Source organism: Phalacrocorax aristotelis, chromosome W (assembly GCF_949628215.1).
Source record: "Phalacrocorax aristotelis chromosome W, bGulAri2.1, whole genome shotgun sequence".
Taxonomy (NCBI): Eukaryota; Metazoa; Chordata; class Aves; order Suliformes; family Phalacrocoracidae; genus Phalacrocorax; species Phalacrocorax aristotelis.
In genome coordinates this window covers 29453714-29572460 of record NC_134310.1, presented here as the reverse complement: position 1 = coordinate 29572460, position 118747 = coordinate 29453714, and the positions used below count along the sequence as shown (strand labels likewise).

Here is a 118747-nt window from a genome sequence, read left to right as displayed (position 1 = left end):
GATGAGTGCAAATGGGGGGGGCCCACGGAGGAAGGGCTTTTCCCTAGGGGCTGTGCCAGGCGCTGTGCACCGTGCTGTGCTGCGCTCTGGGGCTGTGCTCCGGGGCTGGGCTGTGCTCCGGGGCCGTGCACCAGGTTCTGCCCCACACTGCGCCTTGCACCGGGGGTATGCACTGGAGCTGTGCTGCACGCTGTGCTGTGCTCCAGAGGCACGCACCGGGATTGTGCCACACTCCGGAGCTGCACACCAGGGCTGTGCCGTGCTGCGGGGCCTTGCACCGGGATTGTGCCGAGTGCCATGGCTATGCCTAGGTCTCTGTCCCACTCCAGGGCCGTACCCCAGGCCACTTCCCATACCATGCCCCACTCCAGGGCTGTGCCCTGGGCTCTGCCCCACGCGGTGCCTTGCACTGGGGCTGTGCACGGGGCTGTGCTGCACACTGTGCTGTGCTCTGGGGCCTTGCACCAGGGCCGTGCCATGCTCCAGGGCCGTGCACAGGGCCATGCCCCACTACAGGGCCATGCCCCAGGCTCTGCCCCATGCGGTGCCTTGCACTGGGGCTGTGCTGCACACTGTGCCGTGCTCTGGGGCCTTGTACCAGGGCCGTGCCATGCTCCAGGGATGTGCACAGGGCCGTGCCCCGCTACAGGGCCATGCCCCAGGCTCTGCCCCACGCGGTGCCTTGCACTGGGGCTGTGCTCTGGGGCTGTGCTGCACACTGTGCTGTGCTCTGGGGCCTTGCACCAGGGCCGTGCCATGCTCCAGGGACGCGCACAGGTCTGTGCCCTGCTACAGGGCCATGCCCCAGGCTCTGCCCCACGCGGTGCCTTGCACTGGGGCTGTGCTGCACACTGTGCCGCGCTCTGGGGCCTTGCACCAGGGCCATGCCATGCTCCAGGGCCGTGCCATGCTCCAGGGACGTGCACAGGGCCGTGCCCCGCTACAGGGCCATGCCCCAGGCTCTGCCCCACGCGGTGCCTTGCACTGGGGCTGTGCTGCACACTGTGCCGCGCTCTGGGGCCTTGCACCAGGGCCGTGCCATGCTCCAGGGACGCGCACAGGTCTGTGCCCTGCTACAGGGCCATGCCCCAGGCTCTGCCCCACGCGGTGCCTTGCACTGGGGCTGTGCTGCACACTGTGCCGCGCTCTGGGGCCTTGCACCAGGGTCATGCCATGCTCCAGGGCCGTGCCATGCTCCAGGGACGTGCACAGGGCCGTGCCCCGCTACAGGGCCATGCCCCAGGCTCTGCCCCACGCGGTGCCTTGCACTGGGGCTGTGCTGCACACTGTGCCGCGCTCTGGGGCCTTGCACCAGGGCCATGCCATGCTCCAGGGCCGTGCCATGCTCCAGGGACGTGCACAGGGCCGTGCCCCGCTACAGGGCCGTGCCCCGCTACAGGGCCGTGCCCCAGGCTCTGCCCCACGCGGTGCCTTGCACTGGGGCTGTGCTGCACACTGTGCCGCGCTCTGGGGCCTTGCACCAGGGCCATGCCATGCTCCAGGGCCGTGCCATGCTCCAGGGACGTGCACAGGGCCGTGCCCCGCTACAGGGCCATGCCCCAGGCTCTGCCCCACGCGGTGCCTTGCACTGGGGCTGTGCTGCACACTGTGCCGCGCTCTGGGGCCTTGCACCAGGGCCATGCCATGCTCCAGGGCCGTGCCATGCTCCAGGGCCGTGCACAGGGCCGTGCCCCGCTACAGGGCCATGCCCCAGGCTCTGCCCCACGCGGTGCCTTGCACTGGGGCTGTGCTGCACACTGTGCCGCGCTCTGGGGCCTTGCACCAGGGCCGTGCCATGCTCCAGGGCCGTGCACAGGGCCGTGCCCCGCTACAGGGCCATGCCCCAGGCTCTGCCCCACGCGGTGCCTTGCACTGGGGCTGTGCTGCACACTGCGCCGCGCTCTGGGGCCGCCCCCCACGCCGTGCCCAGGCCCCGGCGCCGCACGTGGACCGGGCGGACTGCCCTTCCCGTCGGCCCCCGCGCGCCGCCCCGCCCCGCCCCTCCCTGGGCGCGGCCCCGGAGACCCCGTAGCGAGGGCAGGTGCGCGCGCAGCGGCGGTTGGCGGCGCTGAGGGAGCGCGAGCGCGCGGCGGGGGGGGGCTGGGCCGGGCCGGGGGCGGCCGTTGCGCAGCTTCGGGGAGCGCGGGGGGGGGGGGGGAAACGGGGGACGGCCGGACGGCGCGGAGAGCCCGCCCGCAGCCCGCCACCTACCGCTGGTGCCGCCGCCGCCGGGGGGAAGAGCCGGGCGCGGCCCCGGATACCGCCGAGGAGCCGCCGCCATGAACAGCGTGGGAGGCGCCGACGAGATCGGGTGAGAGGGGAGGGCGGTGAGGGGAGGGGGGGCGGCCCCTGTTCCCCGCGCCCCGAGGCGAGGGGCCGCGAAGCGGAGCGGGTGGGGGCCGGTGCCGCCGCCGCCGCCATGCTGGGCCCCTGCGGACCGGGAGTGTTGTTTCCCCCCCCCCCCCCCACGTGACCGGCCCGCGCCGGGCTGCGGCAGGTGCGCGCGGCCAAGGTCACCCGCGGCGCTTCCCGCGCGCCCCGGCCCCGCCGTGACCGAGCGGGGGTCGGTGCGTGACACCCCCCCCCCCCATCCCCGCTCCCAGCGAGGTGTAAAACCCACTCGTGACTCACCAGCGCTCCCCGCCTGAGCCCGGCGCGGCCGCGGGGACCCTCGCGTCCCACCGGAGGAGCGGCGGGACAAAAGGCGGCGGGCGGGAGCGACCCCTCGCCGTGCTGCAGAGCGGCCCTGGCCCGCCGCGCTCTGCCCGCCCCAGCTGCCCCAGGGCGGGCCGGCGCCTCCCGCTCGCGGGCGCGCTCCCTTCCACTCAGGGCAGCGCTGCTTCGCTTTAAAGGCTTCCCAGAGAATCTGCGGCTGCTTCAGCCCGCCGGCCTGGCGTTGCTCTCGTCCTCCTGACGCGCGTTTAGTATTACTTAGCGTTATCCCGCCGCAGCGCTCCGCTCTGAAGCCTAGCGACATTTAAATGACGGGGCTGTAGCCTGGGCACGTTAGAACTGAAAATAGTAAAAAGAAAATTAAAAACAACAAACCAAAATCAACCCAGCGATTGGCTGCTTACCTTTCACTACAAGTTGTGGCACAGAATATGCACATCATAACCGGTCACCTTTGGTGTTTTTTTTTTTTTATTTGAAACTAGAGTGGACACGAAGCAGGCTTCTCTTCCCGTGCTGCCTGCAGCGTGTAGCAATCTGCCTATTTACTGGGCACGTTCTTTGTGTCCTCTTAAAAACACGAGAGGCAGGACGAGTGTTTTGAATGGAACGTGTTGCTACAGACAACCCGTATCGCATGAGGAGTGTTTAAATGTGTAGGTTTTGCTCTGAAATTATTTTTATTTGCTCCTGGGCCTCAATCGCTGCCTGGTGCCCGATGAGCTGACCCCCCACGCCGCTGTTTGGAGCTGTAGGTGAGCGCAGCTGTGAGTTACTCAGGGAAAGGTGGTCAGCTTTCATCCTGAACAGGCCCACCTGCCACAGAGCTTGTTCCCAGTTGCAGGCTGCCTAGGTTTTGATCCTTCTGAGTTGTAATCAGATTTGAAAGGATTGGATTTTAATCAGAGGTGCTAATTTTCTTCTTTTCCTCCTCCCCCGAAAGTGCTCAAACAGAAAGGTGAAAGAAGGGGTAGAATAACCTGCAGCTGTGCAAAGGAAGTTGTTCTGAAAGCTGATGTGAGATGCGAGTCTTAATGGGAAGTTATGAATTTAACTGCTTTTCTAGGCAGAGTTCCTAAGTCAAGAGAAAACACTTCAGAAGGCCGTGGGCCTTGCGGCGGTGTTGATAGGAGTAGGTAGGGCCTTATGAGCGTTCTTCATTGTAATTAATATTTGGGACTATTTTGGGTGAAAGAAAGTGCTGCTCTTGAGACCCCTCTGTCCTACAGGATGCAGCTCGTTGAGTCTGTGCTAAGAGAAACGACAGATGTTAATCAAACTGCCAGGTTACTTTACATAGGCAAAGAGTGTGATTTTGTAAGTACCTGCGCATGCTTTCTGACTGATGCTGGGATTAGCTGCTTCAGTGACAGACGTGTTTATGGTGGAAAATAAATTAGGAAGTAAGATTTTGTCAGGAAAGAGTTGAAGCAGAACACGTGGGTTCGTGAAATTTGGTTAAAACTTATTATTACATGTACTATAACTTGGGAAGAGTCGTTGTTCTGCTTCCCGCTCTGGAACGAGGAGCGCTGCCGCTTCAGGTGCGCCATATCCATCAGTGTTGTTCATGTACCGGTGTATGACGCACGCCGTCGTGGCGGAGAGGAAGATCTGCGGGAAGAAATGGGCTTGTGTTCTGTGTCTCATCAGGCTCGTGCCGGGGAGTCGCCTTTGCTTCAGCTGGGGATGGACTAGAGCAGCCTTGTAGTGCTGCAGTCTGTGGCTTTATGGAGGTGTACGGTTTTGGGGGTGGTATGTGACCCTCAAGGGTATATAACTATATAAGGTAGATAGGGATGAGGACAGTGGTGTCAGCAGGCTCAAACTGGTGGCCTAACTTTAATAACTGCCAGCCCATAAACTCTTGGAACAAAAAGTGTATAGGAGGCCAGGAGGCAGCCTGCGTATGAGTTCCTGCATGGGCTGGTGACGCGAGCGGGACGCGGGGAAGCAAGCGCTCACCTGGCGTTATGTCACGTATGATACTGCGACTAGATTTCCGCGTTAGGCGGGGATTAGTTAACTTCGCATTTGCTCAGTGTGCTCAAACCGGTCTGTGGAGGAGTCGGAGGCCAGGGTAGTCCTGGCTTTTGGCATTCTGTAGTGTGCATATAAATAGAAGCCATGTATTTACATACAGCTGCTGTAGGTGACCTTAGGCAACCCTGCTTTTTTGTTTGTTTAAATGTATGTAGGGGGACTACAAACAATTAATACTGGAATTGGAAGGTTTCAATGACCACTAACTGTGGGGAGTCCTCCTTCCCTGCAGACAGCTTCATGTTCTGTCGGAATGCAGCTGATATTTTCAGATTGATCTTATATACCAAGCTATCAAATTTAGTTTAAAAAAAAAATCCCAATATACAGTGGGTCGAGAAACCGTAGCTAACGTACAATCACGGGCCGTCAAAACTTTAATCTGAATATGGCATTAGAACAGTTATTTTTGTCTTTGCTAGGAGGAAATAAAGTTATTTCCTTATAGAACTTTCCCTAAAAAGAATGGCGCAAGAAGGAGCACGCAGATTAGCACGTGGGTCCTGTATGTGGAGAGAAGACGTAGCGAAGGGACGGTCGTGGTGACGCCTTGGGTGAAGTTCGGCTGTTACCAGAAAGCGACCTGTTGCTGAGATCTGGCTGGTGTTGAATAAGCCCTTTGAAGTGATGCCACGAGCGAGCCCTTTGCCAGCAGAGGGAGGTGGGGGAGTTTTCCTATCCTTGAGAAAAACTTCGTCATCCTGGAACATGGAAGCAGAGAACAGGCCTGCTTTCAGAGAGGGCTGATAATGGGTGGAATGTCCTGCTTGTGTCATTATCAGATGCATTATGATAATGCAGGAGCAGATGCAGCCGCTGTCTTCTGCAACACTGAAGACTGTACTTTCTTTGCGTGTTGCCAGTTCGGCTGTTTTCTGGCCTGCTTATGGAGATACTTTGATCTGGGCTTTAACAGTTGGTCACTTTTTTATACATAAGACTTACATCACCTCTCAACGAGCGACTTGGAAATAAAATTTGCCTCAGCGGAACAAGACCTGTATGTGCCATGTAATGCTGAATTCAGTCACCCCTTGTTTTCACGTGTAGGGTAAGGCGCTGGTTTGGTTACTATTGGCTGTTGCATAAGGGTCATGATGTGACGGTGTATCACAGAGAAATGAATCAAAGCAGACCTTTTTGGGTCTGCTGGTTTCTCCTGCAAACTGCCCCGCTACGCAGGGTCTTTTAGGTGTGAGGCTTTCACTCACTGATGCTCCCGGCGCACAGCAGCTCTCTGGCTGGGGGGGCCAGTTCTCGCTGCAGTTAGCTGCTCCTGAAGAGCGCAGGTGAGAGGAAGTTTAAGGGTGGTTTTTTTGTTGTTGTTGTTAGAACCTCAATTTTCTCTGTTTAAGTGAAGGTGTGCTAATTCCCAGCCTCAGCTCAGCTGCAGCTATACTCGGGTATGTCTGAGGGCGAGGAGAAGACAAAGCAGGCTATGGCTCCTCTCTTTGAGGACTGATGAGAGAAATAGAGGGCATCCTCCAAAGATAAACCATCCCAGCACTTTTCTGTGCAGACCCGTAGAACTATTAACGGAAGAACTTCTTCCTGCAAAGGACCAAGTGTTGAGATGGCTTTGAACTAACCTTTAATTAGGGAGTAGATTAACTTTGTGTGGAAGTTTTGTCACGCCCTGAAGTTGATAAAGAGCTGCAAAGCAGGCAGTCGGGCATCTCACTGCTCTTTGTGCACTCGCCCAGGTGCTTTGGCGTGCTCTGACATGAAATGGTGCAGATTTGGATGCTCTTTTCAGAAGATGGGGTTGCTTCAGATCTGACTTAAGTTTTGAGCGTGAGGTTTAGTTTGGGTTTTAGCCATGACACTCTCATCTATTTGGAGATATCCCTAAACTAGATTGTGAAATGATTTCACAAGTAATTGCTGAATTAGTGCTACTCTGTTATTCAGTACTTGCCTCACAAGTTTGCCTTCTATCTTAGCCGTGAACTTGGTAGTTCTACTTTTGCTTTCATTTAACTAGAAGACAATGGTAGGCAAAAGTGATTCTGACTGGTCTTTCTAGGTGAGCGAGGGAGTAACACATAAAAGGAGTGGATGAAGGGTTTCTGCTTGTTTTAAGCAGCAGTTTGAGGACTTTCCTTTACCAGGACAGTACTTCAAGAACACAGGTAGTCTCAGCCTCAAAAAGCCTGAGGGCTGACTTCAGCTTTTTTGATCTGAGGATGGAAAAACTCCTGTCAGCTGTTTTACGCAATCATGCAGCTAGAGAAGTAGTACAGAAATTTCAGGTGGTGCCTGAATCGAGCTGCTGCATCTAGTTCAGCATTTGGTCTGTTTCTTCTGGCTGTGGTTCCTGTTGGGCTTTGACCTTCTGGCACGGGAAAGCTGGCCACATCATCTCAGGGCAGGTGCGCTTGCATTGCGTATTATTTGTAAATTGGTATTAAACTTCAGCCGCTGGGATTATTTTCCATACGACGATACCTCTAAATGTAGGAGATGGTGACATCAAATGTGTAAACTTCAGAGTGTGGTGTTCTTTTTGCTAAACAGCTGTTACAAAGGGCTGCAGCAGCTGTGTTGCTAGTGTATTTTTGTGGAATAATCTTTTTAACCTACTGCGGTTGTCAGTTATCTTTCTGGTAACACTCAGCGGTAGGTAGCAAATGCAAGTAGGGGAGCCCAGCTCTTCTTTGAACTTGGTTTCAGAGGCCTAATGCAAGGCTGTGCACAGCTCTTCGATCCTTCACCTGGGATTAAAGCAGTTCATGGAATGGACTCAGGTACTCAAACTAGGATGTCCGGTTTGCTGTCAGTTTGCTTTATCTCAGAAGGTTGGGGTTTTGTTTTCATCCTTAAATTGGAACCGCGTGGACGCTGCAGCTGCTCTCTTCTGTTGCTCAGAGAAGTTGTGTAAGTAACTGAGGGCCAATGATCCAGGCCTGGACAGGAATCCAAACACCCCATTTAGCCAGGTAGATGGACTTTGTAATGAGTTTCTTGGGTCACTTTTCATGATCAGAGGACTGGGAAGCTGCCATACGAGGATAGGCTGGGAGAGCTGGGTTTGTTCAGCCTTGAGAAAAGGGGGCTCAGAGGGGATCTCATCACCATGTACCAGTACCTAAGGGGCAGCTACAAAGGAGACGGAGACTCCCTTTTTACACGGAGTCCCATGGAGAGGACAAGGGGGGATGGACACAAATTGCTCTTGGGGAGATTCCGATTGGACACGAGAGGGACATTTTTCACAGTGAGGACAGTCACCATTGGAATAATCTCCCCAGGGAAGGGGTTGACTCGGCCACGTTGGGCACCTTCAAGAGCCGTCTGGACAGGGCGCTGGGCCATCTTACCTAGACTGGGCTCTTCCCAGAAAGGTTGGACTGGATGATCCCTGAGGTCCCGTCCAGCCTGGGATTCTGTGATTCAAATAATTCCAGTGATGTTTTGTACATACTTTCTGAACTATGAAGTGTTCCCCTTTCTGCCCCAGAAGAGCAGGTAAATGTACTTTGTGGGATATTCTGTGTTGTGGTTTGGTGTTTTTTTTAATCTTTTGGCTATTGTAATGATTTCTCAAAACAACACTGCCTTCTCGAGTGCCTGGAAATAAGACGTTTGGATGAACTTAGGCTTTTCTGATATTTTTTCCTTTCTCCTTGTGTAAAAGGATAAAATTCATTCCTCTAATAAGCTGACAATCTCTGTTCACGCCTGTGGCTCCCAAACCAGATGCTTCAGTTTTATATGTGTCTTCATGAACAGAAGGTAGTTGTCACAAAGAATAGTGAATTCTAGTGAGAACGGGTTTCGTAGTGTATTTTGGAGGCCTCAGTACCACCAGGCCTCTTCAGAATAGCTGACTTCTGTGTTAAATAAGATGAAGCATCTGTTGTGTAGCACCCTAAAACTCCTGTATCCTTCAATTGCAGAAAACTGTTTGTGGGTGGCTTGGACTGGAGTACAACGCAAGGTAAGCTATGTATTCTACAGACGTTAAGCCAGGCCTTAGTGAACAGCAGAACAATGTACAGATACACAGCTTTTTAACAGGCAGTACTGCGGTAGGAGGATTTGGATGAGATTCTACTGCTCTCTCCTGTTAATGAAAAAGATTTCCTTTAGAGAGAGTTCAAATATACGTTAATCACTTTTTGGCTTTATATTTTCTGTCAGTGTTTGGTGTTGAAGTTTTTGTCAACGTAGATGACGATGATTTTTTACCGTTGCTTTTCTGTGAGGCTACTTTTGTGTGGGTGGAAATAAAAGCAGTGCGTACCATTTGTTTAGAGGAAGTAAAATTTAATAATTTTCTAAAGACGAGTTTGAACTTGTTTAGCTGTTTGCTTATCTTTTGTCTGATGATTGCAAACACAGCCTGGTAAAGTTAATACCTGGTTCTGTTTAATATATGCTTTTTTTTTAACAGAAACTCTTCGTAGCTACTTCTCCCAGTATGGGGAAGTTGTAGACTGTGTAATAATGAAAGACAAAACAACAAATCAGTCTCGAGGATTTGGATTTGTCAAATTTAAAGATCCCAACTGTGTGGGAACAGTACTGGCCAGTAGACCTCATACGTTAGATGGCCGAAATGTAAGTTGCTTTTCATGTTTTGGGGGTTTTCTTCTGCTTCAGAACTTTCTGTTCCAGACTTCTTTACGTATCTGTTTTAAATTCTGGCTGCTTCTTTGCAGACTAGATAGTGTAAAAGTTACCTGATGGTTGGTTTTAAATGTTTATTGTAAGACAGCTTTAACTCCAGGATTTGTGTCACATTGTAGAAGCCATGTATTGACGATAGCTTTGATCTGAGGAGCTGGATTTCAGCGGTGCTGTGTTCAGCTGCCATAACCGTAACTTTTAGAACAATATTCTGCACGCTGAGATCTGACCAAACTTCTTCCAGATTGATCCAAAGCCATGTACACCCAGAGGGATGCAACCAGAAAGGACACGACCGAAGGAAGGATGGGTAAGGAAAAATATTTGGTGTATCCTGCCTGTTTTCCAAGGTTTAGCTTACCTTCTAGCAGTTTATTGGATCCACTTGAATTATAGCCATGTTTTAAAATCGGGAGTCAGCATGCAGGCCTTGACTGTAAATTTTATTTCTGAAAAACGTCTTCTGCTTAGATTTCCATGGTAGGACTCCAAGTACAATACAGCGTTCTGTCTCATCAAACTCGGTTTGTGGGCGTGGTATTTTCTTAAGCTCTTGGCGATGCTTTTAGTTGAGTTCTTCGCGTCTTGAAACAAGTGTCCGAAAGCGCACTCGCAGGACCGATGACGTTTTCCAGGCTACGTCACACCCTGCAGGTTAATATGATTTTGTTCTGAAATGAGTAAATGGCCTCAGAACACAGTCCCTAGTTTTCTGGTCTTCTGAAGAGCAGAGGCTGGGTTACAGCTGCGAACGCTAAACGTTGAGCTGAATGTGAAGTTGCTTCGCAGTCATGACTGGGAGAGTTTGAGCTGGAGATGGCTCCCCCTCCACCTGCAAGACACCATTGCTCATGTTGAAGTGTAAGATGATAGAAGTAGCCAACTTTATTGTCCTTCTGACTGAATTTTTTCCTCCTTGATTTAGCAGAAAGGATCCAGGAGCGATAACAATAAATCAAATAAAATTTTTGTTGGTGGGATTCCTCATAACTGTGGCGAGACAGAGCTCAGGGAATACTTCAAGAAATTCGGAGTGGTGAGTCATTCAGCCTGATGGCAGTTATCAGTCGGTTGCAAGATGCTTTCCCTCCCCACTGCCTTTTCTCAGATTTCGTCAAGCTGTCAAATTTTGGGTTAATTTAGACAAACTGCTGTAGGGACATATTGAAGCATTTTGTGATAAACTGTAGTAAACGTTCATCGTCTTGAAATGTATCTTGCTGTTTGTCAAAATCTATTGCTCTGATAAGTAACTTACTTCACTGCTTCTGTCTCCTCTTGTTTAAATCTACGTCATGCATTATTCTGTTCCCTTCTTGCATAAACTCCTGAGTTGAGTTGGCTTAAGAATAATTTTTTCTCTTTTCAATTAATAACTTCCAGCTCAGCAATTAAAAAATTTTTGTGAATTTTTTGGGGGAGGGGCAGGGAACAGCGAGTACTTCAGTGAGCTTGTGCCCAAGATCCTCGTCTGGGGCTACGTGTACAGATAGGTTAAATTTTGCAGTCTCTGCCATTGTTTTGGTAACAGTAGCTGCTTTTAAATCATTGTCTGGAATCAGCTGAGCTCTGTTGTCCCTTGAACCTCTGTTCTAGAGACAAACTACTACTCAAAACACAAAGTACTATGAAAATATGCACCTCGTTTTAATTCCATTTGTAACCTTGGACTGAAATGTCTGTGTCGTCTGATTTTTGGGGTTTTTTTCTTGTTAGTTTTAATTCCCATTTATCTGTTGCCCCTTTAAGATGGTAAACTATTGAACTAAACTACTAAATTCAGCTGTGAATAAGTTTGAGAAACTTAGATTGCCCGAGTTAAATTCAAGATTGTGCCAGCAGATGTGAACTTGCCATCTTTGAGTGATACTTTTTTTTTTTTAATCACCTTTCTCGAAGATCTCTCCTTGGTGGCAGCAAAGGATCTGTTGATTCTTAAGTGGCTAAGTTTATCAACAGTACTGTATTTAAAATTTGATTAAGATAAAAAAAAATAAAAGGCAATGGCTAACAACTGTTTCTTTAGTTCGAAAGGCTGCAGTAAACTTTTAATAAAAAGGGGGGAGCATGTTCCACAGCTGTGGAGCATAATTTCTAAAGGCTCTTCCTCACAGACTTCTGGCTTTCCTGTTCTGACCTCTGGATGGCTTGGGAGATACAGGGTTATGTTCCGCCAAATATAGAGGGTAGCAGCCATTAAGTGCAAGTGCCTTTAAAAGTAAGTAGCAGCACTTCAACAATAGTGTAGAAACTGGGGGGTCTGTGTAGCGTTCTTGATGAGTTATCTTTGGAGAAGCAGAGGCTCCTACGTATGTGTTTGGCCCCAGAGTGAGGAGCCAAAAGCAGGCACTGGCGCCTGCGCATGGTAAGTGCTCGGTAAATACGGCCAGGGTGAAGTTGGGGACCCAAACAGGGCAGTGGGGCAAGAATCTGGCACGTGGCATAATCCCCGAATGGGGGTAAGCCTCAGCAGTTAGCATCCAGTAGGGTATATTCAAGCAAGTGAATATAGCGTAATAACTTGAGAAGTATGCTTCCTGGCTGTACGTAGAAGGCAAATTTGTGTCAGATTTTAAGCTAATTCACGGGATTCTAGTTTTAAAAAAAAAGTCCTAAGATGGACTTGAAGGTGAAGATGTGATTCTGTGAGACCACACACATTATGTGACCACTTTTCTGCATCTGAGAAATTTCAAGGCAGTTCCTTTCAGCTGTTTTGATACTGCCTTTGACATAATTGTTACACCTCGGGTTCTGTTTGAATTGTAGCTCACAGTGGTGCTTATTCTGAAAAAAATCCCGAAGCCCTCGAACAGCTTGCATTTTCCATTTTTTGGTGTTATTTTAAGTTAAAATCGCACCGATACTGATCATCTGTAACTTAGGGGGGTTTGTGTAATGCTATTTAAACACTGATTTATAACCGGTACTCTGTGCCGCACCGATATTCAAGTAATTCAGAGAAGCCGTGCAAATTTTTAAATGTGCTTGGAGTTAAAGCTGCTTTTCATGTTGAGAGTGAAAATGTTTATAAATGGAAAAAGTAATCTTTTAAGAAGCTACACTGATGAGCAGTTTGTTGAAAAACAGAAGCCTTTGGGTTTTTTTATAGGCTATAGTGTGGGTATAAACAGTGTAGCGACCTTAATGCTAGATTAAAACCTTAAGTGTGATGAGACCTTAAAAAGCCACAATGTAACAGCTTTTCAGAACAGATGAACTCCGGCTTTTCCTAAACTCCCATCAAGAGCAATATTCCCAATTTGTCGGCGCTGTGCTAGAGCAGCCTGGTATCAATGGCTACATCGAGCATTTAATTGTGCTTTGTGGAGGGAGTGCGGGAAACCAGCCTGTAGTAACTGTTTATAGCGTTCCCCTGGTAGCACAGTTAGTAGAATTTCCCTTCTCTCTTCCAGGTCACTGAAGTTGTAATGATCTATGACGCAGAGAAACAGAGGCCCCGAGGTAAAGGCTGATCTAGTTTGTCCTTGAAATTTCTTCATACTCTCCTATAGTCAGATGGCAAACTATTTCACACCATCAGAAAAGGTAGACTGTTTTCTTTCTGTGTTGCCTCAGGAAAAAGAATAATTCACTGGGCAAATATCACTTCAAGTTTAGACTCTTCACCTACAGCCCTAGTTGGTATCTGTGCATTTGAAGTCAGATGTTTCATGTTCATTTATGGTTTTTTTGCTAGTTTTTTTAGTTGAATGAAATTTGATTCTCAAGCCGCTCCTGTGGCTTAAGGCACTATTGGTGGGGGGGGAAATGAGCAGACTTCCCTCCTGTTCCACATGAAAGGTATGTTGCTGTCTCTAGTTGCATGGGGGGGTTACTCTTGTTCAGAGCCCTTCTGAACATGAGATTAGAACAGAATCCATCCATTATATGCTTTTTGTTTTGGTTAAATGGCTTCACTTAAAATTAAAGAAACTCCTTAAACGACAAAGTAATTCTGAAATATATATATTTTGATTGGGACGTATAATCCCTGTATGCTAGACCGCTTTTTTAAGAAAAAAACAAAACAAAACCCAAAGCGGAAGTTTCACTAGACTATTTAATCAAGTTGGTAACCTTTGGTCAAAATATGAAGCAAGTTTCATGTCATCCACCTTCCATTGCATCTATCATCTGTTTGACAATTAAGAGGCAATATTTTAAATACGTGAAGCTTAGTTGCACTGACCACCTTGTAGCATGTTCTACATGCTAGAGAATAGTTTGCCATCTGAACTTTCATTTCTCTTCTGACTCATTATTAAGAAATATATTCTTCACTTCATATTTATTAAGCTGTTAAGTCTTAGTTTTATTTTTAATTTAGACATACATCCTTAGTGACATATTTAAGTGTTTCATAGTAAAGTATGGTAATGTTAAGTAAGTTCTCTTTTTTTTTTCTTTTCTCTCTGTGAATTGTTTTACTGTGATTAACGATATCTCTTTAGATTTCTTCTCTCTAGGTGATAATTTATCACAGAGGTACAGGCCAGTTCCACAGTCAGAGGAGGGACGGGCTTTGTCTTTTATTGGAGTGTAAACGAAGTTTCAATATATTTGTTTTTTTTTTTTGTTTTCCTCCTTTAGCTATCTTAATCTTCTTTCAACGGATACCTTTTATTTAAGCAGAACATGAATTCATCTATTTAAATGCTCTAGAGCATCTGATTTTAAATAGAGGAGGCAGTGGAGACAAAGATATGGGCATCTGAATGTAATTTGTGGCTGAAGTTCTGAAATATTACAGTAATTATTGTATCATCTATATCTGTGTAACATTTAATCCCAGCCTTGCAGCCTCTGAGCAAAAGGTACTAAAGCATCGTGCCTGGTCTGGATTAATCCTGGTCTCAATTAATGGCTTCTCTGCTTAAAGCTATACTAAAAAAAAAAAAAAATAATTAAAAAATAGAGGGCTTTGGGTCCACTTCCTAGGTGGTAGCTTAAAGCAGAAGTGACAGATGCACATGGGTTTGAAAACCTATCTGTCCCCATCCAGCGTGCAGATGTTCTGCAGAATTCTTTCTCCCTTAATTCATCTGACTTCTTAGAGCATTCTTGAATCCTGTTGCTCTGGCTTTCATTTTTGTTCTGTTACATTCTTTGGTGCAGCTTGGTAACTAACAGTCATCTCCAAAAATGGCCTTGTTTAGTCCCTGGGGGTGTGCTAGGAAAAACTCCTCAGAGCTTGTGTTCGGTGCTCCTGGTCATGCATCCAGAACATTCTCTCTTGCCTTCTCTTTCCGGTCTGTGTTCGGTTGCAGAGTGCTGCTCGGTCTCTACGCTTGTCCTTTTAACATGATACTGCGCTGGTTTTGGCTGAGAAGGGGTTAATTCTCTCTAAATGGCTATTTATGAAATTTAAAAGGCCTATGCACCGCCATCTTCTACTTGTACCGTTCTGAACTTTGCCTTCTTCCATTAACTTTCTACCATCCTTGGGTTTTGAACAAGTCCCTTACTGCATGCCATCTGACTCGTTTGCTGGTAGGAGGAGGGGAAGAACTATCCCTGTTACTAATCCCGGTAGCGTTCATTTCACTTACCTTCAGCTTGTCGCAAGAACGCTGGGAACCAGGTTCTCAGGTAGTGAGAGCTGCAGCGATGCCCTTGAGGAGCCAGCTGTGTGTCTTCAAGCATCCCGGTCGTCTTTGCTTACTCGCAGTCCCTGCCTGCTTCTGTGAGCTCTCCTGCAAGCAGTGCTTTCATCAAAATTCTTTTCAGAATCCCAAGTATAAGCGCAGCCAGCCTCGTTAGATCTTAAAAGAAACAGTGGCTTTGTTGCAGTCTCTGCTTCTCATGCTTTCTATTCTTGGCTATACCAACAACTGTGAAGTAATTTACAGGTCCTTGCTGTGTTTGTTCTCCTCTTCCCCTTGGCTGCAAACCAGCGTCATTGCTCTGTTCGGTAGTCCGCTTGGATTCCTGCTAAATGCAATTAGTTTCTCTCTAGTCTTCAGTGAAGTCCTGTCCTTCAAAAAAATCAACCTACTGGATGATAGACTTCATCACTTTTACTGTATTTAAAATCTCACGTTATTGGTATTTTGCTGTGTGCTGTACTCTGATTTGTCCACTGTTCCTTATCTTGTGGTGTTTGACCCTCTTAAATCTTTTTTTTTTTTTCTTTTTTCTTTGCTGGCTTCCTCAATGACCTCTTATTCTCCTTCCTTCTCCCGCTCCAAACCCCATCCCCACTCCACAATCTGTTCCCCTCCTTCAGTCTTCTTGGAATCGAGTTAAACGAGCGGCCCTTCATACATAGATGGTACCCATCGTTTTTCTTTCCCGTGTCTTTTTAGATAAAGGCTGTAATACTAAATGTGTGATTTAAATACAAATACTTTTCTTTTGGCTCTAGTACTTAGATTTCTAGTTAACCTCAGACAAATATATTGTGATGAAATGCTGCTCTCAGTTTTGAGGCTGCTTTCATCACAGGTCAACAAAACTTCGTTTATACTGCCAGTCTCTTGTGTGTGGGAAATGCTAAGTTTTTTCCTTTTTATTTTAAGTTTATTTTAGTGATGTCTTTTGCTCTTGTTGCTGACAGCAGAATTTGACCTGCTGGAATCTATTTTGGCCTGTATCTTTGTGTATTTTTTTATATATAAACTTTCTCTACAATAGGCCTCTTTGGGCTTACCCAACCCAGTTGGATAAGCTTAGAGAGACACTAACTGTTATAGATACTGTATTTCTGTTTAACGCTTTAGAGCAATATATGGCTGCTGTCAGCACTAGCTGCAAAGCAAAATGCAAACCAAGGGGGAAATCTTGGGTTTCAGAAAAGCAGAAATGCATCCATGTTCCATATGCTTTTGATGCCGCACCTCGTTTTTCTTTCTAATTTTTATTGCTCTACCCTTAGCTAATCTAAAGAATGGCACAATTTATGTACTGCATGTGTTCTTACCTTTCCTGGGATTTGGTTGTTACACCAGCAATGAGTGGTTGATGGCATGAACCAGCCTCCGTGTTCTGTGAAATTAACCACTATTTTGCCACTCTCTCGGCAGTATCAGCAGCTACAACCTAAGTGCAGTGGTTCTCAAAGTGTGACCTCGAAAAGCGGTTTAGTCCCGGGGCTCTGCCTCGTTTCCAGCGTCTTCTGCAGGCGTCAGCCGCTCCCCCGCAACCCTTAAAAGCTGCTGGATTCAGCCGAGCTGCCGCCATCGAGGGCTGTGGTCAGATACAAGGGGCCGAGCTGCCCTTGGGGACCTGGAGCAGTTAGCGGTGTCTTGGGCAAAAAGAGGGACTGAAAAGTGTTGGGTAGATTTTCAAGAGAAAAGTAGCAGGAAATAGAAGAAATAAAATAGATGAAGGGATGTGACGGCAAGTATCGCACTCCGTGTGAGCAACGCTTCCATAGTTGACGGGTTGCCGCGTTTGGAAGGAGCGATGCCTCGTACGTGCTTTTTTTCTAAGGTGTGGAAAACTTGAGAACCTCTGATCTAGGTTGTTAGTTTCTGAAGCTTCTCATTCATCCATGGAGTGGTAAAATTTTTCATGCTTTAACAGCTACATTTCAAAGACAACTTTTTTTATTTTCCACAGAAAATATTCCCTAATTGGACGAGCGGGGCAGGGGGTGGGAGGAAGTCGCTTTGCAGCTTTGGGGAACAGGGACATGATAGGTTTTCCTTGGGAACCTAGTCTGAATCAAAAGACAGGAGCAGCAAAGTTGCTCGACTTTCATCTGCTGTCCCACAAGTATTTTGTTTTTAATCATGTGGCACAGTTATACTTATGACTATATTAGCACTATTTTCCATTTCCTGGCAGGTGGGTTAGGAATAAAATCCAAAGGTAGTTAACGAGCTCAGTTTGTAAGTTGCATGTGTGAAGCCAAGATGAGGCATTGGTTGCCTAATGACAGGAAGTATCCATCGCAATTTTCTCAGATTGACTTTTTTTGAAAATTTAACACAAGTCTCGGTTATCTGAAACCCCTGCTTGAACCCTTGGTCCGCCCCTAATACTGTTCATCATCCTGTTTTGTGTCACAACACCCTGCTACCTTGATTCACTCTTCGTCGTTGGCTAGGTTTTGGATTTATTACTTTCGAGGACGAACAATCAGTGGACCAGGCTGTCAACATGCATTTTCACGACATCATGGGCAAAAAAGTGTGTAGTTGTAGTTTTATTTTACCTTAAGAAAGAACCAAGTCTTGGGCAACTAGCAATTTCACTGGTGAATAAAAACCATCGATTCAGTTAGGCGGGAGAGCGTGCGTGTCCAAATTCGAGGCTTTATCCATGAAGGTGGGGAAAGTCTTCTGAGTTTGCTTAAAGGGGTGAGGTTAGCTTGCGGCTTAGCCCGTAGAGGAGGCAGATCTTGAAAGCCTGAGAACTTAGGCTGTGGGCTCTCTTGTTTTGGGTAAGGCCTTGTGCTGACAGACCTGGGGGGCTGCTCTGGCTGGGCGTAGCTTACCTTACACCGACCTGAGGACTGCCTTTGTGTGGAGCACTGCTTAGGTGCAAAGATAGAGGTTAGTTGTTTCCAGCTGTTTGAAAATCGGAATCCCAGTAAAATCTGAGTTGTTCAAGGCTTGGTTTAAGATACCACTCCTTCAGATGTGTATTTGATACTCAAATTTTGAGGTGGTGTGAGACAATCTACTTTATATAATCTTAAGCTTAAGAGGAAAAAGAAAAAAAAAAAAAAACATCGTGAAGGATTGGTTTTTTAAAAAATTGGGTCACTTACTGTGAAACTTTGATACAAACCCACGTACTCTATATAGTATTTAACCACAATGCAGTTAAGTGACCTCTGGTTGTTTCATCTTCATACTGTGTTGTCAGCAAATGGGTGTTTGATAGGGAGGAATTTTTTAGGCTTGCTTTGATGTTACTCGGCAAGGAACATGTTTGTACCTGTGGAAAAAAAAACCAACTAAAAGCAAAGCAGATTGTTGCAGGACACCCAGGTTTTATACAGAGAAAATAACTTCTTAAAGAAAAATTTAATCACAGGAAATTCTGGTAAATTTAAAATCCTTGCAGCATTACAGTATATCCACAATTTTTAAACTAAGCATTAAAACTGCTAACCTTAGAGTGACCAGGTTTCAAGGAAACACAAGAACACTGTCACTTGCCTTAAATTATTGCATTGTACGATTTTGCATTGTCTTTTAAAGTCTCTATGTGCTGATGTTTCATAAGCATTTATTTAGCTAGGAGGGGATATATTTTTGCATATCAGTGGGATTCTGGTTAATTATGCAGTGTATAATGCTTTTTATTCCTGTGAACTTGTTTTGGGGTTGAGGGGTGGGCTGATTTCCTAATAACGGGAGCGAAGCAAGTGAAGAAGTGTGCCTGTGTACTCAAGAACATTAGCGTGTGTTCTTGACGGCTAGTGTTTCCCTCTTGCGAGCAGCTGAGCGCTCCCGTTTGTGAGCAGATGCGCTGACAGCAGTACATGTACATCGGTATGTGTATGAATTAGCTATATCCTGTGTACATCCTCTGGTCTTCCCTCGGAATCGCCTTAAACTTGCGTGAGCCACTTAAACGAGAGGTCACGTCACAAAGCGGCGAGCTCGATACGAGTAGGAACAAAGGATAGTACATCTGCTGTAATGGTTCTGGGAGAGCATGGAGAACCCTGGGTGAGCCTTCCAAACGTCGCCTCCTCGGCTGCCGGTTTTCAGAATACCTCAGTGCTAATTCAGAGTTCTCCGTCGTTTCCCCAACAGCCTCAGTACCAAAACGAAATAATTTATTTTTGCCTTTTTTTTTTTCTCCTTTCAATGACATGGAAAGCAGAGGCATGCAGTGTGTTTTCAGCCAGGAGCAGCGGAGGTGCCTTGTTTCTTGGTGGAAACAGGGCTTTAGGCAGGTGTAGAATTTTAACCTCGGTGCTAAGAATATTGCACGGGGATTTTTTTCAGTCCTCGGTTTGGCAGTTCACCGCTTCCAAATGTGCACTGAAAAATTAATGGAATTCTTCCACACAGAGCTCCAGATACTCCGCTCTCTTCACTGACTAATAATGCCTGCTTTAAAAATGGTATCTCTTTCTTTTTGGTAATTAAAAAGGTATTGCTGAAATGAATCCATATGTTGTTGAAAGGAAAAAAAATTAAAATTGCAAGAAGGACTCTGCTTTTGTAAGCAAGAACTGAATTCCCTCAAGGCAAATGTGTTAAGACTCATTAATTTGAGTCCTTTGAAAAATTCCCTCGGCTCCTCTCTGGGAGGGCCTTCAGCTGACAGAGATTTGGTTACTGTCATGTCTAATGTCCTTGGGGCATCTGCAGTGGGGTGGGGGCGGGGGGCTTTGTCCTTGCCTTGTGCCTGTTTCCTGTTTGTTCTCTGACATGAATGGTTTTTAAGACATGGCAGGAAGAATTCTGAATACTTTTATTTTCCATACTACTCAGGCCCATTGATGATTGAGATTTATTTTCTTTGTACTCTGGCACCCATTAAAATTAATCATAAAATAATAAAAAAAAAGACTTTAATTCAGCATGCATGAGTGCTGAGAGTGTTTCATTAAATCAGAAACTGGATATTTTTTTTGAGAGAGAGAGGTTTATATTGAATGTGCAGCTTATTTTAAGTAGGTCAAATGCACTTATTCGATGGCTTGGAACACTAGGACATTTTATCTTTGAATAAAATAAGTTAAGCACTGTGGCTTACTGATTTTAAAAACAGGAGGGCTTTTGTCACTGACTTAACACAGTATGAAGATTTGCTTCTTATTGACTCAACTGTCCATTTTTATTACTTGCATGTTTGTTTACTTTTTTGTTAGATGTAATGTAAGATTCTCTTATCACATCCATTCCCTCTGACATTGTTTGAGTTAATTGAGATTCTTTAAGCGTTAGCCTGGGGAAGGTAAGTCTTTATCTTCCATTAGACATTTAAATAAAATCTAAGTTTAAAAACAAACAAACAAAAAAACAAACAAACAAATGTGTGTTTCTCAGGTATGAGCAGAGCTGAAATTGTAGTTAGATGGGGTGGGTTTAAACTGTAACTTTCAAATGAACCCCAAACATGTTTGAACGGTTAAAGCATTAGTACCCTTTTTCAGAGCGTGCTCTTTACTCCCCCAAGGTCTTTTTTTACTGGAAACGCCATCTTTGTAACTCCTGCCTTAAACGCTAAATTCGTATATCAGCGATTTAAAAGATTATGCTTTTTTTAAAGTGAAGAGCCGTCGTAAGAGGGTACTGCTGTTTTAAGATTAAAGCCAATGAATACTGTACTACGATGAAACATAAGTGATTTGTAGGATGTGTTTTACTTGAAATACCTCAATAGTAGGACTTGTAACGTCTTACCATCGTATATGTTGTACCTGAGAAACATTTTAAATTACTGGCCTTAAGTTTAATAATTAAGTATTTAGACGTAAGTCATAAGATGCTAAGTGTAGTCTTAAGTGTAATTAAGGGTGTGTGTGAAGGGAAGGGGGGTATATTGACCTGCACCATCTCTCCTAAATGGCGACTCTGTTTGTTTAGGTGGAGGTGAAACGCGCAGAGCCTCGTGATAGCAAAAGCCAAACTCCAGGGCCACCCGGTGCCAGCCAGTGGGGAAGCAGGATCATGCCGAGCGCTGCCAACGGCTGGGCAGGGCAGCCCCCTCCGACCTGGCAACAAGGATATGGCCCTCAAGGTACTGCTTTAGCCGTCTCGCAGTCGCTGTCGCCTTTGCAGTTACTGGTGATTTGGTCCAACTGGCAAACGAGGGTTCCCCAGGTTTGTCGGTGCCGTGGCCGTGCTGGATTATTGGTAGCAGAACTAAACTTCCACGCGTCAGTCCTCCCCAAGTCTGCTGAGATCGTTCCTTCACTTCTTTTCCCAAAACACTTTGCATAGAGCAGAAGTCAGTGGGTTGTGCCGAGTGTAGCATGTGTCCCGGGCAGCCTGGGACTTCTCCTTGTCTGTTCGGTTCCGCCTCCCCCCACCTGGCATTGGCACGGTTTTCGGTACTGCGGAGAAGGTGTTGAGAAGGCTCGATGGCTCAAGTTGTGACTCCAGCTGTGGGATTGTGGCCTGCGTGAGACCCTAATGAAAAATTGTGTTAAAATATGGGTTTTCAAGGATGAGGCAGTTTCAGAGGAAGTTATAAGTACAATTTGAAAGGGATGAGAGAAAAACAGATGGTCTTGTCTTTGGATTTTATTGCTTAATGTAGCCTGGAAAAATAACAAGCAGCTATGGGCCTGGCAGTGGTGCAGGGGAGCACTTACTGCATATAATTTTCTTGATTTAGCTTGAACCCTTCAGGGCTGAAAGGAGCAGCCAAGTGCTTTGGGTTTGATGGCTATAACCCCCACAAGATTTTGAAGACAGGATAAATATGCTGAGTTCATCCGAAGACAGTTTTGATAACTTACGGAGAAATATGGTGGTATAATTGAGTTGCGTTTGACAGAACAGAACTTGCTTGCTCTGATATATGAGAAATTTCCACCTGGGGGGCCAAAGGGAGTGTCACCGCTTCATCTATTGCTACAATAGATGATACCTCAGCGGAGGGATTGCTTGTTTCCCCATGGTGCTTATTAACTTGAAAGCTGCAGCTGAGGCTTTGACATTCTGCACAGATGTGCTAATCTGCAACTGCGCAAATTGAGAAACTGGATTATTTTCAGTGTGGTTATTTGTAGAGAAAATTATATCTGGTCTACTGGAAAGATTAATGTAAAACATAAATGCATTTATCTTTCAATCTTAGTGCTGCAACGAATGCAGAGGATGATGTTTTTATGGTCCAAAACCTTCAGAAATGACTAGAGTAGACCTGGTAGTACATTAACAATGCACTGGGTGTGTAGTCTGCTGTGATTCTTGGTATTTTTGTTCTTCATGCTATATAGTTTCTTGCACTTGGTATGCTGGCAGATCTTGAACACTCTGTCTGGTTTGGGTTTGGGGACTGCTGTCTCTTCTGCGTGTTATTTGCTGAACGATTCAGAGTCTCTTCAGAACTGCATATTCAGAGATAGTCCAAGACTATTTCTCGGACCACAAAAATAGATCTGTAAGGGATGCTGGGCGGATACCCAGCCTTTTCCAGAGCCCAGAGCAAGATCAACTTTCTTCTAAGTCATTCCTGTTTCATAGTATAGAGCTTCAAGTCATGTATAAGTCGCTTTTTTGTTCTGTTTTAGGGATGTGGGTGCCAGCTGGACAGGCAATTGGTAAGTACGTTATATGGGACCAATTTTAAAAAGAAAAATTCTACTGAGCGAGGGTGCAGGTTCTTTAAGAATTCACAGTGATTTGTGGATTTCTGTAGTATTTAACCTACATTTAAAAGCTTGATTGAATTTGCCCTGGAAGAGCGAAGGAGAAGACAGTGTATTCTTAACAAATCAGTAATGGGAGCTGGCATACATCCTGCTGTTGCCAACCACGCTAATTTGTTATCGAGGAATTACATTCTGAACTGCAATTATTTACAGCAGGGATACTTGAAGGACAAATATTTCCCAAAGAAAGAATTCATAGAAGGCTGAGACTGTCAGAAATCTATCAAGCAGATTTACCCCATCTAGAGGATGCAGACTTAAGCAGCAACTTTTTATTATTAAGCTGCTTTAGTTCTTGGTTTCTCTTAATTTTCTAGGTGGATATGGACCACCTCCTCCAGGAAGAGGAGCTCCGCCGCCGCCACCACCATTTACCTCATACATAGTCTCTACACCTCCTGGAGGATTCCCACCTCCCCAAGGATTTCCACAGGGCTATGGCACCCCTCCACCGTTTAGTAAGTAACCTACGGGAGTTTGAGGACAGTTCGTCACCAAATCCAGTTTTCAGCTTTTGCTCAGCTTTCTCTGGATTTGGAGCCCCCCCCACCATGTTTTACATAACCTTAAATATTTTGCCTAGATTGTATATCCTGAGCCATAATTAACTATGTACGTATTTTTGTCAGTGAGTTGGGTTACTTTTTCTTGGGTGCAGTAATGATTTGTTATGTTCTCCAGTTTAAATCTGTGTTGCTAAACAAATTTAGATTTATTGTGTACCCCTGTTACAACATCTGAGAGAAAAGTTAGGGATTACTGCATGGTGACCTGGGCTCGACACAGGCTGGGATTTTTCGGAGAAGCTTAAGGAATTAAGGTCACAACTGGCGTTGGAAATATAAATAGGATTTTAGCACCTACCCTCTCAGGCCACCTTTTGAAAAGTCTAGTCACAAACCTAAATTAAAAAAGGAGGTGAAAAATAGCACCCGGTTATCTAGAGTTGCTTGTTCTGCAAGAAACTGTTTTTTTGGGGGATATTTTTTTCCCCTCCTAAAATCTTGGATAATATGGCTTCCTCCTCATGTCTCACGTGTGCACGTGAGCGCGCAGAGTTTGGTCCCTAGTTCTACTCTTATCGCTTTTTTCTGGTTGCTGATGTGGCTGCAGCCTCCCTTTGGCGTGAGATTTTTTCATGTTAGGAGGTACCTTGTTGGGGACTTTAGCCACAGTGGTTGCCAGAGCATAGGAGTGAATGACTGTATGGGCAGCTGTAGGTTACAAACACTTTGGTTTTAATAGACTTACAAGTATTTTAAAAAAATTGTGTCTTGCTGTAAAGCCAAGCAAGAAGTCAGGGTGGCGTTTACCCGTGCCTTTTCACATGTATTGTACTTCCCTCGTGTTTCAGGTTTTGGTTATGGTGCTCCACCTCCTCCACCTGACCAGTTTGCCCCACCTGGAGTCCCCCCTCCACCTGCCACTCCGGGGGCAGCACCACTAGCTTTTCCACCACCACCACCACCATCTCAGGCAACTCAGGACATGAGCAAACCCCCAACTGCTCAGCCAGAATTCCCTTATAGTCAGTTTGGTAAGTAACTGCATATAAAATGAACTCAACTTGATGTTTCTCCCCTTCCTGCTTTTCTTTTATACTTGGGTAGAAAGTCAGTGTTCCGAAAGAGTTTGCTAACGCTGAAGGCACTTCTCTCCAGGATGGGAATACCAGCCATCAGCCCTCAAGTGATCCTTAAATCATGCAGTATTCTAGCCAGAGGGTATTTTCTTAATCAACTCTAAAGCGTTGCTTGTATGCTGTGAAATAGTCTTCAGGGACTTGTGCGCTACTAGGGTAAGTTACCGATTTGTACTCTCCCTGAATCCGTAGTTAAAACTTTTTTCTCCAAGAGCTTCACGGAGCTTGTAGTCAACTTCTTTGTGTAACTGACTTTGATCAGGATGGAGAATAGACTCAGAGAGTGAGAGTAGCATTGGGAGGCAAGCAGTACTGGTGTAAGAATCCAAGCTGCGTGCCTTCTCCCTTCTTCCCATTCCTTTCCTGTCTATCGCAAGTTGTACTTCTGTCAGAAGTGTGTAATTCTCAGTTGTGCTGTATAGATAACTGCTTCAGAGAGCCGGTAGAAGACATTGATGTAACAAGTTTTAAGCCAGGCAGCCAGTACATACCAAAAAACCCCCCAGTTGTTAGACAGGTGCTTGTGCCCCTGAGTAAAATTTCTGCTCCTCCCTGTGGAAGCCAGGAGGGAGTTCTCCTCTTGCCCTTCCGCTCAGCCGCGCTTCTGAGCAGTGTTCTCCAAGGAGCTCTTTGTGGCATACTCTTTTTTTGTTTTGTTTTGTTTTGTTTTTTGGAAGGGATTATAATTGGTCATTTTTTATTCCTGAAGTGAACTTTTTGCGTGCATTAGGCCCCCTGGATTTAGGACTGTTCCCCTCTTGAACAAGTTCTCCATGTGTTAGTGCCTGCCTGCCTCAGTTAAAGTGCCTGCAGAAACTGTTACGAAACAAAAACTTCAGGAAGATATTGAAATAGATACTATTTGAGGTTCTGAAAATGTCAATTAGACTCTGAAGGAAGACTAGCCTTGCAGATGTGTTTGTAAAGCAGGCGTATGTTCTTGTGTTGAGGAATTTGAAATGTTTTTCAATTTGTTTGTTATAAACATGGTGGCTTTCATAGATAGCTTTGCCCTTGTGACTCAAGAGGAAGTTTTTCTCATCTTGCCAGAACTCGTCTCTTTGCAGACTCGTTTTGGAGGGCGGTGGACCCTACTAAATGAAGCATATATCTGTGCACAGTCACTTATATTCAGTGAGGAGCCAATATTTGGGATGTGTTGAAGTTGAGGAAGAATCTGTTTTCCAGCATTGTGAAAAACTGGGGAGGGGGGATTCCAGTATTTGGTGTGTATGGTACCCCTTGCCTCTTGCCTGTTCTAGGAAGCCTCTTTGCCAGTGAAATATTTCAGGTGTTCTTAGTCTCTTAAGAGTGCTAGGGAGGGAGGAAGAGGTGTGTAGGGCTGCATTTTGACCGAAGAACGCTAAGGAGGTTAGTTGTTTAAACCACAACTGCAGTTAGTCTCTCACCTCAGGAGGGCTTTTCTAGCCTGAAAGCTGTTACAAGTGCTAACGGGGATGGAGGTGATTAATGTGCTTCAGTACCACAGAATCATCCACCTGTTCATAAAACTGTGTGTGAAATCTTTTAAACTTTTAAAGAGCTTCAGCACTTTATGTGATCGTACATTAGTCAGTAGCGTTGCTGTACAATAGGCAGTCTAGCTGATCTGCATGTATTTACATAAATGCATAAAGCTTGTGGGCTTTAAAGAAGCACTGAGTTATCTAATCATTGTGGCATTTTAAGATTTGTCCTGGCTTGACAGCATCTGAAATGCTGCTATGTTTACAGCTGGGATGAATGTGAACGCTAGTAAATGAAACACTAACGTGGGTGTGTCTTCCTCACCCTGAAAAATTATCTCTGTACAGGGCTCTCTTGGGGTTCGTCACCCTGGTCTCCTCATTTCTTACTAGGGCTGGGTACCTATTCTCAAGACCCTTCAGGCTACGCGCCAATACTTTGTTTACACTCTTATGGTCAGGCTGAGCAGTGAGAAGCCTAGGTAGGTGGTGCCTATTTACAACCAATGCTCTTGATATATCTGCGGTTGGGAAATTAACTTGGGTTTCTTGCAGGGTCTCTTTTAAGAGGGGGGGGGGGAACAATGCGGCTCGAATGTTTACTTTCGTGAGTACGGGTGGTACAGCTCTCTGTTCGTCGGCTGGCTGGAGTACGAATGACGCCGCCGTTTGCTTCCCAAGCTGCTGCGCTGGCGAGGCTTTATCCTGCGTAATCGAACTGAGCTCGGGTTCTTAAGCAAGGCAGTAAAACCGTAACGGTCGGCACGGCTGCCTTAGAGCAGAGGTGCTGGTGCGAGCCGAGAGCTGCAGCAGGAGTTAAGAAAGCAGGGGGAGACAATGTGTACGTAAATGTCTGGCTGTTCAGGTTTACGCTGTAGGTTTCCGTTGTGATAAACAAATTGAGAACTGTGGTTTCCACCACTCAGCGCTGTAACACTGCAGTGTACAGCGAGAATAATGTGATTCCCACCCCCCACACTCTGAGCCTCACCCCTTGGCAAACAATTAAATTGTATTTTTGGTTGCCTGCTTATCTCTGTCTGAAAAAAAATGACTGGATTAGCATTTTGAGCTAATAGAAGCCTGTGATAGTGTGTTTTAAGGCTCATTAATGGTAGCAAGTCCTGAGAGACAGGCAGAGCTTGAAATTGAAATACTGCAGACATGCTAAGAGACGTGATTTTGGATTAAGAGAGTTAAACCTGCTTTAAGCCCGCATAGAGAGAAGCAGAATTGCAGAAATGTACTTAGTAATTAGGATTCCTAATACCATCTTTCATAGCAGAGGCTTGCGCTGATGCCACTACTATGATTAAGAGTCGTATTTAATTACAGGAACTTTTATTGAATTTCTCAGTTTCTCAGTGTTCTTAATTTACATCTGGTTGGCTTTCATATCGGCAGCAAGAATTCCAGCAAGTCTTTCGTCTTCGCCCTTTCTCCCTGTCCCCAAATCCTGCTTCCTCTAAACCTGTTCTGAATCTGGCCTGTGGCAGGGGCCACGCTGCAGGGCGGCGGCCGCAGCCTCGCTGGGTGAGCAGGAGGACAGGGTGGCAGGAGAGGAGAAGCGCTTCGTTCCTCAGGTTGAGGAAGAGCAAGCTAAATGTTAACCTGCAGCATGCGCTAGCGTAAACTGTAGCTGAGACACAGCACCCCTTCAGGCTTAAAACTAACTGACCTCGGCTGCTGTCGGCGGGGTAGGGGCCGTGGGAGAAGGGCTCTGTAGTCGCTTACTGGCTGCTGCTTCTCTTTAGCCGGGTTAGACGCGTTTGCCGCCATCTGCGGTAGCAGCGGGGTGTCACGTTTTGAAACGGGGCTTTGTTTTATGAACTCGCAACAAATTTACTTCAGCCCGCCCGTGCAGTGAGCTTTCGGGGAGGGACGTTAGTTCTTCCTAAGAGCAGCTTTGGACCGGGGGTTCCATTATAAAGTATATAATGGGCGCAGTAGCCGCGACCTTCTGGAGTCTGCTTTGCCCCCCCATGTTTCAATTTACATTTTTTGAATTGAGTGTTCCTTGAAAGGGAGGCCAATTCAGTTAATTAAAATGCATATTCAGGCAGCAGCACTCTGGTTGTTCTTTTTTTTAAAGGGAATTTAAGATTGCCTTCTCCAGCGTGTCTTTTCAGCGAAGGAGGTTTTTGACTTTCCAAGGAAGGTGGCGAGGCTGACTCTAGAAAGCCAGCGTCGAATAACTCCACGCAGTCGGTCGGAGGTGCTGCAGGTTAATAGCTGTGAGATTTCAGGAAGAACTTCCTTGCTCCATCTTCATCTCTGCTGAACCTGCCAGTACGAGCTTTTAGCCAATAACCACCCAACCCAACAAACGATTTGGGATGAGCTGACAGCAAACCTGCAAGCCACTTCAAGCTTCTGAACAGCCGTAATAGGATAGTTTAACCCTCAGCCAGGGTGGGCTTACCTCAGAGGGGGAAAACTACCATTCCTGCATACCTATTCACTCCTGCTTTTTGCCTGTTTCTTTGTAGGAGAAGGGAGATAATTGCCAGAGCTGAAAGCAGCTGCTTATCTTAGCGTCTTAGAGCGAGGTGTTTGTTCCTGTGCGCGAGGGGGGAGGGAGCGGCGTCAGGTTTTGAACTGGCGCCTCTGTTGTGTGCGCGGATGCTACTGGAAGCTGACTCTGCTGCCTCTTTCCCCTTCTCCCCAGGGTATGGACAAGACTTGAGTGGTTTTGGACAAGGTTTCTCTGATCCCAGCCAGCAACCCCCTCCCTATGGAGGCCCCTCGGTGCAACCATCCAGTGGCCCACCTGCAGGAGGAAGTGGTTTTGGACGAGGACAGAACCATAACGTGCAAGGATTTCACCCCTACAGGCGCTAGCGTGGGCTGGCAATCAGGGAATTCTGTCCACACAGGGATGCCTGGTACCAGCTGAACCCAGGAATCCCAGACTTCTGAACTTGTGACAATCACATACTTGATGGAAGAAAAACCTAACAACATTTTTTTTTTGGGGGGTGGGGGAAGATGGCTTCTGAAGGCAAAGCTGTGGGTGTTTGGACTGCAGTTTTTAAATATTTTCCTTTCTCTAACCCATCAGCACAAATAAAGAAAATGTCACTGGTTCAAACTACAGGGTTTTAAAAATGTCTTCAGCTTTAATTCAAAACTTCAGGTTTCTTTTTTTTGAAATTATTTTTTTCCTGAGCCTTTGTTTTACCGTATATTGTAAACTTTTATGTTTAAAAGAAAAAAATATATACATTTACAGATTGTGAAATTTTTAAGAGAAATTTTCTACTATGTATGCTGGCTTATTTTTTAATTTAAAACAGGGTTTCCGTTAGCACTGTTGGAAGTGAGGGTAAGCGGCAACCCCCTTACTCCTGACGTTAGCGGTGGGGCGGATGGTTCAGAAACTCTGGGAGTTAAAAGAAATCTACTGAGTGTATTTTGCTTTTGTTACCTGCCGGTGTAGAGCCGGTAACAAGGCAGGTGCAGACTTGTTGATGCACAGAGTCACTTACGAAGCGCGGTGTTAGATCTGGGCTTCAGACGCTTTCAAACCCTCTGTGGATTTCATTAGGGGTTAACGGAGGCCTTGTTAAGATGTAGATTTCCCTCAGGCAAAAGGTTTAGGTGCATTTTGCACTAACCAGTGATTACCCCTGGTTTGAATAAAGAGAAGTACATTTGGATTAGAAACACAAGCCTGTCTCCATTTTTTTTTATTTTTGCTTTTGACAAAAAAAGTTTCTTGTGAATTTGTGTTTTCATGAGAAATCAATTGGCAGCCTTGAAAAAATCATGCCTCACCATCAATATACAGGCTTACGCTGTGCCTCAGTGGACTGTTAAACTCCTAGCAGTGGAATTAAGTCAGCAATCCTTCGTGCCCACTCGACCCTTGCCCTCTTCGTGAGAGGATCGGCCGCGGTGAAGGGTCTGGGGGGGCACTGCCGGCTTTGCTTTGCAGGGGCCGAAGAGCTGTCGCAGCTCTGACCCGGACTGGACTCGGCGTGGCGAAGGGCCCTTGCCGCGGCTGCCCAGCCCTGCTGGCGCGCCCTTCGCACGCTGGTGGCGGCGACGGGCTGGGGTGGAACGCCGCTCTTCGGCTGACCTTGAGGCTTCAAGGCACAGTGAGGAACGCATTCTTAGGAGCTACGAGGAGCACGTGTAGCTGTCTCGTGGGTTTGGCGCCTCCAGGAGGGTGCCCCTTCTCTCTCTCTCTCTCCGTCTCCACTTTTGAAATGCAGAGATAATCTTGCCGCTGACGTGATCTGCTAGCGCGTACTCGGGGGTTGTGGTCCTCATGTCTGGCCTGGTGCAGTAAGCGGGCTGTCACTGCCTCAGAGTGATGATCTAGTTCCTGCAAACCTCCTTTTTGGGGGGGGGGGGGGGGGGGGGGGGGAGGGTGTGGGTGTTCTCCACAACTGCCGAGAGCAGCGTAAATCATGGAGTTAGGAGCACGTTACTGCATGGATTAGTGTCCATAACTGCTTGACCTGGCTCTTCTAGAGTGCTGCGCCAGCATTCCTCATTTAAATGTGGGGTTAAGCCCAGGGGAAATGAACTGTCCTAACACGGTAGATGAGGTCCACGTAGTGAAACGAGCCGTTGCCTTGAAGGCAGCAGCGTGGTGCGTGTGGTCCCTCTACACGCGAGCCTGAGGCAAGCGGCCGTGTCCGAAGCGACTCCTACCCACGGGACCTCCTCCCGGGGGTTGTGCGCTGCTGGCTGCGCGTCTGCGCTTGTTCCTCCGCCCGGCGCCCCTTAATCCGGCTTAACCTCAGGGGTGGATGGTGCCATGCTGCGGGTTTAAAAGACGCTTTTTGCAGGCATGCTTAGCACAGCGTCAAATCAGGATGTGTTGGGGTGTACCCGTGGCACGGGGGGTCACTCTTGGAAGGAATTCGGTCAGTTTGGAGGTTTTTCATGGTTGCGTGGTTGGATCGTACCGGTTCTGCTCACTGTGAATCCTCATGGCTCTGCTCCTCGCTTGGTTACGTCCGAGAGCACAAAGTGCCACAAGCGGAGCTGCTCGGTTTGTGCAGGTGTAACTTCGTGCTCTGCCATCAACGTGCTGCGACCTCTTGGATTTCCTCGTTGAGGTTCTGTTTGTCATTTATTACTCTCTGAAACCCACCGTGGAAAGCGGCAAAACCTTGGCGCTTCAGCGGCCCGCGGAATGGAAGGAGACGTGACATCATCGCTGTGCTGCTGCCTTTCAGGCTTTTCTTGGATAAAAGGTTTTGGACATCAATATCTTCTGCGCAGAACCAGCTCTTCTGGGTTAGCACGGGCCCTTCCACCCACCTGAAACTCGCCTCTGCGCAGAGCTGAGCCCGTGCTGTCTTCGTGTGGAACCTCCATTCGCGGCCTGAGCTGGAAAAGCTGCCCGGCTCCTGTGGGAAGCAGGAAGGTGGTGGAAGATGATGGTCCCTTGCTGAGAGATGAAGGCTGCTGCCACAAGGGTGTCGCCCTGCAGGTGCCTTTGGGACCACTGCACCCTCCTGCTGTTGCGTCCCACCTTGGGGAAGGAGCAGTTTCACAGCACTGTCCACTTGAGATGAAGCGGCCCTTCAGTTCCCAAAGCCATGCGGGCTTGTCCGCCCTTCTATTTGGGCTGCGGCTCCATCGGCCAAAGGCTCCCCGGTCCGCCTCCGTGAGGAGGAGGGGGGTCGTGGGGGACGAGGCTGCTCTCCCGCACCATGTAGCACCAAACGCCCTCGTTATTCCCCTCCCTCTTGTGCCTCCTGTCCTGCAGGGCGCGGCCCCTTTAAGGGAAGTGAGGGCGGAAGCACCGCCGGAGGCGGGACTTCCCGTCTCTTCCGCCCCGCCGCCGTTCTCGCGAGATCCGCCGCTTCCGCCCTCAGCGCGGCCCTTTCCGAGGAGACCCAGCTAAGATGGTGGGTGCGGGCGGCGGTGCCGGCGGCTCCTATCGGGCTCCATCCTCCGCGGGACCGGCCGCCCGGGGCCGGCGGCGCCGCCGCTGCTGAGGGGGGCGCGGCCCCTTCGCTGGGCGGCGGGGGACTGTCCCCCTCCGGGCCCCGCCAGGGCGGCGGCAGCCCCCGCCGGGGTAGGCCTCGGCGCGGCGGCGGCCCGGCACCTCCGGGCTGGGCCTGGCGGCGCTGAGGGTGGCGGTGGGGGGTGCCTGTGGGGAGGGGGGCTGCGGAGTGCGGTGCCGGCAGCCCAACCGTGGGCGCGGGGGTGGAGGCGGGTCTCGGCGGCCCTGACACCCCCTTCCCCGGCGCTGCAGGCGGAGGTGGAGCAGAAGAAGAAACGAACCTTCCGAAAATTCACCTACAGAGGGGTGGACCTGGACCAGCTCCTCGACATGTCCCAGTAAGAGCCGTCAGCAGGGCACTCCCCTCCGAGCTGGGGCGGGGGGCTGCCCCCTCTGCCTCCAGGCTGGGGCAGAGCCCCTCACCCTTAGCTCGGGCCGTGCTAAAACACTTGCAACAACCCGCGGTTTGGGTGGTTCTGCGGTTTGGGGTGTTTGAAATCCCCGAGCGGGGTAACGGTGCGGGGTCCCTGGGGACCTCCCCACGGGCCACATTCCAGGCCAGGTCTCCATCCCTTGCAGTGAGCAGCTGATGCAGCTGTACAGCGCCCGCCAGCGCCGGCGCCTCAACCGGGGGCTGCGCCGCAAGCAGCATTCCCTGCTGAAACGCCTGCGTAAAGCCAAGAAGGAGGCACCGCCCATGGAGAAGCCAGAGGTGGTGAAGACCCATCTGCGGGACATGATCATCCTCCCCGAGATGGTGGGCAGCATGGTCGGCGTGTACAACGGCAAGACCTTCAACCAGGTGGAGATCAAGGTGAGGAGCCATGGCAGCGTCCTGGGAGCCCAGTCCTCATCCAAGCCGAGCATCCTGAATGCATCTGCCTTAATTTTGTAACACCTCATATGAGGCTGCTCCTGCCCCATGTCTGAGAGGAGGTCGAGGCTCCTCTCGGAGCAGAGCTCACCCTGAGGGGAGGTTGCTCGCAGAGCGGTCTTGAGGCTTCAGCGTGGCTTTGAAGTCACAAAGTAACTGCGCTCGGCCCTGGCTCCCTGCCCGCTGGCGCCCGTCTCCGATGGAACGGATCCTTGGCGTTCCTGGGAGCGGGATCACTGGTGGGGAGCCAGGTGGTGTGACCCAGTATCGCTGGCAGGATCCAGCGGTGTTTTCTGCTTGGACCTGCTATTAAATCCAACCGAGAAGCCCCTGAGGCTTGTGCGTCCCCTCTCACAGGAGGCGTGGTGCCTCTCGGGGTGCAGGGGCAGCCCCTCGTCCTGCCGAGCCCCTCTGGCTTCACGTGGTGCCGGTGGCCCACAGGCCCTGGCTGGGGCAGGAGGAGCCTGGCTGCGGCAGTGCCACAGGCTGCACCGGGACTCCCCCCAGCACGGGATGAGGGTTGTGACCACCCCAACCCAGTGCTGGGTGCTCTGGGGGGGCCGTGGGCTGCACCTCACCAGGTTGGTGCCTCCAACACGCATCTCCCTTTTCTGTTCCAGCCCGAAATGATCGGTCACTACCTGGGGGAATTCTCCATCACTTACAAGCCGGTGAAGCACGGCCGGCCCGGCATCGGTGCCACCCACTCCTCCAGGTTCATTCCTCTGAAGTAACAAAGCTCTGTGGGGGGAGCCTTTTCCACGTCTGTAAATAAAGAAATTTCTCCCAGCTGTGTCTCCCCTGGCCTCGCGGTTCCCGGGCTGAGGCCGGGTGGTGCGTGGGCTGGGGCACAGGCGAGCAACGCGCTTCTGTCTTCATTGCGATCTGATGATTTCCTGAAGGTTTCCCTTTCTTTTGGCACTTCTTTTTGGTAAACGCACGCAGCAAACGCATCTCTTCAAGTGGGTTTGTTACAGTAATGAAATTCCCTGGTCTGTGCCGGGAGGTGGGTAGTGGCACTTCATCTCCTTGCCTCCCTTTGTGCCGTTTTGAGCGGTGCTCGCATCGCCCTGGGAATGCTCGCTTACGAAAACTGAGGGGTGGGCGGGTTCCCCCTGCTTCAGAACCAGCCCCGCTCCTGGGGGGAAGATGCCAGGGACGCGTCGCAGGACGCCGAGATCCCAAACTATTGGTTTCTCATCTTAAATCTGGGATTCCGAGGGCTTTTGGCAGAGTCAGGGCGGCGGTGGCTGGGCGCGGCAGTTGAGCTGGTGCGTCGCAGCTTGGGCTGAGCGGGAGGGATGTTTCCCTTCGCGGCTCTAGGGCAGAAGCTGCTCTTCAGGACGAGGCGGGTGATCCAAGGATGATCCGGTCTGGCCCAGGAGCTTCCCCAGAGCCTGGGCAGAGGCCAAGTCAACCCGGCTGGCGCCAGGACAGCGCCGTCGGTGCCACGGTGGGACCAGGACCCACCCGGTCCCGGGTGTGGAATTGTGCAGTGGGTGGGGACCTGGCTGACAGGCCGCACCCAAAGGGTGGTGGTAAATAGCTGTTTTTCCAAGTGGCGACCTGTCACTGGGGGGGTCCCCCAGGGATCGATATTGGGCCCAATGTTATTCAACATCTTTATAAGTGATCTGGGTAATGGGGTCAGGTGTAGCCTGATGGTGTTTGCAGGTGACACCAAGTTGAGTGGGGAAGTAGACACTCCAGAAGGGAGAGCTGCTCTACAGGGAGATCTGGATAGGTGGGAGGGGTGGGCCAGCAAGAACCTTATGGAGTTCAGCAAGGACAAGTGTAAGGTCATGCACCTGGGAAGACATAATATGGGAGTGCAGCACAGACTGGGATCCACCTGGCTGGAGAGCAGCTCTGTGGGAAGGGACCTGGGGGTCCTGGTGGGCAGGAAGCTCAACATGAGCGAACAGTGGCTGCTGCGGCCAAGAAGGCCAACGGGATGCTGGGTTGCATCAAAAAGGGCATCGCCAGCAGAGAGAAAGGAGCCATCATCCCGCTCTACTCAGCGCTGGTCAGGCCACACCTGGAGCACTGTGTGCAGTTCTGGTCCCTTCTATACAAAAAGGATGTGGGCAGGCTGGAAGGGGTCCAGAGAAGGGCCACCAGGATGATCCAAGGGCTGGGAAGCTGCCGTACGAGGCTAGGCTGGGAGAGCTGGGTTTGTTCAGCCTTGAGAAAAGGGGGCTCAGAGGGGATCTCATCACCACGTACCAGTACCTAAGGGGCAGCTACAAAGGAGACGGAGACTCCCTTTTTACACGGAGTCCCATGGAGAGGACAAGGGGGGATGGACACAAGTTGCTCTTGGGGAGATTCCGATTGGACACGAGAGGGACATTTTTCACAGTGAGGACAGTCACCACTGGAATAATCTCCCCAGGGAAGGGGTTGGCTCGGCCACGTTGGACACCTTCAAGAGCCGTCTGGACAGGGCGCTGGGCCATCTTATCTAGACTGGGCTCTTCCCAGAAAGGTTGTACTAGATGATCCATGAGGTCCCGTCCCACCTGGGATTCTGGGATTCTGAGTAGGAGCACCAGTGTCCCCAGTGTCCCCGGCTCCTTTCTGGGCGTCACCATCCCCTGTGCGGAGCCCCATTGTTGCCGCGCTCTGCGAAGACATTGCCGGAGGTGGCGGAGGGGCCGGTTGTTACCGTCCATGCTGGTCCTGGCATGCCGGTCGTCTGGCTGGGCTCCCTGCGCCACCCCGTGCCAGCACCAACGCCGCCGCCCTGCCCCAGCACGTCTCGAGCGTCGCGGCGATGGGTGTCGGCACAAGCCGTGCTCGAAAAACCTCGCGCCTTCGGGCGGGCAGCGACATGGGACACGGCGTCCCGCTGCCACAGACAGTGCCGAGCGCACCAGTGGTCTCATCCCAGTTTCACCAGCACCGACCAGCTGCACCTTCGCCCGACGAGAGGCCTCGGCTTGGGGGAGCGCTTTTGGCTCGTCCCTGCTGCTGGCCCCAAGCGTGTTGTGGGGTCTCCCAGGGCCCATCGCCAGCCCCTGGGCTTGGCTAAACGCACCCCGGCCCTGTGCCCCCTCCCAGGGGACGCCACGGCAACCTGAGTGTCCTTCAGAAGGTCCCCCATCACCGGGTGTGGGGTTCAAGCGACATGACCTTGACAGTCCTTGTGCAGCTCTGCTGGCAGTGGGGGGACAGGGCTGGGGTCACCCGGCCGGCTCGGGGCCCTGCCCACACCCCCGGCCCAGCCCCGCACCCCTGGGAGCTCCGAGGGGAGCCAGGACAGCCCGGCCAGGAGGTGGGCGATGGTGGGTTGAGCGAGCGGTGGGTGATGGGGGGCTCGGCGTGTGGTGGCTGAAGGGTTCGGTGAGCGGTGGGTGTTGGGGGGCTCAGCGTGCGCGGTGCCGTGGTGCACAGCACAGGTCCTGGCTGCAGCTTGTGTCCCTGCTCCTGGCTGAGGGGGCTCCGCTGGGGGGGGGCTGGTGGGCCGGGGGTCCTGCTCGTCCCGGGGTGATGCCAGCCTCAGCCCCGCACCGGGCAGCTGCGGCCGCCCCCAGGGCTGAACCCCCCCGAAATGCTGCCAGCACCAGCCGGCTCGGGGGGGGGGGGCAGATTTGGCCCTTGGACGGGGGGAAGGGGCAAATCCTGTGAACCCCGGCACTTGGGGGGCACTGGAAAAGAGGCGGGGGGCTGGATGGAGCCGAGGGGGTGCGGGGAGCCCCCGGCTGCCGCCCTCTGACGGCGGCGGCGGCGCTGGAAGATCCCGGCCGGGAGCGCGGGGGGGGAGCGGGGGCGGGATGCGGCTGCTCGGGGCCGCGCCGGCTCCTCGCCCAGCTCCGCACCGCCGCCGCCGCCGCCGGGGATGAGGTACGGCCGCACCTGCCCCCCCGGCGCCCCCCGGCTACCCCCGGCATCCCCCGGCACCCCCCGAGCACCCCCCGCCGCCCCCCGGGGGTCCCGCCGGCTCCGGCCGCTGCAGCCGCCGGGGATGGGGGGCGGCGGGGGCGGATCGGGGTGCGGTGCCGGGTGGCGGGGGGGGCTGGATGCGTCCGGGGGGGCCCCGCTTTGCTCCCCCCACCCCATCCCCGCGGCGGAGGGTCCCCCCCGGCCCTGGCTGCGCGGAATCTGCCGTCATGCGGCGGGCGCGGCTCCATCCCGGGGGATCTGGGGGGAGAATCGGGGGATCTGGGGGTGATCGGGGGGTCCGGGGAGGGGGGGGGGGTCGGGCAGCATTTAGCCCCCGCGTCCCGCATCCCCGGCTGCGGGGACAAAGGCCGGACAATGCCGGGGCTCCACAGGGACCCCCCCGGGCGGGGGGGGCAACACTGACCGTCCCCATCCCCATCCCACCCCCATCCCATCCTGCGGGCAGGGCGATGGGGGGCAGCGGGACCCGCGGCTGGGGGGTCCCCACTGGGGTGGCAGCAGCATCCCCCCTCCCCCCCCGCAATGCGGGCCCGGGTCTCTGCGGAGCCCCTCCCGATGCTCCTCGCCCAAACCGCTCCCCCCCGCCGAGACTGAGGCTGAGCCCCGGAGCTGAAGCCCCAAACCTGCACCCCAAGTCCGCATCCCAAGCCCACTCCCCACCCCTCCCCCCACCTGCCCTTCAAAAATCTCAGCCTCTAAACCAGCACCTCCACCCCACCCAGGGGTGGGGATCCCCCGGGCCCCAGTGCCGTGTCCCGGGCAGGGGTGTCCCCAGCCACCACCGGGTGTGGGGTGGGAGGTGGGTGCTGCCCCGGGCACGGGCTGGCCACGTTCCTGCCCTCCGGCCCCAGTGCCCATTCCCATGGCCGCCTTCCCCACGGGCTGGGGTGTGGGGCTGGCCCTGGGGGTCCCTGCATGAGGGTGTCTCTGCTGGGGGCTCAGGAGACCCCAGCCCTTGCCCCACCGGCTCCGCATTTGTCCAAAGGCCGTCATATGTGTGTGCACGCAACATACGTGTGTGGGTGCAGCCGCTGTGGAGGGGCGTGGGAGGGACGTGGGTGCTGCAGGGGCTCGGATGCTGCCCTTGGGTGTGGAGCAGGTCCCATGTGCTGGTGTCCCTGCGTGTGCCCCCACATATGTCCCTGTGTGTGCCAACACATATGCCCGTGCATGGGGGGGCTGTGTGTGCAGGGCTGGCCTGGTGCTCCCTGGGGTGGGTTTGCTGTGGTTGGGGGTCCCCAGGGCTGCCGTGTGCGGCCGGGTCGATCATCGGGGGCTGGCGACAACATGCTGTTTGTTTAATGTCCCCGGGGACTCGGGGAGCCGCAGCTGGTCGGGGGGCTCAGATGTGGCTTTTGTCAGAGGCGGCTGCGCTCGGCTGATGCTGCAGTGCTGGGCCTGACCGTGGTCCTCGTCCCCATCCCCAGTGCTGCCACGGAGGGAGCTGGGGGCTGTGGGGTGCATGGGGTGCAGGGGTCCCCCTGCCCTGTCCTGCGCTGCCCAGGCCAAGGCAGCCCCGGCCGAGGTGACACGGTGCGTTGTGGCAGGGTGCGGTGTGGTGCGGTGCGGTGCGCAAGGCTGATGCGGTGGGTCGGCGGGCGCGGGGCAGGGCAGCAGGCAGCGCAGTGAGGGCTGGGTGCTGGGGGCAGCATGCTGCGAGGGGCAGCACAGATGCTGCTTCTCCACCCGCTGAGCTGCTGCAGCATTTGCCCCACCAGGACGTTGCCAGATGGATTCAGGCCACCAGTGGCCGCAGCCAGCTTCAGGGTGCCCTGAGTGTGTGTGTGTGGGCAGCTGTTGGGTGTCGGAGGAGCCGGGTGCCCACAGCCCTGAGCCATCGCATCCCCCCAGGGTGGGCCCACGGCAGCCCACGGGCCCTGCCTGGGACCCAGCCCCGCACCCCAGAGCCACCGGCAGCCCGCGGAGGCACACCGGGTTCCGTGGGACAGTGACCGTCACGGTGCTGGAGCATGGGCTGCAGGAGCATGGCTGCAGCCCTGGCCCCCCCTTGTTCCTGCAGCCCCGACCCCCCCTTTCCCTGTTGTGTCTAGACGCTTCGCAAATGCAGGTGCCGCCACGCCAGCCCCTCCCCGAAGGCTGCAGATCCCCAGCGCTGCTGCGGCTGCTGTGCTTGCCTGTCCCTGCCCGGCACCGGGGGTCCAGAGCTCAGACTGCCCCCCATAAACCCCCGGCCCCCCCCAGGCTCCCCCTGCCAGGGCAGGAGCTGGGGCAAGGCTGGTAGGGAGCTGGTGGTTTGGGGTGCCCCAACCCTGTGGCTGCACTGAGAGTCCCCCCTGGAGCTGGAGGGGGTCCCACAGGCCGTCCATCACCCCACTGAGGGGCTGCAGCAGCCCCCAGGCTCTTCCAGCCACTGCCTGCCCCAGCAGCATGCCCCCCGCCCCCGAACCAAAGCTGTCGGCGCAGAGCTGTGGGGATGGGGTTCCCAGGGCGGAGGCGGGGGGAACAGCTTTGTGTCTCAGTTTCCCCACTGTGCAATGGGGCTGGTGCCATGTCCCGCCTGGGGCGTCCAGCAGCCACATGTCCCAGCCTGTCCCGACCTGCTGCAGCATGACACAGCACTGTGGGGAGGGCGGCCGGAGCACCCCGGCATGGCGCAGGGCGGGGGCACCCTGTGGGCAAGCAGCACCCACCCCCAGCTGAGCCAGGGAGGGCGAGAGTCCTGACTCCGAGCAGTTTGGTCGGCACGGAGAGGTTTGGGGTACCAGGGAAGGGGTGGGGTGGGGATGTATTTCCCTGGGGGGGGGCCAGAAGCCTCCAGCTTTCACCCTCACCCCACTGTGTCCCGCAGTGCTGACCCCCACCCCACCCCCGTCTGGTGGGTGCTCGGGAAGGGCCGGGGACCCGCCTGCGCTGCCCCATCCGCTGTCGCCGTAGCAACGGGAGGCCGTGCTGAGCCCGCATCCTTCATCCCTCATCCTGCATCCCTCACCCTGCAGCCCTCAGCCATCCCCCCTCCCGCATCCCTCATTGTCCACCCTGCTCTGCAGCCTGTGTCCTGATCCTGCATCCCTCATCCCCACCCCCCCGTCCTTCCGCTGCCCCCCACTCCTTGCTCCCCCACCCTCACCCCCCGCACAGCCCTCCCGGGGGTTATTTCTCTCCTGGGGGTCTATTTGCCGCCTGGGCAGTGGTCACGGGGGGGGGGGGCGGTTTGCCCCGTGGGTGTCTTTGTCTTCTCCGTGCATGGCTGGCCCTGGCGGGGGAAGAGCTGGGTGGTGGGGAGGGGGAGACACACCCCCGGGTGGGGGCCCCCCAGCCAGTGTGGGGTGCAAGGACAAGGGAGCAGTTTGGGCTGGGGGCCGGGATGGCTCCAGGGCTGGGAAGGATGTTGGTGGGGCCTTGGGGAGGGTGCTGGGTCCAACCGCTGCCTGGTGGGGCCTCTGTGCTGGGGGTGGGTGCTGAAGCTCCCCCAAAGGTCTCACGGAGGCAGAGGGATCCCTGGGTGTTCGGGAGCCGCCACGGGGCAGGTTTGGGTGGGCAGGGACACTGGCAGCGCCGGGGGATCGATCTCTGCCACCGCCACGGGCAGCCGCTGTCCCTGACCCCGCTGCAGCAGGGGACGGGCCCCATCCTGCCTAGCGCTGCGGGGGACGCAGGGAGGGATGAGCAGGGGGGTGCAGTGGGGTGGGGGGAGAAGGAGACTCCCCCCCCCACCGTGCACACCCATTGCACGCACACGCACACTCGTGCACACACGTGGCGCTGACGAAGGCAGCGTGGGGTCATTGCGCTCTTGGCTGCCAGCCTGACCCACTGGGGTGGTGACGAGGGGGTCCCCGTCCCTGTCCGCCCCCCCCCATGACCGTGTGTGCTGGTGCCGTGTGTGCCCCCCCCGGCAGGTGCGAGGGGCGGCTGCTGCAGCAAGGAGGAGGTTTGGGGGGGCTGGGGCTGGCTGGGGGGGGACAGGGGGTTTGGGGGTGTTGGAGGGGGCAAAGCGGGGCTGGGGGGCGCTGCCGGGTGGGGGCCGGCTGGCCCTGCTGCGGGAGGGAGCGAAGCGGCAGCTAGTTCAGAGAAGGAGAAGACAAAAGCTAGACAAAGGGGGAAGGGAGCGGAGGGCTGAGCTGCTGCGGAGGATGGAAATCAGGCAGGGGCTGGTGGGGGGCTGGCAGGGAGCTGGAGGGGCCGGGGCTACCTGCCTGTGGGGGGCCAGGGCCAAACACCCACCCTGTGCTGGGGACCCCCCTTCTGAGAGGCTTTCGGGGGGCCACCAGCTCTTGCTGGGGCACTCTGCCCCCTCCATGGTGGGGGGTGCGGGTGGTGGGGGTCCCCCGGGCTGTGCTGTGTTCCTGGGCAGGTGATGGGGTGCTGAGGGGCAGTGAGGGTGCTGTGGGGCAGGTTGCAGGGAGCACCCTGGGGTGCTGCCCACTCCCCACCCTCCGCAGGTGCTGGAGGAGGTGAAGATGTCCGGCTCCATCGCCTCGTACGACCAGCTGGTGCGGCAGGTGGAGGCGCTGAAGAAGGAGAACAGCCACCTCCGGCGGGAGCTGGAGGACAACTCCAACCACCTCTCCAAGCTGGAGAATGAGACCTCGGACATGAAAGTGAGGACAAGCCCAGGGAGGGGGGCACACGGACCCGGTGCTGGGGCTGCAGGGAAGGGCACACAGAGGCTCCCCACTGCGTCCCCCGGCAACGCTGACCGCTCCATCCCTGTTTTAGGAGGTCCTGAAGCACCTCCAGGGCAAGCTGGAGCAGGAGGCGCGGGTCATGGTGTCCTCAGGGCAGACGGAGGTCCTGGACCAGCTGAAAGGTGGGTGCCCAGGCAGGGTGGGGAGGAGAGTCCCTCTAAGCCCACCCTTATGCTGCTGCCCCCGTCCCCCAGCCCTGCAGATGGACATCACCAGCCTCTACAACCTCAAGTTCCCGCCGGAGGTGGCTGGAGGCGGCCGCAGCGCCGAGGACAGCCCACCGCCACCCGCGCCCCACCGGGATGGCGCCGGGGACCTGGGCAGAGCCACCCTCCGGCTGCTGGAAGAGCTCGACCGGGAGAGGTGATGGCTGGGGGGGATGAGCGGGACTAAGGGGGGAGGAATGGGGCAAGGGGGGGGCTGGGGGGCCCTCGCTGACGCTCCCCCCCCTCCCCAGGTGCTTCTTGCTGGGCGAGATCGAGAAGGAGGAGAAGGAGAAGGTGTGGTACTACACCCAGCTGCAGAGCCTGGCCACGCGCCTGGACGAGCTGCCCCACGTGGAGACAGTGAGTGGGGGCTTCCCAGCACCCCCCCAAGCCCTGGGGCACAGGCAGGACCCCATCCCCCTCATGCTGTCCCCCTCCTCTGCCCACACCCCCCCCCAGTTCTCCATGCAGATGGATCTCATCCGGCAGCAGCTGGAGTTCGAGGCCCAGCACATCCGCTCGCTGATGGAGGAGCGCTTCGGGACGGCGGACGAGATGGTGCAGCGGGCGCAGGTCAGGGCGGGCGGGAGCCGTCCCTTCCCCTCCTCGCTGCCCCCACCCTGTGCCTGGGGGGGCTCCAGCTGCCTTCCCACTCCATCCTGCCATCCTGCACCCTCGCACCCAGCCCGGTGCACCCTCGCACCAGTTCTTTGCACCCAACTCTCTGCACTCTCGCATCACCTCTGCGCACCCTCACCCCTGGCTCTGGGGGTGCTGGGGGGGTCTCAGAAGCAGGGGGGGGGTCCCAGCCCTTGCTGACACCCGCTCTGCCCCCACAGATCCGTGCATCCCGGCTGGAGCAGATCGACAAAGAGCTCATGGAGGCACAGGACAAGGTGCAGCAGCCAGAGCCGCAGGTAGTGGGGATGGGGCTGAGCCCAGCGGGGGCAAGGGGCCATCGCTGGGGTCTGTCCCTTGTCCCCATGGGGCAGAAGAGCCTGGGGAGGGTGGAGGAGGGGGCCAGGCACAGCCCCCCCGCCACTGTCCCCGTCCTGTCCCCATCGCCTGCCAGCGCAGCACAGCCAGGGCTTTGTGTGGCTCGGGCACCGTGAAAATGGGCAGTTGCCATGGAGACGAGAAGTAGGCCATGGCGCGCAGCGGGTGGGCACGGTGGCTCCGGCAGCATCTGCCGGCTGCCGGAGCCGCCAGGGTGGGCATCTGCCATCGCCATGGCCCCGCCATTGTCTCTGGCCCCTCCATCACGCCCAGCTGCTCAATCGCCCCCAGCCCCTCCATCACCCACGGCCCCTCCATCGCCCCCAGCCCCTCCATCGCCCCCAGCCCCTCCATCACCCCCAGCCCATCCATCGCCCCCAGCCCCTCCATCACCCCAGTCCCTCCATCACCCCCAGCCCCTCCATCACCCCCAGCCTCTCCATCGCCCCCAGCCCCTCCATCGCCCCCAGCCCCTCCATCACCCCCAGCCCGTCCATCGCCCCCAGCCCCTCCATCACCCCAGCCCCTCCATCACCCCCAGCCCCTCCATCACCCCCAGCCCCTCCATCGCCCCCAGCCCCTCCATCACCCCAGCCCCTCCATCACCCCCAGCCCTTTCATCACCCATGGCCCCCATGGCCCCTCCATCAACCCCAGCCCCTCCATCACCCCCAGCCCCTCCATCGCCCCCAGTCCCTCCATCGCCCCCAGCTCCTCCATCACCCCCAGCCCCACCATCGCCCCCAGCCCGTCCATCACCCCCAGCCCCTCCATCGCCCCCAGCCCCTCCATCACCCCCAGCCCCTCCATCGCCCCCAGTCCCTCCATCGCCCCCAGCCCCTCCATCACCCCCAGCCCCTCCATCGCTCCCAGCCCGTCCATCACCCCCAGCCCATCCATCACCCCCAGTCCCTCCATCGCCCCCAGCCCCTCCATCACCCCCAGCCCGTCCATCACCCCCAGTCCCTCCATCGCCCCCAGTCCCCCATCACCCCCAGTCCCTCCATCACCCCCAGTCCCTCCATCGCCCCCAGCCCGTCCATCACCCCCAGCCCCTCCATCGCCCCCAGCCCCTCCATCACCCCCAGTCCCTCCATCACCCCCAGTCCCTCCATCACCCCCAGCCCCTCCATCACCCCCAGTCCCTCCATCGCCCCCAGTCCCTCCATCACCCCCAGTCCCTCCATCACCCCCAGCCCTTCCATCACCCCCAGCCCCTCCATCGCCCCCAGCCCCTCCATCACCCCCAGTCCCTCCATCGCCCCCAGCCCCTCCATCACCCCCAGCCCGTCCATCACCCCCAGTCCCTCCATCACCCACGGCCCCTCCATCACCCCCAGCCCGTCCATCACCCCCAGTCCCTCCATCACCCACGGCCCCTCCATCGCACCCAGTCCCTCCATCACCCACGGCCCCTCCATCGCACCCAGCCCCTCCATCACCCCCAGCCCCTCCGTTGCCCCAGCCAGCCCAGTGTCCCACACAGCCCCTCCTTCGCCAGCCCACACAAGCAGCGTCGCAGGCTCAGCCCCGGCACACTCCACGCCGCCCACCCCACTCGCCTCACCCACGCTCTTCCTTCCCTGAGCCTGCTGCCGTGGCAGCCTCCCCCCACCCCAATCATCCCCAGCTCCAGCTTAAAATATAACCCTGGCACTGACGAAAGCAACAATTGCAATGACTGGGAAACGCTGCCGAATTTAATGGCACCAGTGGGTTCCTGAAAAGCGGGGAGGGGATGGGCGGGGGGGTGAGGGTGTCACGTTGCAACCTGTCCCCATCTGCCCCCCCCTCCTCTGCAGCTCTGCGGGAAGGTGCCAGGCATGGAGGGGGATGGCAGCCTGGATCCCCCGACCCACCCCGAGGAGGGGGGCAGCAGTCTGGGCAGCAGCAAGGTGAGGGGCAGCCGCGCCAGAGTCGGCCGGGGTGGGGAGCACGGCGAGGGCGGGGGGGTGGCCGTGTTTAACCCCAAGTCCCCCTCCCGCAGGTGGAGGTGGTCTTCTGGCTCCTGTCCATGCTGGCCACGCGGGACAAGGATGACATGTCCCGCACGCTGCTGGCCATGTCCAGCTCGCAGGAGAGCTGCCTGGCCATGCGCAAGTCGGGCTGCCTGCCCCTGCTCATCCAGATCCTGCACGACTCGGACGGCGAGCCGGGGCCCCCCGAGAGCCCCGCCGGCGCCAAGGACGCCCGCATGCGTGCCAACGCCGCCCTCCACAACATCGTGTTCTCCCAGCCCGATGAGGGCCAGGCCAAGAAGGAGATGCGGGTGCTGCACGTGCTGGAGCAGATCCGCTCCTACTCGGAGACTTGCTGGGACTGGCTGCAGATGCAGAGCAGGGACGGGGGCCGAGGCCCCGAGGACAGCGCGGGTACGGGGGCAAGTGGGGTGCGGGATGCACGTGGCTGTGAGCACCCGTGTGTGCCAGCGGCAGCAGGTGATGGGGGGGAGCCGTCAGTGCCAGACCCCGGGGCTGACCCCCCCCGTCTCTCTGCAGCGCCGGTGCCCATCGAGCCCCAGATCTGCCAGGCCACCTGCGCCATCATGAAGCTCTCCTTCGACGAGGAGTACCGGCGGGCCATGAACGAGCTGGGTGAGCACGGGGTGGGCGTGGGGAGGGGACTCCATCACTTTTGCATCACAGCCATCCCTGCCCACCCTCCTCCCTGGTACCACAGCAGTGCTGGGGGGGTGTGTGGGGGGAAAACCTCTTGCCCAAGTCACCCCCTGCCCCGTCCCACAGGTGGGCTGCAGGCGGTGGCCGAGCTGCTGCAGGTGGACTACGAGATGCACAAGATGACAAGTGACCCCCTGAACCTGGCGCTGCGGCGCTACGCGGGGATGGCCCTCACCAACCTCACCTTTGGCGACGTGGTCAACAAGGTCGGGGGGAGTCTTGCGGGGGGAGCTGCAGGGTGGGGAGTGGGGCCGGGGGGCTGCAGCATTGCCCTCACCACCCTCATCCTCCTCGCAGGCAACGCTGTGCTCCCGCCGGGGCTGCATGGAGGCCATCGTGGCTCAGCTGGGCTCCGACAGCGAGGAGCTTCACCAGGTGGGTGCTGGTGGCGAGGGGGGCTCCCCCGGGGAGGGGGACGGGCAGGAGGATGGTCCCCGCACCCAGCCGCCCCGCTCTGCTCTCCCAGGTGGTCTCCAGCATCCTGAGGAACCTCTCCTGGCGAGCTGACATCAACAGCAAGAAGGTGCTGCGGGAGGTGGGCAGCGTCACCGGGCTGACGCGGTGTGCGCTGCACGCCGGCAAGGTGAGCACCGGCGCGGGCGGGAGCGGGCACCGGGGCGGTCGGACGGCGGCTGACGGAGGGGGGGGTGTGTCCCCCGGGACAGGAGTCCACACTGAAGAGCGTCCTGAGCGCGCTGTGGAACCTGTCGGCGCACAGCACGGAGAACAAAGCCGCCATCTGCGGGGTGGAGGGAGCCCTGGGCTTCCTGGTGAGCACCCTCACCTACAAGTGCCAGAGCAACTCGCTGGCCATCATCGAGAGCGGTGGCGGCATCCTCCGGAACGTCTCCAGCCTCATCGCCACGCGGGAGGACTACAGGTGAGGGTCTCCGCAGAGTGGGGGCAGTGCTGGGGAGGGGGCTCAGGGACTGTGCTGACAGCCGGGGGTCTCCCCTGTCCCACAGGCAGGTGCTCCGGGACCACAACTGCCTGCAGACGCTGCTGCAGCACCTGCGCTCGCACAGCCTCACCATTGTCAGCAACGCCTGCGGCACCCTCTGGAACCTGTCCGCCCGCAGCCCCCGCGACCAGGAGCTGCTCTGGGACCTGGGGGCGGTCAGCATGCTGCGCAACCTCATCCACTCCAAGCACAAGATGATCGCCATGGGCAGCGCGGCCGCTCTCCGCAACCTCCTCACCAACCGGCCCCCCAAGTACAAGGACGCCGCCGTCGTCTCGCCGGGCTCCTGCATGCCCTCGCTCTACATGCGCAAGCAGAAGGCGCTGGAGGCTGAGCTGGATGCCAAGCACTTGGCTGAGACCTTCGACACCATGGAGAAGCAGAGCCTGAAGAGCCAGAGCGCCAAGAAGCCGACACGGCACATGGAGAGCCTGGTGAAGGACTATGCCTCCGACTCCGGCTGCTTTGATGATGACGAGGTGCCCAATGTCTCCACCGGCGTGGAAACGGCCAGCGCCTCCGTCCTCTCCATGTTCCTCAACTCCTCCTTCCTCCAGGGGCAGGCGCTGCCCCGGGCGCTGGCACAGAGGCGATGCCCAGAGCCGGAGAAGGATGGCAGTGGCAAACCAGCTGAGCCCAAGAAGCCACCGCTGCTGGAGGACGACGTCTCGCTGGCTGCCGAGAAGTTGGCCAACAAGATCTCCAGCACGGTGGCCAAGATTGACAAGCTGGTGGAGGACATCTCCACCATGCACACGTCCTCGGATGACAGCTTCAGCCTCAGCTCGGAGGACCACTGCCTGGACTGGCAGTACGGCCCCGAGGAGGTGCACGAGGCACGTGCCCAGTCCTGCTCGCCGTGCCGCCTCTCGGACGCCGGCGGCTTCGCCAAGCGGGAGAGCCTGAGCCGGGCGCACACGCTGCTGCGGCTCAAGACCGCCTACACCAGCCTGTCCAACGACAGCCTCAACAGCGGCAGCACCAGCGACGGCTACTGCACCAAGGAGCACATGAAGCCCTGCACCAGGGCCACCTTCCTTGACTACCGGGATGAGCTGCAGCGGTACCAGAAGCGGCCGAGCCGGCTTGACCTCAAGAGCATCCTGGGCAGCAAGCCGGAGCGGGCTGAACCCCCCACGCTCAAGGGTAGAGACACGTCTGAGCCGGAGAAGCCGGAGCAGCGAGACCTGCCGGAACGGGCCAAGAAGACGGTGACTTTCCCCAGCCCCAAGGCACTGGACAAGGAGCCCGAGTGGAAGAAGGAGGCAGGCAGCAAGCTCTCCCCCGACCCCCAGGTCCGCACCATCAAACTCTCTCCATCCTACCAGCACGTCCCTCTGCTTGAGAGCCTGGCCAAGAGCGGCGTGGCCACCGGTGCTGGCCACCACCCCTCCCTCCTGGGCAGAAAGCAAGCCTGGCTCCCCCCTGCGCTGCTGCAGACGGCCGAGTCCTTGAGCAAGATCCCAGAGAAGCTGCCTGCCCAGCCACCAGCCACGACAGAGCAAGAATCAGTGCAGAAATACTCAGTGGAGGACACCCCAATCTGCTTCTCCCGGTGCAGCTCCCTCTCCTCCCTCTCCTCAGCTGACAACGTGCTGGATGGGCAGAGCCACAGCGAGAACGACCTGGACAGTGATTCCTCCCTGGAGATCCTGGAAATGGAGGAAGGGGATGGGGAAGGTGAGGAGGGGAGGCACGAGAAGGAGAAGGTGGCGGATCTGGGTCCAGCCACGCCGGTGAGGATTTCCCAGCCCATCACCATCCCCCTCCCAAAGCGCGACAAGGTCTTCCTGCGGGAGTCATCACCATCACGTCAGGATGACCTCACGCCCTCAAGCTCCTCGGAGAACTACATCCAGGAGACGCCGCTGGTGATGAGCCGCTGCAGCTCTGTCAGCTCCCTGGGCAGCTTCGAGAGCCCCTCCATCGCCAGCTCCATCCAGAGCGACCCTTGCAGCGAGATGATCAGTGGCACCATCAGCCCCAGCGAGCTGCCGGACAGCCCTGGGCAGACCATGCCGCCCAGCCGCAGCAAGACGCCCCTCTTCGAGCTGGGCTGCCAACCTGAGAAGGAGACCAGCCAGTTCAACATCCAGTGGGAGAACAACGTCAAGAAGTTCATGGAGATCACTGACTTCAAGGAACGCTTCCAGCTGCCCCAGGACCTGGACTCCATGGTCTACTTCACGGTGGAGAAACCCAACGAGAACTTCTCCTGCGCCTCCAGCCTGAGCGCCCTGCCCCTCCATGAGCACTATGTGCAGAAGGACGTGGAGCTCAAGCTGATGCCCACATTCCCGGAGAAGAACAGCCTGAATTTTGCGGCTCACGAGAAACGGGAGGAGCGGCGGGAGGAGCGGTACCTGGAGGGCCGCCGGCGGGCCGACCGCCCCGAGCCCCCCGACGACGATGACATCGAGATCCTGAAGGAGTGCATCAGCTCTGCCATGCCCTCCCGCTTCCGCAAGGTGAAGACGTCCCTGCTCTCCGGCCAGGTCCTGCACCCCCAGACGAAGAAGCCTGTGCACGTCCCTGTCTACATGCTGGTGCCAGCCCACGCACACACCGGCGTCCCCAAGCACCTGCGTGCCACCGCCCGCGACCTCTTCAAGGATGACGACTCCTTCACCGACTCGGCCGATGGGACCCCTGTCAACTTCTCCAGCGCCGCCTCACTGAGCGATGAGACCCTGCGCTATCCGGCTGCTGAGGAGGCTCCGCATCCCCGCGGCCCGGGGACGGGGCGCCCGGCAGCGGTCCTGCCCGAGGGACAGCACGAGGCGGGCAGCGCCGGCACCCTCCAGGCCAGGAGAGCCGCCTCCAGCAGCTCGGCGCCTGCCCGGCTGAGCTCAGCCTGCAAAGGGAAAGTGGGGTCGAGCCGCGGCCAAGGCGGGGAGGGGAAGCGGGTCCAGCCCCCCCCGAAGAGCGGACGCAGCCTGGAGCTGGAGGTGGGGAGGGCCAGTGGTTCCCCCGGGAAGAAGGATGCTCCCCAGGAGGATGGGGTAGCCTTCCAGTCGCTGTGCCACACCACGCCGACGGAGGAAGCCGTCTACTGCTTCTACGAGCAGGACTCGGACGAGCTGCCCGAGGTGGGCAGGGAGGTGTCTGGCAGCAGAGCTCAGCCCAGCCGGGCACCCAAGAAGGAGCGCTTGGGTGGCTCCGTTCCCCGGAGGGAGCCTGAGCCCAGTCCCCGGCCGGCGAAGGCGAAACCACGGAACAACCTCATTGCTGATGAGACGCCGCCGTGCTACTCCCTCAGCTCCTCCATGAGCTCCCTGAGCGATGCCAACCTCTCTGACGGTGAGGAGCGGGGCCAGCCCTGCGGCAAAGCCCCCCGGCCGCAGACAGCCACAGCGATGGGGCAGGCACAGGAGGGCTCCCCCAGCTCCCCCAGCCTCAACTCGGAGGATGACCTGCTGCAGAAGTGCATTGGCTCAGCCATGCCCAAGCGCCGGCGGCCCTCGGCTCGCCGGAGGATGGTGGAGCGCAAGCAGAAGCCGCTGGGTGCTGGCGGGAGGGATCGGAAGGCGGAGGCGAGGCATCATCCCGCCGAGGATGGCGGCTCTGACCGGGGATCAGACCTGGACAGCGTGGAGTGGCAAGCCATCCAGGAAGGTGCCAACTCCATTGTCACCTGGCTGCACCAGGCTGCTGCCTCCCTCTCGCGGGAGCCTTCCTCCGAGTCTGACTCCATCCTCTCCTTCATGTCGGGGCTCTCGGTTGGGTCCACCCTGCAGCTCTCCCTGGGCAGGCAGGAGAAGAAGCGGACGGGCAGCGTGGCTGGCCGGGATGTGGCGAGGAGGGAGCACAGCAAGAGCCGCCCAGAGAGGAAGGACGCACCGGGCACCCGTCCCACCAGCCGCCGAAGCGCCAGGACAGAGCAGAGCCCAGCGCCCACCAAGCCGGTGCCCAACCTGCCCGTGGTCTTCCGTGGCAGGACCGTCATCTACATGCCCAGCCTGGCCAAGGACGCCCCCAGCCCGCGGGCCACCCCGAAGAAAAGCTCCGTGGCGAAGCCCGAGGTGCCGCCGGCCAAGAACCTCTCCCTGAGCCAGCAGCGCTCACGGAGCCTGCACCGGCTGGGCAAGCCCCCCGAAACTGGGGACCTGGCGCTGCCCAAGAGGAGCACGACACCACCTGCCCGCATTGGCAAGGGACCCCCCTCCTCAGGCTCCTCCCGCACCTCCACCCCCTCCCAGCACGCACCCAAGAAGCTACCGTCGCCCTCCCAGCTCGCCAAGCAGGGTCCCCCGGCTGCGGGCAAGGCAGGCGGCTCACCCTCCCCGCCGGGACCCCCAGCCAGAGCGCCAGCCCCCAAGTCCCCGGCCCCCAAGCAGTCCAAGACGCAGAAGTCGCCCGTCCGCATCCCTTTCATGCAGAAGCCCAGCAGGAAGGTGCTGCCGGGGCGGGGGACGATGCCGGTGCTGGAGGAGCAGGCGGATGCTGGCAAGGCGCAGGGCGGCAGGCCGGGGGGCAGCCGGCTCAACCTGGTGCGGATGTCATCGGCCCGTTCCAGCGGGAGCGACTCGGACCGTTCCGGCTTCCTTCGCCAGCTCACCTTCATCAAGGAATCCTCCAGCCTGCTGCTGCGGCACCGCGCCGAGCTCTCCCCGGCGCAGCCGACGGCCTCACTGCCTCGCCGTGCCTCCCCGCAGCGCAGCCGCACCGCCCTCCCGGCCGTCTTCCTCTGCTCCTCCCGCTGTGAGGAGCTCAAGGCGGCCAAGCCAGCCGCCCCCAGCCCACGGCCCCTCATCCCCAGGGCCCAGCCTGGCAGCAAAGCCCCCGCCGGTGCCAAGCCGCCACGGAGGACCAGCTCTGAGAGCCCGTCCCGGCTGCCGGTGAAGACCAGCATCCCCACGCCCGAGCCCTTCAAGAGGTATTCATCCTCGCCCAACATCAGCGTGGCACGGAGGACGGGCAGCCCTTCCTCCGTCCTCTCCGCCCGCTCCGAGGCTTCGGCACGGCGGCGGCAGACCGAGGCAGCACCCGGTGGGCAGCAGGCGAAGCCACCGGTGGTGATGATGAAGGGCACATGGCGGAGGATTCGGGACGAAGACATCCCCCACATCCTCAAGAGCACGCTGCCCTCCTCCGCCCTGCCACTGGCGGACGCTGGTGAGGAGGAGCGCCCCGGCACGCCCGGCCCCAGGAAGACCAGCGACGCCGTGGTGCAGACCGAGGACTTCTCCACCACCAAGACCAACTCCAGCACCTCTCCCACGCTGGAGACCCGCGAGGGGCCCCCGCACACCCGCGCCGCCTGCGATGGCGAAGCCCTGGCCCCCGCCAAGGCCACCCTGCCCATCTCCTTCGGCCACGAGGCGCCGGCCGGGACCTTCCCTGCCAGCCGGCACGGCTCCCCGAGCAGAGCCGCCCGCGTCACCCCCTTCAACTACGTCCCCAGCCCCATGGTGGTGACGGCGGTGGCCGACAAGGCGGTGGAGAAAATCCAGGCTTGAGCATCTGCCGCGGGTGAAGCCCCGGCGAGGGTCCCGTGACACCCCCTGCCCCATAGGAGCTGGCCAGGACTGTGCTGGGGGGGCATGGCGACGCAGGACAGCTGGGGACCAGCGAGTCACCCCAACCCGCTGCCTGTCCTGGCTGGGGTCTTGCTGTACCGGAGCACCGCAGTTCCCAGTGCCAAGGACTGGGCAGAGCTGGGGGGGACCCACTGGGCGCTGGGGCTGATGCCCCAAACCGAGATGCATCTCGGTGGCCACCTCCTGCTGAGGGACACCCCAGGACAAGGTGAGCAGAGGCCGTGTCCTCACGTCCCCCGTGCCGCTCCCCCGCCTCGGGCAGAGGCTGAACCAGGGCCTGATCCTGCACGCAGGGCAGATGGCACACCACACCCCCACGCCAGGTCTCCGCTGCATGCTACAGCTCGTCTCAGCACCGAGAGCCGGCCCTGCCAGCAATCACAGCTCATTTATTAACGAGGGGAGAGAACGCACGGGTGGATCAAGGCAGGGAGAAGCTTTGTGGGAGGAGAGTGCGTGGCCATGGGGAGAGGGGGCTGGGACCCCCACTTCGTGCTGCTGGAGGCTCCTAACGAAGCTGCCCGGCTGATTGCTAACGGGTACCCTGCAGCCGTGGCACCTCCGCTGGTTCAAGGCGGCGTCGGGTGGAAAAGGCACGGGAGGAGCTGGGCAGGGGCTCGCTGGTGGGTGGCTGTGGTCCTGACGGGCTCGTCACAGGGGGCTGCTCGCAGGGTCATGTCACGGGGCTGGGGAGCTGCTCTGGGAGGGGATGGGGTGCTGAGCTGGCACCAGGGTGCCCAACCCCTGGGGAAGGGTCTGGGGCCCCTCACCCTGCTCTGCAGCCCCCCAGCCCCCCGCCCTGGCGTGGCAGAGCCCTGCGCCGGCTCACAGCCAGGATCCCAGCACATCCCCGCATGCTGTGGACACGAATCCATCCAGGACTGGATTACGCCCATGAGCATGGGGGCTTCCAGCCCCAAAACACGGGGGACGCCCCCACTTCTGCTGCCAGTCAGCCCCATGTGCTGAGGTGGGGGTGTGCAGGAAGATCCTCGGCCCTGGGGAGCAGGATGGGCTGCAGAGGGACCCCCCGATCCGGGTGCTCCCCAACCCCCTGGGTGCCTCCTGATCCTCCCACCCTACCACTCACTGCCCGCTTTGGATGGGGTGGCCTATGAGCCCCCCACATGCCAGCGTCATTGGGGTGCTGCAGGGACAGACACGGGGCTATGGGGACATGTGCAGGGGATGCAGGGACACCCACGGGGCCGTGGGGACGTAGTGAGGGGCTCTGGGGAGTTGCACCGGGGCCGTGGGGCCACAGGGGTATGCACTGAGGCCAGGGGACATGCATGGGGTCCCCAGGGACGTGCACCGGGGTCACGGGGATGCGCATGCCCCGGTGCCCGCTGGACACCTCTGCTCCGGCGGCGGCTGGGAGGCTGCAGCGAGCACAGCGGGACCCGGGGCTGGAGCTGAAGAAAAGGGGGCAAAGTCCCCAAGGGCAGCAGGCATCCCCACTGCCGAGTGCCATAACCGAGAGGAGGATGTGCCGGGAGGGCCAGCATCGCCCCACACGCTCGGCTGCGGCCCCGGGTTCAAGCCCCACCGCCCAGCCCCACTCTCGCCCACCTCTGCTCCATGCGCGCCCATCGGCTTCAGCCCTCCTCTACGGACAATCCCGCCGGGTTTCGCGGTGCCCTGCTTCCCCCATCGCTGTATGTATGTACTAAGGATGTTATTTTACCGGGACTCTGGACAGTATTAAGAATTAAAAGCCAACCTGTGTAAATAGGAAGGGGTGGTCTGTCTGTCCCACGTGCCTGGGCTGGGGGGAGCTGCAGCCCAACAACATCGTTTTCCAGATCCATTTCTTGTGCTTCACGGCCGAGGTGGCGACTGGTGGCTTCAAAGGGTCCGTGAAGGTCGGGCTGGAGAAGGACAGCACGCCAGCCACCTCTGCCCGCTTCCCGCACACCAAGGGGCCCCCGGAGTCACCCTGAGTGGAGGTAACAGTGGGGAGCGGACCCCGACTGGGGGCCAAGGACCCCATCATGGCCAGGGGGGCATCTTGCCTCTCTGCTTGGGGTGAGCATCTTCCCAGAGTGCCCCCACCACGGGAACGGCGGCTCAGTGTGGGGACAGAGCTTTGCAGCCGCTTGGTCCCCTTGCAAAGCCCTTTGCCCCCGCCCCAGCTCCTCACCTTAGCGGGTCCCGAGTCCCTGTGGCGTCCCCGGAAGCAGATCATGGTGGGGCTGATCTCGCCGTTCCAGAAGCGGCTGTTGTTGCACATCCATCTGTTCAGCACCGTGACCTCCAGCTCCTGCAGCGTGGTTGAGACGCTCCCGTTGCGCTTGCTGATGCCCCAGCCCGCCAGGCTGCACGCCGCCCCGTCCGCCGGCTCCCGCCGCAGCAGCCCGATGAGCTTCCGTGTCTTGCTCAGCTTCACCGTCCCCTTCAGCTGTGGGGAGGGTGGTGTGGGCAGTGTCAGACCCCCACCACAGCCGAGGGCTGGCAGGAAGCACCCCGCCGCTGCAGGCAGGCAGCCGACGGGGAGCCCCGAGCAGGTGCAGCGCCCGTGGGAGCAGGGAGATGTCACCGAGCTGTGAAAACGCTCCGAGGTGAGAAGAGGAAGTGTCACCCAGCCCCTCAGCCCAGCTGCACCGGTGCAGCGTGAACCCACTTGGCCCCCTCCCTGGCAGCGCTTCCTGGCATCACCAACGGTCACACTCCTCCAGCCCGCGGCAAACCCTTCCCCACGGCCGGCGCAAGCCCCACCTGGAGCAGGAGAAGGTCATTTTCCATGGTCTTCTTGTTATAGCCGGGGTGGGGACAGACTGACCGGATCGGGAAGGTCTGCGTGTCTGCCCTGCGATCCTTCAGGCTGTGCAGCCCCACCACCACTGTCCTGCCGGCAGTCGTCCTGCCCCGCAGCAGGAACCGGTGTCGGCAGCAGCCTGATGCCAGCCACGTGGAGCCCCGCCAAGACCAGCGTCCCTGCGCCGGGCAGGACGCGGCCACTCCGGACTCACCTCTCACAGAGGCAGTGGGCGGCCGTCAGCACCCACTGCTTGCGCAGCAGCGCTCCCCCGCACACGTGAGCCCCCCAGCGCTGGATGGACACCATGTAGGGTCTGGAGTGGGGTTTGGCCTCGCGTCCCCCGATGACCAATGACTGGCGCGAGCCCTGGGCTGCTGGGGAGAGCCTGGCCCAGTCCCGCTGCCGCCGGTTGGCTGCCCCTCCAAGGGGGAAAGGCTGGGGCTCCCCAGCACCCCCTGTCCCCTGCATTGCATCCAGCAAACCCATCCCTGCAAGCTGGCCCCCCACCAGCAATGCCAAGACCCCGCTGGCCGCCCCCAACCCACCGCCCTGGCGCTCACCCAGCCCGGCCGAAGGGAGGGTCAGCAGCAGCAGCAGCAGACGCCCCAGGGCGCCCCTCGCCACCATCCTTCACCTGCTGTGGGGTGGCAGCGCCCGCCTGCTCCTCGTCCCTCCACGGAGGCAATGCGATGCTGCCGCGGCTCCACGTCGAGCCAGCGCAGGGGCAGAGGAGGTCCCGGGTCACGTGTGGAAGCGGTGCGGGGCGGCAGCGGGGCAGGGACGCCCCGCTAAGGGGGGCAGGAAGGGGAAGAGGCAACCACGGGACAGAGAAAAACGCCTGTGAGGGGTGGAAAGTCACCCACGGACACGTCGGCGCTTTGATCGCACTCCCCGCTCAGCACACGACGCGGAGGTGTGCAGACAGAAAGTCGCATCTTCAGTTCTCCGAGAAGGTTTTTTAATGTGATTTGTGACAAACCTCAGCGCCGAGCAGCCCCGTTCCCACCACCTTTATTAGAAGTACAGGGTAACTCCGCTCCCACCACCCTCGCTGTGGGGCCACGAGCCCCGGCCCCGAAACAGGCTGCAAAACCAAACCCCAGCCACCCACGGTCCCTCAGCTCTTCGCTTTGGAGGACGGGGCACGGCTGGCTTTGGTCGCAGCCGAGCGGGCCGTTCGCAGGCTGCCCACGAGCCTGTCGAAGAAGAACTCGGTCTCGTAGTCTAGCTCGACGAGGTGCTGCAGGAAGGCAGGCACCTCGGCTTTCTTCACGCCCACGTACACGGGGATCAGCTTGGTCCCATGGCAGCGGAAGGTGTGGAGTAGGTTCCACTGGGAAACGCGCTGGCACCACGGGTCACCCAGGGACTTGGTGGAGAGGAGGAGGATGGCCACCCGGCTGGCCTCGATGGCTTCGATGACGGTCGGGACCACAGAAGACCCGGCCACTTGGTCCTGGTGCTCTGCGTAGCCCTGAAAACCCTCTTTCTTCAAGCGCTCGGCGATGCGGGAGGCGATGTGGTCATCCTTAGGGCAGTACCAGATGGAAAAGTCATAGGTGAAGCGGTGGCGTGAGGGCGCGGATGACATGCCACCCACCGGGGCCGAGGGTATCGCGTTCACGGACACCAAGGACCAAACGCAGGGTTCGAGCCTTTCCTCCCGCGCTGGAAACCTGCTGCCGTGCCCCAACGGCCCCTCCCCGGTGCGGGCAGCAGGTCCTGCCGCTCCCTGGGGAAAGGTCGGGCTGCCGAGGCGGCACGGCCCCTGCCTGCTCGCACACCGGCGCGGTGCCGGCAAACCGCAGTAACGCCAGATCCTCCCATAAATCAAACCGGTTCTAAGCCCCGATTTGGGCAGGTGAAACCGCACCCGCGGTGCGTCCCGAGGCGCCAGCCGCTGCCCGGGGGGTGCCCGCGGAGAGGAGTCCCGAGCGCCGACACCGCCCGGGCCGAGGCTGCCGGCCTCAGAACGCTTTCTGCTTCATTTCCGAGACGTCGCGCTCCAGTGCCGCTCCCGCTCGCCGCAGCTCCTCACGCCGCTCCCGCAGCCGCTCCAGGGATTCCTGCAGCCGCTGGTTCATCTCCACGTAGGAGCGGCTCTGCCGGTACAGCCGATCCCGCTCCTCAGCGGCCTCCTGCCTGGCGGGGCCGGGGGAGCCTGGCGGGGGGCAGAGCCGGGGGGCTCAGCGGGGGCTGGCAGAGCCCCCCCCCACCTCGCTCTCCCCAACCCGGGACTCACCTGGGGAGGGGCCGCGGTCCCGACGGGGCTCTGCGGGGGGGAGGAAGACGGGGTCAGCGGGGTGGGTGCCCCGCATGTCGGCCAGGACCTGCTCCGCGGTGGGGGGCTCCGGGCGGGTGGGCAGCACCCGCTTGGCCTTGGAGCTCATCGTAGGGGGGGCCTCGTGCGTGGGGGGCTGGGGCGGGGCAGGGTGAGGGGCTGTGCTGCCCCTGACCCGGCTGACAGACAGACAGACCCCCGCCCCGCACTGCCCTTCGGACAGACACACAGACCTACCTCCCTCACTGCCCACCCTGGACAGACAGACAGACCCCTTCTGCTGACGGCCCCCCCGCCCCGCCCCGCCCCGGACAGACCGACTTCCCCCCTCCTGCCCTTCTAGACAGACAGAGCGACCTCCTCACTGCCCCAGGACAGACAGCAGCCCTCTCGTTGCCTGTTAGACCAACAGACCGACCGACCTCCCCCCTTGCTGCCTACCCCAGACAGACAGACCCCACCACCACCCCGCCCCTGGGACAGACACAGAGAGCCCTCCCCGCCCCAGGACAGACAGACAGAGCCCCCCTTCTCCCGCCGAGACAGACAGAGACACGCACCCACAGGACAGACAGATCGGCCCCCCGGACGGACAGACGGACCGACGGACCCACTCCGCCGCCCGTTGCGACGGACGGACGGACGGACGGACGGACGGACGGACGGACGGACGGACGGACGGACGGACGGACGGACGGACACCCCGGCCCGACACCCCGGCCCAGCCACACTCCTCACCCGCCGCCCTCCTCCCGGCCACCGTAGCGCCAACACCCCTTCCCGCCACCTCACTTCCGCCACGCCCCCGAACATACGTCATCCCGGCGCGCTCCGCCCCTCCCCGGGCCCCGCCCACTCTCTTAAAGGTACCGCCCACCCCCGCTCTTAAAGGAGCCGCGTGGTGTCACGCCCCCCTTAGCGAACACACGGGAGAGGCGGTTTGAGGAGCACCGGGGGTCCCCCCGGGGGTTTATTGGGGTAACAGCAGTGGGGCCTGGGTCTGGTCGCTGCTTGGCTGGGCCCAGGCAAGTAGCACTCAGGCCTAGACCCAGGCCCAGGCTCAGCCTAAGTGGGACCCGACCCAGGCCCAGGGTCAGGGTCCCAGTACTGGGGACCCCTCTCACTTGCTCTTCGCCGCATCCTGCGCCAGGTTCAGGGATGCTTTGGAGGCTGTGGGAGACACGGTGACGGTGTTAGGGCCCATCCCTGCACCAGCGGCCACCCAGCCGGTGGCCTGCAGGATAAGCCCATCCTGGCCACAGGCCACCATCCTGTTCCCTCCCTCGCCCGCTGCAGCACAGGGCTGGCAGCCAGCTCCTGCCCTCCCCAGGCAGTGGGGGGGCTTTGCGCGGGAGCCCCAGCTTGGCACAGGCAGAGACGGCGCGGCCGAGGGAGGACGCGGGGGTCTGGCTACGGAGAAGCAAGAGGGAAAGCGCCTTTTCTACGCACGCCAAGGGAGAAAGGGATGGTTGCGCGCGAGCCACGCCGGCGCCCGCAAGAGCGGGAGCTGGGTTTGGCCAACGCGGCCGCAGCCGTCCGAAGGAGCCGGTGGTTGCGGCGGGGCGATTCACACGGAACGGCCCCTTCTCCCTTCAGCGGCAGCGGGAACCGCGGCTCTTACATACGGACAAGCTGAGCTGCGGTGCCACCTCGGCCGTCAGCCGGGCTCTGCTGCTGACCAGAGTCTGCAGGACTGGACCACGGGGCGCAATGAGAAGAGAGAGAGTTACAGAGTGGGGGAAGAGCGAACGCCCCCCGCTCAGCTCCTGCCACCGCGGGATGGGGCTGTGGCTGTCGCGGACCCCGCTGTCACGGAGAGGCGGCCGCTTGCTGGTACTTAAAATGAGAGTTGCCTGTGTCCCGGCGGAGCCAGGCCACGCTCAGGGAAAACCACCTGCCCCGGACAAGGGAGCAGGACAGCGGGGACCAGGGGACCCACGTTACCTTCTTGGGTAATGTTGGAGGCCATATCCAGGGCTTTGGTGCTGAGGTTGCCCAGCACGTTGTCCACGGTCGCGTGGTGCCTGAGGAAGCAGGGTCGGATGACGTTCTGGTAGAGCACCTGCGACCCGTTCCAGGACACGGGGGCCATGCACCACACCAGGAACAGGCACTGCGGGGAGGAGAGAGCTGTTCCACAGCTGGAAGATTACAGGGCAGGCAGGGGCTGAGCGACGCGGCCCCCAAGGAGGGCAGTGATGGGGCAGCAGCTGAGCGGCTCCAGTCCCCCCAGCCTGGCAGCTTCCCAAGGCTGGAGCTCGCTGGAGGTACCAGGACCTCAGCTGACTGCGGGGAGCTCCATGGCAGACCCACCACGGCCACTGCCCTGCTATCGGGGCAGAGCCCACCACGCCTGGTTCCTCCAAGTTCAGCCATCGGGCGAGAGGACTCTGGCACCGGCAGCCCCCAGCAAAGCCATTACCTTCCCAGCGTAGTAGAACGGGAACCAGTAGAGGAAGGTGTCGGAGAAGAACTCAGCTACGCTGAAGACGCCGTACACCACCCAGTACGTCAGCCACACGGTGTCGTCCTCCTTGCTGGAGCTCTCAATGGCTTTGATGCTGTGGCAGGAGAGGGGAAGGGCACTGCTGCCACAGCCCTGCTGCTGGGGAGGGGAGGCACCTCCCTCCCAAGTCCTCCAAACCCTGGAGCAAACCTGCCTACCAGGTGCTGCTGCCCCAAGCTGGGACCGTGCCAGGCCCCAGTGTTTTCAGGAAGGTCTCAAGAGCCTCCCGACCATAACCACCTGTTCATTTACCAGGGAGGCCCTCAGCTAAGGGCAGGGCACGCTCTCCAGATGCTGCAGGGAGGCTAGGTGGGGACTCCGGTACTTACGAGACGTATGCGGGGTAGGCGAAGCCGATGAGGTTGCAGAGCAGCGAGGCGCCATAGCCGAACACGAGGTACAGCCCCAGGAACGCCACAGAACCTGCCGGGGGGACAGAGAGCACGGTCACATACCTGCCGTCCCCGAGATGGCAAGGAGAGACCCTGGCTCAGTCCGCTGAGCATGTTTATCCTCCCAGTAGTGAGAAGAGGCACATGCTGGGACCCTCCAGTTGGGAGTAACGACCGCCCCCAATTAATTCCAGTACAACCCTTCACACACCAGACCGCTGAGGTGCTCAACAGGCTGCTCGCAGCACCGTGCTGAGCCACGGCACGTGGCAGAGTCCACCGTGGAGCTTGCTCGTCCCCGGGAGGGTGTGCATGCTGCAATCTGGTGCCGTCACCATTTGTCCCCTCCCCGGCCTGGAAGGGACTTTACCACAACAAACACACCGTGCTTTTGACCCGTTGCCAGCCTGGACCCTGGCCAAGGCCTCAGAGACGTCGGAAGCGGAGGCTTTAACTCACACCTACAGTCCAAAGTTAAGGGACTGAGCTTCCACTCCGCACACAGGGCTTGGAGCCGCTTGGTGTTTTGATAACGACTGCTCAAAGACAAGCCTTGCACGCGGAGCCTGCGTCTCCTTTCTGCTCCCTGTACACATTCCCTGCCCGTGCTTGTGCTGAGCAGCCACTGTTTGCTAAGGACTCAGCCCCCTGAGAACCGGCAATCCAATCCCCCTTCTCTGTTATTAAATTACATCGTTAAAATTAAATGTAAGCCACGGCTTTGGTCGTTTGGAGCCTGCCCAGCCCTCGGACACTTGCAGGAGGCTGGAGCAGCGGAGCTGGGAGAGCCGGTGGACGCAGGAAGCTGCTGAAACCACAGCCACAGCGAAAAGCCCTTGCTCACACGCAGGCTCAGAGGTCGGGGAGGTGCTGGCACCCAGCAGCTCCCTCCCAGCCTGCCCGAGGCAGCCAGAACACAGACCCCGAAGGGGCAGAGGGCAGGAAAGCAGCCCCAGGACATGCAGAGCTGGACTCAAGGGCATTTACTGTCACATTCCAGCAGCGTCTCCCCTGCCCTGCGTACAAGCTCCTCCATCAACGTAAGCTCCTTGCTCCGCAGCGGGCAGGAAAGCCAGGACTTAACCTGCCTGTGCTGGTGAATTAGAGGAAAGTCCTTGCTGGGGCTCGGAGGATGGATTATCCCTGCTCTGCTCACTGCAGCATTTCTGCGCCTCGCTCTGGCCCCCGGCATGGGGCAACCGCAGCTCCGGGCACGAACGGGGCTTCGGTCGTTCCCGGGAGGCGGTAGGAGCAGCGTGGCTTTGGAGCAATCACAAACTTCCCTTCAAGGAAAACTAACAGGCAGGCCCAGGCAGTGCTGGGTTTCATTTTCCCCCAAGAGGCTCAGAAGAGATTTCACAGGTTAAGTTTAGCCCAGAGAAATTTATGTAACGGCAAAAAAACACGGGCGAGCCTTCATTTCCAAAGAAGAGGGGCTGAGGGGGGCAGCCGGAGCCATCCCACGGTGCCTGTCCTGGCAAGGAGGGCGAGCAGCCGGCATGATGGCCAGCCCGGCCGGCCCCATGCCTTGGGAGGGGGGACACCGGCCTCCTCCAGGAGGATTTTTACCCAGCCAAAGCCATCGCATGGCTGACCCGGCTGTGCTGCCCAGAGGCCAGGCAAGATGGGCTCCAAACTGCAGCCTGTGAGTCGCTACCAGCTCCAGATATCCAGAACCGACCCTGCTGGGTTCAAACACAAATTAGGAATTGCTCCAGAGCCGGGGGAGGGAGAAATCAGGCATTTTTAGTTTAGCAGCAGCTTCTCTGTTCCAGGACAGGGAGCAAGAACACGGGACCATCGCTCTTCGGTGCCTCCGCTCTTCCCCTACCCCCAAAAGTCCATCACACCCGAGCATGACCCCAGGACCGTCCTGCTTGGCAGACGCCCGCCCGCCACGCACCGCATCCACACACAGCCCGCTCACGGACACCTCTTTCTCCTCCGAGCAGGAAAACGAGACCCGCAGCGGGTGAAGGACCAGGAAATGGCACCAGGAGGCGAAAGGCAGGGCCAGCGCCCAGCAGGACGCGGGTAACTGGGAAACCCTGAGCCCCTCCTGGGAGGTTTTTAGATAAAATATGGAATCGGAGAATGCAGATGGGCAGCAAGAGGCATGGGGCCGAGGGTCAGAGCCGCAGCGGGGGCTCACGTCACGCCAGGAAGACGCTCCCCGGGGAGACGCCGGCTGGTTTCTCATTAATGAGCAAACAGGATCTGGGTAACGGCCAGACCTCTGCCCTCCCGCCGGTGGGGAGGAGAGTCCCGCGGGACGAAGGGGATGGCTGACACGGGCACTCCTGTCCCTAACACCCGGCCTGACCCGGTGCCATTTGGGGGCTCGCCCCTCAGGGAGTGGGGACCCTCCTCCATCAGGGCCAGGCTTCTCAGGGGGGTCTTGAGGGTCTGGCAAGGCCTTCGACATGCAGCCCCCGGAGGTTTCGGGGTGCGCCTCCCCTCAGGTCGGGGTGGGATTTCAAGCCTGCCGAAGGCAAGGATGGCCGGCGCGGCCGCCCCCCGCCCCAGGCAGCCCCCGGCCCCCATCACGGCATGGCCCTTGCTCTGTGAGCGCACCCAGCGGCCCCAAACTGGGGGGGCCCGGGGGGGCCCTGCCCGTGTGCCCCCCCCCCCCCGCAGAGCCCAGAGGCGCAGTGAGGGGCTGCCAGGAAAGGGGGACCGGGGGGACCGGGAGGAGGGGTCCGGGGGGCCCGGTCGCACCTGTGGCCAGGTAGAGCCGCCGGACGCCGGTGCGAGCTTCCAGGCGACCCAGCACGTCACCGAGCGGCCCGGGGCGATCGAGGAGGCTCTGCATGCGCTGCGGCACCGTGCCCATGGCTGCGGCCGCGGCACCGCCACCGGCACCGGTACCGGCCCCCCACCTCCCGCCCCCCGCCGCCCCGGGCCAATGAGGCGGCGGGGCGGGGCCAATGCGGGACGCGCCGGACCGGGCGGGGCGGGGCCATGGCCGGGCGGGGCGGGGCCAATGCAGGGGCGGACCAACGCGGGGAGGGGTGGGGCGGGGCCGGGAGAGGCGGGGCCAATGCCAGGTTAGGGCAGTGCGGGTCGGGGCCATGGCCGGGAGGGGCGGGGCCAATGCAGGGGCGGACCAACGCGGGGAGGGGTGGGGCGGGGCCGGGAGAGGCGGGGCCAATGCCAGGTTAGGGCAGTGCGGGTCGGGGCCAATACGGAGGAGGGGCGAGGCCGGGAGGGGCGTGGCGACGCTGTCGCCATGGCAACGCCCGCTCAACCCGCGGCCTCGATGGCGGCGCGGCCGTTGCCGGGGCCGTTCCCGGGGCTGTTGCTGGTCGCCGCCGCCATCGCCGCCGCCCCACCGGGCCCCGCCGAGCCCCGCGTGTACCTGAGCAGCTGGGCCGTGCGGGTGGCGGCGGAGCCGCGGGAGGCCGGGGCTGTGGCCCGCCGGCACGGCCTGCTCTGCCTGGGCCAGGTGCGGCCCGGGGAGGGGCGAGGGGCAGGCGGGGGCCGGGGCGAGCCCAGCACCCACCCGTGTCCCCTCCGCTCGTCCCCACCGCGGGACACCGGCTTAGCTTTAAACTCGAGCCTGCAATCATTCCCTCTAGTGCTTTTAAATCACCAGGGCGGGTGAAAGCATGAGGGCTGGAGGCTGCCAACGGCCTCCGCACACGCACGGGCGAGCGAGGAAACCCGACGGGCACACGCCAACCTCCCCCCGAGCCCGCTCGCTCTCCTGACGCCGCCCTCCGCTTCTCCTGCCACCCACAACTTGCATTAACTGCACCTTTCTGACCCCCGCGGCCCACCTAGAGCCGCCACGCTCATCCCTGCTTGTCTAGAAACCACCTCTTACAGCAGCTCTTTGCCCTGGCAGGTGATGGAGGGTGAGCCATATTACCATTTCAAACATCGTGGCACCAGGCAGAAAGCCTTGAGCAGACACTGGGGCTGGAATATGCGCCTGACTAAAGAGCCAAAGGTAGGGAGGAGGCGGCCGCAGGGGCGGTTGCAGGGCATGACTTGCCAGGCAGGCTCTGCTTGGCACCAGCGACACTGTGTCCCGCCCAGGTCCTCTGGTTTGAGCAGCAAACCGTAAAGAGGCGCACGAAGAGGAGTGTCAGCGTGGTGCCAACAGACCCCTGGTTCCATAAACAGTGGTATATGGTGAGATTTTGCCTCTCTATCCCCTAATCCTTGAGCAAATCACCTCCCCGATGCGTAAACAGGACTAATGCCGGCAGTGATGAGGCAGCAGAAGAGCCCACGAAGGTCACCGGCAGCCTGCTCTGCCCAGGGGCCTGATCAAATTTAATCCGTTTTCCAGAACAATGACATCAATCCCGATCTAAACATCCTCAGCGCTTGGAGCAAAGGGTACACGGGGCTGGGGGTCGTGCTGACCATCCTGGATGATGGGATCGAGAAGGACCATCCGGACCTGTCTGCCAACTATGTAACTACGATGGGGCTGAGCAGCGTGGGCTGCATGAACCTGCTCCTTCAGGGCGTGTTGTCTCCAGGGGAGGGTGGGAACTGGTGCCTTCATCCCGCCCGTGGGAGTTTGTAGTGGGAGCTCAAGCCTCCCCGTGGCTGGATCAAAAGGTTTGGTGTCTCCCACAGTGAATTTTCACATCAAGGAAACGTTAGAACTTGTACACGCTCAGGCCCCCGTAATAGATGTAATTATAACAAGCTGCAAAGCCAGTAAAGCTGGTAAACCCTCACGTGCTCCGAGAGCTGAGGAAAGAATGGGTAGATCTTAGTTGTTGTTTATAACAACATCATTTCAGAGGGGTGTAGGTCCCCCCTCCTAACTGCACAGCCGGCGAGGCTCACCCTTGGGTGACTCGCTGTGCTGTGCTCTCTCCTGAACCTAAGCCTGGGTACGATGAAGCACTACAGCAATGTGCAAAGTTCAGTGAAACACGGTTTCCAACACCTCCAGGTTAACCCAAGGCAGTCGCTGGGTGCAAAGGGGGCCCCCCTGCCCTCTCCAGGCTGGGCAGGCAGTGAGCTCGCGGGCAGGCAGGGCGATCGTGCTGCCAGACACGGGGCAAAGCGCCAGGCGCCTGTGTCGAGCTGGCACAACCCCCACTGAAAGGCAGTTTGCTCATGCCGGTGCCTCTTTTTGCAATAGGACCCCCTGGCAAGTTACGACTTCAACAGCAACGACCCTGATCCCCAGCCCAGGCACACCGCCGGGGATGAGAACCGGTGAGTTTTGCCAGCTGGTTGTCCAGGCAAATCTCTTCCCTGTGCTGGGTGCTTTATCTCTCCGGGGGCCAAGGCTGTCCTAGGCCCCTTCAGCCCTTGCAGAGGTCAGCTCAGGCCAGCTCTCCCCCTCAGGCACGGGACACGCTGTGCAGGAGAAGTGGCGGCTGCAGCCAACAACCGAATCTGCGGTGCTGGCGTTGCATACAACGCCAAAGTCGGAGGTGAGCCATTGCTCCGACGTGCTGGTGAGACAGGAGTCACAAACAAGCTCCAGCACCCTGGGGGGATGCGTGGCCCCAGGCAGAGCTGCTCTGGGGGCAGCCAGAGCCTTGCAGGGGGGTAGAGGGTGCCACGGTGTTACCACACACCCGGCCACAGCACAGGGCTTGGTGCTCCTGGGGGTTTAACGTCCACCATGACGCAGGTCTCCGGCAGGCAGCACCAGCACCATGCAGGCTCAGGTTCCCCGCGGAAGCGAGTGTGGCAAATGGGGTTAAAAGCTGGGAGAACTCAATGCGCTTAATTGCAAAGGGCTTAACGAGGAGCTTTGGGGACAAGCTCATGGCAGCAGCTGCACAGACTTGCAGGAGCCTGATGTCCTTAGGGCAGCATCGTGTGGAAGGTGCTCAAGGCAACCAGGGGGTGCAGCAGGGCCGGCGAGGTGCCACTCGGCCCTTATGTTTGCACGGCGCACGCGAGGCTCACGTGCACCCCGAGCTGGCACGGCCTCCCCAGCGCTGCCACCTCTCAGACACCGCCGCTCCTCACCCCGGCCCTGCAGGTGTGCGGATGCTGGACGGTCCCATCACGGACGTGGTGGAGGCTCAGTCCCTCAGCCTGCGCCCCCAGCACATCCACATCTACAGCGCCAGCTGGGGCCCCGAGGATGACGGGAAGACCGTGGATGGGCCAGGCGTGCTGGCCGCGGAGGCTTTCTACCGAGGGGTCACCAAAGTAAGCTCAGCACTGGCCTCGGGGACCTCGTTGGCACAAGGACTCTCTGCTCACCCCCTTCTGCCTCACTGCTGGCAGGGACGGGGTGGCCTCGGCTCCATCTTCATCTGGGCCTCCGGCAACGGCGGGATCAACTACGACAACTGCAACTGCGACGGGTACGCCAACAGCATCTACACCCTGTCGGTGGGCAGCGTCCTGGCAGGCGGCTGGAGGCCCTGGTATGGCGAGGGCTGCTCCGCCATCCTCACCACCACCTACAGCAGCAGGACCACGAGCGAGGTGCAGATCGTGAGTGCCGTGCCGGCTCTGCCAGAGCAGCAACCCTCAGGCAGCGGGCCTTGGCTGCTTCCCAGCACAGAGCAGGCTCATCCAAGCCCTCCTCATCTGGGGTGGGAGAGGGAGGCTTTATTAAAGTGTCTGCATTAGACCCAAAGAGCATGAAGGGACCTGGAGGGAGCATTTACTGAAGTTACCCAACTCCAGAGACCCCTGTCCTTTGCTCCAGCAGCCGACAATGGTGCTGAGACCCCCCATCTCCCCACAGGTGACCACCGACCTGCACCACCGCTGCACCGACAAGCACACGGGCACCTCCGCCTCGGCCCCGCTGGCCGCGGGAATGATCGCCCTCGCGCTGGAGGCCAAGTAGGTGCCATGTGGCAGCAGGACAGTCCCGAGGGAGCGCCTGGTGGCCCGCCAGAGCCCTGCAGGGACAAGGAAGAGGGACTTTGCTAGCAGGGAGGTTTGGGGGTGCGGAGCTGAGGTCTCTCCAGGCTCCGGTGGGGCAGCCTTTTCTACCAGGACACTGTGGGATTGCAGCTGGAGGCAGGAGGAGCGCTGTCCTCTGGAGGTCTCTGTTGCACCCTTTTTGGCAGTGAAGGAGGTTGTGGGGGACCAGCTTGGCCCAGACAGCTAACTTCTCGATGTTAGAAGAGCCAAATCTCACCCTCAAACGCTAACCCAAAGCATTTGACTGATCAAAAGTCCTCCTTGATTCCAGCCCAGCACTGACGTGGCGCGACCTGCAGCATCTTGTCATCAGGGCCTCCAAGCCTGCTCACCTGCAGGCAGAAGACTGGGCCAAGAACGGGGTCGGACGCAAGGGTGAGTTTAGGGCTCAGCCGCTGCCTGCCCTGCCCTCTCCTGCTTCCCTCCCCGGGCTCCGGGGGGACGTGCTGCCCCTCCAGTTCCTGCCAGCAGGCCAGGAGCAGCAGCCCCCAGTGCGCTCTCAGTGCAGAGGGGCTCACGTGTCCTCTCTTGGGTGGCATCTGCTTTTCAGTGAGCCACCACTATGGCTACGGGCTGCTGGATGCTGGTCTGCTGGTAGAGATGGCCAAGGCATGGACAGGAACTCGGCCTCAGCGGAGGTGTTCGGTCAAGGCTATTCACGCCCCCCGGTAAGGGGCGATATCCCCCAGGTCTGACCTCACAGAGAGACTTTCTTGTGGCAAAGTTGTGCTGTGCCCATTGCAGGAACAAGCAATGCTTCCCAGAAAGCAGTCTGCGCTGCACTGCTCCTGCTGTAGCCACAGGGCTGTGATTAGAGGTCGTGGTGGAGGGCAGGATGCCCTTGGAGGGGGAAGAGAGGCCCTCACCTCTGTCTTGTACCTGGTAGGAACATCGGCTCCAAGCTCACTGTCTCTACAGACATCTCCTGCTCGGGGAGGACCAAGCGCATCCGCTCGCTGGAGCACGTCCAGGTCCAGCTCTCGCTGAGCTACAGCCGCAGGGGGGACCTGGTGATCGCTCTGACCAGCCCGATGGGAACCACGTCCACCCTGGTGACCGTGCGGTAAGGGCGCTCTGCGAGCTCGCAGGGAGCACGTCGCAATGAGACTCACCGGCTGCTGGGGGGCAGAGGGGACTCCTCCTCTCACAGCCTCTCCTGGGGCCGGGAGACTCTCCCTGACACTGAAGTGGCTGCTTCTGGCCCCCACAGGGAACGGGCTCACCATGCCCAAGGCTCCCCTGCCACGTCTTAGCAACACCCCATTGCACGAAGCACAGGGTGGCTCTAGGGCCTCCTTGGGCTCCAGCCCTCCCCCTCCAGCCCCTGGGCCATCACTCCCAGCTCTCCTCTCCTCCAGCCCATACGACACCAGCCAGAAGGGCTACAAGGACTGGACCTTCATGTCCACACACTTCTGGGATGAGAACCCTAACGGGACCTGGACACTCCAGCTAGAGAACAAAGGCGATGCCTATAACACAGGTGGGTGTCTGGGGCCCATTCACCGAGGTCACCCAGAGCCCTGTCATTCTTGCCTCTTCTTTCCTCCTCCTTGATTAGCAACTTGTTGGCTTGTCCTCTTCCCAGGCACAGGGTCTGGCCAGACTCTTTCTGCAGGACCATATTTGCTTGTTTCAAGGCTCTCCCTGGCCAGCACGCAGCCAGGAAGGGGCCATGGCTTGCTCTCCTCCACATGGCCCCACAACTTCCAGCCCCACATCCACCAGTCTCCTTTGCAGCTCCCAAACCCCGGAGGGTGGGAGCGCTGCTCCCATCCTGTCCCTCCTGCCCACAGGTCTGCTGACCAGCTTCATCCTGCACCTCCACGGCACAGATGAGGACATGACGGCCAGGCACCTTCCAGCCTCTGCCGCGGACGAGTGCGTCAGGCGGGACGTGCGGGGAGCGTGCGAGGGTGAGTCTTTGGGCAGGAGGGGCCGGTGCTCGCGGCCCCACAGCCTGGCTCACGCCGCCATCCCTCCGCAGAGTGCGGCAGCCCTTTGTACGCCCACCAGCGCTCCTGCCTGTCCTACTGCCCCCCGCGCTACTACGGCCGTACCCGGAGAGCCGCCGGCGGCACAAACACGGCCCACGTCTGCGCCAGCTGCCACCCCTCCTGCTACACGTGCCAGGGCGCTTCGGCCAACAACTGCACGGCCTGTCCCCACGCCTACACCTTCGATGAGCTCGCTCGCTCCTGTTCCCCTCCGCAGGGCCTCCCCACTGAGGAGGGGCTGCAGGGGGCCCTGCTCCCTGTCCTCATCTGCGGGGGCCTGATCCTCTCAGCTGTCCTCTATGTCATGTACCGTATGGCCTTTTGTGTCGTGAGAGGTAGATCCTGCTGTCCCTGGGCTGGAAGGACAGCGTGACACCAGCCTGGGCTGTACGGACATGGGTGGCTGGATCCCAGCCTGGGACAGGGCTGCCCTCACCCGGCTTCCAAAATAAACTGGTTGTTGCCTTTCTGGACCGCCCTCTCCGAAGGGTGACTTCCCTTCCCAGCAGCGCCTGGGCTGATCCCACCCCATGTCCCGTGTCCCGCTCTGTGCATCGTCAGAGCCACGGGTGGTGGTTCCCTCCCTGCCTGGCTCGTCCCCCCACACCCCCTGGGGACCCGAGCCATGCCGGGGGGCCCAGCCTGGCACGCTGCTGCAAAGGAGCTATTTCCAGAAGGGCCGGGCTGCGTGGCTGGGAGCCCCGTGCCCTTTCCCAGGCGCAGAGGGCCGTGGGGAGGAGATGTGACTTCTCTCCAAACAGCTGCACCCGAGTGACCACAGCCAGCTCCTCCAGCACGAGCTTAGCCGCAACCCCACGCGGCTTTTGGCAGAGCAGAGGCAGCTGGACTCCGACCCACCACTGTACGGTGCGGTCCCCAGCTCTTGCTCACCAGTAGCCTTTCATACTTAAAACAAGGGGTCCTGGGGGTTGCTGCACCCCACAGCAGTGGGGACGAACGCCCCGGGCCCCCGCTGCCCCATGGGGGCTGGCAGCAGCAGCTGCGCCCCGGCACGCAGCGTGGCACCAGGCAGGGCTGGGGATGGACAGGGGGGGCTCTGCCAGCTGGGACCCTCCCGGGGGCACCGGCACGGCGCGGGGGGCTCAGCCTCCCGAGGACCCCGCTGTGCCATGACATGGCTGCGGCATGGTACGGCGGGGGTGGTTTGTCCCCCCCCGCCAGCTGTGCCATCCCCGAGCGCAGCGTGTTTGCAGCTGAGGAGTTAGAGAAGAGAGCAAGACCTTTGTCCAAGCGTATAATCACCCATGACAAACCAGCCCTCGGCCGGACCTTACAGAGCTTACAGGGAGCCGGGATGGAGCTTTTCCTCAAGTGGCAGCTGAGAGCAAGGGGTTCTCCCCAGGGGGACCCCCAGCCCCGGGGACGGGCTGGGATCCATGCCTCGCACTCCGCCGGTGGAGGCGAGCAAAGCACAGTCCCAGACACTGAGAGAGGGGCCTGGGGGCGACGGCTTTGCCCAAACACCCTCCAGCCCAGCACAGTGGATGAGTTAGAGCCTGGACGCGCTGGAGCACGGCTTGCCCTGCAGCGGTGCGAGACCCACCAGCCCCTCCGAGGTGTTTTCTCCATCCCGGTCCTCTCCGCCTGGGCTGGCCTAGTCCTCGGCAGGCAGCCTACCGTGCGGGAACCGCCGCTGGATCTCGGTGCGCACATCATCCTGCACGGGGAGAGATGGGGGTAGGGGAGGGCTGTGCCCGGAGTGGGGTTGGGGGGAGCTCACACCACCCTGCCCCAGGAGCCCAGGGCACCCGTCCCCTCCCCATCCCCAGCTCCTTGGGTCCTCACCAACTGGGCGAGCTGTCCCAGCAGTGGGGTGAGGTGCAGCAGTTCCTCATCCCGCGGGTCGCCCCACCACCTCGGCACTGGGATCCAGTTGGCGGCCTGGGGAGAGAGGGCGAGCGCTGGCCGTGGAGGAGCCGTCGGAGCCGTGGTGCTCCCGGTGCGCACAAGCCGCCCCCGCCACGAGAGCCAGCGCTGCCAGTACCTGAGCGGGGACGCCCTGGATGGTGTGGTCCAGGGCCACCGTCTTGGCCAGGTCCCTGCCCAGGCAGGTCAGGTCCTTCCAGTAGGAGCCCCGGGCACAGAGACAATCCCGCTGGGTGAGGCAGTGCCTGGAGGGGAGGCAGTGCCCGTGGGGACCAGTCCCTGCCGCAGGGGAGGTCCCCAGCGGGGTTTCACCCAGGCCATCACCTGATCAGCTTCTTCCTGGGGTCCAGCACATCCAGGACCTTCTCAGCATAGTCCTGCTTCGCAGTTGTGAAGATGAAGATCTGGGGGAGCAGGCAAAGGTCCCTGCACAGGCTGCCCGAGTCTCCCCCCACCCCGATGCAGCAGTACCCCACTGGCTCTCCGCAGACAAGGGGGGGGAACACAGGGGGTCCGGGTACCTCGTAGGTCTTGGAAAGGCTCTCCAGGAACTGCTGCACGTGGGGACGCAGCTTCACGTGGACCTGGAAGGGAACAGCATCTCCAGGAAACCACCAGCACCCATGTCTGACACCAAGCTGACCCCCAAGATTGGGGGGAGCCAGCACCCCAGGCAGGATCCAGGGGTCCCTCAGCCACCCTGTCCCCTGGGATTTCAGCCCCTGGGACCCACTTCCCCTCTGGCTTTTAGGGAAGGACAGAGGCACAGAAAACACGTGGACACCGTGGCTCCTCACAGCCCTGAGTCACAGTCCTCTGTGCCCCCCACTGGGGACCCAGCACCCCACTGTCCCACCCCCAGCACATGGGCACCCACCTCGTAGGAGTCCCCCTGGAAAACCGTGGTGAAGGTGGCCGCAGCACCCTGCCACCAGCTGCTGAGCACGGAGGAGCAGACCAGGGTCCCCTCCTGCAGGGCAGGGAGCAGAGTCAGACCCCAGCCCCGGGGCCACAGCCCCCCCAGACCCCTCCCCAGCTCACCAGCTCCAGGACGAGGGTGCGCTCCGGTGTGCTGCGGGTCTTCCGGGGACCATCCCTGCCAGGCACCGGGGCTGCGGGGACCAGCCTGGCCAGAGGAAGGCAGAGGGTCAGCAGTGGGTGCAGCGGGGCTGGGGGGCTGTGGGGACCCCCTCCTGCATACTCACAGGGTGGGCACAGCAGGGTCCTGGCACTCATCTGCAGGGAGCCCCGAGAAATAGGCACCCTTATAGCAGGGCTGCAACAGGGGGTTCACCGGCTCTGTGGGACAGAGAGGTTCTGTCAGCACAGCCTGGGGTGACCCCCCCCCCCATTCCCCAGGCAGGGGGCCCCTATAGGGGACACACTCACTCCTTTCCCTGGGCGAGGCTGACGCCGGCCTGCGACGCTCCCCTTCGAGACGCAGCTTCGCCAGCCGTCCCTTCCCAGGGGTCACAGATGCCATGGGGGGACACGGGACACACTCCAAGGGGTCCCAGCCCCACAGTGGGCGATGCTCCCCCTGGTCCCCTTCACTCTGCCCGCTCCTGGCCCTCCGGCGAGCCCCAGCCTTGGTGGCCGAGAGCCCCTGGTCCCTGCTGCTCTCCTTGCGGCGTCTCTTCGCACGTGGGGTGACCATCCCCAAATCCGCCATGGCTGGGACAGACAGACAGCGACACCCCAAGCGCAGAGCCCCAGCCCTGGGGCTGCTGGGCATCGCTCGCTCCAAAAGAGCTGCTGGAGCTGGGGGTGCTGCCCCACCCTGGGGACCCCCAAGGCCACAGCAGCCAGCACACCCACCCTGCCCAGGGAAAAAGCCCACCCCCAGCAGCCCCAAAACAGCCATGGTGGGTGGGAGGAGGCACTTTTATAGGGTGGAGGCACCTTTCCATCCCTAATCACCCCAAGGTGCCTCTGCCTGTGCTACAGAGCACTCAGGTGTTACTGGGAGCAGCTGGGGAGCCCAGTACAGAGCCCCAGCTGCCCCCAGGGCCCATCTCTGCCTCCTGATGATTAATTACGTTTATGCTAAGGACCCTCCTGGGCTGGCAGTTGCCACTTGGGGCACCCCAGGGCACCCACCCCAGTCACCCCGCAGCTGCCACCCCAGCCCCATGCCCAGCTTGGGAGCAGCCACCACCAACACAAGCTGGGAAAGCTCAGCCCTTCCCCAGCACTGGCTCCAAACCCAGCCCTGGATGGGTGCGGGACCACCCCAGGAGCCCAGAGCGGGCGGTGCACCCCGGGGTGCCCAGCACAGTGCTCCGGGGGTGGCCATCCCCGCAGCACCCCCAGGCACATCCTGTCCCTGCGTGGGCCCCGCGGTTGCACCCGCCGGCCCACGGGTTGGGTTACGGGGCGTGGGGGCTCCGGCACAGGGAGGGACCCGCTCGCCTCCGCCGGAAGAGAGATAAGCGGCAGGTCCCCGACCTCGAAAGGCAGAACCTGGCGTGTGTCCATCTCGGGGACAGGGACACGCTGCTAGGCGGGCGCTCTGCTCCGGGGGCTCAGCGTGGGGACGCTGGAGGGGACCCCCTGCCCAGGCACCCTGGGCTGGGGAGGGTATGGGACCCCCCCGGGCTGGCTCCAGCCAGGAAGGGGCATGCGGCAAGTGAGGTGATATACAAGTTTATTTTTTGCAAAACAATAAATTACCACCCTCCTCCACCCCCGCCCAGCCAAGTTGACCCCGAGGACGGCGAGATGCCCGGCACGGGGCGGAAGGCAGGATGGGGGTCCCTGGGGCCCTGGCCCCTCCATGGCCATGGAAAGGGCTGGGCGCATGGCAGAAGCATTTCCAGCCCCCGGGTTTGCCCTCGGGGTCCTGCCAGCCGCCCCCTCCCCGGGCGATGGAGCCAGGGGGGCTCAGGGTGGCCGGGGCTGGGGGCAGTGCCGGGCTGCCTCCCGCACCAGCCGGTCCTCGCGGGGCGTCCATGGCCGGGCGTAACCGTCATCCTGCAGCAGGATGCGGTTGAGCGTGCGCTCGTAGTTGACGTGCCGCCGCGCCATGAGCAGGTACTCGCCGCCCTCCCGGAGCGGGGGGCAGCCGCAGGTGTTGGGCACCCACACGTACTCCCGGGTCACCAGTGGGAAATGGTGCCGATACGGTGTTTTCACCTCCACCTCGTAGCGTGTCTCCTGTCCCACCAAGCGCCGTGCCAGGATCCGGCCCTGGAAGACTGCGGGGCGAGCATGGGGCACCCTGATCTGGGCATGTCCCCCAGCGTCGCCCCGAGCCCCTTCCCGTCCCCGGCGCTCACCGAAGTCGCTCTGGCAGAAGTGCCGGATGCGCTGGGAGCGTCCCTTGGCTGGGCGGCACCTCCCGCATCGCCCTGTGGGGGCAAAGCTGCAGTGGTTTAGGGGGAAGAGGGGACACGGCACCCCCAAACCCCCCTCCTGCAGTGGTGGGAGGGGGCATGGGGGCCCATATCCCATAAGGAGAGAGGGGACATACCAAGCTCCCAAGGCTCGCAGAGAGGGTTACACCAGGGGGCCCTTTTTAAGGATCCCCATCTCATGGAGAACCCCTGGGGCTCTCCGGGACCCTCCCCACAGGACAGAGCCCAGGGGTGCGAGGAGCTGTGGGGACCCCTGGGGGGGAGCAGGCACCTGTGGCAGCTCCAGCCCTGCTCCGGCTAGGGGGGCTTCTTGGTGGTGGCTCCATGGCAGAGCCCCTGGTCTGGGGCGGTGGTGCGGGGATGGGGGTGACCGGGGGCTCCCGGGGAGGGGGGCTGCCAGCCTCCCGGGGCTGGGGCTGCCGCAGGGGGCTGGTGTCACCACGGCTGGGCTGGGGCTGCCCATGGGGCAGCCAGAACTCGTACTCGATGCTGGGGTTGGGCTCCTGCAGCAGGACCTGCACGGGCAGGGGCAGAGCTAAGGGGAGCGATGGGGGCCGGGGACCGGCTGCCCCCGTGCCCGCACCGCCCCTGCCCTCACCATCACGTGTAGATCCTCATCAGTGGGCCCAGGCACCTCCAGGCTCTCAGTGCCGTCGGGGGCCCGGGCGTAGTGCACCTGGGTGCCAGCCACCTCGTACGACCCCGGCCAGGTGATGGACCAGTCCCCGTTGATCACGTAGTGCCCATCGCTTGTCATTAGGGCTGCAGGAAGGAGCACGTCCGGGGGCCGAGCACCGCACGGTCCCTGGGACCCCCGTGCTGGGCTGGGCTGGGGGGGCAGCCCAGATGCCTGGGTCCCCACCAGAGGCCTCTCCCCCGAGCAGGGAGGGCAGTGTGGGCTGGGATAGCTGCGGTCAGGGCTCAGGAGAAATCTGCTTTCTTGTAAATACTTGGCTTCGGTCCCAAGCCCGAGGCAAACCCTGGTGTGCAAAACCCCCCCAAGATCCCAAGCCCTGGTCCCAGTGGGGATGAGGCCCCGGCTGCTTCAGGAGGGGGCCTGGGGGGGCCTGGGGATGGGGGTCCTGGTCCTAGTCCCACGGTGGCTGGCCTGGCCCCACTCCAGCTCAGCTCTTCCCAAAACCCATGCCTGCGGCCTCTGGAAAGTGCCCCAAGTGCCGGCAAGTTCACTGAACCTGCGATGCTCGAAACAGCATCTGAGTGGGGGAACCGGCACGGCATGGCATGGCACGGCACAGCACGGCCACCCCCTGCCCTGCCCTGCCTGCACCCATGGGTGGCACCAACCAGGACCGACTGGGGTGGACTGGGACCGAGACAGGACACGTCCTACCGAGGTAGTTGCGGCTCTTGTCCGTCACCTTGATGTGGGTGGCCCCAGCTGGGATCTTGGTCACATTCATGTACCCAAAATAACCTGGCCGGGGGGGACAGAGTCAGGGCAGAGCCGGGGCATAGCCCGAGGGGACAGCCCGGGGTCGGGGGGCCAGGGCTGGGGCAGGAGGGGACCAGGCACAGAGGAGCTCCACATCTGGGGCAGTCCCAGCCCCATCCCAGGCACCAGAGGCGTTAACCCAGCCAGGCCCCATGTGCTGGGACATCTGGGGCACCCAGTGATGGGCCTGGGGTGCCGTCCGACCTCACGGGCATCGTCGTCCCCACAGCCTGGCCAGCCACCCCATGGACACTGGATATGGACCACATGGACCCTGGGTGTCCCCAGGGACCTCTGAACTCCCCCGGGGACCCCATGGATGACAGGGGTGCCCCAGAGATCCTCCACCCAGCCCCCAGAGGGGCGATACCCTCTGCAACGAGACAAAATCACCCCAGTGAGGGGTTTCCTCTGAGCCTGCTCACCCTGGGGACAGGGAGGGATCAGGGATGATCACCAGTGGCGATGGGGCACATGGAGAGGAACAGGTGATGGGGGGACCCAGGCGATGCCCTGGGGACACAGACCAGGGACAGGAGGACAGGGGAGCCAAGAGCCAAAGCATTCACCCATGGAGGGGGCCGGGGCAATGGTTCATTCACCGGAGGAGGGGTCCACGCCCTGGAAGAGCCGGTGCACGAAGAGACACGTGTCGTGGCCGCTGCCGCACTGGCCGCAGGCGTCGGGCCGCGTACCCGAGCCCAGGATCCCGTCGCAGCCCACACTCTGCGGGGAGCAGAGATGTGGCCTCAGGGTGGGGCGTCAAGGCTGGGGGTCCCGGGGGTCCCAGCCCCACGTGCACCCACCAGGCAGCGCCCACCAACGCAGAGGTCCGGGGAGTCGGGGCCACAGCGGGTGCCATCCAGCACCCGGCCGAAGGTGTAGTAGAAGTTGTGCCCCACGGCCAGGCAGTTGAGGTCACAGACATTGGGGGCTGCCGGAGCCGGGCGAGAAAGGAAGGGGGTGATGCCGGAGGCAGCCATGGCCCCCGGTCAGCCCAGCGATGCCACTCACTGCCCCGGGACTCACCTCCGTGGAAGGGCACCCAGCGGTACCGGGCCGGCGTGCCCAGGACAGGCTTGTTGTCGTAGAGGGAGCACTGCATGGCACGGAAGGGCACCGAGCCACCGGGGCAGCCCTGCGGGAGCAGCAGGATGGAGCCCCACGGGTCCAGGACCAGGACTGGGGCTGGCCACACCGGTGCCACGGCCCTTGCAATGCTCACCTGGAGCTGGCAGAGCCGGTACTGCCGTGGGTCGCCCGTGCACGGCTCCTCCTCAGCGGACCTGTGGCCGTAGAGTCAGCGCGGTGGGGCCAGGGCATGGCTCCCTCCAGCATCCCTCCTGCACCCTGCGACCCTCACAGAGACTCCCCCCCTCTCCAGGGCCAGGATGCCACCGAGCTGTGGCCGGGCTGGAAGTGGTGCATCCCCATGGGGGAGCAGGAGTGGGGACCACCACGTTCTGCATGCGGCCACATCCTGCCCGAGCTGCACCCCAGGGTGGAGACGACAGAGTCCAGCTCCCCCTGCCCTCCCCCATCCCTTCCCCTCCAAAATCAGGCTGAAATTTGGCCAGGGCATAGCGTGGTGCCAAGGGCCCACAGGGACATGTGTGGGGGCAGTGGCAGAGCCATTGTCATGGGGTGTGGGCGCCGCAGGGGGTGTGGGGGAGTGGGACACCCCGGCGGGGCCCTACTGCCCCGTTCCCCACTCACCGCAGGCACCTCCGGGTGCGGAGGGCGACGCCGTCCCCGCAGGTGCTGGAGCAGGAGCTCCAGGGTCCCCAGGGCCCCCAGGTGCCCCGGGCCGGCTGCCGACGGTGCCGAGCAGGGGCTGGGGGCTCGGGGACCCACACCGGTGTCCCCAGGGTTGAGCCCTGCATGGAGGAAGGTGCCGGTCGGTGCCGGGGCCAGCCTGGAGCAGCCCAGGGGTGCCACCGTGCACCCCAAACCCCTCACCTTCGCAGTGCCGATGCCGCAGCCCAGGCTGAGCCAGGCCAGGAGCAGCAGCCACCGCCACGGCCGCCAGCGCCTGCGGGAGCAGAGAGCCCTGAGCCCCACCGTCCCCAGGGACCAAGGGGGGCCGGTAGTGGGGTGTCCCACACCCCGGCATCGGTGCCACCAGTGGTGCCGAGGCGGGCGCCACCGCCGTGCCCCCCATGGGGACCCCACTGAGGGGGAAAGGAGGTGAGACAGAGGCAAGACGAGACACAGCGGGAGGGTCCCCGCCGGCGGAGGGACCAGCCGGGGATGTGGGGTACGGTGCCACACGGCAACGCCGGGGCCTCCCACCCCGAGCGGGACCAGGCGGGTGGGCACAGGCGAGAGCGCGATGCCATGTCCCGCACACGTGCCCCCATGGCTCCGGGCACGGGTGACGGCACCGCCGCGCCCACGGCCCCGCAGCGGGAAGCCGGGCCCGGCTCGCTGCCTGCCGGGACAGGACCAGACCTGCGTGGCTGAGCTGGGACTCCGTGTGTCGCTCCCCGATCCGGATCCGACCTCGCCATGGGGTGAGCGGGATGGGGGGCAGCCGGGGGGCCCCCCCGGTCCCAAACAGCCTGATCCTGGAGCACCCCAACCCACCCAGCTCGAGGGGTGCAGGGGGGTGCCGGGGTCCCCAGCCATTTTCAGTTTCCTCCCACTGCGCAGCTCCCATGGGGACTGGGGGGGCGCGAGTGGCCGCCCACAGCCACGACACGTGGTTGTCCCACCCCGGTGGGGCAGGAGATGGGGACGGGGGGGGTCACAGAACCCAGCGAGGGTCCGGTGATGCACTGCGTGCCTCAGTTTCCCCGCAGGAGAGGAGCTGACCCCGGCCACGGTGTGGAGGGGGGGGTCTTGGGGGTCCGCGATGGGTTAAGCAGAAATCGGGACCTTACCCGGCACCGTGGGGTCCCCCGTGGGGGACCGGGTTGTCCCGACACCCCCACCCGGTCATACCCACCCCTCCTCCGGGGTGTCCCGGAGTGGGGTTCAGTCCCGATCCGGTGTCTTGGCGGTGGGGAGGGGGGATCCGGGACGATCGGGCATCGCCTGCGCAGCTCCGGGGGGGCCGGGCGAGGCTTCCCCCCCCACCCAGCCCGGCTCGCCTCCCGTCCCTCCCCGCCGCGTTATTAATATCCAGCCCCAAAGGTGCGCCCAGCCCTCCCCGGCCGTGTTAACCCTTCGGGGCCCGGAACTCCAGTGGGCGATGGGGGCTGGTGGGGTCCCTGTGGGGTGGGCGCAGATGCTGCTCCGCAGGATCTGCACCCCCCTCCCCCGGGACCCCACCAGCCCCAGATGCAGAGGGGAAGGAGCAAACGGGACCTCCCCCACCCGTCTCATCCTGATCCGGGACCCTGACGGTACCCCCTGAAGCTGGGCAGATGCAGCAGGATCTGCTGAGTGCCCCCCACCCGCACCCCCCACAAGCGGTCCCAAACACCCCCAGCCCGGAGCTGAAGGGGTTACAGTGCCGGGGTACGGGCGTCCCTTGGGGTCTCCCCGCTGCAGGACGCAGCAGAGCCGGCAGGATGGCCCGGGGGTGGGCAGGGGACGAGCTCCCCGGGTGGTACATCAAGGACACAGGCAGCGGGGTGCTCTACAAGCGGGGACGGCTCCTGGGAGAGGTAAACCCCCCCATTGCCCCCGGGCAGCCCCATCCTTGCACCCCCAGGCAACCCCTCACCCCAGCCAGCACCCCATCCCCGCTGGGCACCCCCACACCCCACGGGGCCCCCAAGGTGTCCGACTCCAACAGGCGCCCACCACATCCCCACTGGGGAAAGGGAAACTGAGGCAGCGGAGGAACGCTGCGACCGAGCCGGAGCGGAGCAGGTGCCGTGGCCAGCACCAGCCCCCAGGCTCCTTGGCCCCCAGGGAAGGGCACGTGGCCAGGCACCCCAACACCCGGGACCCCCTTCTGCCTGCAGCCTCTCGCCCCTCGGCTCACCCTGGGGTGCTGGGCTGCTCACTCCGGCGGGACCATCCTCGCAGGGCACCTTTGGGCGCTGCTACCAGCTGACGGAGGTGGCCAGCGGCAGGGTCTATGCGGTGAAGGTCATCCCGCGAGCCCGGCTCGCCGTGGTGGGCTTCGGGGAGAGGGTGAGTCTTGGGGGGACACACACAAGTCCCCAGGGAGGGAGGATGATGCCCACAGGGACCCTGCAGACCCCCACAGCCCTGTGCTTGCTCCTTCTCCCTCCTTCCTGGGTCACTGGGTGGGTTCCCATCCCTGTCCCGCCAAGGGTGAGTGCTGGGGCTCCCCCGATTCCGAGGGTCCCCCGGGGGGGCTGCCGGGGTGGTGCCGATGCAGGTGGAGCGGGAGCTAGAGCTGCACGGCCGCCTGCGCCACCGGCACATCGTCCGCCTCCACGGGGACTTCGCCGACCGCAGCCACGTCTACCTGCTGCTGGAGTACTGCAGCCGGAGGGTGAGCGAGCGCCGGCACCCCAAAACGCAGCATCCCCACGCCGGGGCTTTGCCAGGCCCCGAGCTGGCACCTTCGCTCCGTCCCCAGTCCCTCGCCGACATCCTGCGGGCCCGGGGGAGGCTGACGGAGCCAGAGGTGCGGTATTACCTGCGGCAGATCATCTCAGGGCTGCGCTACCTCCACGGACGGGGCATCGTCCACCGGGATCTCAAGCTGAGTGCGTGGGGCAGAGCCGGGGCAGCGGGAGGGGGAACCGCACCGGCCCCGCTCGGGCTCATCTCCCTCCACAGGCAACTTCATGGTGACCGAGAAGATGCAGGTGAAGATTGGGGACCTGGGGCTGGCGCGGCAGGAGGCACCGGCCGGCCGGCGCTGGGGGTGAGTGGGGCTGTGGCGCTGCCGGGGGGTGCTGCCGGGCCGGGGGTCACCCTGCCCGTCTCCCCAGGGCGCTGTGTGGGACCCCCAGCTACCTGGCCCCGGAGGTGTTGGACCGCAAGGGGCACGGGGTGCCCTCGGACATCTGGGCCCTGGGCTGCGCCATGTAAGGGGGAGCTGGAGGGAGGGGAGGAGGGCAGGGGGTGCCCCTGGACCCACTGAGCAGCCAGACCCCCCCCAGGTACACGGCGCTGACGGGCAGCCCACCGTTCGAGGCGGCTCACCGGCAGGAGCTGTACCGGCGCATCCGGGCGGCGCAGTACCCGCTGCCCACCCACCTCTCGCCCCGTGCCCGGGCTCTCATCGCCCGGCTGCTGGCCCCCGAGCCTGCGGAGCGGCCCAGCCTGCGGGACATGCTGGATCATGGCTTCTTCACCCAGGTGGGGAGCCAGCGGGGGGCACAGAGCCTGCACCGACAGCGGGAGGGGCGGGGGGGTCACTGCTTCTCGCTCCCCAGGGCTTCACACCGGACCGGCTGCCACCCCACGCCTGCCGCTCAGCTCCCGTCTTTGTGGGACAGGATCCAGCGTGCAAACTGCTGCGGGGGGCTGCGGCGGCGCTGGCGAGGGGGTGGCCGTGCTGGGGGTCACCACCCTGCTGCCTCGGCCCGGCAGGGAGCGGGAGGCAACCGTCTCCCCGCCGCGAAGGAAGAGATTCCTCGGCGGGACCTGAGCCATGCAAACATCCGCTTAGGAAAAACTTTATTAGTGCTAGGAACCGTCTAAAATCCAGTCATTGAAACAAGCAGGGTGGGACGTGACCATTACGAACGGCGCGCACACACACACACCAGTTTGCCCTTAGAAACAGTTAACAGAAAAAAAAAATAATTAAACCAAACCCAAACCCAAAAGGGACCTCTCTTCCCCGGTACGGGATGGGGACGAGGAGCTGGGGGGGAGAAGGTGCAGCTCTGAGGAGCCCGGTGCCCCGCATCGCTCCTGGGGATCACCCACACACAGGGAACAGCAGCGCCTGGGGAGGCATCAGGTCCCCCTGCTCCACCTGGCTGCAGCGCCAGCAGCAGGGGTTCCTGGAGGGAGGAACAGAGTTATCTGTGGCCTGGGAAGGAGGGAGGAAAGTGCACGGTTTCCCTGTTCAGCTTCAGTTCTCTCCCTCAAGAGAAGAGGTCTGAAAGAAAACTCTGAAAGCTCAGTAAAACATGACACTTAAAACACCCACAGCGTCAACTCGAGAGCGCCCGGCCCTGCGCAGCCGGCACCCGGGACAGACACTCGCCTATGCCTAAAACAGAGGGTGGGGACAAAGACAAGATGCTCGAGGTGGCCCCAGCAAGCACCAAGGAGCCGCTTCGCTGCTTACGGACCTGTCCACACGTCAGCGCAAGAGGGGACCGGCGAGGGAGGGTGTCACCAGGGGGGTCTGGGGGAGGGAGGTGACAAAAATGACTTTGTCTGCACTTGGGGAGAGCTTTCTTCCAAAGCTCTCGTCAGGGGCTGCGGGGAAGGAAGCCGGAGCCGCTCTGGTGACGCAGCCCAGGCAAGAGGAGAAGCAAAGGGACCAGGCCGGACGGGGAGGGAGCCGCAGCGCGGGGCCCTGGGGAGGGACGGCAGCTCCCACGCACGGCCCTGGCCGGGAGGGTGGGTGCGAGCGCGGGCACTCGGCCTCTCGCCGGCACCCTCCGTGTGCTCAAACCACAGAAGAGCTGCAGGGACCGATCCCACAGCACTCAGACGGCAGCACGCAGAGCACCCGAGGCTGGAGGTGGGGTGGGACACCAGAAAATGAGATCTGCCCTCAGCACCCCATCACCACAGATCCCTCACGTCGGCAGGAGCTCACAGCTCCCCTCTGAGGTCCTAAGCTCCCCTCCGCTGCCGAGGAAGCGGCACACTCGCTGCTGAAAGCCCTTCCCAGCCCGCGTGATTCCTACGTGAGCAAAACCAGAACTGGGCCTTTGCCCTTGGGGTGAGCGCACCCCCCAGCAGCTCCGACCCACAGCCCCGCACACGCGCCCTCCTGCCTGCTCGGGCACAGCGGCACCGGGGGGAATGGCACCGCAGAGGCGAGAAGGGAGCAGCAGGAGGTATGCCATGCCATGCCACGCCACGCCACGCGGGCACCAGTTTTGGGATCCTCAGGGACAGGGGAACAGCTGGGGGGGCAGGTGGCACAGCCTGGCCGCTCCCAAGGCCGGGCAAAGGGCTGGCTGCCGTCCCCGAGCTTGGTGCCGCACCCAGAGCCCGGCTGATCATGGCCTGGCACAAAGCCCACTTGATATTTTTATCCCTGGCATCTGTGTTGTTTGAAGCTGTCCTCCTGTTTTGTTTTTTTTTTTTTTCCACAGCCCTCCCCTGTCCCACCCTGGCTTAGAGGTCACAGCAATAGCAACACACCCTCTGCTGCCACGACCTGAGCCCAGAAGGCACCGGCTGCCTGCCCTAAGATGGCCCCGAGGTACCAGCAGCTCCGATACAGTCTGGGGGAAGGTCCAACCTCCCAAAGATGCCACGTGCCCCAGACCCCCCGGTTCTGGGAAGAGCTGTACCGGCCGTCTCTGCCCCACTCCCAGGCCTGCTGTGCCCGCAGGAACGTCTGAGGGGCTCAGGGCAGGACGTTCCAGTCAATGCAATAGTTTTTAAACTCTGGGATCTCCCCGTCTTTATTCCGCAGCCGCCAGCTGCCCAAAGACGGGGAGAGCACGACTCCCAGCGCAGCTTCGCGGGCCGCTTGTTTCATGCTCAGAACAGTAAGCCTGCCCTGGGGCATGGAACATGCCATGCCTGGTGGGAAGTCTCATTTCTTAAAAAGAAAGGGTTTTAAAATGATGATTCAAGTTTAGTAACTCCTCTCACCCTCCTCCCCGGCTATAAAAGAGGCTGAAACTCACCCTCGTGCAGAAATCAGGTTCAAAGTTCAGCCAATTCGTGTGGGCTACCAACAGCCCCATCCCCCTCGGAGGGGTGACAAAGGCAATTCAACTCCCTTCACAGAGCTGTCACCGCAGAGCCCTGGACGAGGGCTGAATCCGGCTCCTGAAGCCCAGGGTGAGCTCCGAGCAGGATCCCAGAGGAACAGCTCCAGGCAGGGGTTGGCCCAGGATGCGTTTGGTGACAGAAGTACCGGGTGTTGCTTGGCCTGAGAGGACTGGTGCGTAGACAAAGGAGCTGGCTTGACTCAAACGGGCTGGAGCAGTTTCTCAGCAGGCTGAAGGCAGCGAGTTGCTCTCCACCTTCAGTCCTTTGCTGGCCAGGAAGGCGTCCTGCTTGGGCTCGCGGCCCAGGAACTTCCTTAACATGTCGGAAGCATCCAGGGAACCGCCAGGATGCAGGATGCAATTCCTGTAATCCATGCCCACCTGCGAGGAGAGACAGGGGTGCGCGTAGGACACCCACCCTCCCACCAACGCTGCCGCCTCCCACCACCTCTGGCAGGGGCAGGCAGCCCTTGCCACGCGCCAAGAGCCCGGCGGCGCAGGGCGTCCTCCCTACCTTACAGTTCATGATCCCCTCCTGCTTGAAGCGCGTGTGGAACATGTCCATGGAGTACACTTCGCTCCAGAGGTAGCCGTAGTACTGCGCATCGTAGCCTCCGGCCAAGTGGCCAAACGTAGCGGGCATGTTTGTACCTTTGCAGCAAAGGAAGGGAAGGGGCGTTAACAGGAAAGGCTGCTGGAACCGCTCACAGCACGGAAAAACCCCTCTGTGGTGTAAATGTGTCAGAGCAGGCACTGGGTCAGCTGGCTCACGATCTCAGGGGAAACAGGGAAGAACTTCCCAGTTATTTTTGTATGTTTTCAGCCCTGCTTTTCCTGGGGCCAGCGGAAACTGTCCCCACAGAACCAGCCTGAAGCCCCAGCCTTGAAAAGAACCTGCTGAGCCAAGCTTGCAGGTCAGGCCTAGAGAGACAGCGAGAGCGGGACCCCCAAAGCCCCTGGGTACCTGGGGTGGCAGGGACGCCCAGCACCTCTTCACACAGCCGGGCAAACACCTCCACAGGGTCAGCCTTCGTCTGGGTGTGCAGCGCCTGGTCCACCTTGGCCAGGACAATCTGACGCAAGTTGAAGAGCCCTGTACCCAGAAGGAGGAGGCAAACTGAGCTCCTGCAGCAGGGCAGGCTGGGCAGCTCCCACGCTTCTCCCCACACCCAACTTCTGACCCGCTTCCCCAGACCAGCCTGGTTCAGCAGCACCCTACGGTCAGGCCTAAGCCGCATCCCCTGCCTGCAGATAATCCCCACCTTCCCCTGCGCACCTTCTTGCTGTGCCACCACCCAGTCTGCTGCACCTCCTGCCACACCACCCTCACTCTTCCGAGACTAACGGCAGGCAGATGTGCTTCTTCCCCCCAACACTCTCAGCCCCCAAAGAGAGCAAGGCAAAGCCCTTCCTCTACCCAGCCAGGTCACTAAGGGTCCCCTTCCCCTCCCCACACACAGGGGCAGGGCTCTGCCCTCGCTGGGGACAGCACGCCGCCCTCACTCCCCTCCTGCCCCTCTTCGCTGGCTCCCACTTCCCCCTGCAGGGACCCACCTGTGTTCGCCTGCCGGGATTTAATGAGCTTCTCCAGCAGTTCATCAGGGATGGGGCTTCCAGTTTTGTAGTGCCTGGACATGCGCAGCAGCGGCTCCTTCTCCCACACCCAGTTCTCCAGCATCTGCGATGGTGCCTCAACAAAGTCCCGCTCCACATGTGTCCCGCTGAACATGGCAAACTCCGCCTAGGAGACACAGCAAGCTCAGAGCGGGGTGTCGTTTAACCCCACAGGGGAGCACGACAGGGGAAAGGTAACAAACCAACCCTCTGCCAGCACAGCCAGGCCTCACCTGAGAGCACAGCTGGTGCATGACGTGCCCAAATTCATGGAAGTAGGTCTCCACCTCATCGTGCTGCAGCAGGGAAGGCGCATCCGGCGTGGGCTTGGTGAAGTTGGCCACCATAGCAGCCACCGAGATCTGCCGGCTGGAGTCCGGCAAGAGGCAGCCCGGCTGCAGGCCGAAGCAGGCTGCATGCCCGTACTTCCCTTCCCTAGGCCAGGAAGGGGAGACTGTTACAGGGATCCTCCCTCGTGGCCAGCCACGAGCCACCACGCAGCGTGGTCCTGCTCAGAGCAGAAGCTCCTGAGACGCTGTGATTCACACCAGCCCCATGCTCCTGGGACAGCCCTGCCCGATTACACACTGCTCCCTCCGCACCGCCATGCGTCTGGGAGCGGGACGGCCTCTCCCCTTCCCCAGGCGCGTGGCAGGCTCTGCGCCCCCTGCCCCAGCCCTCTATCCTCACTTCACATTGCCCAAGGTCTCACCGTGGATACAGGTCCAGGTAGAATTTGCCAATGGTCTCCCCGGAGGAGGTGTCCTTCACTGTGTAGAGCTGGACGTCCTCGTGCCAGACCTGAGCCTTCTCTTCCAGATGGAAGGTGAGCCCCAGCAGCTCCTGGTAAATGGCCAGCAGGCCCGTGGTGACCACCTGCATGGGGAAGTACTCCTTCAGCAGATTCTGGTCCACGCTGTACTTGGTCTCCTCCACCTGGTTCATGTAATAGCGCATGTCCCAGGCATTGATGCGGTTGTCAAACTCCAGGCCACGCTTCTCGCATTCTTTCTTTTTCAGGTCGAGGATCACAGCCCGTTCCTTCTCCCCGAGGGGTTTCAGCTTCTGGGCCAGCTCATCTAGGAAAACCAAGGCAGGCAGTGTGAGTGCCCGGGGCTGAGCGCAGCGTACCCGGCCCAGCGCATGCCCCTGCTCTTCCCCTCCACAGCCAAGAGCCGTACCCAGGAACGTAGCCACTGTCTTGCTGCTTTTAGCCATGTTCATCTCCAGCACAAAGTCCGCGTGCGTGTTGAAGCCCAGGAGACTGGCTTTCTGAGCACGCAAATCCACCAGCTCCTTGAGGATCAAGCAATTTTCCTGCAAGGTAGGGTCAAAGAGTGAAGTGGGGTACACAGGCAAGAAAGGAAGCGTGAGCCCCAGCGTGGAAAGCAGCACAAATCTCAGATGAGATCCCTTCAGTGCCTGGACCTGACCTGGCATCCCATCTGGTCCTGCTGGCAAGCAGCAAGGCCCACCTACCTCTTTGCACCTGGAGTTGAACATTTCCTCCACCTTCCTCCTCGTCTCAGGCACGTAGCACTTCTTCAGGAGAGGGAAATAGTGCGGGTATTTCAAGGTGACTTTCAGCTTGCCGTCCTCTGTCTTCTCCAGGGAGTTCAAGAAGTCCTCAGGGAGCCCCCCTGAGAAAAGAGCAGACAGCGCTGATGGAGAGCCCAGGGCTCTCCAGAAACACCAGCTCTGGGACTGAGCACAGGATCAGGCTCTTGCTCGTCGGCCAGAGGAATCCAGGCACTCAGAGCCACGCCAGCAGAGAAATAAGCCCGAGCGCTCCGTACCTAGTTCCTCCTTTGAGAAGGGCAAGTAGGTAGTATCTTCGTTGAGGTTCTTGTTGAAGTCTATGCAAAGGACACTCAGCTTTTTCTTAATAGCTTTGATTTTCTTTAAAATATAGATGAACAGAGAAAAGTCAGTCCAAAGGGGGAAGTCAAAGAGCACTGTTCACCGTCTCCGGCCAAGAGCCTGCCTGCTGAGCTGCCCAGCGGTCTGCGCTTGGCTTTCATTCAAACGCAACGCTGCAGAATTAATCGTGTGCAGGCGCTGAGCTCTCAGCCTAGAACAGACTCCCTTTGATCGCACCTGGTAGGAGAGCAGCTGCCTCAGCAAGGTCCCAGCTGTCTGCTGCCAGCTCAGGAGCTGCAGGTGTTTAAGCAACAACCTCCTCTGCCCTAATTTCCTTTCACCTTCTCTTCTGCTAACCCAGCTTTGTGCTCCGTGCGCTGGCACGAGATAAAAGGGGAGACCCTGAGCAGCTCAGCCCGCCCCCAGCCCCAGTGGGGCACCCTCCCTGACGGCACATGGGGGCCGGGTGCTACTTCCAATCCTGACCTGCACAGCACCATCTGAGATCCTGGCTTCTTGGGAGCTCCCGGACTCCCAGCTTCAACCCCACTTTGTAAACATCACCCCCGTCCAAAGAAAAGGAAAGAGGGGCACAGAGACATCAGCCAACATGCCCAAGGTCACATGGATCAGGGACAAAATTCAGGAGCCGAGCCTCAATCTGCTCTAATGCTACACCATCCCGTTGGCCCTGCAAGGCCTCCTCTACCTGTGCCTACTTAAGCTCTGTGATCTCACCTCCTGCGTTTCCTCAGGGAGATGGAGACCGTTTCTTTTACCCAATTTGATCAGCCTCTCTAGATATCTCTTTGCTTCAGGCTTCAGTGAAGCGCTCTCTGCTTTCTCCTGTAAAACAAAACCCGTGAGCACAGGGAACGGCAGGATCGAGTGTTGCGGGAAGTTGGTTGCTGGTGGGAGTTGTGGGTTATTGTAACACCAGTGACCCAGAGCAGATGGAAACACCCCACAAGGCAGCTTTCGATTGGTGTGTTAGTGCCTATCGGATTGCTTTAAACTTCTCACCTTTATGCTGTACTACAGCACTTTGCAGGGCACTACGCAGCCCCTTCCCTGAGCCAGGCAGGCTGTTTTACTAAACCCGTTTTACCAGAGGCCCTGAGGAGGGGCAGAGCCCTCAAACCCCAACTCCCCAGTTCTCACTAACAACTGGACCATTCTGCAATGATCACACAGAGTTCAGACCTGACTCGATATTCACTTCAGAGTTCTGGGACAAGGGAAGAGGCTTTGTTGTAATTCCAGGTTTCAGTGCCCTGCTCAGGTGCATCACTGGCAGAGCACCCTCCGGAGCACACACCTGGAGCCAGACAATCCTCTGGTACACGTCCTGCCTCATGCTCATCTCCACGTCGAACTCGGAGAGCTTCTTGTCAGCCTCGGTGCTCGCCGCACGGATGTCTTTGTAAGGAGAGACATGCTGGGGGAAGTCCAGCATGTTCCGACGGACTGGAAAGACAGAAGAGGGATTACAGCAAAGGCAATGGCTTCATGTCCCAGAAGTGTTTGTGAGCGGGAGTGTTCACAGAGAACCTGTGTTAACGGGGAGACAGTTTGTCGGCCCTGGAGCCTGACCTGCCTGCCCACATAAACGAAGAGCAAGGCAAGCCACTGCCACCAGACAAAGCCAGAGCTGCCCTCCCTGAGCAGCACTCAGTCACCCGCAGCACCCGTTCACCCCTTCCTCGCTGCTGAGCACATCTGCCCACTGATTTCCCGCTACAGCCCACCTTTCTGACAAAACTCACAGGAATTTCATGCCTGTGAGACCCCAACGCCTTTGTCCCAGCTATAGCTGGTATCAACAGTCCCAAGAATCACAGGACTTCTGTGCCAGAGACATGCGAGCAGCTTCTTTGTGTGACTCCTCTCCTTAGAGGACCAGGCTAAAAGCAGCACACCTTTACTGCAGGTGCTCCTCAGAAGCCACCATATGTCCCAGGAGTGCTCTGTCCTGACACATTTCCACGTTAGAAGTGAAAACAGGGGGAACATTCCCTGCCATCATCTCTGCAAAATCCCACATAACACAACTCCAGCAGGAAGGTGCTGCCCTCCAGGCACGAGAACTCTCCACACAGCAGAAGGTGAGCAGGCAGCTACTCTCTGCTGCCCAGGTAAAGTGCCGACAGTTCTGCTGAAGTTAACATTACCCCTGCTTAATAAGGGCTTTTCCTCTTATTTTAGGAAAAAGAAACGAGAGAGAAGAAAGAAGAGGCTCGCAGGATGGCTTCCGCTTCATGCAGACGTGATACCTCGCGACATGGGCGGTCAGGACAGCTAACAGATGCTGTGAGGCAGGAGCGGGGCTACGCGACTTTGGCACTCTACTGCTGTAAGTAATTAGCCAGAGGAATATCAAGGCCTGCATCGTTCACCAGCATGATGCCATCATGTCACGTTACTTTACACATAGTCCCTAAAGCAACCGCAGTGTTTAAACAAGGCACACGGAGCGACATTTGTCTGCTGCCTTAGGGAAAAAGTTAGAGAGGAGCTGAAGATTTCTTAAATCATCCGAACTATTTCTGCCGATGCACGACTTGTTTCCACTAACGCACCCTGACACACACAAGCAGGAGGCAACCCTGAAAACCTGGCTGCTCCTCCAACAAACCACCCTGCTGCCAAAGCGCCGTCCTTGTTTTAGACCCACTCTTCTGTTCCAAATCTACTCTATTTGTTGTACTTATATCTAGCTGTATAAACATGAACTGGAAAAAAACCCAAGTGTACTGCTGCGGGAGCCATGGGAAGAAAAGAGATGAGAGTTCAGAGCAAAAAAACCCCACCTGAAAAATCTTAATAACACGTTGATTTCCAGAAAGCCCGTACTCCCTGTCAGCATACGTACCTGTATATTCCACTTCCACATCAGCCAGGGCCTTGAGAGTGTTTTCATAGGACACCTCACCCTGCTCCTGGGAGCCCACCCGGTCATACACAAGCTTGGTTCTCTCCGTGAGCTCTGCAGCCATGTTTTCTATCTGTTCGGCAGTCAGGTCCCATCTCAGCTGATTTGCCAATAGCCTGGGGGCCTGGCTATCCACAACGTTACCTGGGGAGGTGGGGAGGAAACACTCCGTGAGATGCACTCTTACACGGGCTGGAGAGAAAATCCAGCTGCAGAGCTAAAGGGTGATAAAAGCACTTAAAGGAGAGGCCCAGCAAATAAACCGTGCTGATGGGCAACCGGGCTCCTGAAGCGCCGGGCAATCAGCAGCCGGATTATTTTCCGGGCAATGTTTACCCTCTCAGTCATGACAAGCTCTTGAGAGAAACCCGACCCCGCTCCCTCCCCGCCGCGCCCCTGGCAGGTGCCCCTGCCCACGGGGGCAGCTCTCACGGCCCGGGGAGGGAGCGGCGGGCGGAGAGGTGACAGCCGGGACAGCAGGAGGCGAGGGTCACTCACCCTGCAGAGCCCTTGAGGGGCCGCCTCCGGCCCCTGCCTCCTCCATCCCCCCCCTCCCCACGCCGCGTCAGCCCCTCGCCCTTGCCCTCACCCCCGCTCCCCGCCCCGCCCCAGACCCCCGCCGCCCCCAGACTCCCCTCTCCGCCGCCGGTACCTGTGGGGGGGGCCATGCCAGGGGTGCCGGGGTTACCGGGAGGCCCCTCTCCGCTGACGAGACCGTGAGGAGACCGCGCCGGCCCCACGCAGGGAGCATGTGCCCCAACCATAGAGGCGGGCGGAGAGAGCGGCCGCGCCAGGGGATTCTGGGAGAATGGAGGACTGGGCCGCTCTCCCCTTCCCTTCACCCCATCCGGGACGGAGGGGAACGGCCATTGACCAGCACACGTACAGCCCCATCCCGGCCCTCAGCCTCGGCGGCTACGGGACAGCACCGCGAGCCCGGGAGCGGGAGCGGCACCACGACCCGCGGCTCCCGCCCACCCGTTCCCATGGCCCCGCCCCCTCTCTATGGTAAAACTCAGACGGGAACAGCTGCGCTTCCGGTATGTGGCTCCGCCCCCGAGCGGCACAGACTGCGCATGCGTTAAGGACTCCGCGCATGCGTTATGGCCTCCGGCGGCCCTGTGAAGGCGGGACGGGCGGGTGGGCGGTGCCTGGCGGCAGCGCATGTACTCTGTGGGCAGAGAAGTGCGCATGCTTCCGTTCCTGCCCACCGCGCATGCGCAGCGCCGAGCCCGCCCCGGCTGAGGCGAGTATCGGGGCGCCCGGTGAGCGGTATTGGGGGGGGGGCGGGGGGGGAGGCTGGGAGAGGAACCGGGAACCGTCCGCCTCCGGTCTGGTCGGGGGAGGGGGGGAGGGGCAGTGTCCGGGCACGCGGCAGGGCCTGGTGCTTCCCTCGCCCGGGGTCCGCTGTGGGCCGGGCCGGGGGCTGTGGTGGGCTGTCTCCCCTCCCCACAGACCCCGGGCGCTGCCCGTGAGGGAGGGCCCCGCCGGTGCTCCCGCCTCACGGAGCCACAAGCGAACGGGAACGCCCTGCCGGCAGCGGGGCTGTGGCCCCGGGCCCGCCGCGTCCCTTAGGCCTTCCTTTCTGCCCGGGAGCACCGGTGGGTGCTGCGGCCCCAACCCCCGGCGGGGCCCCGCGCTGTGGGAGCGGACGGGGTCTCCCGCCGCTCTGCCCGCCCCGGGGGGCTGCGGGCCCTCGGGCCTCGCTCCTCGCTGGGGCTGGCAGCCCGGCGCAGGCTTGTGCCCGAGGCACCCACTGCCGTGCCTGTCTGGGACTGGCGGTGCTTCTGGTGGCTCCTGGGGGGTCAGGGCCAGCTTGGCTCTGTTGGGCTCCATTCTACAGCGGTTCTGTTTAAGCAATTTAGTTTCTCTGTTAAGTGATACTAAATTAGGGCAGTGATCATGACTCTGCTCGGCACTGGTGAGGCTGCACCTCGAATCCTGTGTTCAGTTTTGGGCCCCTCGGGACAAGAAGGCCCTGGAGGGGCTGGAGCATGTCCAGAGAAGGGCAGCGGAGCTGGGGCAGGGTCTGGAGCACAAGTGTGCTGGGGGGCAGCTGAGGGGGCTGGCGGGAATTAGCCTGGAGAAGAAGGGGCTGAGGGGAGCCCTTCTCGCTCTCTGCAGCTGCCTGAGAGGGGCTGGAGCGAGGGGGGGGTCGGTCTCTGCTCCCAAGTCACCAGTGACAGGACGAGAGGGAACGGCCTCAAGCTGCGTCAGAGGAGGTTTAGATTGGAGATGAGGGAAAATGTCTTCACTGCAAGAGTGGTCAGGCACTGGCACAGGCTGCCCAGAGAGGTGGGGGAGTCACCGTCCCTGGGGTGTTTAAAAAAAAAACCCACATAGATGTGGCACTTGAGGACATGGTTTAGGAGGCCTGGGGGTGTTGGGTTGGTGGTTGGACTTGATGGTCTGAGAGGTCTTTTCTAACCTTAATGATTCTGTGACTTCAAATGGTTTTCTATGCTACAAACCCAGTTAAGCATTCAGGAGAGGCAGAGCGCTTCAGCTCAGCGGCAGTGCCATGCAAGCAGCTGCATCTGTCCCGCTTACAGGACGTGCACTGGGATCTTTGCAAAGCCCCAGCCTCAGGGCGTGCTTATGGGGGTCACTTCACTTTGGAGCCTTGCTCTCCTTTACCCTTGGCGACCTGGCAGGGTAGGTGATTCAGGCTGGCAAACTGCATGGAGGATTGGCAGCCCCCAAGGCCAGCTCTGCTAACAGTGGGAAATTGCTTCAGCCCTTGTTATTGTTTCAGAATCAAATTATGCTCTGGAAGCAGAAGACCACGGGGCTTTTTAGTGGTGATCTCAGGCCTCGGTTTGGCTAGTCCTGGTTAGTTGGAGACATTTTGGTAGCCCAAGTGCCTGCAATGTATTTCCCTTGTCAGGAGCCTTGTGGGGCAGGACTGCGCTGCACAGCTCATGCTGGAGAGGGTGAACTGAGGCCTGGAGGGTTTGTGCAAAGCTGAAGGCTTTGGATGCCTTGGCCAGTCCTAAACAACTCCCTTATCCTCCACATTCATGCTGGGGGAAAGCAGTGGAACAGCTCTTGGACTTCTTGTTCATCAAGCTGTATAACTTCTCTCTACAGCTCTTTTTTTTTTTAAAGCTCCAAGAAGTCGAAACAAACTGCTCGCAGCCTCGCAGAATGGCAGAGCAGAAGCGCCTCGCCTACTCCATCATCCAGTTTCTGCACGACCAGCTACAGAATGGGGGTCTGTCTGCAGACGCTCAGGAGAGTTTGGAAGGTAGGTGGTTGTTCGTGTGTCTACGGCTGACAGCCCAGCCCTCGGGGACATTTGGACGCTGTTTCTCTCCTCTGCCTCGTACTTGGCTGGGCTGTTCCTAACATCAAACCTCCCTCAAGATTTGAAATGAATTTGTCGTCCTGGGGAGGTATCCAGGGCATTAGGGATGCTGATCGCTTATCTAATTTCTTGTTATCTCTTTCAAAAGCAGATTAGCTTGAGAAAGGGATATACCTGGGATCAAAAGCCTCCCTGACCCCGGGTTTGCGCCTTGAAAGTTTTATCTTAAATGAGGTGGAGGTAGGAGGCTCCCGGTGTAGTGTAAACAGAGAACTCTGTGGCTGTATGGAAGTGTTTTATACTTGCAGAGTGCTTTTCCCATTCTGCTATCAAAATGCTTTTCCACAGCACGCCCTGGAGTATTTATACAGGCTTTTTTCAGAGGGCTTCACTGGTAATGAGAGCACACTGATCTTAAAAGATCCACTTAAGGAGCTCACGCGTTAGTCTTTGGCGTGAACATTAGTCCCGCTGAAAGAGCACAGGCATGTCTGCAGGGTGGTGGGTACATTCCTGGGCGAGGCAGGAGAAGAGGGTGGTAGGAGGATGCTTGGTGGAAGGAGGGCTTTATTCCTGGTGCTTTTGGACTGTAAACTGTGGCACAAGAGTTTTGTAAAGCCAAGCTCTGTTACGTTGCTGGCATTCTGCTCTGTGCTGGGAGCCGCTTCCCGACCCGGTGCACCTGTTGGTTGGTGTCCGTGTGCCTCTGCGTGGCCACAGCGCTCGACAGAGCAGCCACCCTCTGGCAAGCGACTGCTTTCTGAAACGTGCAGATCTCTCTCTGCCACCCGCAGCTGTGGGAAGGCTCATAAAGCCCCAGTTCAGTTAAATTCTACCCTTGGCATGTGCTCCGGAGTCACCTGAGGGCGTGGGGGTTGTGATTGACTTGATTTCCAGAGCTAAGGTTTGCCCAGCTCTGAGGTTTTGGCAAAATTTGAGGATATGGCCCAAACGTCAAGCCTGGTGTGTGGTTCAGGGTGTCTGTTTTTTTTTTTTTTTTCCTGGTATATTCAATAGTAAGAAATTCAGGTGCTGTGGGAGGAGGGTAAGTTCTTAGATGGAGTGGGGAAAGCTAATTACCTGACTTCTCTTGTCCAGTGGCCATCCAGTGCCTGGAGACAGCATTTGGGGTCTCAATGGAAGACCAAGACCTAGCTGTGTCCCAGACTCTTCCTGAAATATTTGAAGCTGCTGCAGGAAAGGTGAGCGAGTGCCCTAAAATATGTGCCGAGTTTCCATTTGAGCAGCCAAAGCAATGAGCTTTCATTTCTGTGCCGACGCTGCCCCCTCGGAGGTGTGTGGGAGCGAAATGTTTTGGGCTTGACATGCCAGTGCTTGGGAAGGGGGAGCTGTAGTGCATCTCAGTGGGAGTCCTTATTGCAGCGCAGCCTTTTCCCTTTCCTTGTAAGGAGCCTGAACACATCAGAACAGATTCGGAGCCCATCACCCCCTCTGAAGACGACATAGCTGAAGCTGAAAGGCTCAAGACTGAAGGTAACCTCCTCTGGAGCTGGTGTGTAATGAGGTTTAGATGGTAATGGGCAGGGAGGCTTAATTCACTCAGCACCTGGGAAATGCTTGGAGTAGGAAAAAAAGCAAATGCGCTCAACCCTTCCATTTCTACTTCTTTCTCTGTGCTCCGGGAGCGTGTGTAGGTTGGCATAATTTAGCTGCTGCAGAGCCTAGACAGACAGCTGGGTCAGCATTTTCTTCTGCATCCCGAGAAGCCCACGCTGTGCGGAACAGGGCATCTTTCCTGTTGAGCTCTCCTCTGCGTGCTGCCTTTTTCTCTGCCACACAAGAGAGCACGATTAGTGCTGAAGCACAACAAAGAGCTTTCCCTGAGCCCACGCGCCTGCAGCGCTTTTCAGGACGCAGTGCTGCTTTGGGGAGGCCTCACGTGTGCCTGAGGCGGGAGGACAGCCGAGGGTGCGATGGGGTTTTGCAGGGTCAGGCAACCTGGAATTGCCAAGGCGTGGGTCCCCTGCCTCGCTGCTGAACGTGCCTCACGCTGGCAAGAGGTTTGACCAGCCAAAGTTGCGAGCGGTTGGTTTCCTTCTTGTTCTATTAAGTAGAACATGGATCCAGGCCTGTTGCTTTTGTTTGTCCCCATTTCTCACTTGTTAACGAGCCTCCCTGCCATCTCTTTAGGAAATGAACAAATGAAGGCAGAAAACTTTGAAGCTGCTGTGTCTTTCTATGGAAAAGCAATTGAATTAAATCCATCCAATGCTGTGTATTTTTGCAACAGGTACTGATTATCTTACTTCACCCTTGTACACCTGTGGTTTTGTTCTTACTGCTTAAATATAAGACTCTTCAATGGTCAAAATCCCTCTTTTATGATTCTGTAGACCGCTTGTTCTGTTGCTTGCTCTTTGTGTGATTGGTTTTTTAAAGCTCATAATGACATGTTCCTGTGCCTCCTGCCAGCTCTGCGCCCTGGTATCTCTAGATAGGATGTGGGTGTGGAAACAAACGCTATTAGGTATTTGAAGACATATAAGGATGCCAAGAAATGCTGTCTGCTTTTGTGCAATTAACTCCAAGTGGGATAGAGAGCCCAGGTTTGAGAGGCTGTGTTGATAATAAAAACAAAGGAGTGAAATGAGATGAGTTGGGCTCGTTATTGAGAATTATGTAAGTTGATGTGTCTGTAAAATCGGGTATGCCAGCAAATTTCCTATTTCCAGTCCTAAGCAGGAGAGTCAGAGTTGGTGGGAAGAATATTGTCAATTAAAACAGACTTTGAATCAGGATTTGGTTTAGTTATGTGCTTATCATGAGTATGTGTGTACAGCTGGCTACATGAATAACATGTCTGCTTGCATGCTAATGACATGGGGAGGTATTTTGTGGGGCAAGGAGCTCCAGCTGGTGCTCTGAGCTGAGCTTTGCTTCAGCTGTGTGACGGGCAGTCCCATGAGGTTTTGGGCAGGTGCCCTGATGTCAATAAGAGTTGTGAGATTGAGGCTTGAATGAGTGTGTTATGGCTTCAAAACCAGTTTTTTTTCCCCCTTATGTGGACGACATCAGGGCATAAGGGAAGCTGAGAGGTTGTCTGAGCTAGCGAGTGACACTGGTGTGCCTCCCCGGAGCCCAGGCTTCTCTTGGAAAGCCCATAGGGAGGAGTGAGAGCCTAGGCTTGCAGTAGGAGCAGAGCATGGAGCTGGGTGTTTGGATCGCAGCCTGCGCACCTAGATACGGCCTGGATTTATGTCAAGTTCACACTTGACTTTGCCTTGTACAACAGGAGACTATGGAGAGGGAACAGGGGTGACCTCCTTCAGTATGTTCAAGCTGATAGGTTTGGTTTTTTTTTTTTCTGCTCATCTTTCTCCATTCCCTCCAGAGCTGCTGCATACAGTAAACTAGGAAATTATGCTGGAGCAGTGAGAGACTGTGAAAGAGCTATAGGCATTGATCCAAACTACAGCAAAGCTTATGGCAGAATGGGGTAAGTAAGAGCAGGTGTTTTGTGCCAGAATTTTAATCTCAAAATGCCATGTGGCAGCGATACTATCGTAGTGTTCTGCCCTGGAATGTCATGCAAAATACCTAGTGTTTTGTCTCTGCTGGGGGTGGGGGAGGACTGCAAGTGCTTGTCTAACTCAGTGACTTTGTATTTTATTTCCACTTTAATAGCTTGGCCCTCTCCAGTTTAAATAAACACACAGAAGCTGTCGTTTACTACAAAAAAGCCCTGGAGCTGGATCCAGACAACGACACATACAAATCAAACCTCAAAATAGCTGAACAGAAAATGAAGGAGACTCCTAGTCCAGTAAGTTCTGAAACTAGTGCTTGTTACGGGTGGGTAAGATTTAGAAGGAGGCTTCTTCACCGCAAGTGAAAACAGGCGCTGTCTGGCAGGGCCTCGATGGCCTGGGCTGTGTTTAGAACACAGATCTGTACGCAGGCAGAGGGGAGATAGTTAATGAGCCCTGCTGTGAACATTTCCACTAAAACCCGGAGAGGGTAACCTCTCTTCAGTGATGGAGCACAGTCACCTTGGGCTTATTTGAAAGAGCTGGAAAATGAGACTGATGAGAGGGGAGTGTTTTGAAACAGTAGTTTTGCCTTAAGCACCCTTCTTCATTAAAGTCACTACCTCTAAAATCCAGCTTTTTTTTTTCTAGTGACCTGTTAGCAATACCAAAAGGGCATTTTAGGTGTTTTTTTTTTTTTCTTACAGAATTGTTTTCTTAGGAAGAGAAGCCTGGAGGCTTCCTAGCCAGAAAGCTGGTGACTGCACTGCTGGCTTGCTCCACACAGGAACATGTTAGTTTATCATTTTGAAGGGGGTTTGAATTTTCAAAAGAGTTCTCCAGTGCAAAGGTGACCCAGTGGGTGTGTTTAACTTGGCAGTTGTGATGGGTTACAGCTGCATGTCGCTAACGCGGCTCAGCTGGTGAGAGGGGATCGGTGAGTCAGGTAATGCAGACATCTGCTCTCTGACTCCCCCAGAGAGCCTCATCCCCCGAGGCCGTCTGTGACTTGGAGCTTTCCAGAAAGGGTATGGACAGAGCCTCTTCCTTTTGTCACGGTTTAAGGGATAACACTGGGAGGAAAGTATTAGTGTCCATTGTAATGTGCATCAGGAGGTGAGAGGATGTCATCGTCTGCATGTGGTTTCTTTGTTCTTACAGACCGGAGCTCCAGGAGGATTCGATTTAGCTGGCTTGCTGAACAACCCGGGCTTCATGAGCATGGTAAACTTGGGCACAGATCACAGCCAGGCTTTATCTGGTCTGTGCGTTGGTCTGTTCGGGATGCAGTGTGTCAGTATGTGGCGTGGGGAGCTCCTGTGTCTCTTCAGCAGATTTGTTTTCATTTCACTTCTTGGTTTCAGTGTTGCTGTGAAGAAACTGTGCTTGTATTTCATTAAGGCCAAATGAAGAGCCAGTGACTTATTCACAGGCTTCTCCTTGTGATATGCTGCATGCGGAAAGAGTGCCTGTTCTGCATTACCACCCTGTCTTGTGTGTTGTGCTGTGCTTCTCTTAGCTATTTCTGTCCTATTGATCTGTTTCCAACTATTTCTGCCTTCACTTTGTTTGTAGTTGAATGGCACAACATCTGCGTGTCTACCCTGTCATTTCGGACTAAATAGGGTGTCATTTTTTTTCTCCCCTCTTTAAATAGGCATCTAACCTAATGAACAATCCGCAAGTGCAGCAGCTGTAAGTTTGATCCCATCTTGTATCTCCTCTCTGAATTGCTCGTTTGAGGCTCTGTGTCTGTTTGGTGTGTGCAGTAGGTCTGACCTGGTGGGGACTGGAGGGTGCTTGCGCCAGAAGTAGAGGGCAGCCTTTAAACCAGTCCAGTTGCCTGAGCTGGTGGTGTATTTTGAGTACCCTGGCCTGTGCCAAAGAGGGATCTTGGTATAAACGTTTGCAGAAGGGAGGCAGGATAGATCCTGGAGCTGGGTTTGGGAAGCTTGAGGTCAGTTTGGCTCTGCTGCGCAGTGTTTATGTGACCTGGAGACAGGATTTCACGGCTCCATCTCACTTAGAATGAGAATATTTCCATGCTTTGTGCATCCTTCAGAGCACAGGAAGGCAGCGAGTTAGAGACCTTCTGGAGCTCATCCTTTGATTACCCTGTGAGATAATTGGGCTAAAGGGCTGAACATCAGCTACTGTTCTGGTGTTCAGGCTGTCCCGTCAGCAGATCTCTTTCGATGCAGAGCAAGCAAAGAGCTTGTGTGAGGAAGGGTAGTGTTTTAATTAAAATAAATGTAACACAGGGCTTGCATGCAGAAGGGGGAATCTCTGGGAGTGCAGTAACTGATGTATGTTATAAATATTTCCACATACTTTGCGGTTTAACCTTATGGTTGCTCTTCTGCAGTTAATGTACACAGAGTGGTTGCAGAAGATTCCCTTGCAGATAACTTTATAACCTGTGGGGGAAGGTGCCCCCATGATGCCAACATTCCCCTCTCAGCATAAACCAAACACTTTCTCTGGGTTTTTTTCCCCCCGCTCTGAGCGATGACTGTTATTTCCACAGCATGTCTGGGATGATTTCTGGGGGCCACAACGCCATGGGAGCCGCAGGCACCAGCCCCTCCACAAATGATCTCGCCAGCCTCATACAAGCGTGAGTAGGGAGTTGGCTGATTCTCCTTGCCTTGATCAGTAGATGGATTTGGGGTTTTTCTGACCAGAAGCGGGACCTTAATTTAACAGTTGAGGAAGGGCTTAAATGTTGGGTGAAATACTGCCTCTTTTGGTGATGTGAGCCACTTGTCAGAGTGGAGTTTTGGCGATCGGCTGCAAAGAACTTCCTGGCACCAGACCGTGTTTGTGTGTGCGAGGGAACGCTAACTGGGCTGTTGCTTGTTCCCCTTCAGGGGCCAGCAGTTTGCTCAGCAGATGCAGCAGCAGAATCCTGAGCTAATAGAGCAGCTACGAAGCCAGATTAGGAGTCGAACTCCAAGTGCCAGTAATGAAGATCAGCAGGAATGAGCACTCCAGGTGAGGCCATAGCCAGGAGTGCCGCTGTACTGCAGCCAGCCGAGTGGGAATTGATGTATTTGGCTGCAATATCCATCTTGTGCCTTAATTTAGCAATTTGGGGTGTCTCCCCTCCATCCAGGCTGGGTTCTCTGCATCAGTATGGCCAGTACTGTGCCTCGGGCGCAAGGCTCAGCCCTGAGGAGCAGTGGATAAGAACTTCCCTCGCGTGCTGTCTGACAAACGGGTTTCGCTATCTGGGTGTTCATGGTGGTTAAAGGGACGCTTTATTTTCTTAAAGATTGAATTTGCAAATGTCTTGCCTTCCTGTCTCTGCAGCGCAGTCCGTGGGACCTACGATCTTTGCTTTAAAAACTGGAAGCCATGTGCGTGTTGCCGTTTCTTGAGTTGGAAGTGTCCAAGAAGGGGAAAAAAATAATGGAAAAAATCCAAATACTTTATATGACCTGCATGTTCAAGACAGATTCACGCTTTCTGTCCCTAGTCTTCGTCCCTGCTCCTCCCCCTCAGCCTTTCCATTAGTCTTTTTTTCTTCTGGAAGATCCAGCGAGCTGAACACAAACCAGCATCAACAGTCTTTCTAAAGAAACTCGGAAAATTTAACTACACTTACATTTCTATGTTATTTGCTACATGGGAATTTTTTAACCCGTTTTTGAAGAACGATGCACTCTTCACTACAGGACGTCTTCACTTTCCTGCCCACATGCCACTTCAAAGAAGTGTTCAAGTCCTACCTAACCCCCCTCCTGCCCCGTCTAATCTTCCTGCCGGTCACAAGACGGTAGTGTTTGAGCACTCTGGAGATCGCGGGATCTTCTTGCCTCCAGGAACAGGGTTTTTCTGTTGATTAGATTCGCTGCGTTTCTCATTCAGGTCTGTAGCAACGTTGCCAGCGTCGTTAATACACGGGAGTTTGGTGGTCGCCTCTCAAGGGTTAGTGTAAATGTGCCGGGGGTCTGGGACTGGCCAGGTGGAGCGTGCCTGTGTGCGACGACCCCTTTAGCGAGGGTTTCCAGGTGTGCTGCTTGGTTCTTTCCCAGCCCTGACAGAATTTGTCTAGTGTTTAGTAATTATGGCTATGTTGTTGGAATGATCCAATCTGTGAACTAGTCGGGTGGACAGTAAGAAAGATATGATGTTTTTGGTGTTTAAAAGGGTTGGGTTTTTTTTTCCCTTCTACTTTTTAATCTGTCTTCTATGCATGTGAGTAATCAGCCTGGTTGACTGTGCTAATGGTAGGAATAGAAGGGCGCCTGAGCAGAGAGCAGAAGGAATAAAAATGCCGCTTGGATAGCAAGAAATCAAGTGGCTTCTGGTAAAACGTGGGGGATTGGCGAGGAGCAGTTATGCCTCGGCGTATAGCGCGTGAGGCGCGGGGGAAAAGCTCCTGTAGCCAACGCGAGCAACCCGCTGCTTTCCGCCCCTCTAGAGTTACCCATGTCCATCCTTGGGCGAACAGAAAGCTCTGGCCAGTTCCCCTGGAAGTCAGTAGTCGACGCCAGAGGCTTTTTTTATCAACCTCAGAATTGTTTTTAAGTAGTCACTCAATTGCGGTGGGGAAGGCGTGTTCACAGCCTGACCGCTGGGCAAAAAGCGTCTGGTCCGAAGGTGGGTAGGTGTGAGATGGAAAGCGCCCTTTGGGGGGCCCCGGTAGTGTGAACGAGCAGGTATTTCTGAAAATTAATACTGAGGGAAAAAAATGGTTTGTAAATGCTCCATAAAGTAATATGTGGTTAATGTAACTTGTGAAGAATAAAATATTTGGACACTTTCTTTGTTATCCCTCTTGCCCGGGTGACTGAAGCATGACGCGTGTGCCCGGAGCACCGACGCATGCCCGAGCCAGCCTGTTTCTGGCACTGCTGACGGCAAAGGTTTGCACGGGTCTCTCGGGGCCGTGGCCGCCGCGAGGCACAACCTGCACAGGGGTTTCATCCCCCTCTTCCAGTTCTCTTGTTCTTCCCTGCTGAAAGGCTCTTCCCACGTGTTTCTGCAGCACAGGAATGGGAACTCGTGCTTTCCGTGCCTGCCTCCCCTGCTGCCTTCAAGTTCTCTCCAGCTGTGTTCTGTAACCTAGCACAAAGAAATGTTTTGGGACTGCAGGGCAGTGGGGAAAGAAAAAGCTCAAGCATTATTGAAAAGAAAGGGAACAGATTTTTTCCTACTTTTTCGGATTATTTCAGGGCTGTTCCCCTCTGCCCTTACCCTCCTTGCTCTCTGGTAGCCGTAGCTGTATTTCCTCTTGTCCCTCAAGGGCTTTTCCTTCCACTGCCTTCAGCTCTCCAGGGGAAGCGCTCCTGCCCTTGCAAGGCTGTGGCCAGCCCTCGACGGAGGAGGAAGGAGCAGGAGGCCGGTTCTGGTGATGGTGGCTGCGCTGTGCCTGCGCTCAAAGCGGAGAGCTGGCACCCCGCTTTTGGCACAGCGGCTCTCCTTCCACGCTCCCGCATTCCCTAACTCCTCCAGGGAGCGTGTCGACAGCAAAAAATCCTGATTTCTTTTAGGTTCGCTTCTGCTCTCCAAGGCCTTCCGCGCTTAGCAGTTTGTGCTATTTTAACCAAATTCACATGTTTCTTCAGCAGAAAGCCGCTGAAGCCCTGCGGGAAGAGGCAGGGGGGTGGTGGGCGCTGCCGTGCCTTGGCTGTGGGTTTCCCGGGCCGGCTCCAGGTGATCCGACCCCGCTCTGGTGGTGGCGGCGGCGGCTCCGGCCCGCTCAGCACCGCCCGCACCGGACAGCTCTGCGGGGCCGGCGCCGGCCCGGAACCTCCCGCCGCTGTCCGCGTTTCCCCACGGCCTCTACTCGGCGGCGCACCTCACGGCCGAGGCGGACGCTACGAGAGGCCAGGGCGGGCTAACGGGCGTCCCTCTCGGCCAATGGGCAGCCGGTTTTCCCGTCGCGGCCAATAGGAGGGCGTCGTGGGCGGGCGCCGTTGCGGGGGGCCGCCCGGACGGGGGCCGAGCGGGAGCCGGCGCGTGAGTGTGGGAAGGGGGCGGTTGCCGGGGTAACTGGTGATGGCGGTCAGGGTGAGGGGGGGCCGGGGGCGGTTCGTTGAGGTAATGGCGGGGCTGGAGGGAGCGGGAGGCGTTATGGGGGTAACAGCGGGCCTGGGGGGCTGGTCCGGAGGTACCCGAGGGTCGGTGGCGAGGTTTTGGGGTGCGGGCGGAGGGAGGCTCCGGGCTGGGCCTCGGCCCTGAGGGACACCCCGCCGACCACCCTCTCCCAGCAGCCCCAGTTGTGTGTCCCCCCTTCCCTGCACCTTTTTGGGGTGCTCAGGCAAGCTTCGGCCTTCTCCGGCGGCCTGGGAGGAGCCTTCGCCCCCCCCAGCACCCACTTTTCCAGGGTGGTTCCAAGTGGGTTCAGGTGTTGGGAGGTGCTGGGATAAGCACAGCTCTGGGGGAGCCCAGCCCGGTCACTGTGGACGAGCAGGCAGCATCACGCTGTCTTTGGTGTGTCGGGGGCACCATGAGTGTGTGTGTTTAACAGAAAAATTGACATTTAAAGGATCGCACATAAGGAAACCCTTTTTTTCCCTTCCAGAGGGTGCTGTCCACTTTATCTAATAGCCACTAAGCCAAGCAGTACCTGTGCTGGGTTAATTCTTTGTTATAGAAGTTTTCAGGCTGATGAAATAATCCCGACGTTGGTGGTGCTGGCTCCTGAAGGCTGGGCTGTCGGAAAGAGCAGGCGGGGAGAAACACAAGGTATTTCTTGTACTTAACCGCTTCGTTTTTTGCTAAGCTGCTTTCCGCTGCCTCGGGTCAGGGGGCACTGGAGGGCAGCTGCTCCCCACCTGCTGTCGGCAGGCTGAGGCTTTAGGCTTTGGAGGCTGTTGCTGGGTTTAAAAAAAAACCAAGAAAGAAAAAAATAAATTAGGTTAGGGGGTTTCTGAATGTCAGAGTGGAAGCCAGGCATGTTCCAGAGGAGGCGTGAATTCTGGAAAAGGTGTTTTTTTTCCCCCTCTGCTCTGTCCCGGGAGCCGTCTGCCTGCCTAACGCAGCAGGCGCGGGCGGTGCCTTCGCACCCAGCAGGTGCGGTCGCAAGCTCTCATGATCTGCGATCCCCAGGCGCCGTCACTAATGTTGTTTTTCCATGAGAGTTCACTTGAGAATTTGAGAAGCTTGGCGTAACGACGCACCGTCGCCGTGCGAGGTGAAATCCTCGTTGTTCTGTTGACGCTGAAACGGCAGCGCGTGCCTTACAAAGGTGGCGTGACTCATTAGCTGTGTCAGCACGGCGCTGACGAGCGTTGGCAGCCCTGGAGTCGACGTCTCTGGAGAGGGAGCCTGCTCGTCAGCCGCAGTGACAGGCTGCCTGCTGCGGAAGCCCTGACAACGTACACCGAGATTTCAGGTTCTGGACTTGTTCAGAACTGGCTTGTCTGCAGGGTTCACCAGGGAGCGAGTCAATTGCTGTCACCCGAGCAGGGTTTGCTTCTGATGAACGTCGCTCCCCGCCAGCGCCTGGCTGAGAACCAGAGCTGCTGCAGATGGCCTGGCCGCCATCACCTCTCTGTTCGCTCCCACTTGACCTGCAAACTTGGAAAAAGGCTTTAAACTCCCTCACCAAGTACAGAGTCATCCCATCTCCCACTTCCCTTCTAATAAAAGCGCCATTTATGCAGCCCACTGTGCAGAAATGGTGATAGTGATTAATACTGTCAGCCCTCAAGGGAGACTTTAGCCTCAGGAATCTTTTGTATTAAAATTAATTTGCCGCTCCAACAAGCAGGTATCCAATTATTTACCTTGTCCATCACGGGCGTGGGTGTCAGTGTGGCTGGAAGCGTTTTCTGGCTTAGTTCGTTACCCTGACACACACCGCAGCATCTCATCAGTGCTTGGGGCTCTCTGGCAGCCCTTAACCTGGGTGACCTGCAGGAGAACCTTCTCGAGGTGCCATCGATTTGACTTTACGAGTCAATTTGGCGCAAGCTGTAAGTGGAACCCTCTGAGGTGCTGCTGCAAGAGCGAGCAGCGGTGGAGGGACCTGTTTGCATGTATGTATTTTTATAAATAGATTTAATATTGTTATTTTGTAAAATGATTTTAGGAAAACACATTTCACTGCCAGTGCCCGTAACCTGAAGGGAAATGCTTTTATATGTCAGACTGGGTCAACTGTGGTGACCCAGGCAACTCAAATCTTGCATTTTTCTTTTGTATGAAACAATCTCTGCTTCCTCTTTTGTTACACCTTATGGACATCAGAGAACCTTGCAGTGAATTTCTCCGTAGGGTTTCCCTTTAGAGACGTGCGTTACCTGTCGGCAGTCGAAACTTCCACTGACTCCTGGTGCAGAGCAACCAACCAACTGTTGAGGCTGTGACCCACCCTGGCGAGATGGTGATGGTGGCTCAGGAAGCCGAGCAGGCATGAATCTAATAGTCTCTAGTTTCAAGGGCAGTACAAAAAACCCCCTGTGTGAACATTGGGGATCTTTAAGTTTACTTCTGGTTGATAAAAAGCCACCAGCTCATGCCCATATTAATTTCTCATGGTTAAAAACCAAAGGCTTGATTCTTTGGTTGGACTCGTGTGGATGTTATTGCAAGATCGAGTGTTTCATGTCTGTCGCTGTGCAGGTGTGTCAAACAAAGCCTCTAAAAACTGAGGCTGTGGCAGTTTTGCGCAGCCAGTACAATTCTTACAAGTTTTTTAAGTTAGTGGCTGCTGCAGTTATGTTTTCTCTTCTCTGCTGTTCCTCTAGCCCGCTGCACGTGAGGTGCTGCCGCTGTTGACTCCACCCGTTGCCTCTGGGGCATTAAGGTGATTCCTGTAGGGAGGCTGGCATGTGCTTTGGGGTGCAAGGTGCTCTTCTGCACAGTATATATGCCTGTATAGAAAAATCTCTCTTGTTTTACTCCTGTCCACAGGTACTGAGCCCAGGAGCACCTTTCCCTCGAGGTCTGGCTGTGCCGCCGCCTGCCGATGCACCCGCTCTAGCAGCGGCCAGAGGGACCCCCGCCGGCCGCCATCCGCAGGGCCCTCGGCAGGGAACGGTCACCAGGAGGCACCATGAGGGTCGTGGTCACCAAAGTGCTGTGTCTGCTGGGCATCTGTGTCCTCATGCTGGCTGGGTCCCTTCTCCCCGTCAAGATAATTGAAGCTGATTACGAGAAAGCTCATCGCTCCAAGAAGGTTCTTGCCCTCTGCAATTCTTTTGGAGGAGGAGTCTTCCTGGCCACCTGCTTCAACACCTTGCTGCCTGCCGTGAGAGAAAAGGTAACTGCTTACGAGCCTCTTGCTTACGAGCAATTTTAATGAACCTGTGCTGCTGTTAGGGACCCCTGCACGGGCGGGACTGCCCTCCCCTCCTTTCTCCTGCCTCCTGCAGGAGCTCAGGCCACCAGAGCTCTGCCCCTGTGGACATGGGGGCGAAGGGTCTGTGTCTTGTCAGAGTGGCCCTCGAAGCCTCCTCAGAAACGGCTGTGCTGTGCCTGGTGTTTCAGATCACGAGGGCGAGCTGCGCCCGCCTCCCATTCGGCTACTGCTGACTGCCCAGGTGGAGTAACTGGAGATTTCTTTGATGCAGAAGGAGGCTGAGCATCACTTGGGGTGTGAGGCTCAAGATCCTGACGTCAAGGCTGTGGTTAAAGCGCTTCCAGGCAGCCACTGACCTTCCGCTGGAAGGGAAACAGGTTCCCGGTCTCTTCCACTGAGGCCTGTATACAAGGGTATTAAAGCATCATGGATCGATTTAGCGTCGTTAAGAGTTGTGTGAACGCAGTGGGAATATTCCCCCTTAGAGGGACAAAGGTGACTGATTCCCTGTGGGTTGTTTGCTTCGTTCCAGCTCAATGAAGTTCTCAGGCAGGGGAACGTGACCACGGACTACCCGGTGGCCGAGACCATCATGATGGTTGGCTTCTTTGTGACGGTCTTTGTGGAGCAGCTCGTCTTGACCTTCCAGAAGGAAAAGCCCTCCTTCATTGACTTAGAGACCTTCAATGCTGGTTCAGACGTCGGGAGCGACTCTGAATACGAGAGTCCCTTCATCGCCTCTTCCCGAGGGCGCACGTTGTACAGTGAACACGGTCACCACTCCCACAGCCACAGCCTGAATATCCAGGAGCTCTCCCGCTCCGGCCCCTTACGGCTCATCGGGCTGGTGTTTGCTTTGTGTACGCACTCCATCTTCGAGGGTCTGGCCCTGGGCTTGCAGGAGGAGGGCAGCAAAGTCATGAGCTTGTTCCTAGGAGTTGCCATTCACGAGACGCTGGTAGCGGTGGCACTGGGCATCAGCATGGCCAAGACCTCGCTGCCGCTGAAGGATGCTGCGAAGATGGCTGTGACAGTGAGCCTGATGATTCCTCTGGGCATCAGCATTGGGATGGGGATCGAGAGCACCCAAAACGCAGCCAGCCACATTACTTCCCTGCTCCTGCAAGGCATCGCAGGGGGAACTTTCTTATTCATCACCTTCTTTGAGATCCTGGCGAAGGAGTTGGAAGACAAGAACGACCGTCTCTTGAAGGTTCTCTTCCTGGTGCTGGGCTACACGGCTCTGGCTGGGCTGGTCTTCTTCAAATGGTGAGCACGAGAGCGAGGGGAAGCAAACCTCACCTCCTTCCCTTGCAACAGCACCGGAGATGAGCCTCCCCTTCAGCCAAGGGGGACAGTGAAGCTCAACGGCCATGTGAAACGTCATGGTATTTCCATATTGACCTGAAAAACGATAATTTCTTCCGGTGTCCTCAGAGGGAGAGGAGTGTCCCGGTGTAGGTGTCACAAGGTGTTGTCCTTGTGGGCGCAGCAGCTTGTGCAGAGATTAATCAACACGAACATTAAGAACATGGTTCTCAGGCTGCCTGCAAAGAGCTCGTCAAGCGTGTGGTTTCCTGTTAATCTGCGTAGCCACCCCCCTCCCTCCTTCCCCTCACACCCATTGCAGAAGCCGTGGCTGAGAGTCCGCTTCCTTCGCCCTCAGGCTCTCCGAGAAGGTGAGAAACAGAAACGAAGTCAAAAGCAGGTAGGATCAGGGATTGCGCAGCTGCACTAAGCTGCTTTTGCTAGCTTAGTTTTGAGCAAAACCTGGTCGTAATAGCTGCCAAAAATAACATCCCCTCCGGGGCCGCTCGGCGTGCCTGGTGCCACGGCTCCCCCGAGCAGAGCTTCCATTTTAACCCACAAGTGGCTCTGGGAGCTTTTGTTTCTCAGAGTGATTAACGGAAGAAACGAGGCCAGGCCTCGTCCCGTGCTTCGTTCTCTACATCTCATCCATATGTTGAGCGTTCCCTAAGGAAAACCTCCAGCAGTGTGTTAACATATCATTTGAAAATCCTGCTGTCCCTGTCCGCAGGCCCTTCCGCAGCGCTCCCAGAACCCGGGATCCCTTAGTTTTTTGTAAGAAACGGGCAGCAGCGATTTCCAGCATTAATATTTTAGGGCAAATGCTTGTGTTAAAATGGTCTGCAGTGAAATGGGTTTAGCAGTCGCCATCAAAGCATCTTCAGGGCTGCTCCCAGAGCCTCCACTCTCCCCGCCAGCGGGCTCACGTGGCGGTACGGATGTGAGCGAGAGCTGCGCTGTGCAGAGGCTTTGCAGGGCGATCTGTCGGTGTTTTCAAAGGAGAGAAATCGCTTCCCTGGGGGTTTATGAGGTTGTGGAAAGGCTGATTAGAGGCACTTGCAATCTGAGCAGATCACGCCGTGTCTCCAGAGCGCGGCCCCCAGGGAAGCTCAGCGTGCTGCGGATCCCGTCGTGATCCTTCGGATTCGCCCTCCTGGACGAGGAGCTCGGATCAGAGCCAGGAACCCGCCCTCCCCGCTCCCTCCCGTGGCTGTAACACAAGAGAGCGGCTCCCGCTCCGCAGCCCGGCAGGGTAATGTGGCCGCGCTCCTCACCGGCCTCTCGCAGGGAATGCATTTTAATTAGATGTAGCTTTTGCTTCTGCAGCCGCTTCCGCAGGCAGAGCAAAGCTTTTGGAAGCGCTGATGGAATTATAACGATGTAGAGCGGGCTTAGCCATGGCAGAGTCCCTGTTATCCTGATCCAGGCGGGAAGAAGGATGGGTGAGACTGTGAAGGAGCATCTTGGAGCCAGTGGTTGGCACAGCTGCAGCATATGGAGGCTGATGAGGATCATCTGACAGTTCCTGGTGCTCGGTATCTTAATTGCTGCAGCATACCAAAGTCAATTAATCTTGCTTTGAAAAACCTGGAGTGGAAGGGGGGAGGGAGGGTTATTTTAGGCCTCAGATGACACAAATTAGCAGGGCCTGATGAGAATGTAATTTGCCTTGATGTGGTAAACCTCTGTGTGTTATTTCACTCCTCGCAGGCAGCTCGTGCAGGGCAGCTTCGCTCCCATCGGGTGTTTCTCCAGGCTGGTGGTGGTCCTGGGCAGGTGGGACGGGAGGGGAGAGGCAAGGAGCGATGGGGAGCACAGCGCCGAGCGTTCCCTCTTGGGCAGAGCTGCTGGGTTCCTGCCTCTGCCTCTTAGTTTCTGCAGCTAATGCTTTCCTACAAGGTTTTTTTTCCCACCCCCCATATCTGGGCAAATGCGAGCACTGGTGAAGGCAGGGCCCCGTGGTCACAGTGTATCCCACCACCTCGTTCCCCTTGTCTCATCTTCCTCGTCCTTCTTCCCGCCCGGCCCCATCTGCAGCCCAGGGGCTGATGTACTAAAGCCAAGACAAGCTGTTGATGTGAGGAGATTCCTTAACCAGTGCCCGAAAGATCGTTAGGGATCTCATCGTGCGAGTGGTGATCGGGGATCCCCCGCGCTCCCTGGGGCTGTAGTCAGCCTGACAGCAGGGGGAAGGCGCTGCAGCCTCCATTTTCTGTTTCTGCTGGTGGATTATTGGAGAGGGGAGCAAGAGGGGGGGTCATGAAGCACTTTGAGATGCTGAGCTGTCGCCCCTCTTCCCGCCTTGCTGAGGGGGGCTCAGTGATGCTCAGGGGGGTTTATTCGCCCATGCGCGGCAGCGTGTCGCGCTCCTGGGTTGCTTCAGGAGCGGAGAAGGAGGAGCCCGATCTGCTGCTCCCAATAAAGGCTGTGGCCTTCTCCCCTTTGTGTCACTTGTTTATTTGAAGTCCCCCATTGCTCCACCGGCTGCTCGGTGCGTGTCCGGATCACGCGCCAGGAGCACGTGCACGGCCCTGAGGTGGGCTGAGCCCCCCGAGAGGCAAATCCCACGGCGGGACCGGGTGGGTGGCAGCGTGGGGCTGCTGGCTGGACCCCCACGGACCTGCCCCGAGCTCGGAGATGGGGGACAGGACCCTCCAGTCCCCCCTTCTCCCACCCTGCTTGCCATTGGTGTGATTCAGCCCTGCATGTGCAGCTGGCAGCGTCCCGTTGTGTCAGGCTTGGCGGGGAGCTGGGGACTGAATGAAACGGAGGAGGAGCCGCAGCTAAAATGATCAAGGAAACTCATTCATTTCCTCTAACGAGTAGTATCCGTCCAGCGAACAGCGCTGCGGGCGCTGCAGGGATGGGAGGCTGCCCGGCGGGGTGGCCACCCAGGGGCCTGTCCCCAAGGGGGAAGGCTGGTGTCCTCAACGGGGGGCCTGGGGGAGTGGTGGCCGTGGCCCCCTCCTTGCTCCCGTGGGTCCAGCAGCCCCTCCATGGGATGCGTGGGTGCTGCCGTGGCCCTGCTCCTCTGCTGGCAGCTATTAATAGCAGCTGCGGATTTTAATTGCTGCCACTCAGGAGTGAGTGTGAGTCACCCAGCCCAGCCTGGCAGCCCCCGGCCCCACTCCCCAGCACCGGCAGACCCCAACCCTGGCAGGGGGCTTGAACTCCCGGGGCCTGTGGTCGCCTCCAGCCCCGCCGTCCCCCGTGGCGGGGTGGGGAGCCGGCTTTCCTCCAGCAGCAGCTCTCGGGGGGCTGCAGCTCAGCTGTAGGACACTCGGAGCGGGCACTGTCCCCTCCGCAGTGTGGCCTCGCTGGGGACGGTCAGCCCTTGAGCCCGTACCACTGAACTGCTCAGGCCTTGATCCCGCTCGGCTGGCATCGGGGAGGTGGGCTGGGGGTCCCACAGCCCCGCCCCGGGTGCCACCCAAGGACCCCCAGTGTGTCCCCTCGCAGAGGGGTGGTGGCCTGGGTGCTGCTGTGAGGGGCTGCCGGGGTTTTGGGGCTCCTGACCCCGCTCTGCCACAGCAGCCAGTGAGGGGATGCTGCCAGTGGTGACAGAGCCCCTGCGGTGCCACCAGGCCAACAGCGGCCACCCCCTGCTGCCATGGGGGCTTACGCCACCCTGCCACTGCCTGCGCCCTGCCAGCTCGGGGTGTCGGTGTCTGTCGGTCCTGTCTGTGTGTCCCTGTGTACCCTGTCGCCATCTGCGGGTCTCTGTCCCCATCCACATGTCCCTGCACTGTGCATCCGTGTCTCCCTTCACACATGTCTGTGTCTCTACCTGTGCCGTGCCCGTGTGTGGTCCCTGTCCATCTGTCCCCTTCCCATCTGCCCATGTCTGTCTGTCCCCTTCCCTGTCAGCCTGTCCCTGTCTGTGCATCCCATCCCTGTGTATCACGGTCCATCTGTCCCCATCCCCATGTCTCCCCATCCTTGGCCATCTGTCCCTGTCTGTGCATCCCCATCCATTCTGTCCCTGTCCGTCTGTCCCCATCCCTGTCAGTGTGTCCCCGTCCCCATCTGTCTGTCCCTGTCTGTGCATCCCCATCCCTGTCTGTCTCTGTCCGTGTCCGTCTGTCCTCATCTCTTTTTGTGTGCCCCCATCCCTGTGTGTCCCCATCCTTGTCCGTCTGTCCCTGCCTATGTATCCCATCCCCGCGTATTCCTGTCTGTCTGTTTCTATCCCCGTGTGTCCCCATCCTTGTCTGTCTGTCCCTGTCTGTCTGTCCACACCCCTGTTCTTGCGTGCCCATCCCCGTCCATCTGTCCCTGACAGTGCATCCCCATCCCGTCTGCCCCTGTCCGTAGGTCCCCACCCCTGTCGGCCTGTCCCTGTCTGTGCATCCCATCCCCGTGTAGCCCAGTCCGCCTGTCCCCGTCCGTCTGTCCCCGGCGCTGCCGCCGCCCCGTCCCGGAGCCGCTCGGGGCTGGGCCCGGGGGTCCGGCGGCCCCGGGCGGGGCGGGCGCGGCGGGCGGGGCCGGCGGCGGGGCGGGATCGGCTCTGCGGCGGCCGCACCGCACCGCACCGAGCCGCGCCGAGCCGAGCCGCGCCGCACCGCGCCGCAGCGCACCGCACCGCGCCCCGCCGCCCCCCGCCGCCCCCGGCGGACCGGAGCCGCCGCGCGGGGCCGCCCCGGGCCGGGCCATGCGCTGAGGCCGCCGCGCAGCCCCGCAGCCAAGGGCGGATCCCGGGCAGGACACGGTGAGGCGGCGGCGGAGCACCGCAATGCGACCGGCGCGGGGGGGGCCCGGCACGGGCAGGGCACGGCGGGGGAGGGGGCCGGGACCCCGGCCGGGGCGGTGGGACCCCGGTGCCTGCCCCTGCCCGCCCTCCTGCCCCCGCTCCCCCATCTCCAGCCCCGCCGTCCCTCCATCCCGCCCCCTCCTGCCCCCCATCCCCATCCCGCCCCTCTCCTGGCCCCCATCTCGCCCCTCTCCTGCCCCCCCATCCCCATCCCGCCCCTCTCCTGCCCCCCCATGCCCATCCCGCCCCTCTCCTGACCCCATCGCGCGCCTCTTCTGCCCCCCATCCCGTCCCTCTCCTGCCCCCCCGTGCCCATCCCGCCCCTCTTCTGCTACCCCATCCCGTCCCTCTCCTGCTCCCATCCCCATCCCGCCCCTCTCCTGCCCCCCATCCCCATCCTGCCCCTCTCCTGCCCCACCATCCCCATCCCGTCCCTCTCCTGCCCCCATCCCCATCCCGCCCCTCTCCTGCCCCCCCATCCCCATCCTCCCCCTCCCCCTCCATCCCCACCCCAGACCCCCCACCTGCTCTTTGTCTCCCCCAGCGCTGGGATCGGACTGGGAGGATGCTGGGGGGCCTCTGGGGAGGGTGCAGAGCCCCCCGACAGGATCAAGCCCAGGCTGCGCCCCCAGCTGGTGGGTGCCCCATCCCGGGAGCCGAGGGGAGGCCGTGCCCTGGACCCGCAGGCACGGAGTGCTGTTTGGGGTTGGGGCGCTGCTGTGCACAGGCCAAGGGGCCTTTGGGCACCCCCGGGTGCCGTGAAGGGCCCCCCAGCCCAGCCTCTCGCTCCCAGCACCCCACACCGTGGCTGCGAGGCCAGGGGCACGTTCAGCTGCGCCGTGGGCAGGTGGGATGGGCAGGGTTTGATGTTGCCACGACCCCTGCCCCCGGCCCCGTGTGCCAGCGACCCTTCCAACGTGGTGGGATTCGAGGGGCGTTTTTCCGCCCTGTGCCCGGAGGCGCAGTGACGGGCTCCTTCCCCAGGTCCCAAGCCCTTGCTCGCTCGGCTCCCCAGGCACCAGCACCTGCCCGGGTGTTTGGGGATGTGCCGGGGTATTGGGGCTGCCTGTGGGACCCCGACCCGCCAATGCCGCGGGGTGGGGTGCAGCAGCCGCGGGAAGGGGCTGATGCCCCCAGAGGTGCCTGGGGATGAGGGAGCTGCGGTGCCTGCCAGTGTGGGGCCACCCGAGGGGGCTTTGCTGTCCCCCCCTTCCAGGTCTGTGGGTCCCTGAGTTGAGGTGGAGGGTGGCGAGAGCGGAGCTGCCTGGGGACAGACCTGACCCCCTCCAGCATCTGCCCGGAGCAGCGCCCAGGAGCCCCTTCCCTCCCCTCCCACCCCGCTCGTCGCCTGTGGCAGGCACCATTGGGAACCCCGTCCCACGGCCCCGAGGGTCCGTGATGCCCCCGCGTGCACCAGGGACACCTTGCAGGGCAGAGCCGATGCTGCTGTTCCTGTGCTGCAACAGGGAAACTGAGGCAGGGCCCGGCCGAGGCGATGCTCAGCCTGAGGCTCAGCGTCGGCAGTGTTTTGTGCCCCCTCGTTTCACACCCTGGAGCTGCGTCACTCGCGGGGGGAGCACAGGTGGGGACCCTGCCCAAGGCTGTGAATCCCCTGCGAGTGGGTGCCGAGGTTTGGCAGCACAAGGGCGGCCATGGAGGTCTCTGAGCCTGCAGGCCACGAGCCGGTGGCCATGCCATGTCCCCGGGTGCCCGCATCTCTCTGTTCTCCCTGGGTGGGAGCGGAGCAGAGGCATGGCACGGGGTAGGACAGGGTGGCGGGGGGTGGCAGGGCACCGGGCAGCATGGCAGGTGCCAAGGTCTGTGCCTGAAATGGCACCTCCATACTGGGTAGCCACAGCAGCTGCGTGTGGGAGAGCTGGAGGGGCTGGTTGGGTGCTTCGGGTGCCGCTAGGTCCTCGCTGGGCTGGCGGCTGCCCCCGCGGGGCTGCTTCTGCTGCCTGGGGGCTCTGGGGGTCCCCCAGGTGCCTTGTGTTCTCCTCCCGGGCACAGGCTGCCCCGGCAGCCTCGGCCGCAGCTGCTGCGCCGGTGGCCGTGGCTCGGCCATATGGCCGCAGTGGGCAGCTGGTAAAAATAGCAAATGCTGCTGCACCCACCCCAGGCGGGCGGCGAGCACCATCCCGCCCCGGCCACCTGGCAAGGGCATCTCAAGGGCATGGGGGCAGCCGGGACCCCCCAGTTGTGTTGGCCTGGTCGGAGCAGGGGGGGCTGCATCTCAAAGAGGGCAGCGAGCCAGCGTCAGGGGGGGCTGCCCCACTCCCCTCGCAGGGTAGTGCCCGGGGGGGGGTCCATCCCGAAGCCCCCACTCCCGGCATGACGCCTCCCTCTGCCCTCTCCCTTGCAGCGGCGGCAGCATCCCCAGGACAAGATGCCGGAGCAGAGCAACGACTACCGGGTGGTGGTGTTCGGCGCCGGCGGCGTGGGCAAGAGCTCGCTGGTGCTGCGCTTCGTGAAGGGGACCTTCCGGGACACCTACATCCCCACCATCGAGGACACCTACCGCCAGGTCATCAGCTGCGACAAGAGCGTCTGCACCCTGCAGATCACCGACACCACGGGCAGCCACCAGTTCCCGGCCATGCAGCGCCTCTCCATCTCCAAGGGCCATGCCTTCATTCTGGTCTTCTCCGTCACCAGCAAGCAGTCCCTGGAGGAGCTGAAGCCCATCTACCAGCAGATCGTGCAGATCAAGGGCAGCGTGGAGAGCATCCCCATCATGCTGGTGGGCAACAAGTGCGACGAGACCCAGCGGGAGGTGGAGAGCAGGGAGGGGGAGGCCGTGGCCAAGGAGTGGAAATGCGCCTTCATGGAGACCTCGGCCAAGATGAACTACAACGTCAAGGAGCTCTTCCAGGAGCTGCTGAACCTGGAGAAGAGGAGGAACGTGAGCCTCACCATCGACGGGAAGCGCTCCAGCAAGCAGAAGAGGACAGACAAAATCAAGGGGAAGTGCAGCATCATGTAGAGCCCCGGACTGGCCCGTACCCCCGCCCCAGTCCCCCCCTCTCCCCCCCCATGACTGGACGTGGCATCGCAGCGGGGCCGTCCCCTCGTCCTCCGTGCCATCACTGTGACTGTGCGGGGACGCCGCAGCGTGCCGGCGGTGTGGGCTGCGCTCGCCCCAGGTCTGAGGGCACAGACGGGGCACCCCACCGAGCCGAGGGATGCTCGGCTGCCCCGCGCCCGGCACAACGGGGCCGGGGACACGCGTCCAGGGGAGCACACGGACAGACACACACCCCCTACCCCCACTCTGCAGCACAACTGACGGCACTGGCAGGTCCCTGTCCCCATCCCCATCCCCTCCCCAGAGGGGGACCCCCACGGCGATCCTCGTGGGTGGGAAGGACGGTGCGATGTGGGGGTGTCCGGTGTCACCCTTGGGGACAGTCACACGCGTCCCAGGCCCTCCCTGTGCCCCCGTCCCAACGCCATAGCGCTCTGCTCCTGCAGGCAGAGCCCCGGGGCGGGAGCAGCCCCCGCACGGTGCCCGCTGTCCCCAAGCCCCCCGCCCCGTCCTGGCACCGCGCCCCTGTCCCAGCGCCGCAGCCCGGAGCCACCAGCCCAAGCACAAAGCATCGGGTCCGAGGGAGGTCCTGACCCAGCACAATCCTGGTGAGCTCCGGTGGGAGGACCGCCCCCCCCCCCCAGCCCTGCGGTCAGACGGGCCCCCCCACACCCCCCCGCTGCCCCTTTCCCACGCACGATGAGCCCCACAGCCCGGCTGGGCCGCGATGCCACGGTGATGGGCGCTGCCGCGCTCTGCCGTGGTGCCCGCACCAGCGGTCAGCGTCCCCTCGCTCCCGCAGCATCCCTGCTGGGGGTGGCCTGGCCCCACACCCCGGGGACCCCCGACCCCCCCCTCCCAGCTCTGGTGCAACCCAGCTTGTTCCCCCACGGCCGGAGCGGGGCCTCCCCGCTGTCACCAGCCCTTCGTCCCAGCGGGGTTTGTCCCATCTCTCCGGCCCCGCTCATCCTCCACTGGGGCCCTGGGGGTGTCCCTGGGGGGGTGGTCCCCAGGGGAGGGGTCCCGGGCAGGCTGGGCTCCCACGCTGCGCCCACTCCTGGCTTTTTACAACACGACCCAAGCGCCCAGGGGACAAGGTGACGTTACGATGTAGCCTTTATTCTAGAAATAGTCTTCCTTCAATAAAGAGATGAGAAACGCTCCTGCGTCCCCACGCAGCAGCACCCGGCGGGGCTGGGGGCCACGCGGGGGGCCACGGCCTGGCGCCAAGGGGTGAAAGGAGGGATGGGGGTGCACGCGTGTGCTTGTGCGTGCACGCGCAGGGGCGCGTCGGTGCGTGCGCGGCTGCGTGCGCGCGCAGGTGTGTAAGGACACGCGCGCGTGTCCGGGCAGCTGGGCCGATGCACACCCGTGCACGTGCGCACCCCGTGCGCGCGCACGTGCCGTACCGCGGGCACGCGTGGGCGCCTGCGTGCCCGCGCGCCGCGGCAGCCCCCCGCCACCGGTGGGTGCCCCCCGCCCCTCGCTGCCAGCGCGGGCTGGCGTCCCCGTGGGGAGGGGGTGGGAGAGCGGGGCGTGCGTCATCATGCCTGTTGCCATGGAAACCATCTGCTCCCCGGGCGCGGGAACCGCGTGGGCACGCAGGCGGGGGCGGGGGGGCGGCGGGGGGAGCGGGGCTGCCACAGGCTGCAAGGGCCTTGGCAAGGGCGCAGCTCCGTGGGGGTGTCACAGCTCTGCGGGGATGGCCGTGGCTCCGTGGGGAAAATCACGGCTCTGTGGGGACAGTCAAAGCTCTGCAGGGACATCACGGCTCTGTGGGGACGGTCATGGCTCCATGGGGACAGCCGCTGGTCCCTGGTGACAGTCACAGCTCCGTGGGATGGTCATGGCTCCGTGGGATAGTCACAGGTCCGTGGGGCTGCTCAGAGCTCCGTGGGGACAGTCACAGCTCTGTGGGTATGGCTGTGGCTCCATGGGGACCTCATGGCTCGGTGGGGACATCACATCTCGGTGGGGACAGTCGCAGCTCTGCAGGGATGTCACAGCTCCCTGGCACCAGCCACGGGAACTGCTCCTGTCCCCACGTCCCTCCGTGGGCTGGGGGCACCCGCGACCTTCGGTGGGCGCCAGGGCAGGAGAGCGGGATGGGCACACGCAGGCGCGGGGACGTTTGGTGCCGGTCCCCACCCTCTGGGACCCCCCAGGGCTGTGGAAGCCCAGGGAAGGCTGGGGGGCTCACAGGTATTTTGGGGGGGGCACTGTCCCACCTCAGGACTCCTGCACCGAGACACCCCCAGGGTTACAGCAGCTCTGCAACACCTTCAGCCTGGGGACAGAATATGTCTGCCGCCCATTCCCAGGTCTCCTGTCCCCCATCTCTGTCCCCCCCTTCTGACCCCCGCTGTGCCCCCACCCTGGCCAGTGCAGATGGAGACCCGTGCCCCTTGAGTCGCCGTGGAGCAGGAGAGGCTCTTTGGGGACCTGCTCAGTATGGGTTGTCCCTTGGGATGCTCTGAGGGATGTCCCTTGAGGCGCTCCTTGGGATGTCCATCAGGATGTCCCTTGGGATGCTCTTGCTCCCAGAGAAGGTCACTTGCTCCCAGGAGGGTCTGGGTGGCTCTGGCCACTGCAGCCCCCCTGCCCAAGCCTGGCATGAGGCCACCCAGGCTGGGGGTACCCTGAGCCCCCCCAAAACCCGCAGCTGGGAGCCTGGCTGGGCAGCGGTGCAAGATCGAGACGGATGATCCTCGCAGGCACCTGGCGCTTCCCCCGGGCCCAGGGTTTTAAACAAGCCGTTCCTGAGCATTAATTAGCGAGTGGCAGGACAAGCCATGGTGCAGCCGTTTCCCATCACTCCCCCAGCCGATGAGGAGCCGTCGCTGCAGCCCGCGCCAGTAAAAATGCTTAAAAGCACAAATCCAGCATTTGGGACCCAAACCAGCTCCTGGCGCCATGCGTCATGCCAGGACCTGGTGGCTGGATAGGACGTCGTCCCTCATGCCCTCCTCAAGGAGGGCAGCAAGGGGAGGCTCTGAGCTAGTGGCCCTTGTGCCCCTCGAGGCACCGAAGCTGGGCTGGGTCCTCCCTGATGTCTGGTGTGTGCTCGGTGCACCCCATCTGCAGCCAGAGCAGCTTATAACACCGTGGGCGAGGGCATATGGAGCAAACTGGATTAGGGGAAAAATCAGCCTTCTTCCCACTAACAGGATTATTGGGTTCTCAGCCCAGCCTCGGCACAGCCGCCGGTGAGGGCTGGTGTGCACCCAGCAGCGGGGCCACGTTGCACAGGGTGGGGGGACCCAGGGGAGACAGCCTGGACCCAGCATTTCTCCATCTCAGTTCATGCCGGGATTGGAGCTGCAAATGGTGCATACCGGTGTGGCCCAGCTGCACGCCAGTGCAGCACTGGCATGTGCTGGGAAGTGGTGCTGGGGAGCGATAGCTGCAGCTCTGCACCTCCTGCCCTGGGGACATGGCCCTGTTCCCCCCAGAGCGACTCCCATGGGGGACACAGGGCCCCCCTCACCCCACCAGCACCGCAGCCGGGAGCCAGGCACCACCGGGACCCGGCCAGCCACGCTCACCCCGTACTGGTGGCAGCTGGGGAATCAAAGCCTCGATTCACGGCTGTGCTGGGCCGGCGAGCGTGATTTCCTGCTCCCCCGGCGCCGCCAGCGTGACTCCCGCCCGCCGCTGATTCATCCCCCTGGATTTTCCCCTTGCTCACAGGGCGAGCAGCTCCACCGGGGCCCAGGGCAGGGGGAGACCGGGGCTGCGGCCCCCCGGTACAGCACGCAGGGCTGGGCCGAGTCCGTCCCCTCCCGGCGTAAGCTAGAGCAGCCGTGGGGCTGCTGCACCCTGGGCCCGAGCATCGGGGGGACCCAGGGGGGACAGTGCGGTGGGGGGCTCTGCCCAGGGGCACAGGCCCACCGTCTCGCCCCTACCCCACAGGCTGCCAGGCACTGCAGCCTGGGGGCTGGAAAGGCCCTGCACAGGGGGGCTCGGAGGGTCTGGGGTGACCCAAGTGCCACGGCAGGATTGTGGAGGGGGTTTCCAGGCTGGCCGGAGGCTCTGCCCCCCCTCCCCCAGGCTGCAAAGGGAAGGGGAGGTTTAAAGAAATGGGTGACTCAGAACAAGATTCATCTGGAGGGACCCGGCAGTGGTGTCCTACGGCCTTTCCTCTCCCGGCTGGCCATGCAGCCGGTGGGGGTCCCAGGGGGGTCCCAGGAGCAGGAGGGGACCCAGGGGTGAGGCCACGCGTGGGTTCCCCAGGTCCCTGCAGCAGCATCCCCCCCACATGCCGTGCCCCCTGCCACAGTCCCCTCACAGCCCGCCCGGCCGTGCTGTGCAGCAAGAGGGGATAACGCCATGGCGAGGGGTGTCTGCGGAGCATCTACCCCGCAGTGCCCCTTCTCCTTGGAG

At 59.2% G+C, this 118747-nt stretch overlaps 14 protein-coding genes across 36 annotated transcripts; 8 read left to right on the top strand and 6 right to left on the bottom strand.

Moving 5' to 3' along the window:
* Positions 1–2120: 2120 nt before the first annotated feature.
* On the top strand, positions 2121–29007 carry DAZAP1 (DAZ associated protein 1). Of its 5 annotated transcripts, XM_075077270.1 has the most exons (13): positions 2151–2311; positions 8616–8656; positions 9113–9279; positions 9593–9658; positions 10274–10384; positions 12765–12813; positions 17402–17484; positions 20850–21003; positions 22505–22534; positions 22963–23103; positions 24000–24182; positions 26147–26235; positions 28422–29007. In XM_075077270.1, the coding sequence occupies exons 1-12, from the start codon at positions 2280–2282 to the stop codon at positions 26224–26226; spliced, it is 1137 nt and encodes a 378-aa protein (XP_074933371.1). In that variant the 5' UTR covers positions 2151–2279; the 3' UTR covers positions 26227–26235; positions 28422–29007. The 5 variants fall into 5 exon arrangements, with proteins under 5 accessions (XP_074933372.1, XP_074933374.1, XP_074933371.1 ...); XM_075077271.1 differs by lacking the exon at positions 26147–26235 and having other exon boundaries at positions 2121–2311; XM_075077269.1 differs by lacking the exon at positions 26147–26235 and having other exon boundaries at positions 10277–10384.
* Positions 29008–31542: 2535 nt separating this feature from the next.
* RPS15 (ribosomal protein S15) lies at positions 31543–33384 on the top strand. The gene is made up of 4 exons (XM_075077275.1): positions 31543–31623; positions 31974–32059; positions 32301–32535; positions 33216–33384. The coding sequence occupies exons 1-4, from the start codon at positions 31621–31623 to the stop codon at positions 33327–33329; spliced, it is 438 nt and encodes a 145-aa protein (XP_074933376.1). The 5' UTR covers positions 31543–31620; the 3' UTR covers positions 33330–33384.
* A 2991-nt stretch (positions 33385–36375) lies between these two features.
* On the top strand, positions 36376–53271 carry APC2 (APC regulator of Wnt signaling pathway 2). The gene is made up of 15 exons (XM_075076931.1): positions 36376–36441; positions 40905–41063; positions 41182–41272; positions 41345–41513; positions 41608–41716; positions 41816–41929; positions 42196–42273; positions 44155–44247; positions 44340–44724; positions 44851–44946; positions 45097–45236; positions 45328–45405; positions 45497–45613; positions 45696–45910; positions 45996–53271. Exons 2-15 carry the CDS (start codon positions 40923–40925, stop codon positions 51448–51450), a joined length of 7281 nt encoding a protein of 2426 aa, XP_074933032.1. The 5' UTR covers positions 36376–36441; positions 40905–40922; the 3' UTR covers positions 51451–53271.
* LOC142049325 (granzyme M-like) lies at positions 51902–55012 on the bottom strand. The gene is made up of 6 exons (XM_075076932.1): positions 54853–55012; positions 54504–54666; positions 54250–54394; positions 53675–53932; positions 53255–53470; positions 51902–52230 (listed from the first exon to the last, which is right to left on the bottom strand). The coding sequence occupies exons 1-6, from the start codon at positions 54917–54919 to the stop codon at positions 52210–52212; spliced, it is 870 nt and encodes a 289-aa protein (XP_074933033.1). The 5' UTR covers positions 54920–55012; the 3' UTR covers positions 51902–52209.
* A 275-nt stretch (positions 55013–55287) lies between these two features.
* CWH19orf25 (chromosome W C19orf25 homolog) lies at positions 55288–57377 on the bottom strand. Of its 4 annotated transcripts, none has more exons than XM_075076934.1 (3): positions 57312–57377; positions 56535–56709; positions 55288–56453 (listed from the first exon to the last, which is right to left on the bottom strand). In XM_075076934.1, the coding sequence occupies exons 2-3, from the start codon at positions 56680–56682 to the stop codon at positions 56260–56262; spliced, it is 342 nt and encodes a 113-aa protein (XP_074933035.1). In that variant the 5' UTR covers positions 56683–56709; positions 57312–57377; the 3' UTR covers positions 55288–56259. The 4 variants fall into 4 exon arrangements, with proteins under 4 accessions (XP_074933035.1, XP_074933037.1, XP_074933036.1 ...); XM_075076936.1 differs by lacking the exon at positions 57312–57377 and adding an exon at positions 57134–57240; XM_075076935.1 differs by lacking the exon at positions 57312–57377 and adding an exon at positions 57176–57240.
* Positions 57378–57512: 135 nt separating this feature from the next.
* On the bottom strand, positions 57513–62368 carry REEP6 (receptor accessory protein 6). 2 transcript variants are annotated; one of them, XM_075077036.1, is made up of 6 exons: positions 62190–62368; positions 59409–59502; positions 58996–59134; positions 58518–58686; positions 58199–58266; positions 57513–57743 (listed from the first exon to the last, which is right to left on the bottom strand). In XM_075077036.1, exons 1-6 carry the CDS (start codon positions 62302–62304, stop codon positions 57726–57728), a joined length of 603 nt encoding a protein of 200 aa, XP_074933137.1. In that variant the 5' UTR covers positions 62305–62368; the 3' UTR covers positions 57513–57725. The 2 variants fall into 2 exon arrangements, with proteins under 2 accessions (XP_074933137.1, XP_074933136.1); XM_075077035.1 differs by lacking the exon at positions 58199–58266 and having other exon boundaries at positions 62190–62365.
* Positions 62369–62707: 339 nt separating this feature from the next.
* PCSK4 (proprotein convertase subtilisin/kexin type 4) lies at positions 62708–68813 on the top strand. Its single transcript, XM_075077034.1, has 15 exons — positions 62708–62916; positions 63319–63423; positions 63513–63608; positions 63769–63897; positions 64582–64658; positions 64791–64879; positions 65440–65612; positions 65691–65903; positions 66160–66260; positions 66616–66719; positions 66895–67012; positions 67231–67407; positions 67703–67827; positions 68141–68260; positions 68332–68813. Exons 1-15 carry the CDS (start codon positions 62731–62733, stop codon positions 68712–68714), a joined length of 2196 nt encoding a protein of 731 aa, XP_074933135.1. The 5' UTR covers positions 62708–62730; the 3' UTR covers positions 68715–68813.
* Positions 68814–69580: 767 nt separating this feature from the next.
* Positions 69581–72612, bottom strand: LOC142049281 (CTD nuclear envelope phosphatase 1A-like). 3 transcript variants are annotated; one of them, XM_075076813.1, is made up of 10 exons: positions 72069–72612; positions 71618–71980; positions 71434–71527; positions 71270–71354; positions 71106–71198; positions 70750–70812; positions 70553–70632; positions 70347–70473; positions 70148–70243; positions 69581–70019 (listed from the first exon to the last, which is right to left on the bottom strand). In XM_075076813.1, exons 1-10 carry the CDS (start codon positions 72136–72138, stop codon positions 69957–69959), a joined length of 1134 nt encoding a protein of 377 aa, XP_074932914.1. In that variant the 5' UTR covers positions 72139–72612; the 3' UTR covers positions 69581–69956. The 3 variants fall into 3 exon arrangements, with proteins under 3 accessions (XP_074932914.1, XP_074932912.1, XP_074932913.1); XM_075076811.1 differs by having other exon boundaries at positions 71618–72612; XM_075076812.1 differs by having other exon boundaries at positions 69987–70050; positions 71618–72612.
* Positions 72613–72858: 246 nt separating this feature from the next.
* ADAMTSL5 (ADAMTS like 5) lies at positions 72859–78163 on the bottom strand. Of its 2 annotated transcripts, XM_075078079.1 has the most exons (12): positions 77920–78163; positions 76997–77069; positions 76754–76914; positions 76263–76323; positions 76067–76175; positions 75844–75971; positions 75640–75763; positions 74936–75019; positions 74183–74346; positions 73856–74099; positions 73507–73578; positions 72859–73425 (listed from the first exon to the last, which is right to left on the bottom strand). In XM_075078079.1, exons 1-12 carry the CDS (start codon positions 77976–77978, stop codon positions 73112–73114), a joined length of 1593 nt encoding a protein of 530 aa, XP_074934180.1. In that variant the 5' UTR covers positions 77979–78163; the 3' UTR covers positions 72859–73111. The 2 variants fall into 2 exon arrangements, with proteins under 2 accessions (XP_074934180.1, XP_074934181.1); XM_075078080.1 differs by lacking the exons at positions 73856–74099; positions 74183–74346.
* On the top strand, positions 77470–80735 carry PLK5 (polo like kinase 5 (inactive)). 4 transcript variants are annotated; one of them, XM_075078082.1, is made up of 8 exons: positions 77474–77550; positions 79016–79123; positions 79267–79451; positions 79539–79668; positions 79742–79829; positions 79897–79992; positions 80068–80266; positions 80344–80625. In XM_075078082.1, exons 3-8 carry the CDS (start codon positions 79329–79331, stop codon positions 80623–80625), a joined length of 918 nt encoding a protein of 305 aa, XP_074934183.1. In that variant the 5' UTR covers positions 77474–77550; positions 79016–79123; positions 79267–79328. The 4 variants fall into 4 exon arrangements, with proteins under 4 accessions (XP_074934185.1, XP_074934183.1, XP_074934184.1 ...); XM_075078083.1 differs by having other exon boundaries at positions 77491–77550; positions 79335–79451; XM_075078081.1 differs by lacking the exon at positions 77474–77550 and adding an exon at positions 78313–78648 and having other exon boundaries at positions 79335–79451.
* On the bottom strand, positions 80571–90237 carry THOP1 (thimet oligopeptidase 1). The gene is made up of 13 exons (XM_075078078.1): positions 89883–90237; positions 89171–89374; positions 87617–87765; positions 87037–87144; positions 86235–86337; positions 85918–86078; positions 85620–85755; positions 85151–85517; positions 84672–84873; positions 84379–84565; positions 83789–83917; positions 83339–83475; positions 80571–83205 (listed from the first exon to the last, which is right to left on the bottom strand). The coding sequence occupies exons 1-13, from the start codon at positions 89992–89994 to the stop codon at positions 83047–83049; spliced, it is 2154 nt and encodes a 717-aa protein (XP_074934179.1). The 5' UTR covers positions 89995–90237; the 3' UTR covers positions 80571–83046.
* Positions 90238–90434: 197 nt separating this feature from the next.
* SGTA (small glutamine rich tetratricopeptide repeat co-chaperone alpha) lies at positions 90435–100802 on the top strand. 2 transcript variants are annotated; one of them, XM_075076978.1, is made up of 12 exons: positions 90435–90476; positions 92321–92477; positions 93636–93739; positions 93947–94031; positions 94689–94788; positions 95890–95994; positions 96183–96321; positions 97187–97249; positions 97683–97720; positions 98553–98642; positions 98896–99019; positions 99338–100802. In XM_075076978.1, the coding sequence occupies exons 1-11, from the start codon at positions 90447–90449 to the stop codon at positions 99008–99010; spliced, it is 1026 nt and encodes a 341-aa protein (XP_074933079.1). In that variant the 5' UTR covers positions 90435–90446; the 3' UTR covers positions 99011–99019; positions 99338–100802. The 2 variants fall into 2 exon arrangements, with proteins under 2 accessions (XP_074933079.1, XP_074933080.1); XM_075076979.1 differs by having other exon boundaries at positions 90448–90495.
* Positions 100803–101934: 1132 nt separating this feature from the next.
* Positions 101935–109034, top strand: SLC39A3 (solute carrier family 39 member 3). Of its 8 annotated transcripts, none has more exons than XM_075077026.1 (5): positions 101935–101992; positions 102558–102721; positions 104255–104786; positions 104894–105242; positions 105814–109034. In XM_075077026.1, the coding sequence occupies exons 4-5, from the start codon at positions 105036–105038 to the stop codon at positions 106552–106554; spliced, it is 948 nt and encodes a 315-aa protein (XP_074933127.1). In that variant the 5' UTR covers positions 101935–101992; positions 102558–102721; positions 104255–104786; positions 104894–105035; the 3' UTR covers positions 106555–109034. The 8 variants fall into 8 exon arrangements, with proteins under 8 accessions (XP_074933127.1, XP_074933129.1, XP_074933128.1 ...); XM_075077028.1 differs by having other exon boundaries at positions 104862–105242; XM_075077030.1 differs by having other exon boundaries at positions 101988–102021.
* Positions 109035–110995: 1961 nt separating this feature from the next.
* On the top strand, positions 110996–115526 carry DIRAS1 (DIRAS family GTPase 1). The gene is made up of 2 exons (XM_075077394.1): positions 110996–111297; positions 113702–115526. The coding sequence occupies exon 2, from the start codon at positions 113726–113728 to the stop codon at positions 114320–114322; it is 597 nt and encodes a 198-aa protein (XP_074933495.1). The 5' UTR covers positions 110996–111297; positions 113702–113725; the 3' UTR covers positions 114323–115526.
* Positions 115527–118747: the final 3221 nt, after the last annotated feature.

Excerpts from the sequence above, each read along its gene's own strand:
- SGTA (XM_075076978.1), top strand. The coding sequence starts at position 90,447 with ATGCGCAGCGCCGAGCCCGCCCCGGCTGAG. Across the intron at positions 94,789-95,889 it reads GCTGTGTATTTTTGCAACAG|AGCTGCTGCATACAGTAAAC; the intron begins GTACTGATTATC and ends CATTCCCTCCAG. Across the intron at positions 95,995-96,182 it reads AAAGCTTATGGCAGAATGGG|CTTGGCCCTCTCCAGTTTAA; the intron begins GTAAGTAAGAGC and ends CCACTTTAATAG.
- DIRAS1 (XM_075077394.1), top strand. The coding sequence starts at position 113,726 with ATGCCGGAGCAGAGCAACGACTACCGGGTGGTGGTGTTCGGCGCCGGC.
- REEP6 (XM_075077036.1), bottom strand. The coding sequence starts at position 62,304 with ATGGGCACGGTGCCGCAGCGCATGCAGAGCCTCCTCGATCGCCCCGGG. Across the intron at positions 59,503-62,189 it reads GCGGCTCTACCTGGCCACAG|GTTCTGTGGCGTTCCTGGGG; the intron begins GTGCGACCGGGC and ends TCCCCCCGGCAG. Across the intron at positions 58,687-58,995 it reads CGTTCTACTACGCTGGGAAG|TGCCTGTTCCTGGTGTGGTG; the intron begins GTAATGGCTTTG and ends TCCTCCCCGCAG.
- APC2 (XM_075076931.1), top strand. The coding sequence starts at position 40,923 with ATGTCCGGCTCCATCGCCTCGTACGACCAGCTGGTGCGGCAGGTGGAG. Across the intron at positions 44,725-44,850 it reads AGGCCCCGAGGACAGCGCGG|CGCCGGTGCCCATCGAGCCC; the intron begins GTACGGGGGCAA and ends GTCTCTCTGCAG. Across the intron at positions 45,911-45,995 it reads GCCACGCGGGAGGACTACAG|GCAGGTGCTCCGGGACCACA; the intron begins GTGAGGGTCTCC and ends CCTGTCCCACAG.
- LOC142049281 (XM_075076811.1), bottom strand. The coding sequence starts at position 72,092 with ATGGCTGTTTTGGGGCTGCTGGGGGTGGGCTTTTTCCCTGGGCAGGGT. Across the intron at positions 70,813-71,105 it reads TCCAGGGGGACTCCTACGAG|GTCCACGTGAAGCTGCGTCC; the intron begins GTGGGTGCCCAT and ends GTTCCCTTCCAG. Across the intron at positions 70,244-70,346 it reads TCCAGGGCGTCCCCGCTCAG|GCCGCCAACTGGATCCCAGT; the intron begins GTACTGGCAGCG and ends CTCTCTCCCCAG.
- THOP1 (XM_075078078.1), bottom strand. The coding sequence starts at position 89,994 with ATGGTTGGGGCACATGCTCCCTGCGTGGGGCCGGCGCGGTCTCCTCAC. Across the intron at positions 87,766-89,170 it reads TGTGGAAGTGGAATATACAG|TCCGTCGGAACATGCTGGAC; the intron begins GTACGTATGCTG and ends CTGTCTTTCCAG. Across the intron at positions 85,518-85,619 it reads GACAGTGGCTACGTTCCTGG|ATGAGCTGGCCCAGAAGCTG; the intron begins GTACGGCTCTTG and ends TGGTTTTCCTAG.
- PCSK4 (XM_075077034.1), top strand. The coding sequence starts at position 62,731 with ATGGCGGCGCGGCCGTTGCCGGGGCCGTTCCCGGGGCTGTTGCTGGTC. Across the intron at positions 67,408-67,702 it reads TCCACCCTGGTGACCGTGCG|CCCATACGACACCAGCCAGA; the intron begins GTAAGGGCGCTC and ends CCTCTCCTCCAG. Across the intron at positions 67,828-68,140 it reads AGGCGATGCCTATAACACAG|GTCTGCTGACCAGCTTCATC; the intron begins GTGGGTGTCTGG and ends TCCTGCCCACAG.
- DAZAP1 (XM_075077271.1), top strand. The coding sequence starts at position 2,280 with ATGAACAGCGTGGGAGGCGCCGACGAGATCGG. Across the intron at positions 8,657-9,112 it reads GGACTGGAGTACAACGCAAG|AAACTCTTCGTAGCTACTTC; the intron begins GTAAGCTATGTA and ends TTTTTTTAACAG. Across the intron at positions 24,183-28,421 it reads ATTCCCTTATAGTCAGTTTG|GGTATGGACAAGACTTGAGT; the intron begins GTAAGTAACTGC and ends CCTTCTCCCCAG.
- SLC39A3 (XM_075077027.1), top strand. The coding sequence starts at position 105,036 with ATGAGGGTCGTGGTCACCAAAGTGCTGTGTCTGCTGGGCATCTGTGTC. Across the intron at positions 105,243-105,813 it reads TGCCTGCCGTGAGAGAAAAG|CTCAATGAAGTTCTCAGGCA; the intron begins GTAACTGCTTAC and ends GCTTCGTTCCAG.
- RPS15 (XM_075077275.1), top strand. Across the intron at positions 32,060-32,300 it reads CAGCTCCTCGACATGTCCCA|TGAGCAGCTGATGCAGCTGT; the intron begins GTAAGAGCCGTC and ends CATCCCTTGCAG. Across the intron at positions 32,536-33,215 it reads TCAACCAGGTGGAGATCAAG|CCCGAAATGATCGGTCACTA; the intron begins GTGAGGAGCCAT and ends TTTCTGTTCCAG.
- PLK5 (XM_075078081.1), top strand. The coding sequence starts at position 78,406 with ATGCAGCAGGATCTGCTGAGTGCCCCCCACCCGCACCCCCCACAAGCG. Across the intron at positions 79,452-79,538 it reads TGGAGTACTGCAGCCGGAGG|TCCCTCGCCGACATCCTGCG; the intron begins GTGAGCGAGCGC and ends CTCCGTCCCCAG. Across the intron at positions 80,267-80,343 it reads ATCATGGCTTCTTCACCCAG|GGCTTCACACCGGACCGGCT; the intron begins GTGGGGAGCCAG and ends CTCGCTCCCCAG.
- ADAMTSL5 (XM_075078079.1), bottom strand. The coding sequence starts at position 77,978 with ATGACCGGGTGGGGGTGTCGGGACAACCCGGTCCCCCACGGGGGACCC. Across the intron at positions 76,176-76,262 it reads ACCGGCTCTGCCAGCTCCAG|GGCTGCCCCGGTGGCTCGGT; the intron begins GTGAGCATTGCA and ends CTGCTCCCGCAG. Across the intron at positions 75,972-76,066 it reads CTGGGTGCCCTTCCACGGAG|CCCCCAATGTCTGTGACCTC; the intron begins GTGAGTCCCGGG and ends CGGCTCCGGCAG.
- CWH19orf25 (XM_075076934.1), bottom strand. The coding sequence starts at position 56,682 with ATGAGCTCCAAGGCCAAGCGGGTGCTGCCCACCCGCCCGGAGCCCCCC. Across the intron at positions 56,454-56,534 it reads GGACCGCGGCCCCTCCCCAG|GCTCCCCCGGCCCCGCCAGG; the intron begins GTGAGTCCCGGG and ends GCCCCCCGCCAG.
- LOC142049325 (XM_075076932.1), bottom strand. The coding sequence starts at position 54,919 with ATGGTGGCGAGGGGCGCCCTGGGGCGTCTGCTGCTGCTGCTGCTGACC. Across the intron at positions 53,471-53,674 it reads GGGACTCGGGACCCGCTAAG|GGTGACTCCGGGGGCCCCTT; the intron begins GTGAGGAGCTGG and ends ACCTCCACTCAG. Across the intron at positions 52,231-53,254 it reads ACCCCTTCCTATTTACACAG|AGCAGCTCCCCAGCCCCGTG; the intron begins GTTGGCTTTTAA and ends ATCCCCTCCCAG.